The sequence below is a fragment of the Micropterus salmoides genome, unplaced genomic scaffold (assembly GCF_014851395.1).
Source record: "Micropterus salmoides isolate LMB-PRFRI ecotype aquatic unplaced genomic scaffold, ASM1485139v1 Ms_hic_scaffold_19, whole genome shotgun sequence".
NCBI classification, from domain to species: Eukaryota; Metazoa; Chordata; class Actinopteri; order Centrarchiformes; family Centrarchidae; genus Micropterus; species Micropterus salmoides.
Genome location: NW_024041039.1, coordinates 11,586,505 through 11,729,250, shown reverse-complemented (window position 1 = coordinate 11,729,250; position 142,746 = coordinate 11,586,505). Strand labels below are relative to the sequence as shown.

Below are 142,746 nucleotides of genomic sequence, written 5' to 3'. Positions count from 1 at the left end.
CAAACATACAACCTTAATAGTCCCTGCTTAAAGGTGGATTCTCTGAGGTTCAGCCAGGTGCCAAAGCACCCACGGGTCACCAGGAACACAGCGCAGAATATTGCTCAACCATAACTGAACCAAGAAGCCTTAAAGAGGTGGTATTATGCTTTTTGGCTTTTTCCCTCTCCTTTATTGAGTTATATATATATTTTTGTGCATGTAACAGGTTTGCAAAGTGGAAAAAGCCCAAAGGGAGTTCCCACCTCCCACAGAAAGCTCTGCTCTGAACTGCTTAAAAACAGCTCGTTTGTAGTCCAGCCCTTCACTTCCTTTACTTGTGACATCACAATGAAAACAGGTCATAAAGCTTGCCAAGCGGCTAGCGGGGGTCAGGCACGCCCTCAAACCAAGCTAGTCTGAGCGGAGGCCCTTTTGCTCGAGTCACCTTTGTTTGGGTTTCCATTTTAGAAATGTTGTACCTGTACCTGCTTCCAGGTACTTTTTTTCGTATCACGTCACTTCTGTGGAGGTTCCAAGCGAGCAGAGGGATACTAAAATGTAACGTGAAAACAGGACAGACTTTTGATTGGTCAGAGAGAATATACACTATATACACTGCATCATCATTGCGTGCACCAGACAGAGAAACACGTGCAACTTGTATTTGTTTCATTATTTAAAATTAAATCTTGATTGTCTCAGCATCATACCCAGTATTATTCTATACTTGATAGTACTCGAGATAATTGATTTTCTTACTTGACACTGACAGGACCCTAAGTTTAAAACTTAATTTATAGTGAGGCAAAACTTTATGACTCAAATATCAGTGATCAGGCAACATTTGTCTAGCTGAACGTAAATGAACACAATTTTATTAGATTTTTGAGAATATTTTTGATTAATTAATTTATTAGCAGGAATTTGTAGTTTGCTTTTCATATTTTGGATAGATATGAGAATGGTATTGGTTTGCAACAAAGCCAGTGTTTAAGGTTACAGTTTCTTCAGATATTAATGTTTATGAGAAAAAATACCATGGATTTCATAACACTTTTACTCTTTGACATGGCAAGTAATAAAATATTCAATCAAATAATATTAAAAATACAAACTTTGTCAATATCTTAGTGTGAAACTGTAGTTTGTGCTTGGTGAGGTTACTGTCAGCTCTGTGTTCAGTGGTCTGTGTCAGTCTCTTCCTCTTCAGCAGCTGCAGTCAGTTCCTGCTGTAACAGCTCAGTGTCTCTGCAATCTGACTGTGGGAGGTTTTTGTACGACTACAAATCACTGTGTGAACACTGGGCCACTGTGTACACTCTTACAGTAATAAACTGCTGCATCTTCTGCCTGAACTCCACTGATGGCCAAAGTGAAGTCAGAGCTGCTTCCACTGCCACTAAACCGAGCTGGTGTTCCTGAGTGCCTTATGCTGACATGTCTTATAAGAGCTTTGGAGGCTGTCCAGATTTCTGTTGATACCAGAATATACATAAACCAACATTGTTACATATGTAAACAGGTTGGCTAATTTTACAGGTGAGAGTGACAGTGGATCCTGGAGTAGATGTCACTACTGCAGGCTGAGTCACAGTCACCTGGCCGCTGCATCCTGCACACAAAAACAAATCATTCATTTATCAGCAGAAAGAAATGAGAGAAAAGGCAGCACATCATGTCTGAAATGTTGCTGAGTGAATGAACCTGTAAAACAGCAGCAGGCCAGCGTCCAGATGAGGAGGGTGATGAGAGTCATGGTGGTTGTGGTTTCTGCTGTGTTGACTGACAGATCTGAGTCCTGCAGTGTTGAACTCACAGGACTATAAACCTTCTCACTGGAGGATCAGCTGACGATGCAAAGCCTCCTCTCTATGGAAATGATTTCTCTGCTCTCAACAGACTGAAGGCAACATGGTACACAAAATCAGGAGGAATACTGCTTGGATTTACACCATCTATGATCTTAATGGAACAGAAGCAAATATTTATATTAGAAGTGCAGTTGAGGATTTAAGGATAGGTTTGTGTCCACTGTGGTTGGTATTATACGTCTGTTTGTCTGCCTTTACATACAGGGTTTACTGTAGATAAATAACATATTTCAGTTCTGCTAAATATAAGTTTGGAAATTCTCATAATTTTCAAGTGTCATTTGACCATATTAAATGAGAAAAAAACTTAAGAAAAAAATCTTTTTTTACAAAGGAGACTGTAATTGTTTCTTTTTCAGGTTTAGAAACATAAAGCATTTAAAAAGTAAATTGCCATTTATACTATAATTTCTATCCATATATTTTAAAAATGCTGTGTAGATTTAATGAAGTATCAATATTTCTGTTTTTTTAGAAAAAGCAAGGAGTTTATTTAGCATATATATGCTTGATCACAGTGCAGGAGGTTTTTGTACGGCCACTTAATGAGTTTGTATCACTGTGGTACACTTTTGGTGGAGGAACCAAACTCATCATTTACTGTAAGTACCAGAGATTTCTAATTTCTACAACATAAAAAATTTAACTAAATTTTGCATGAAAATGTTATAAAAAAGAGTTTCTTTGGATGTCATACATGTTGTGGATATTGTTTTTTACATTTATGACTTGGGTTATATTTAAGTTTATCATTACAATAACATTGCGTATTGAATAAAATGTTCTAATATTATAGATGATCTAAAGGACAAAAACCTAATTTTGAATCAAAGTTTTTTTTTCACAAATTCTTGTTATAACGGATGCCTCAGGAACAGTTTCAAAATAAAAAGATCATGTTTCTTATCTTTTAATTTGTTATTTTCAAAAATCTCCTATTTATTAAATCTGATGTGAGTGTCGTCAAAACAAATAAATGTGTTTATATGAACATCCAGTATAAATGCTGTTGTGCGTTGACAGTTTGTTAGTTTAAAGTTGTGAAAGGGAAGTGAAACAGACAGATGACAACATTTTTAACTGAAACAGACATTTAATTTAAATAAGAAAACAATTGCAAGGATGAATTATTTACTGAAAAACAATATAAAGCACATATAAACATTTTATATGATGATCATTGATTACAATTGTTGATTACATTTACCAGTTAGTCGTGTTGCATATTATTCTCTATGTTTTAGTGATTTATGATGAGTGGCACAGTAAAAGATTCATTACTTTAAAGTACATCAAGTTTTACCATTTTGTTTTCTTTATTAAACCCTCATTTCCTCTCAATTCTCACCTCCTCTCCTCTGTCTGATCACAGTATCATGCACACAGCTGATCCACAGTAGTGTTAACCGCTGTCATGTATCATAAGTGTCTCATGTTCAGCTGTGATTCCTACAGTGGAAGTTGATTGCTCCTTGTGTGTCTCTGCTCTCCCTCCAGCTGGCCCATGGTCAGGCCCTCAGTCTCTCTGCTTCCCCCCTCCTCTGAGCAGCTCTCTGGGGGCTCGGCCACGCTGGCCTGCCTGCTGACTGGCTACTCTCCTCAGGGAGCTGTGGTGAGCTGGGAGGTGGATGGTACAGAGGTGACAGAGGGGGTCCTGACCAGCTCAGAGGAGGAGAAGAGCGGCGCTACAGCAGCAGCAGCACCCTGAGCTGAGCAAGGAGCGCTGGATGGGAGGAGAGCTGTACTCCTGCAAGGTCCTCCATCATGACCACAGCCAGACACAGTCCCTCCACAGGAACCAATGTAAGGGTTAGAGGGGCGGGCTGAAATCTAGGACAGGAGCTCTGTGTGTGGGGAGCAGGAAGAACGCACCTGCTGCTCTGATCATATGACTTTTAATGTTCATAGAGGAAACTAAAGCTTTGTGTAATAGAGAACAACACATTACTCTCTAAGTTGCTGCTGGATAACAACAACTTAGAGAGTAATGTGTGTAGCTCAGCAGCTAGATGTGAGTGTGCTTAATAATTGTCATGTTGATGACTAATGATTTTGCTAATAAAGCTTGCACTGATAAATAACTTTATGAAGTGTTTGGTATTTTATCTTCCAAAGAGCAGAAAGAATGAAGTGGTTTCATAACAGCGACTGATACTCTTCTCAGTGGAAAATATTAAGCTGATCATGTAAATATCAATGTCTTTCATTTTGGAATTGGTAATAAATGAACGTTATGAAGAAATGAAAAGTAAAGATACACATTTTTATGAAGATAAATGTAGACAAAACGTCATTTTTAATTAGGTAAAAATCACAGCTGAAATATGTGATCAGGCAACATTTTCTGGAGCAGAGAGTAAATGTTTACAGAACATATCGTGGTCTCATTATGTTGATAGACAGATAGATAGTTTGATTTCTTGTTTTATGAAAGTGGTATCGGTCAGCAAGAAAGCTAAGAAGAGCTATTGTTTAACTCTCCCTAAAATAATTATCATGAGATGGTGGTTATCGTAACAGTTTTACATGTGACTAAAGAAACTTTCATTCATCATAAATGTGGTATGAACATTAATGCATCCTTAAAAAACAGTGGAATATAATGAGTTATTGGTTTTGTGTTTCTTTTATATCATCTTAGCATTATTCCTGAGGATAAATATGTAGTGCAGGAGATCTTTGGATTTTTATTGCTGTGATGTTGAAATAGAAAATGCTACATTTAGAGTATAAATATATTTTGCATTTTTTAAATTAATTGGAAATGTTTGTTTCTGTTAGGGCTGTTGTTATGTTAAATTGTTTTGTGCAGCTATCAGAGTCACTGTTAAACATTTTATTTGTATTAGTGTCTATAGTCCCACAAGAATATTATTTACTTTACTAATACTTTCCCAACTTACTCAGAAAGAGATTTGCTGAACTGATAATATTATAAGTTTAAAACTGTAATATGGAAGAGTGTGTGTGTGAGTTTGTTTCAGTTTTATTTAGATTGATTGTGGTTCTGCTTGATGACTCTTGAGTTGTGTTCACTGAACCAGTTATCCTCATCGCAGTCTCTTCACCAACCCTCTGCACCTGCAGCAGGCTGTTTTCACTTCAGTCAAACTGAAGGAGGTTTTTGTACGGCTCTAAATCACTGTGTGAACACTCCACCATGGTAGCCCAGACAGTAGTAATCTCCAACATCTTCAGCCTGAACACACTGATGGTCAGAGTGTAGTCAGAACCAGATCTACTGCCACTGAATCGAGAAGAAGTTCCTGAGAAGCGAGTTGATGTATCGTATATAAGGAGTTTCAGAGCCTGTCCCGGTTTCTGAAGGTACCAACTGAGATCATCACCAATGTCTGAACTCCCTGTGGCGCTGATGGTCACAGTCCCTCCAAGACTAACAGACTTGGATTTGTCACTCTGAGTCAGAAAATTATTTGCAGAAGACTCTGAAATGTAAAATGAAATACAAACGTTAAGAATTAGAGTGTAGATTACAATAAATTAGACATCAAGATTTGAGGCAAGAGCAAGGTAAGTGATATTTATGCCAAATATGAACTTTTGAGAATTTACCAATGTTGGCTAACTGTGAAAAATTTCTCACCCTGACTCAGAAAACCAACACTACAAGCAGAGTATTGGCAACATCATCCTGATGCAGTTTCCAGTGTGAGTGCATGAAAACAGTTCAGACTCTCTGTGACAGAGAACTTAAACTCTGAGGAGCAGTGACGCATAAAAGTTATGCAAAATATATTTAAGGCAAATACACACCTGTTCTTGTGAAACAGAAAGCAGCGGTGAAATAGAGGGGAAGTTCATCTTCAGGATCATTCGGCCATTTATTCATAGAACTACATTTAGAAAATGTTGACTTTTTGTGGCTTATATTGTTTCTCTTCACTGTGAACATTCTTCTCTTACTTGTGTCTTGTCCCAGATGATTTTGGGCTCATTAACAGATGAACTCCTTTTGGCAAATAGCATCAACACTGGACTCACGATAAACCAACATCGATTTTGAATTTCCTTATTTTTACATTCAGTTTCTCCTCCTCCTTCTGGTGAAAACACACACAGATTTCAGATCCTGCTCAGAGTTTTAGGTGATGATCCACCTGATGTTTCCCTCAGCCAGGTCACTGTTATTCAAGGAAGTTTAAAATTATGGGCAACTGGACTAGATTGAAGAGAGGCAAAACGTCCTGCAGTATCCTCAACCCAGTCCAGTAGTTCATGTGAAGTAAAAATTTGGCGTCCAGTATCTCAGACAGTCAAGTTCAAGTTCAAGTTCAAGTTTATTTATATAGCACATTTAAAAACAACCCTAGTTGACTAAAGTGCTTTCCAGGTTCAGGATACACAACAAATATACACAAAAAAAACCCAAATGTGTCTTAGTTGGAGCTGCTGTTTTATGCTGTAAAATGTTGGACAAACACAAGGAATAAGCAGCAAGATACGAGTGAGCTTAACAACTGTTGATGGTCAGGATACTAAAGTGCAGTCCGTTTTAACGTTTTAAAACACAATGTTAAATGTTTTTCTCAAATAAATGTTCCACTAATTACTAACAAGATGAAGTATGATGATGTTTTAGTGGACAGAATTCAGATTTTACATTAATGCAAAGCATCTACTGATACTGCACTACAGTAAGAGTAAATGATGAACATATTGAGTTATATTTTAACTCCGTCATTTACCTGACGCTTTTATCCAAAGTTACTTAAAGTTGCTACATATGTCAGAGGTCACACTCCTCTGGAGCAACTAAGGGTTAAGTGTCTTGCTCAGGGACAGAGTGGTGGATGTGTCGCAGCGGGAATGGGAATTCAAACTGGGAATCGAACCCAGGTCTCAAACGCCATGTGTCTTCTCCACTGCTTCATCGCCATGCCATAAATAAAAGTTTGTTTAAGTAAAAAGTGAAAAAGGATCAACATTTTGTTTGTGCTTGGTGAGGTTACCGTCTATTATAGATTTCACTGTATTATGTTAACCAACCTTGTACGTACCAGAGAATGTATCATGAGAGACTACACGATGTGTTTTTATTATTTCATTATGTTTTTATCTATTTACCTCTTAACTGTGTCACTTTCTTTTGCAAGGAACATATAGCATTGCGTGTTCCTTACTGACAACCATGTGCAGTTATTCACATAACTTGGGAGCTTCTCCAGATTTCTGCTGATACCAGTGTACTCTACTATCTCCATCTGACCAAACGTAAACTTTTGGGTTGGTTTTACAGGTCAGAGTGACTGTAGATCCAGGAGACGATGTGACTACAGCAGGTTGAGTGACAGTCACTTACTTGATCCTGAAAAAGGAGGGAAAATACTGAACATTAACTGTGTCATATTAACATTTAGACATGTGTTAAATCCAGCAAATACTTCATTTATGTCAATGGTTTTAGTGATCTGATACCTGACCTTGGATGAAGCAGCAGGCCAGCGTCCAGATGAGGGTGGGGATGAGAGTCATGGTGGTTGTGGTTTCTGCTGTGTTGACTGACAGATCTGAGTCCTGCAGTGTTGAACTCACAGGACTATAAACCTTCTCAGTTCACTGGAGGATCAGCTGACGATGCCAGTGTCAGTATGAAAATTCTCCATGTAAAAATTAAGGAAATGAACACTGGATAAATAACTGTCAGTAAGTTTCTCCCAGCTTTTATTCATTTTATCAAAATATTTCAAAACACCAAAAAAACTGTATCATAATATTCATGTTATCAATTTGCAATTTGAAGGACATCAATTAATGATAGAAAGCTTTTTAAAACATTTTCTGTCACATTTGTGTGTTTTGAGCTCAGTGCTGTGTGGTGGAGGTTTTGTGTTCTGAACCAGCTTGAATCACTGTGTTCAGGGTTCGAAATTAGTGAGGTCCAGATATTTTGTTTCTTTAATAGAGCTTATTTTCAATATTTTAGTGAAGGCTTGAACCGGGCAATGGGCGCAGCACTGTGTTTGGGTGAAGAACACTAACTACAGGCTGTTCATCATGGTCTTTCTCCTTTACTTTTAGGCTTTCTACAATTCCATAAAATAAGAGGTAGGGAGTTAAGTATATTTTGTCACAATATAACAGGTTATAGAGTGAAACTGAGGTTGTTGCTCCCTTCTGCCACATAGCAGACAATATACATTAATAAAGAAATAAACAAAAATAAACTATAGTCAGTGGAGCAGTGCTGAGGATGAATTTGAGTTTAAAAGTCTGATAGTTTGGGGGGAAAAGCTGCTCTCCAGTCTGGTGGTGTGAAAAATTTCTATATCTCTTCCCAGAAGGCAGCAGGGTGAACAGGCTGTGGCTGGGTGGGTACTGTCCTTAAGTATCCTTTGGGCTCTGCATAGACACCTCACCTCACAGATATCACTGATGCTCAGGAGATGGGTACCAATGATCTTCTGAGCAGTTTTAATCACCCACAGCGGAGCCCTCCAGTCCTCTTCTGTGCACATATGCCAGTTTGTGATACTTTCTGTCAGGGTGCTTTCTATAGCTCCTCTGTAAAAGCTGACAAATACTTGGCACAGGAATTTGGCCTTCTTAAGCTTCCTCAAGAAATACAGTTGTTGTTGTTCTTACGTTTCTTCACCAGCGTGGAGATGTGAGATGACCATGTCAGGTTCTCCCTGTTCACCTGCTCCACATCAGCACCACTGATGTAGACCGGAGTGTGTGTCTTTATCTCCTTTTTCCTAAAATCAATGATCAGCTCCTTAGTTTTGCTGACATTGAGCAGGTTGTTCTCTGAGCACCACTCTGCAAGATTATCAATTTCCTTCCTATATGAAGTCTCATCATTGTTTAAAATCCATCTGATGATGGTGGTGTCGTCGCAAAATTCATAATGGAGTTCTCTCCATGTCAGGGGTTGCAGTCATGGGTGTACAGCGTGAACAGGAGGGGGCTGAGCACACAGCCCTGGGGGGCTCTGGAGTTGAGCACTAGAGTGGAGGAGGTGCTGAGTTTGCTGATCAGTTTCATGGGTGAGATTGTGCTGAATGCCGAGCTGAAATTCACAAACAGCATTCTGATGAAGGTGTTGTTTTTCTCAAGCTGTGTGGGGGCTGAGTGGAGGGCAGTGGAGTTGGCATCCTCTGTGGATCTGTTGGTTCTGAAAGCAAACAAGTGAGGGTCCAGGCAGACTGGGATGTTGTTCTTTATGTGCTGAAGAACTAGTTTCTCAAAGCCCTTCATCAGAATGGGGGTGAGTGCCACAGGGCAATAGTCATTCAGACTAGACACTTCAGACTTATTAGGTACAGGAATGATGGTGGTTTTCTTGAAGCAGGTGGGAACACTCTCCTGAGACAGTGAGATGTTGAAAATGTCATTAATAACATCAACTAGCTGGTTGGTAGCTGGCACAAGTTTTCAGTACACGGCCACGAATGTTATCATGCCCAGCTAATTTACTCATATTCACTCTCAGCAGGACTCTCCTCACATCTGCTGTGGTCCTCTGGAGCTGGAGTAAATTTTCCAGCTGACTTTTTGTTGAGGACATCAAAGCAACATAAAAGATGTTTAGCTCTTCTGGTAATGTGGCCTCACACATGATGGGGGAGCTCCTGCTTTTGTAGTTTGGGATGTTTTGATGGCCTGCCACGTATCTTTGGTGTTGTAGTGTTGAGGTGTTTCTCAGTCTCCGCTGACATTTCCGCTTCACCTCCTTGATGTCACCTTTCAGTATTTGAGTATGTAATTTAAAACATGTTTGTATGTATTTGGGTGTCTCTTTTAAATATTTTTTTAAATGCACATAGTGGCATGTTGGTCCCACTGTGTGTCGCACTGTGCTTGGTGAGGTTAATGTCAGCTCTGTGTTCAGTGGTCTGTGTCTCTTCCTCTTCAGCAGCTGCAGTCGGTTCCTGCTGTAACAGCTCAGTGTCTCTGCAGTCTGACTGAGGGAGGTTTTTGTACAACTGCACATCACTGTGTGAACACTCCACCACTGTGGTAACTCTGACAGTGATAAACTGCTGCATCTTCAGTCTGAACTCCACTGATGGTCAAAGTGAAGTCAGAGCTGCTTCCACTGTCACTAAACCGAGCTGGTGTTCCTGATTCACATGTGTTCATACATTCAATAAGGAGCTTTGGAGGCTGTCCAGATTTCTGTTGATACCAGTGCAAGATGCTCACAACCACCCGAGCTATAAACAGCTTGGTTGGTTTTACAGGTGAGAGTGACAGTGGATCGTGGAGTAGATGTCACTACTGGAGGCTGAGTCACAGTCACCTGACTGCTGCATCCTGCACACAAAAACAAATCATTAATTTATCAGCAGAAAGAAATGAGAGAAAAAGCAACACATCATGTCTGAAATGTTGCTGAGTGAATGAACCTGTAAAACAGCAGCAGGCCAGCGTCTAGATGAGGATGGTGATGAGAGTCATGGTGGTTGTGGTTTCTGCTGTGTTGACTGACAGATCTGAGTCCTGCAGTGTTGAACTCACAGGACTATAAACCTTCTCAGTTCACTGTAGGATTAGCTGACGATGCAAAGCCTCCTCTCTATGGAAATGATTTCTCTGCTCTCAACAGACTGAAGGCAACATGGTACACAAAATCAGGAGGAATACTGCTTGGATTTACACCATCTATGATCATAACCAAATAGAAGAAAACATTAATATTAGAAGTGCCTTTGAGGATTTATGGATTGGAAGTTTTGTCCATGTGTTTGGTATGATATGTCTGTTTGTCTGCCTTTAATTTACTTACACAGTTAACTGGAGATAAATAACGTTTCTTTGTTCTGCTAAATGTGAGCTTGTAAATTATTATTTAAAAGCGTCATGTACATTCAACCATGTGTGAACTGATATGAAACTCTAATAACAATTACTTTATTTCAAGCAGACTGTAATCGTTTCTCTGTCATGTGTAGAAAAGTGAAGCAAAACAACTGAAAATGTTCATTAATAAAATTAATTCAGTCCAAATAATTAGATAAGCTTTGTAAATTCAATAAAATGTTATTGTGCAAGTGCTATTAGAACAGAAGATTTTTCAGTGTATACATGCTTGTTCACAGTGCAGGAGGTTTTTGTACGGCCACTTAATGAGTTTGTATCACTGTGGTGGTGGAGGAACCAAACTCATCATGTTCTGTAAGTACCAGAGATTTTTAATTTCTACAGCATAAAATATTACAGTATATTTCACAAAATTACGTGACAAAAGAAGAATTTATTTTGGGTACCTTATTTGTTCTTTATATTTGTTGTTATTTATCAAGCTGTCTGATATTAGACTTTGGAATAGACCTTATGCAGAGATTAATGGTAATGTTGTTGATAATGTTAAGGTTAAACATATGGCAAAAGTAATTACATTTTCTCACGTTACATTTTCATTTTTATACTGCATCACAGAGCATCGGACATTATGTGATTTAAGCTGAGATAGATATGGATATCCTAACAATAGGAGACAATTTAAGTATCTGAGAAATAAAAAGGCTTTCGAACTAAAAAATAAAACATTAGCCGCAAGACTTCAGGTCGTGTCCACGATACGCAGAGTTTTTCCTGATCTGAGAACTTTACCATACCATGGCTGTTAGATAGACTGATGATTTTGATTTTAGACTACAACATCTTTTTAGTCTAATTGTGTCAGGTCCTTCAAACAGCGGTAAAACATATTTTGTGAAAATGTTGATTGAAAATGCCGATAAGCTCATTTCAAAACAGATCTTCTTTATGTGTTGATACATTGTTGCCTTTAGATAAAAATATTTGTTGATTATTGATGACTTAATGAGTGATGCTAGCAATAACATTGAGGTCCAAAATGTGTTTGCAAAATATGTGCATCATAGAAATTTAAGTTGTTTATACCTAGTTCAGAATTTGTTTTTTCAAGGCAAAGTTAGCCGTACGATTAATTTGAATATACCAATTATCTTGTTTTGTTAAAAAATCCCAGAGATAAATACCAAGTCATGCTAATGGCTAGACAAATGTTTCCTGGGAAGAGTAATTTTTTTATGGATTGTTTCGAGGATGCCACGAGTGTTCCTTACGGTTACTTGATGATTGATTTTAAAGCTAAGACACCTGATGATTTCAGACTCAGAACCGACTTGCTTTCAGACCTGCCTGTTGTGTATGTGCCTAAGAGAAAGTAAATAAACATGTCTGATTGCATTAAAAGAAACCTGTCTTTACTGCAAACTATGCACGGAGCATCTCCATCTCAGAGAGTGAATATTATTAAATCTGCATCACCAGACCTTTTGGTAGCGTTATGCAAAATAGCTTACAATGTTTTAAAAGGTAAAATTCCTTTAAATAAGACACAGTATCAAAAATTAAAAAAGAAGAAGGCAGGAATTAGACTGCTCGCCAATAAAAGGGTTTGTGCTTCAAAGAAAAAGAAGATGTTGCTTAAACAGTCTGGCGGTTTTCTTCTCCCCCTCCTGAGTATCGCTGGGCCATTTATAACGAGTCTTATTGGTTCAAGACAAACTTAGATGACTATGGAGTATGCACAAAAAATGTTTCTGGTACCTAAACAACAGCTTGATCTTTTAAGAAGACCTCCGGCACACGAGTTTTTTCGCAAAACTGTTGAAAATGACCTGGATCGTACTATAAAAGACATTCTGGATCAAAAGACTGAAGATCTTCATGAAAAAGCAACAAAATATTCCATCGCATTGCAGAGATTTCTCACCATGGTAAAACAAGGAGAAAAAGACTAGAACACACTAACTCTGTCAATACCGATCGCTCAAGAAGGAAGAGACTTTGTTTTTGAAGAAGTTTTAAAAAACATGCCAAAAAACAGCAGGAATAAAGCCCAGCATATTTTGGCTAAAATGTCCTCCTCAAAAAACATATCTGCATGGACTGAACGTGGGGAGTTTGTGTTTAACGGTAATGTTATTAATGGGTCTCATGTGTATGATTTGATAAGAGGAGTAACTGCTTCTCACAACGTGTATGACAGCCAGAGACCTACAGGTTGGGATGAATATCTGCAATCGTTGGCTATATTGAATATACCTTTGTCAGTTGTACCAAATCAGCAGGTCAAAAAAAAAATTGACGAGATTAAGAGAAAGACCTCTGGAGAATCTTCTCCTGTTATTACTGGACCGCCATCTACACCTCTTGTTACCAGAGGACATCGATTAGTAAACAATGAAACAAGTCCCTTTGAATCTCCTGAAATGCGATTGAGTGATTGGATAACTTTTTAATTGTATATCGTTATCGGTTTTAAATAAATACATACAGACATAACTTTATCATTTCAAAGTGTTTTCATTTATATCACCATAATAACAAAAAACATTGTCGTACAAGTTTCTATCTATAAATTATTTTGATAATGAATGGCACACAACTTCTAATATTATTATACACATTTAAAAGAATCTGATACTTGGACACACTGGTTACATTCTGCATAATTATTTTGACCACATACAACTAAGGGTCGTATTTATTTCACAAATTTGCACGCCATAACATCATTGCAAGACCGTTTATTACTATATTTAGTCATTACATAGTCATAAGGTAATCCCTCTATCCATGTCGTAAAGAAAAAACACACAATGCTGACCTCACTCTACAGAATCCACATCTTGCACTTGTCTAACAGAATGTTGCATGGACTTACAATTACTGTTGAGAAAGACAGAAAAGGATTCAGGAAAATGTGAGTATACCGGAGAGTTCCCAAAATTGTCAAAGAATGATCCCACACCGTGCTTGTCAATATAGATAGCGACCCAGTGTTGTCCTCCCAGGTGGAAGGGGTCTGTGTTTACCACCAACATGGCAGATTTCTTTTTAATAACTGATTTAGGAAGCTGGTCACTAGCAAATACGCCAAGAAAGACGCTTTGCTTTACTACCTTATCAAGTACTTTCGATAGTTCTATTCATACTATCGTTATATGTGGCGTAAATAACCGCGTTTATACCTCCAATCTAACACTACCGTTTTTAATGAGCTACATATGTTCTCTGCATCCTTCATCAGCGCTCAGGTTAAAACAGAACAGACTATATCCATTACAAAACTCGTCGCGGGTTATGGCCATAGCGTTGTTTTAAGATACTTTCCAGTTGCCCAGTACAATTGATGATACTCCCTGATGGCGTTCCCTCTGGTAAAGTTGGGTTGAAAGGGTTTTGAAGGATATTGCTGGCCATCAACTTATAACATAAAAACTCTATATCATAAGGGTTAAATGTAAATTAATTACGCGCATAACTACCTGTAAATGCCTCATGATCTACAAATCCTACTACAATAAAATTAGGTATTTGTCCCAAGAATACATTTTCTTGATTACAAACACGCATGCCCATTGGTACGCTAAAGTTTTTCAGACAGACTCTGTCTATGGGATATTTAACGTTGCCGTGCGTTAATGGCTTAGCGTGTGCTTGCTTAACAGCCAGAGATACGGTGACTTTCTTTACAAACAGGCTTGCTGACATAATGTTAACCTGAAAGTCATCTACAGTGTTGCGCATTAAGCAAAATTTTTAGATCTTATGAATTTTATCTTGAGGTCTACGCCATTTATCATTAACTTGCCTTGAAAAAACAAGACAGAATGTAAAGGGGATATTAGCTCCACTACGCGGCCGCCTTGTGTGTACTCCATTCTTTTAACTAGTCCTTCATTGCGTCCTCCAGCCATTGTGTCGTCCATATGACCTGCTGTATCCATGCAAAATAGTCCGGATCCAAACTGTGTCCTTTCCGTAGTTCAAAAGCACTCTATTATACCCCTGTAAGGATATGTGTTTGATGATTGCGTTATGAGTCGGTCCCCCAACGATATGTCGACCTGTAAAAATATTGTACATCCAGGGTAGTTGATAAAGCCCACTTCGTCTGCTTGATCCAGGTTTCCGCCATTAGCTTTGGTGATTTTTGCGTGCGTGTAGGGCGTGTCTGGCCTATTAGCGGGGTTGGGGGTCAATCACCAAAAGGTGAAGACGGGTGTGAAAAGGGGGGTTGTGTATATGGGATGTCCGGTTTTATCCTCTTAAAGCAGATGTTTGGGAGTGGCTTTAGCAATTGGTTGTATATATAGCGGGATCATTTTTTGACTTACATCTGACCGAGAGCGTGGAACAGTGTGACTGAATGATTTTTTGGGTGAATCCCTATCGGACAGAGCTATCTTTGTGCAGAACAACAGCGCACATAATCAATTAGGAGTAATGACTCCAAAACGACATATAATTATAGATCCTGTTGCAATGAGTATGGCTCCCAGAAAGAATACTCCCCCAACAAGACTGGCTGATTTTCTGGACCGAAAGGCATGGGCGCCTCAGTTTGAATGGGCAGTAGAAGATTTTAGAATGTCAGGATTCTTGTTTGAGCACGAACAGTTCATCTTTATACAAGAAATGAAATTTTTCTTTGTGAAAGCACACCGCACATTAGTTTTATAGCCAAAGACTGGAATTACTTCAGAAACAAAGTCTGTAAAGATATGAGTGCTTCAAAAGGAGTCTAAACCACACAATGGTGCGGGTCTGTGCCAGGACAGCTCTATCGTGTAGAAACAGACCTTGAAGTCTACGACCCAGAATCCTACATCTTTTTTAGATCGTGCAAGGACGATTCTATCATTCAATAGGCTAGGATGGGAACCCCAGAGCAACAAAAGGTCCAGTGGGGAGAATGGGATAGAACCCTTGAAATCTTCTCACACTTTGATAAATTACTCAGATGGTAGAAACCTTATGTAAGCTATGTAGGGATCAAAAGAAAACTTTTTGGTCCTGAGGACAAGCAAGATGAACAACAAACAACACCGCAGACAACCTCAAACACCTCCACGACGGGGCTGACATTGTTCTAATTAAAATGTTATCAAGCTCTCTTGTATAAAGATGAACTGTTCGTGCTCAAACAAGAATCCTGACATTCTAAAATCTTCCACTGCCCATTCAAACTGAGGCGCCCATGCCTTTCGGTCCAGAAAATCAGCCAATGTTGTTGGGGGAGTATTCTTTCTAGGAGCCATACTCATTGCAACAGGATCTATAATTATACGTCGTTTTGGAGTCGTTACTCCCAATTGATTACCTGTGACGTCCATGATTGTGATGCTGCAAAGATGGCGCTGTTGTTATGCACGAAGATAGCTCTGTCCGATACAGATTCACCCAAAAAATCGTCACACTGTTCCACACTCTCGGTCAGATGTAAGTCTAAAAACTATCCCGCTATATATATATATATACAACCGATTGCTAAAGCCACTCCCAAACATCCGCTTTTGGAGGATAACACTGGACATCCCGTATACACAAACCCCCCTTTTCATACCCGTCTTCACCTTTTGGTGATCGACCCCCACCACCGCTAATAGAGGATGAGGCCGGACATGCCCTAATACACACACCCATTTTTACACCCCCATGTCTTTGTTGTTCAACCTTGCTATGACCCCAATCCTTTTTTTTTATAATTTTATTTTTTAATTAATTTCTTATATAATTTTTAATACATTTTTTGATTAATACATTTTTTGTTTAATCAAAAATGTATTCACGTGCACAACTATTACGCGCATCGCACTTCTAATGTAGACAAAACCTTATTTTTTAATTAAGTAAAAATCACAGCTAAAATATGGTGTCAGGCAACATTTGTCTGGAGAAGGGAGTAAATGTTTACAGAACATATCGTGGTCTCATTATGTTGATAGACAGATAGTTTGCTTTCTTGTTTTATGAAAGTGGTATCGGTCAGCAAGAAAGCTAAGAAGAGCTATTGTTAACTCTACCTAAAATAATTATCATGAGATGGTGGTTATCGTAACAGTTTTACATGGTGACTAAAGAAACATTTCATTCATCATAAATGTGGTATGAACATTAATGCATCCTTAAAAAACAGTGGAATATAATGAGTTATTGGTTTGTGTTTCTTTTATATCATCTAGCATTATTCCTGAGGATAAATATGTAGTGCAGGAGATCTTTGGATTTTTATTGCTGTGTGATGTTGAAATAGAAAATGCTACATTTAGAGTATAAATATATTTTGCATTTTTTAAATTAATTGGAAATGTTTGTTTCTGTTAGGGCTGTTGTTATGTTAAATTGTTTTGTGCAGCTATCAGAGTCACTGTTAAACATTTTATTTGTATTAGTGTCTATAGTCCCACAAGAATTATTTACTTTACTAATACTTTCCCAACTTACTCAGAAAGAGATTTGCTGAATGAACTGATAATATTATAAGTTTAAAACTGTAATATGGAGTGTGTGTGAGTTTGTTTCAGTTTTATTTAGATTGATTGTGCTTGTGCTTGATGACTCTTGAGTTGTGTTCACTGGACCAGTTACCCTCATCATAGTCTCTTCACCAACCCTCTGCACCTGCAGCAAGTTGTTTTCACTTCAGTCAAACTGAAGGAGGTTTTGTACGGCTCTAAATCACTGTGTGAACACTCCACCACCATGGTCGCCCAGACAGTAGTAATCTCCAACATCTTCAGCCTGAACACCACTGATGGTCAGAGTGTAGTCAGAACCAGATCTACTGCCTCTGAATCGAGACGGAGTTCCAGAGAAGAGGGTTGATGCAGAGCGTATAAGGAGTTTGGGAGCCTGTCCTGGTTTCTGAAGGTACCAACTGAGATCGCTACCAATATTTGAACTCCCTGTGGCGCTGATGGTCACAGTCCCTCCAAGACTAACAGACTTGGATTTGTCAGTCTGAGTCAAAAATTGTTGGCAGAAGACTCTGAAATGAGAAATGAAATACAAACGTTGAGAATTTGCAGTGTAGATTACAATAAATTAGACATCAAAGATTTGAGGCAAGAGCAAGGTAAGTGATATTTATGCCAAATATGAACTTTTGAGAATTTACCAATGTTGGCTAACTGTGAAAAATTTCTCACCCTGACTCAGAAAACCCAACACTACAAGCAGAGTTATTGGCAACATCATCCTGATGCAGTTTTCAGTGTGAGTGCATGAAAACAGTTCAGGCTCTCTGTGACATGAGAACTTAAACTCTGAGAAGCAGTGACGCATAAAAGTCATGCAAAATACTTTTAGAAGGCAAACACACATCTGTCCTTGTGAAACAGAAAGCATAGGTGAATCATTCAGCCATTTATACAAAGAACTATTTTTAGAAAATGTTGACTTTGGGTTGCTTTATATTGTTTCTCTTCATTTTGAATATTCTTCTTTCACTTTTGTCTTCATGACTTCATCCACATGATTTCTGGCTCATTACCAGATGAACGGCGTCCCCTGCTGGCAAACTGCATCAATGCTGGACTCACGATGAATCAACACAACATTTGAGTCGATTTTGAATTACCTTATTTTCACATTCAGTTTTTCCTCCTCATACTGGTGAAAACACACACAGAGTTCAGATCCTGCTCAGAGTTTTAAGTGACGAAGAGCCTGATGTTTCCTGCACATTTCATATCAACATCCTGACTGATTTAAACTTTAAGAGACATATAATTTACTGTCTTTGAATGTTCTCAGTCAGCCAGGTCATTGTTATTCAAGGAAGTTTAAAATCAAAGGAAACTGGACTAAGGTGAAGAGAGGTGAAACGTTTTGGAGTAACTTAAACCTAGTCCAGTTGTTCATCTGAAGTAAAAATTTGAGGTTTCTCTTTTTGGCATCCAGGATTTTAGACAGTCACAAAAATGTGTCTCAGTTGCAGCTGCTGTTTTGTTGTAATTAACTATTATTTTTAGGGAAAAGGTAAAAAAAAAAAAACATGTAGATTAATTGTTTAACAATTAATTAAACTCCCTTTTCAACAAGGAATTCAAATAAAAGTTTTTTAAGTAAAATGTGAAACAGTATCAAAATCTTTTCCACTTTTTTAAGTAAATATGAAGTTATTGCTTGGCGAGGTTACCATCATTTATAGGTTTCACTACATTATGTTAAGCAACCTTGTAGCATACGTACCACAGAATGTATCATGACAGACTATGAATCATTTTTATAATTTCATTATGTTTTTATCTATTTACCTCATAACTGTGTCACTTTCTTGTGCAAGGAACGTATAACATTGCTGTTCTTTGCTGACAACCATGTGCAGTTATCTGCATAAGTGAAGGTCAGTTTCACCTTCACTTTTTTTCAGCCCCTTATACATCAGTATTGCTTTAAAGTTTGTATACTGAAAATGCTCAAAATTTTATTTATGTTAATACTGTATGTGCTTTTTTGGGTTGTTCTGATTTTTTTAGCTTAACTGTCCTTATTAAACCGTCTTCATTAAGTCTACTAACTTCACATTTGTCTCATTGCTGTGTACACTGCATTGAAACATGTCACAGTAAATACCTTGAAATATATTCAACATGTTAGTGTGAATCTGTAGTTTGTGCTTATGTGACGGAAACCAGCGAGGTCGTGCAGTGAGTAAACCTCACTCCCTGACACCTTAAGAGACACACTGGCGACCGACGCTAGTGCGCATGGGTTTTAGCCTCCTCGTCAGCGTGTCTGCCTCCAGTACCCGGGTGCCGATTCGAGTCTGGACCGTGTAGTAAATTCTCGGGGGCAGCCGGTAATATTGGTGAGGTTACTGTCAGCTCTGTGTTCAGTGGTCTGTGTCAGAGTCTCTTCCTCTTCAGCAGCTGCAGTCGGTTCCTGCAGTAACAGCTCAGTGTCTCTGCAGTCTGACTGAGGGAGGTTTTTGTACGACTATAATTCACTGTGTGAACGGCCAGTTATCATTTACTTTGTGTTGACTCTGACAGTAATAAACTGCTGCATCTTCAGCTGAACTCCACTGATGGTCAAAGTGAAGTCAGAGCTGCTTCCACTGCCACTAAACCGAGCTGGTGTTCCTGAGTGCCTTATGCTGACATGTCTTATCAAGAGCTTTGGAGGCTGTCCAGATTTCTGTTGATACCAGAACATACATTCACCATCACCACAGTTGGAATAAGTAGCAGGGTTGATCTTACAGGTGAGAGTGACAGTGGATCCTGGTGTAGATGTCACTACTGGAGGCTGAGTCACAGTCACCTGACCTCTGCATCCTGCAGACAAAAACAAATCATTCATTTATCAGCAGAAAGAAATGAGAGAAAAGGCAGCACATCATGTCTGAAATGTTGCTGAGTGAATGAACCTGTAAAACAGCAGCAGGCCAGCAGATGAGGATGGTGATGAGAGTCATGGTGGTTGTGGTTTCTGCCGTGTTGACTGACAGATCTGAGTCCTGCAGTGTTGAACTCACAGGACTATAAACCTTCTCAGTTCACTGGAGGATCAGCTGACGATGCAAAGCCTCCTCTCTATGGAAATGATTTCTCCGCTCTCAACAGACTGAAGCCAACGTGGGACACAAAATCAGGAGGAAAACAGCCTGGATTTAAATCATCTATGATCTTAATGGAACAGAAGAAAATATTTATATTAGAAGTGCAGTTGAGGATTTAAGGATGACTTTGTGTCCACTGTGGTTGGTATGATATGTCTGTCTTTAATATACATACAGGGTTTACTGTAGATAAATAACATATTTAAGTTCTGCTTAATGTCAGTTTGTAAATTGTTATTATTTAAAAGTATGATGTACATTTAACTATCTAAAAACTCTCATAAAACTGTGAAAAAATTACTTTTTACAAGCAGACTGTAATCGTTTCTCTGTCAGGTGTAGAAAAGTGATGAAATAATCATCATTTCTACAAAGTTCAATCCATGTCATTTAGAAAGCTTTTTAGATTCAATAAAGTATAACTTTTTTATGCAATTGGAAAAGCAGAGCACTTTTTCAGTTTATAGATGCTTGTTCACAGTGCAGGAGGTTTTTGTACGGCCACTTAATGAGTTTGTATCACTGTGGCACACTTTTGGTGGAGGAACCAAACTCATCATTTATTGTAAGTACCAGAGATTTTTAATTTCTATAACACAAAATATTACAGTGCATTTTGCAGAATAATGTGAATAATGAATTTATTTTGGGCACCTTATATGTTGTGGATATTTGTTATTATTTACCAAGATGGCAGATATTGTACTTTGGAATAAACCACAGATTAATAATATTTTAGTATTATTGATAATGTTTTGCTTAAATATGTGCCAAATGAAATTATATTTTCTTGTATTAAATTTTAATTGAATTTTGTGCTCAACAAAAACTGGTTGCACAATTTGTCTGAGGAACATTTTAACGCAAATTTTTATTTTTTTAAATTTTAACAGTAATTAAAATGAAATATAATATGCCTTTAAATCCATCCATCCATCGCCAACCGCTTATCCTGCGTACAGGGTCGCATGCCTTTAAATCATATGCGTTCATATTAACAGTATACCTGCAGTTTGCGTTCACAGTTCGTTAGTCTAAAATGGTGAACAGGAAGTGAAACAAATGACACTGTGTTTAACTGTATACAGACATTACATTGTTTCATAAGATCATTGCACAGATGAATTATTTACTGTTAAACATTATTAAGCAGATATAAACATTTCATTGAATGATAATTAATGATACTTTTTCATTACATGTACAGGAGTTCTTTAAGTTGTGTTGCATAACTCTTAGTGATTTATGATGAGTGACGCAGTTAAATTACATCAAGTTTTCTTTGTTAAACCCTCATGTCCTCCATTCCTCACCTCCTCTCCTCTGATCACAGCATCCTGCACACAGCTGATCCACAGTAGTGTTAACCCCTGTCATGTATCATAAGTGTCTCATGTTCAGCTGTCTGTCCTACAGTGGAAGTTGATCTGCTCCTTGTGTGTCTCTGCTCTCCCCTCCAGCTGGCACCATGGTCAGGCCCTCAGTCTCTCTGCTCCCCCCCTCCTCTGAGCAGCTCTCTGGGGGCTCGGCCACGCTGGCTTGCCTGCTGACTGGCTACTCTCCTCAGGGAGCTGTGGTGAGCTGGGAGGTGGACGGTACAGAGGTGACAGAGGGAGTCCTGACCAGCTCAGAGGAGGAGAAGAGCGGACGCTATAGCAGCAGCAGCACCCTGAGCCTGAGCAAGGAGCGCTGGATGGGAGGAGAGCTGTACTCCTGCAAGGTCCTCCATCATGACCACAGCCAGACACAGTCCCTCCACAGGAGCCAGTGTAAGGGTTAGAGGGGCGGGCTGAAGCCCAGGACAGGAGCTCTGTGTGTGGGGAGCAGGAGGAACACACCTGCTGCTCTGATCAATATGACTTTTACTGTTTGTAGAGGAAACTAAAGCTTTGTGTGACAGAGAACAACACTGCTGTAAAGTGTTGGACAACAACAACTTAGAGAGTAATGTGTGTAGCTCAGCAGCTAGATGTGAGTGTGCTTAATAACTGTCATGTTGTTTTTGCTAATAAAGCTTGCACTGATAAAAATCTTTATGAAATGTTTGGTCTTTTATCTTAGAAAGAAAGAATTAAATGGTTTTCTGACTTTAATTGGTAATAGTGATATTTTATGGTCGACAAGATGATGAAAGAACACGTGTTTTATTGAAGATAAAAGACACAGACATACTTACATACATTTTAGCAAGGCAAAACGTCATTACTCACGTGTCATAAGGCCTTAAACGTCTCCAGCAGAGAGTAAATGTTAACAGAAAATGTGGTGTCATTAGATTTTTGAGAATATTTTGATAAATTCAATTATTTGTATGAATATGTAGTTTACATTTTAAATTTAATGGACAGAAATGAGAGTGGTATTGATCAGCAAAAAAAGTTTCTGAAAAAGAATGTATTTTTTAAATAATCTGCTACATGTTGGCTTTCAAAGCTATATGTTTTTTCACAAGTGCTATTGAAAATTGTCTAGTATTTATGCTAAGATAAGCTACCCGGCTGCTAACTGTAGCTTTATATTTAATGGACAGGTATGAGAGTGGTACTGGTCTGCAAGAAAGCAAATAAGTGTAATAAGTAATCTAAAATGTTTAATGTATTTATGTAATGTATACAAAACATGTTAATGAATATTTGGGTTTCTAAGTTTAATGGGTTTTATTTTATAAATTCTGCGGACGTTAGACGTTAGATATCATAGTTTCATTTTATCATGTGGAAAGAATATAAAAATTATGAAATAGGCCATTATGTTAGTGTAAATCTGTAGTTTGTGCTTGGTGAGGTTACTGTCAGCTCTGTGTTCAGTGGTCTGTGTCAGAATCTCTTCCTCTTCAGCAGCTGCAGTCGGTTCCTGCTGTAACAGCTCAGTGTCTCTGCAGTCTGACTGAGGGAGGTTTTTGTATGACTACAAATCACTGTGTGAACACCCAAGCGTTGTTTATGTAATCGTATCTTTGACAGTAATAAACTGCTGCATCTTCAGCCTGAACTTCACTGATGGTCATCACAGCGTTCACTCCGTCTCCTTTGCCAGAGAATCTGGAAGAAAACTCACTAGTAGTATTTTTACCCACTTTGATGACCAACTTGGGAGCTTCTCCAGATTTCTGCTGAAACCAGTGCATTCTACTAGTTCCATCTGACCATGTCTTAACTTTTGGGTTGGTTTTACAAGTCAGAGTGACTGTAAATTCAGGAGAAGATGTTACTACTGCTGGTTGAGTGACAGTCAGTTCACTACTAGATCCTGAAAAAGAAGGGAAACACTGAACATTAATTGAGTCATATTAACATGTACACATGTGTTAAATCCTGCATGTATGTGAATGATTTTAGTGATCTAATTAGTTTCTAATTTTATGTTAAAAATGATCCTGACCTTTGAGGCAGCAGCAGGCCAGCATAAAGATGAGGATGGTGATGAGAGTCATGGTGGTTGTAGTTTCTGCTGTGTTGACTGACAGATCTGAGTCCTGCAGTGTTGAACTCACAGGACTATAAACCTTCTCAGTTCACTGTAGGATCAGCTGACGATGCAAAACCTCCTCTCTATGGAAATGATTTCTCTGTTCTCAACAGACTGAAGGATTTACACATCTTTAATCTTAATAGAACAGAAGAAAATATTTATATTAGAAGTGCAGTCAAAGGTTCAAGGAACTGTTTGTCTGCCTTTAATTTACTTACAGTGTTTACTGTATTTAAATAGTAAGTATTTGTATAGCTATCTAGACATCTGGAGCCAGTCCCAGCTGACATCGGGCGAAAGGCGGGGTACACCCTGGACAGGTTGCCAGTCCATCGCAGGGCCAGACAGACAACCACTCACACTCACATCCACACCTAAGGACAATTTTGTAGACACCAATTAACCTAGCCTGCATGTCTTTGGACGGTGGGAGGAAGGCGGAGCACCCTAAAAATGACTTTGTAAATTAGTATTATGTAAAAGCATCATTTACATTTAATATATATCAACTGATTTGAAACTATAAAAACAATGACTTTGTTTCAAGCAGACGATAATTGTTTGTCATGTGTAGAAACGTATATAAAATCCTCACTCATTTTTTGATTCCAGTAGGTATAGTCCAAGAACAATTTAACTTTCCCAGCTAAATCAAATAGAGATTTAATAAACTGACAAGATAATTAGTCTAAAACTGTTTATGGAAGATTGTCGCCAACACTAACAGACTTGGATTTGTCTGTCCGAGTCAGAAAATTGTTGATTGCAGATTTGCACCTAATATTTTCTAAACTTCTCAACCTGACTCAGATGTCCAACTTGCAGTTTTCAGTGTGTGTGTATGAAAACAGTTCAGACTCTCTGTGACATAAGAACTCTGAGGAGCAGTGATGTATAAAAGTCAAGCTAAATACATTTAAGAAGGCAAACACACATCTATTCTTGTGAAACAGAAAAGGCAGAGATGAGGTGAGGTGACAGTTCATCATCAAGAACATTGGGTTATTTAAAGCCCACCTAAAAACTTATTTCTCTTGTTTCAAACGTTTCTCCTTTGTTAACATTGGTCTTAATCAGCATCTCATCAATAGGTGCTCCCTGCTGTCAAATGGATTCACATTGAACACAATAAGTGACTGATAAGTGAGTGACTTTTATTTCCCTCCTTGTTTTCATAATTGATCAAATAGATCCAGGTGCTACATTTATTTGGATAATTCAATACTGACAGCCATAAGTACAGTAACAGAGATGCAGGGATATAAATCGATCCTACACAGTATACTTGAACGTCAGCATTCATTTCTGACCCGAGCTGCCTTTTGTTTTTCTTAGTGAGGAAGACTGTGTGCATAATTTAACCTGGAGCTGTAAAAGGGAACAAACCCTGAGTGTCAGGGACATGAAAATCTGAGTTTCACTTCCCTTTTGACTGGGGATGAAATTACAGAAGTTACCGTAGGTTGTGGCCCTGCTTTGCATGACTGTGCTATGTTCTGGTGAGCAGTGGTGCATATCAGAATATTCTGGAACAGGTCACAGCTGCCGTGCAGCAATCTGTACACAGTCTAATTTGATGGAGGTTTTTGTACGACTCTTTTTCACTGTGTGCGCAGGCCCACATACGCTCCCATACAGTAGTAATCTCCTGCATCTTCTGCCTGGACTCCACTGATTTTCAGAGTGAATTCAGGTTCAGAGCCACTGCTGCTGAAACGACTCGGAGTACCAGATTAACATCTACTTATTTTTTTAAACAGCAGTTTGGGAGGCTGTCCAGGTTTCTGCAGGTACCAATTGAGATCATCATCAACTCCGTTGCTGGCTGTACAGCTCAGAGAGACCGTCTGTCCCAGACCTACAGACTTTGATAGAGGAGACTGACTGACAGTTGGATTGGCTGTCGATCCTGCAAAAACATAAAACATTACTACTGCATGTAATATATTATATAAAGAACAATTCCAATGTAAAAATGTAACTAACTCTGTATCAGTTGTAGAAAGTTTAGTTAGTGCACTCTGTATAGAGTCAAATCTATCAAAGCAGTATGTTACCCTGAAAGAGGGCTGCCAGTATTAGAAGGAAAACCAGCACCATCTTCAGTATGGATGTATGTCTGTGAGAAAAAACTAAAATTATGTGTTCTTGGCACAAGACTTGCCGCCTTAAAAACATCTGGTGTGCAAGAAAGCACAACCGATATTCAAATTATAATGTCTGGGTGAAGGCTTGTGAGAGCTGTCTGTTCCTGTCACATGAAGATGAATACTGCTCTCTAGTGTCAAAACAGGAGAATGTAAATTAATTTGAATCATTTTCATCATCACGGATGGATTTGGAGATGGCCCCCCACCTCTCCTTTGTATGAGAAAGATCCTTAAACTGTTCGTAGTTGTATCTCTTTGTAATTGTTTTCAATATCCTGTAGATCTTTTGTTTCTAAAGATGTTGTGTGTCTGTTTGTTTTGCATCTCTTTATGGTTATTTTGTAACTTCATGTTGTGTCTCTGTGGTCTGTTTGTGGTTGTTTTGTCTCTCTTCATATTTGTCTTTGTGGTTGTTTTGTCTCTCTGTAGTAATTTTGTTGTCATTCTGCATCTCTGTAGTTACTTTTTGTCTCTTTATGGTCATTTTGTATATCTGTGCTAGTTTGACTGAGCTTCCAACAAGAACCTTTAACAGTCACTTTGAACAGAAGATCTGGCCACAGGGCCCCCTGACCAGTATGGAGGTTCAGTGATCCAGACACAAACCACTTAAGGTCCACCTTTAATAATAATTTACATGCAGTATGAATTTTATTCAATTGCAGAAATTGTTGGTATCATGATGTACAACAACACATTTAACACTTCAATCGTTCATATTACACATACAACTGGAATGTGTGTTCTTGTCAAAAGCCACAAAACAGTGTTTTCCAGCCCGTTAACAGTATCTGAAAGTCCTCTGTATTTATGTAACCCTGTTGGGTACCATTTAAGTGGGTTTAAGGCACATTTACAAATGGCTTTTAAATGCTTTTCAGTGATTGTCTAAACTTGCTGTAAAATTACATATAAACCAATCTCATTTGGTACTCCAAGCAGGTTAAAAAAAAACAAATAATTGTTTTCAAATACTGCTTGACTCAGGTCTGGCTGGAGTGTCCAGGCTTATCAATACATTTCATGGTTGGGAGTTCATACTTGCACAGTTCAGGGAACTGAGGATGAATTGGTACAAAAAAGCAAGTTGAAAACACAAATGTATCTTCTGTTGTGTTAGTTACAAATATAAAACAATGATATACATACTTTGAAAAAGCTGTTAAAAAACACAGGACATCACCAATACATAATATACATAAAATATGCAGTCTTCCTCCAGTTCAACACATTTAGACAATTTCATACAGTATTTCTGTTGTACTTGCACCAACACACTGACAGTAGAAAGAATAAGAAAGAAGAAACATTGTGATAGAAATGTATGAGATGTAGCCAAACTGAAACGTGCCACACAGGTTTTACCTGACGACTGGCAGTGACACGTTGATATCAGGCGCAGGTAAAAACTAAGACAAACAATAAGATTTTTTTGACTATTTTTTTGACACAATTCGAAAATCATGGCCCATCTGTAGAAAACATCAGAGTGTTCAGATGGGTTTGCATAGTTTGTAGAAGAGCGTGCACTGAGAGTTTCACAGCAGAGGTGTATGAAATCTGAGATAGTGTGTTTTGGTGCCTGGTAACACCCTGAACTGCCACCAGGGGGTTGAAACCCTTAACAGAAATTTCATTTACATAAACAGAGTGAAAACAAGCTTAAATCCCATTTCTTTTATTGAAATGGTTGACTTTTCTGTGAGATACAGGGTCAAAAAAGGACACTGGTATGGCTTTTCCACTGCACAAACACTGCAATGTCTCATGCTGGGCCACAGTACAGCACAGTATCAGTACACTTGAGTTTTCCACGCACATGTGTACCCATAGCTACAGCAACCACAGATACCAGTTCCAAAGGTTAGGGTCTCTCCACACACCAAAACTTTAGATTCCTCACGATCTTCATGTCTCACAACAAGTTTGCTTATTAATCAGATATTTGAGCTCTAAAAGTAGTTTTTTAATTGATAAAATTAAAAAAAAATATGGGCTGGCAAGTTGATAAAGATCCAATCAGCTCAACAACAAATCCAAACAATCCAGTAAGACCAGGGGTGATGGTTTGCACAACTTGCTACAAACAAACTTATCTTGTGAATATCTTCAACCAGTGAGTAAGTTAATTCATTAAACATGATGTCATTCATATCAACAGGTTAAGCTTTCTCTTCGTTTAGGCGTTAATTTCTTCAGCTTGCAGCAGCTTTTTGAGCTGGTTTTAAGAAGAGACTCTCAGGCTGGAACCTTCAGCGCATTTTAGGAACACTGTTAAAAAACCTGTGTGAATATGGCCCTTGGTGTGCAAAGAGTCTTGAACCTTTGCAACAGTGATCCCGCATTCCTATGGCTGCAACAACTAGAAAACATTATGGCTGTATGCGGCTTTAGAACAAGGCACAATGGTAAGACACATCTGGCATCAGTAGAGAAACACTGGGAGGAGTAGAGAGGCATTTTGTGACCCTTGGAAAAAAACACAAACACTAGCAGGTTGTTGATGGTCATCATACATAGACCAGTGGAAGATGCTGGCTGATTTGGCTGTCATTGGAGTCAGCTCTTATAGTCTTTAGAGACTGGGATTTAGCGGTTGCTCTTCATGGCCTCCTTGGCTGCCAGGATGAGTGGGGTGAGGCTGGACAGAGGCTTGGCCAGCTTCAGGAATGGGTGCTACAGACAGACAGACAAAGAAGTGCACACAGGAAATATAATAAGATGAGGAATGAAGAAGACCTTCACTTACTTACGAACACAAATGTCAAACATTTCCTGGTTCCAGCTTCTTGGCTCTAAGTAATCGTAATGGCCCTTTTCACAATTTTCTGACATTTCTTTAGACAAATAAATTAACTGATTAATTGATAATAAAATAATACTTCCAGCCTTAAAGTGTGGGATGTTTTTGAGAGGGATATATTGAGGAACGAGTGTGTAATCCTCTTCTACCTGCAGCAGTTCTTTGCCAGAACCTCGTTTCTCCACATCCATCTCCAGACAGCGGGACAGGAAGGATCTGAAGACAGGAGACAGCTTCTCTGGACTCTGCAGCTCAGGAGTCCCATTGGTGGCAATTAAATACAACGCCTAAGACCAGCACAAAAGCATATAAGAAAAGCAGTCTAATGTAATTTTGAAGCATTTCAACATGAATTCATTCCTTCACAGTGCTGGTCTTTAGTAGTAAACTCTTGCTTCTAACATCGGACAGATAAAATATTGCAAATAAAAACATTTTTAGACCTTTTGTTAATAATAATGTTCAAATATGATAATGTGGAAGCAGAGACCGTAATAGAAAAAAAACCCCTAAACTGTCCACTCTAGTTTGTGGTCACTGTTGTGCTTTTATTTAATAATATGATCTAAATGCTGGTTTACCTTTGGAAGTAAAGAAATAGTTTGACATTTCGGGAAATACATTTTTTTGCTTTCTGGCAGAGAGTTAGATTAGACAATCAATACCACTGTCATATCTGTCTGTTAAATATGAAGTTAGAGCCAACAGCCAGTTAGCTTAGCTTAGCGCAACAACTGCAAACAGGGTAAATCAGCTAGCCTGGTCTATGGTAACCACCTACCAGCACCTAAAACTCACTAACTAGCTTTATATAATTAGTAAAGCAAAAATGACTAAATTCACTGGTTGCAGCATCTCTAATTTGAAGAGTTTCTGCTTTTATCTGTTTTATATTTTTTCAAACTAAATGTGTTTGGGGTTTGGACTGTTGGTCAGATGTCACCTTGGGCTCCAGAAAACACTGATTTTTCACAATTTTCTTGCATTTCATAAACTTTCTCCCGGCACGCACTCACCCTGAGAGGGTTCTCGTTGAGATATGGAGGCTCTCCCTCCACCATCTCTATGGCCATGATCCCCAAAGACCAAATGTCCACTTTGGGTCCGTAGGCTTTCCTGGTCACCACCTCTGGAGCCATCCAGTACGGGGTCCCCACCATGGTGCTGCGTTTGCTCTGCTCTGGGGTGATCTGGGCACAGAAGCCGAAGTCAGCTGCAAAGAGAGAAAGAAATATCTGGTTAGATTGATTTATTCAAAGCCCTTCCCACAGTTAAGATCAAAAGTACATGTGCAAATTAAAAAACAGTGTGCCATTCTGTCAGATATGTACAATATGTGTCTGTGGATCTGTGCATGTTTGCGTGAGCTCTCCCTCACTGAGTTTGACTGATCCGTCCATCCCGAGCAATACATTGTCACTCTTGATGTCTCTGTGGATGACCTGGTTGGCATGAAGAAACTCCAGAGCCTGGATGACCTGGATGCAGAAAGGGAGGATGGTTAGGATACCCAAAAGTTTATGCACACAAGGATTAAAGACAAATATAAAACATTAGATAAACATACAATTTTTTGTTTTGTTTGAATAAATACAAAGAGGTGAGAGAGTCGTGTGCGGAGAGGTAATTTCGTGACATTTGTTCATAATAATAAAAAAGCTAATTAACACTAGTGTTATCCTTTAAAAGCCTGCAAATGCTGCAGATCAGCTTGCTAGACGCTAATTGGCTACCCCGACAATAAATCACTCATGGATGGTTATTCAGGTTTACTACCTAATGGCTACAAGATGTAACATTAGCCAGCGAAAGCAAATAACAGTTCAGGGTCTGTTTTTATCAAGCATCACGTCTCAAAACTAAAGGTGACCGTCCATTCCAGGTGGTGGCACCGACACTGTGGAATGATCATCCGTCACACCTGCACTCTGGGGTCTCAGTCGAAGCATTTTAAAATCAGCTGAAAACTCATCTAAGCAGGCCTTTGTCTCCCAGTTAACTTTTAAATGTGAATATTCATGTGCTCTTTCAAATACAAAAATGGTATGATGCTTATGTATGATTGTTTGATTGCTCCACTGTTTTATTGTTGCTATTTTTTAATATTGTAAAGCACCTTGTGACTTGCTCTGTGAAAGGTGCTATCTCAGAATCACACTGAACATTTCTTTTTTTTTCCTCCAAGTGGGTCCCCGTTGGTTGTCTCGTGCATGATCAAGGTCAGTCACAAAATTTATGTTGTTGTTTCCCAAAACAGTATCTTTTAAGAACCTCATTGTGATCAATCATCATCCTCCCACGGTATGTATGCACATAACACTGCTATCTCCTGGCAATTCCTAACAGGTTAGCACACCTCTGGAGCTCTCCTAAATATTGGCTGAGATAGGACTTATTTCCAAAGTTAAGAAAGTCAATAAAATGCTTTTACTCCTACTACTAAAAGTAGAATAAAAAATGCACCACTCTAAAAATTGTTGGCCAGGTTAGATAAGTTACCTACTCTGAGACAATTGACAAATACAGGACCTGGTCAATAAATGACATGAGGGGAGCTCAGTTGTCTGAATAGAATCCTACCTCTCTGCAGACGGCAGCAATCTGGGCCTCGTCCATGCACGTCTCTGTCACAACATCAGTTAGGGAGCCACCAGCCAGGTACTCCATCACCACGAAAAGCTCATCTCCTACGAGGAAACTAAAAACACACACAAACACAGTCACATCCACAAAACAGTCAACTTACATTTGCTACTGATGTACGGACGTATACTGTATGTTTGTCTGTACAGTATGTGTTAGGTCAGTGTTACCTATCTACAAAGTTGACAATGTTGGGGTTCTTCATCTCCTTCATGACCAGGATCTCATTGATAATTAACTCCTTCTTTGGCTGCTTCTGCAAGTTGATCTGTTTGATGGCCACCTGCAGAACACAACATCCTGTAAATGTGGTACCACCGGTGCATGCAATCTACCTGACCAATTGCAAGGCACAATCTCAGAATTTGTAGTTCAGTCCAACCTCTTCTTCAAGTTGAGGGGACACTGACATGTTTTTTTTTGGTGGCAGAGGCACAAGATGAAGTAACCTTACCTCTTGCCCTGTGGCAACATCTATGGCTGTGTAAACTGTGCCAGATGCCCTGGAAGTGAAAAACAGTAAGAGATAAAATTAAAGACTTTTCCTTATTTTTTGCCTAAGATTATTTTTACGTTGCCCATACTACACTATTCAGGGTTGGTTTACCTTCCTCTTTTGATCAGTTTGGACCAGCCACCTTTTACACAGACTCCTTAAAATTCCTGCCAATTTTCAATGTTTACACTGTCCTAAATTCTGACTCACCCTTGGCCGATCTTCTCGTAGCGAGTGTACTTCTTCTTAGGATCTCCAATACTGACAATAGTTCCTAGGAGTTACAAAAAAAATTGTTAAGTCAGCTGTACAGACTGGAGCCAAGAATAGATGTGGCTTTGCCTGCAATGTGTCATTTCCAGTGTGTTTGACATACTGAGTTTCTCCATTATCTCTTCATCAGTCATCTTGCCTCCCTTCTTCTTCTGTTTGTCAGCTGCCTTAGAGGCGGAGTCTACATCTGGAGCTGGGAGTGGGTCTATCACCGACCTCGTGTACATCTGACAACACAGGAAAGAAAACTTTCAGGAATACTGACCATGGGTGATCTTGCCCTTTGTATTTTTAGCTGCTTTTAATTTTTGCTGACTAGATCTTCAGTTTAGTAACTCTGGGTAACAGTATCAACTAAATGCCTAAAAATAACAATATGGTCTACGGTGCCGTTTTCCTGTGTTAAATAAAATTTTTTATAAAAATCACAATCTTTTGATCTTGACTCACAGATTTTGTGTGTTCTGGCCGTGGTGCCACAATCGGAGGTGGTGTTTCGTCGTCATCATCATCATCTCCATCCTTGCTACCTGATGGGGAGGTCACTGTACCCTGCTTGCCTAGCTGCAACAGCAAACATACGAAGGTTAAACAGAATGACAGTCATGTGTTGCTTAATGTATTCAATGTAATGCTATCAATGAGGGTGTAAAGGTTGAACGGAACTACTCACCGACTGTGAGTCTTTATCTGAAAGAGATAAAGTGTAAGGACAGACGAGTGAGTCATGCGCAGGTACAACATTGGACTTTAATTGATCTGTTGAGCAAAAGAAAACTGACCTGAGGCGGAAAAACTGAGGTATTTCTGTTTTCCACTGGTGGAGTCGTAGAACTTGAGAATATCGAGGACGGCCTGAGGATTCTGTTTCTGTTCTGATTTACTGATGTTGGAGTACTGAAGGAGACGGGCCCACTGCTCCGGCATGCCCTGGATAAACAAACAAACAAACACACACACACACACTCATTGAAAAACATATACGTCTACAGAGATCGAGCCATTAAACAAAGAAAACAAAAATAAGACACTATGATCTGAGGTCATGCACCCAGATGGAACATGTTCCAGTAGCCAGGTGTCAACTTTAATAAGATAATTGGTAGCGTTCTTATTCAGGAGTCCATCCAATATCCCAACAGTTAAAAAGCAAAAAGACATTTGTTAATCACCAGTTTTCCAGCGTTGAACTATTACAATTTTAAGAATAAAATCTATATACTCACTTTGCATTCTGAATGACATAAACGTTAGCTTGCTTGAACCACAACTGATGCCAGAAGAAGATTTCTGGGTTAAATGATGCATGTGTAAAAAGGATTCACATACGTATGCTCAGGTTGCCCTTGCTGGATTCACTAATACAATGACAATGTAACAACAATGGCAATAATCTTATGGCACAACTACAGCTGTAATTTAAAATCTAAAAATAACTTTTCTGACAGCGAAACAATTAATCATTTCAAGCCTGTTGCACCAGCTTGTCATGAGTTGAAACTTGGCTTAGATATAACATGGGTTTATTAAATGGAGATTTACACATCACTAAATTAAAACCTGTTAAATAAAAATTATGTTTAATAATGAAGTAAGCAGGGGAGATTTTAAATACGTCATATTACTGAACGTTAATGACCAAATTGTTTCAGCTAAGTTAGCAGAAATCGATATTTCCCCCTCTAAACTACTCTAAAATACTAAACTGTGTGAATACTACTAACTCTCCAACATAACGTCATTTACAAAGAATTGACAGTTCATCAATGCATTGTTTTGCCCTGAAAACCAGTTTGTTATATATATGTATATATATACTTACAGTGAACTCTCCAGTGACAGCATCAAAACCCACATGGATGGTGTGTTCAAAGTCCGATGGGGAGGAGATCTCAGGCCTGTCCTTGTCCCGGTCCTTCTTCCTGCCTCCTGCAGGTAAAAGGTCAAGGGTCAAGTGTTTTCGTCACCTACTGCAATTGCATGTGGGTTTTTTTACTGTATGTGTGTCTATGTAAATGTGTGTATTCTCCACATCTCTCACCTTTCTCAGAGGCAAACATGGAGATGATTTTGTTTCTAGACTTCTTCTCCTCTGGTACAGAGGGAAGTGGCCGAGAGTTGTGATTGGCTGACTGGGAGTCCTTGGGTCCTCCTCCTTGGCTGCTCATCCTGACAGGGGGGGCTGGGGGCTTGTCTTCACACACTCCGCTGTCACACATCTACACACACGTACACCTGCAAAAACGGGATAAGACACAAAATGACAATGCATTATAGAATTACAATAACTCTGTCGCTAGTTCAATCACTGGTTCTTCCTGTTTTTTTCATTTCACAATGCTAGCCTTACATGTTAGCCAAAAATGCTACTGAGAAACGGCTGCAAATCAAGTAAAACTTAGTCTATTACGCAGAGAAAGAAACAACTGAACAACAAGTTAAGAAGAACTCACGCCAACCTAACTAATCCATCCATGCCACAATCTGTGGGACAGCACTGAGAGTTGCAGCAAAGGGAACAGAGAGTGTGAACAGGAAGCAGCGCTGAACGGGCAAAGTGACGTGTTGAGTCTCGTTCACTGTTACAAATGAATGAGGAAGGAAAGGAGGCAGAGAGAGAGGCAGAGACAGAGAGACAGGGGGGAGTGTCTTCGAATGACTAAGTGAGTGTATGGTATGACTACCGGAGTTAAAGGGAGAGGACTTAAGAACAACTCAGTGAGAAGGACTGGAAGAACTGTGCTGGGTAGTGTGAAACCTCAGAAGCATGATATAGACAATCAAGTACTGCACTTAAGTGCAATTTTGAAGTACTTGTACTTGACTTGAGTATTTACATTACTATGTGCTCTATGTCTGCTACATTTCAGAGGGAAATAATCTAATTTTTACTCCACTTATTTATTATGACTTTAAAACAACATATGATAAGTGTATATATTATCGTTATATACTAAACCAGTGGTTTCCAATCATTTTGGCTTGTGATCCCTTACAAAAACAAGCAGTGTTTAGGGTCACATTTCAGATATCCTTAAGTCCTTGAGGCATGTTGTCTCAAAGCTTCTCAGATTTTATCATTTAAATAACACTTTGAGGCCCAAAGAGATTTTTAAAAATCTGACATTTCACAAAAAAGCAGTTCTGAGAAAGGTAAAAAAAAACCAAAAAAAAACCATATTTGTGTAGCAGAATTGTTCTTCATTCCTTTACTATTAATCTTCTCACCACCACTCAGATTTATCTTGTGACCCTTTGGAAGTGACCCCTACGTTGGAAACACTAACATGTTACTTGATATGTCAGTATTAACAAAATAGTAATGTCACATATAATAAATATATCAATAATAGGATAATACTTCTGTGCAAGTTGGATTTTGAATTAGGGGACCTTTACTTATAATGGAGTATTTTAACATTGTTGTATTTGTTTTTCATTTGAGTACTTCTTCCCCCAATGGTAGACACATCTGAGTGTAATCCATTACCCTAATATGGTGAAAACTGAGATTGTAGACACACGTGCACACGCATAAAAAAACCAAAACAAAAAAAAACACTTAACCAAAAGTGCACCTCTTCCAGTCTTGCAGAGAAAGCAGCGCGTTCGTCTCCGAGCTGCAGCCTGCATTCTTGGTGACATCACAGACAGGAAACAGGAAGCAAACAAAAGGTTTCCTTACTTCCTGTGTCTGACCGCTGATGACACAGCGGGTATTAAATGTGTATAAAAGAAGGGTACCAGGCAGGTATGCCTATGACCTCCTTTTCACACAAAATCCTCCTCCTTCGACGGCTCTGCTGATCTGACTCACCTTTGATACTACAACACCACAAAATCAATGAAATCAGGCTCCAGCTGTGCAGATTTCTTGATACAGACTCCTTCCCTTAACACATTAACCAACACACACACAGCATCAGGCCTTTGAAATGATCAAAAAAGCCATTCACACAAGCTGATTTGTCCCATGTAATAACCAAGTCCTCAGGTTGCAAGCTGAAGACACATCAGCACTAGTTTGACTCGAGGCTATATTTTTCCCCTCCCTGAAACATTCAATGTACTGTGATTTGACGCTCTGTTATCGAGGCTATCCCAGCTATCACTGCTGTGTGCTTACTTGTAGTAAGGCCTGTCACACCTCAGATCTTGTAAACTGACTGTAAACTTCAAATTTTCCGATGTGGCGCGAGTCACATCATTATAAAAACACAACCCAATGAGACAGTCCACCCACAGCAAATGAGACACTCCCCTAACTCTCTTTACGCCCCTAAATCTCTTTTCAATGGCTTTGCCTCTTTTACATAATCTGTTAAGTACTCACCTGTTTGTTGCCTCCAATGCGCCTTACAGAAGACAGGTAAACAATGAAAACTTGTATTCCCAGCAAGTGTATGCAGCTCTTTCTCTAGATCATCTGTCTACTTAGCTCTCGCTGCTCCCTTACCCCTCTTTCTCTCCTTTTCAGCCTTCTCAGGGCAGGTCTTAGCAGGCTGCCTCATTCCTCAGTGATCTTGGACTGGACAAGTGTATTCTTGCCCCGGCAGGATAAAATTAAACCTAGTCCAACCTTAATGTGCATGTTTAAAGTCTGTGTGTGTGTGCGTGTGTGTTGCCAAGGCTTAGACAAGTTGTCTCTCAGTAGGAATTCCATTGCTACAGGGCTGCAGGGGTTGGGCGTGTACTCCCGTTCATGTCACACATCTCACAAACACACACACACACACACACACACACACACACACAAACAAGGCTCCTCCTCATGCAGGCCCGTCTCACACACACGCATTCCCTGCCCTAAACACACACTCCCTTTGCCAACAGGGGCTCCATTGTGAGCACTTGAACTTCTTGTAGCTCCGGGCTACTCTTACTGAGCGCCCGCAAAAAGAACTTTGAGGGGAGCGGGCAGGTGCACACATCAGCGCTGCAGGCCACGCGCTTGTTGTTTGTATAACTGCACACTCCCTATTACTGCTGAACAGAACAAGATGAACATGACACATTGATCACTTTAAGTCAGTTTTCAAGAACAAATGCCAAAGATTTGCTAGCTCCAGAAATGCCAACACCAGAAATGTCAACAGCTGTTTGCTGCTGTTCTTAATTTGATGTCATTATGCTATATTTGGATATATAATATCTTCTATAATAATATATCTACATATATATTATATAATATATATTATATATAATCTTAAAATCTGGAAAACCCAAAGGAGTCGCAAGAAACTTTATTTTTGAGTGGTCCCAAAACAATTAACAGAGTAAGAGGGAGTCAAAAACATTTTCTTTTTACACAAAGTGATGTTGATTTTTTTTTTACTTTTTTATGATAGTTTCCCCCTTTCATGAGCAAACCTTAATACTTTTTCATTACTAGGTGAAAATGTGTCGATAGCACCGTAGAGTCTCCAAATTTGTCAAATACTACAAGCTATTGTATACCATAATCTTGTTTACTTTTAGTTTGACTATATAGTTCCTAAAGCTACTCTGATCAAAATGTTTAACAGTGGATCAAATAAATACGAGTAATGTTAAAGTGGCCTCTCATAGTGATGAACTAAGAAGTTCACTACCTCCACTTTATAAGGGGATAATATGTCAGTTTTGTCTTTACAGCTTGTTGAACTTCCCCTAATCGGCCAAAGAAATTCAATGAATGCAGGTTTATATCCACATTTTGGATACATTTATTTAGGTAAAAATACGGCTGCACAGGTACTTATGTGCACTGTAGGTTTGGTTTTGTGAAATTAAAAAAAGGGGGTGTTGTAAAGAATGTGTTGATATCGCTCCAAATTAGGTAATGAATAAGTGTAATTTTGGTACCAGCATCAAAAATTACTTAACCAAACCAAAGAGTATATGTTTAATGTTTAATGATACAAAACAGGGGAAATTACTTTTCACATTTGAGATGCTGGAAACAGCAACATGCTTAAAAAGTCTCTCAAATAATCAATCGGTCAATGGACTAATCAATTTAGTGAGTAATCATTTCAGCTATATTGATGTGGTTACGTTCCTTTTCTGTCACATGCCTGTCTCTATGCTTTTATTATGCCCTCCAACTCTGCACACATGGTTACCAAAAAGATCATTTTGCATCCAGACAACATCCAACTGCATCTCTCAGCTGCTGTCAATTCACAGAAACTCTCAACTTTCATCATCCCTCTGCCATTTGTAGTTTCTATTCCTCATTCTCTGCTCTCGCTGCATCAGAGCACTTTCTATTCCCTGTGGCAGGCCGCCATCAAGGGAAGCCCACTTCCTTATCCTGGAACTCCCCGAGCCGCAGAGGGTCACAGGACCGGGCCGGCCTACCAGAACGCAGCAAACACAGCCGCCGAGCTGTTTACAGGAAGTGGACAGCAAGCCTTTTGTATTCAGCTTCTATAAAAGGAAATTCTGCGGAGGACTTCCTGGAAGGAGTGATGAAGCCGAATATCACACACACACACACACACACACACACACACACTTTACCCACCTCTAAACATACAGATATACACAGACAGACATAAAAACACGCACATGTACTATACACACACACTCTCTCTCTCTCTCTCTCTCTCTCTGTCTGAACTCACTACAGTCACTTCACTGATTATAGGTCTGGTAGTGACTGAAGCGTGAACACACTGCCCAGCTGCACACCCACACTGAACACCTTATCCTGTTATTCAAACAGCTGCCTCACCCCTGTGTCAACACTGGATCAAAGTCCCAGCTCGCTGTCAGAACTTAACTCTGCAATTTGGACCAGGTACAAAACCAGCCTCACGATTCACAGTGGACGTCTGTTCGTCTCAGGGCCTATGAATGACTAATTCAGTGTACCTGCAGGATCACCAGTCCGGACTGAAAAATCACAGACATTCACTCGTGCAGAGTTTGCAGGCAAGTCAAGACTTTAGAAATCCAAAGGCCCAAACTCCCCCAGTGAAACCCACACTGTGGTAGCTACGTTTCAAGGAAGCAGAGGTGGAAAGCGACTAAACTTGGGTAACATTTACAGAATTCTTCTAAATGCTTCTGCTGTAAGCCAGATTACCGCATCTCGTGGTCAAAAAAAGACTATGACATCTCCAAATGGGATGATTTCCAAATGCTGAGCTGAAAAATATAAATGAAACTACAATGAAAACATAAACAGCTATGTCCTGTCTCTACATAAACATTATACTATATGGATGTTGTACATTGTTTTATTGTAACTTTAAGTTCAATTACATTTTATTAAACCAGCTTCTGAACTGCTTGCCAGATATTTAGGCCCATTTAAGACTCAAGTGGCTGCTATGTACTGCAGATGTTTTGTATTAACCTCGCGTTATTAAAATACTAGTGTCCCTGTAGACTGTCATTACTTTGAATTAAAAAGAAAGCAAGCCACAAATCCCATTTACACTAGGATCTGGATCTCTTGCGGTACTTTCTTTTTATACCCTTAAGAGACAGGATGAGTATCTCCTCAACAATTATGGAAGAACTCAGTCTGAATGCTTCCTGTGCCAAAGAGAAAAGTTAGTATTAAGCAAACTATTACCAAATAAGCAACGTGTATGTAAGACTGACTGACCGGCTGTGTTGAATGAGCGAATCTAAACTCACCGGCTGCTGTCAACCGCAAAGAAATCAAACGCACTCCAGCCACACAGCCGAAACTCCGCCCCGTCTGTGTTGATTTTCAGTCCGTTAAAGCCCAGATTTGACGCTGAGATTTCACAAAGTTCCCTGGGGATGAGAAAAAAAGTCTTTCGTCTTTTATTCTTTCTTTTATCGTTGACACACTTTATTCCTCTCTTTCCCAGACTACTCTCAGACTGGCCTTTTCCTTGGCCCGGGGAGGAGCCTGGCGGAGAGGAAGCGGAAAGTCGTAGTAACAAACCGGGGAATCGGAACTTCACGGCTTCCGTAGCGTTCATTGGGCAAAAGGCAAAGAGCGCGTAAAACGCAATCCGCAAAACGCTGCGGTTCCCTGTCTGCACTGCGTCGGCCTGTAAAAGTGAACGGAGACAACACCGGAAACAAGGTGACTTTTATTTCAAAATAAAATATATATAAAGTCAACATTACAGTCTGCAACAGATGATCATTTTCATTATTGATTAATCTACTGGTTATTTTCTTGATTAAATGATTAATTGTTTGTCTGTACAGTGTCAGAAAATAGTGAAAAATACAGACAGCATCCTAGAGCGCAAGGTAACATTTAGATTGCTTACTTTGTCCGTCTAACAATAAAAAACCTAAAGATATTCAATTTACAGTGATGTACAACAGAAAAGTACATTTGAATGCTGCAACCAGCAAGTACTGCATTTTTGCATGAAAAGTAACTCAAACAATTCATGAATTATTTATTGCCAAGTAATTTTCTGCCCATCAACTAATCAGTATATCAACTAATTGTTGCTCTAGTAGACTAAGTAGCTCTATAAATTTCAGAACACTAAACTGATTGTGCAAAGCATGTACCCCATGTGTTATTAGGGCCAGCAAAAGCTGATAACAATTGACAATTGACAATTAAATATCTGTGACTACTAAAATGTACTAGATACAAATTCCAATGCAATGTTCAACTGTTACATTAACAATATTATGTCAGTCCCTACAATGCATTTTTTTTAAAACAACACATTTTAGCTGCAAATATTCAGAATGATAAAAATTCTCCAACACCCAACTCATAAGAGGCATGATAGAAGTGTGTCATTTAACTTGAGTAATTTGAACTATTTTCAGCATCTCTGTTGCTCAAAAGCTATAGGGTGGCCTGGATAACATCATTACAGGCCACTGCTGCTATTTACAAGCTGTGGAAATGACAGCAGTGACTATATTTTTAATAAATATGTATTTATATTTATCATATATATACACTATATAGGCATATTTAAACTATACTGTTTATAGTTTAAATATATATTAAATATAAACAGCAGCATACGACTGTCATTTCAGAAAAAGAAAAGTGGATCAGTATCACATTTTGTGTAAAAAGTTTATTGTTATAACAAGATTTTTTTCACATTTTTATAAAATACAAATTTATCATGTTTTAACAAGAAACTTTTCTTTTAACAATAGGCTATACTATTGATCTTGTTATAGCATGTAACATTTTATGTTATAACTTGATAACATACTGCAACATAAATTTCAACAACATAAAATTCCTCGCATTATAACATTTCAACATTCTTATTATAACATTATAACATTATTGTTATAACGTTATTTTCATGGAAACTGTATATTTCCCGGTGGAGTATTGAGCAAATAAAAGAATTACAACAACCGTTGTCTTTTAGTATTTATTAAAGGAGAAAAGAACATAGAAGTACTCATATAATCATCAGCTCGTCCAGAGACCTGCCACTTATGGTACCATCGAGCGTCTGGCCCAGAGGGATGTATAATCATTTAGACAGTTCAGGCAGTCCTCACATAATGAGAATAATAATAAGAAAAGGTTAAAGATAAATATTATAATAATAATAGAGATAGATTCAGTGTAAGAAGAAACAATTTTCTGCCATTACAGCTATAACAATATAAGTTTTCATGTTATAAAGAGGTAGTTTTGTATGTCGTAATAACGCAAAAATATATTTTTATGACATGAAAAACATCTAGTTATAACAATTTGCAGTTGCAGCGTCATAGCAAATTGTTACAAAATAAGAATTTATTTTGAAGGCTACTACCGGAATGTCAAGACTAACTGAAGCTAATTTGATACTTCCTGCTTTACAAAACATCAGTAAGTACCACAAACATCAGCAACGGCTACGCACCAGAAATCATTTTCTAAAAGTCGACAACCGCCAAGGGGAAGAAAATTTGTACGGAAATGATAATTGCAGATAAACCACACAATTTGTCTGTAACGTTAATTATTTATATAGACTCATTACTAGACAAGATAGCGAACAACCAGCTAACAGCCGTTATATTAACTCAAAGCAACACTTAACGCTAACGTTAGCTGTCGTTAGGATTAACGTTACCGTTAAACATGTAGGTTAGCTTGCAAGCGTTAGCTCAGAGAGACACGGGTCACTCACTTGACTGTGTCTTTGCTATTCCAGCAACATTTAACATTAAGCGTTAGGTATATGTTTATGCTAGTTTCCTGCATAGAAGCTTTTCCTGTAACGTTAAATTATCTAACGTTATGCGCACCTAAAGGACAGTCTTATGGGTCAAGTTCAGTTGAAGCAGCTGTCTGCTATCTTAACGTGTTTAATTATTTTTGTCTGTGTGTATGTGTGCTCCAGGTGTCATGTTTTCCCGCAGGTGGAGGTTTGGCTGGGACAGGTACAGTGAGGTGGACCTTTTCACAGACCGCCATGAGACCAGTGCAGAGACCCTGTCCCAGGCCATCAGAGCTGCAGCGTCTGAGGAGCCGGACTCGGACGGCAGTGTGCTGTTTGGCCATCTTAAGGGCACTGTGGTCGGCCTCAGATATTACACAGGGGTGGTGAGGATCAACCAGGGTCACTGATATTCCCTTAGTGCACTGATTCCCAAAGGAGATAAAACACAGCTGATATAGGTTGAGAATCCTTAAATCATCTATGTTTTACAGGTGATTCTAGGGGAAATGGTCGGTTTGGTGCGACAGCCTCAGAATCCATATGACCGCAATGCCGTGATGGTCAGCAACATTTATGGCAACCAAGTGGGTCATATAAAGCGGGAGCTGGCAGCAGCTTTGGCCTACGTCATGGACAACAATTTGGCTAAGGTAGAGGGGTGAGTAGATTGTTATTGGCCTGTCAGTGTCACTCCCTCCCTTACCCCTTTTTCATACTTTGTGTGATTTTGTGTTTGTGTTTATCATTGTCTTGTTGCTGACTCAGGGTGGTGCACTCAGGGACGAAAAACTTGTTCAACATGCCGGTGATGCTGTCCTTCTGGGGGAAGGAAGAGAACAAAAATGCTGTGATTGAATCCATGGCACGTCACGGATTTAAACTGAACAGCAAACCAACAGGTACACACGCAACCATCCTATCTTGCTTGCCTCCTGATGGGAAAACCTCTGACATTTATCCATGCAGCGCACACGTTGTTGCAGTTGTCAGTATTCATATTGTCATTGTCATTAACTTCACTGTTTATTTTTGTGTGTGTGTCTGCGTGTGTTGGATTTCAGGTGCGAATGAGAAATCATATAAAAGTCAAGGTGCTTGGGCATCGCCATCTAAAAAGGGTTTGACCATCCCACTAACCGCACAGGAGGTAATCAGCTTCCATTTAGTTTATGTAATGTCTCACAGACCTTTATACAACATTTAAAAAAAATTAAATGTCCATGTCATCTACAGCCAGTGAAGTTGATTCCTTTTTTTCCTTTCAGCTAAAGAATGCTTTTGACAACCTTTTTGAGGACTTGATGGAGAGTAAAGATGGAGAGAAAGAAGCAGCCGAGGTGTGTATTTGATCTATCTGTTTGTCTGTCTGAATTAATCTTGTATTTCTTACTACTCTCCTAACACTTATGTCAGGATGTTTCTTATTGTTTTTAACCTCTTTCTTTAGTATGTTGACAAAGTGGAAAACAGTGTCCAAAAGTCTGTTTTACAAGAATTTTATTAGAGCCATTCAGCTTAGACACCTACTTCATCTCTTGCTTTGTGATGCTGATTTTAGAAATTGAAACCTTTTCTATTATTTGGCACATTGTAGGTCATTGTAGATCAGCTAAATATCAGAAAACTTTGACCTCAGTTTATTTCATGTTGCAGTTTTCTGGAGAAATGGCTTCTCACCTCCTAGTTGTCACCTTCTTGCTTCCTGATAAATAGTTGTTTTTGCTTATATCTATCAGCGTCTTAGTGCAGCTTTAATGTGAACATCCAGCTCTCTTTCTCTGCAGTGTGTGGGAACTCCTCTCCTGCCTCACCAGAAGCAGGCGCTGTCATGGATGTGTGCTCGAGAAAACAAATCTGTACTTCCACCCTTCTGGGAGAAGAGAGGTGAGCTGTACTATAACAGCCTCACATGTTTCTCTGCCAAAGAAATACCAGAGAGAGTTCGTGGGGGAATACTGGCAGATGACATGGGACTGGTGAGTAACACACACACACAGTATATACAGGTGAAACTCGAAAAATTAGCATATCGTGCAAAAGTTCATTTATTTAAGTAATTCAACTTAAAAGGTGAAACTAATATATTATATAGACTCATTACATGCAAAGTGAGATATTTCAAGCCTTTATTTGATATAATTTCAAAATCTGAGAAAATTTGAATATTGTGAAAAGGTTCAGTATTGTAGGCTCAGAGTGTCACACTCTAATCAGCTAATTAATCCAAAACACCTGCAAAGGGTTCCTGAGCCTTTAATTGGTCTCTCCGTCTGGTTCTGTGGAATTCACAATCATGGGGAAGACTGCTGACCTGACAGTTGTGCAGAAAACCATCATTGACACCCTCCACAAGGAGGGAAAGCCTCAAAAGATAATTGCAAAAGAAGTTGGATGTTCTCAAAGTGCTGTATCAAGGCACATTAATAGAAAGTTAAGTGGAAGGGAAAAGTGTGGAAGAAAAAGGTGCACAAGCAGCAGGGATGACCGTAGCCTGGAGAGGATTGTCAGGAAAAGGCCATTCAAATGTGTCGGGGAGCTTCACAAGGAGTGGACTGAGGCTGGAGTTACTGCATCAAGAGCCACCACACACAGACGGGTCCTGGACATGGGCTTCAAATGTCATATTCCTCTTGTCAAGCCGCTCCTGAACAAAAAAACAACGTCAGAAGCGTCTTACCTGGGCTAAAGAAAAAAAAGTCCTCTTTTCTGATGAGAGCAAATTTTGCATCTCATTTGGAAACCAAGGTCCCAGAGTCTGGAGGAAGAATGGAGAGGCACACAATCCAAGATGCTTGAAGTCCAGTGTGAAGTTTCCACAGTCTGTGTTGGTTTGGGGAGCCATGTCATCTGCTGGTTTTAGTCCACTGTGCTTTATTAAGTCCAGAGTAAGCGCAGCCGTCTACCAGGATATTTTAGAGCACTTTATGCTTCCTTCAGCAGACGAGCTTTATGGAGATGGTGACTTCATTTTCCAGCAGGACTTGGTACCTGCCCACACTGCCAAAAGTACCAAAACCTGGTTCAGTTACCATGGGATTACTGTGCTTGATTGGCCAGCAAACTCGCCTGACCTGAACCCCATAGAGAATCTATGGGGCATTGCCAAGAGAAAGCTGAAAGACATGAGACCGAACAATGCAGAAGAGCTGAAGGCCGCTATTAAAGCATCCTGGTCTTCCATAACACCTCAGTAGTGCCACAGGCTGATAGCATCCATGCCACGCCGCATTGAGGCAGTAATTCATGCAAAAGGGACCCAAACCAAGTACATATGCATGATTATACTTTTCAGAGGGCTGATATTTCTGTATTTAAAATCCTTTTTTTTTTTCTTAAAAAAAAAATTTTGATTTCATGTAATGTTCTAATTTTCTGAGATTTTGAATTTGGGGTTTTCATAAGCTGTACGCAATAATCATCGAAATTATATCAAATAAAGGCTTGAAATATCTCACTTTGCATGTAATGAGTCTATATAATATATTATATATTTTACACATATCTGACTGCACACATTCAGAATGTGTTACCTTTAGACTGTTATATTATGTAATATCATTACCTCTAAAATAAATATGTGGTTAATGGTATATTGCAGGTTAATTTATACATTAACTCATGATGCGATGTTTGGTCAGTTGCTGTTACTGTATATTAGAGAGAAAAATTTAGAAATTAGGTTCTGTTTTTGTGGTGTGGTTGAAAATGAGGCAGGAAATATTAGCCTCCAAATTCAGGAAATTCAGGCTTGACGCCGTTGCAATCGAAGCAGACATAATTCAACGCCAAAACTCCTGTTTGTTGTTTTCCAGGGGAAAACTCTGACAACCATCGCTCTGATCCTCACCAACTTCCACAAAGGAAAGCCGCTGCCTGTGGAGAAATGTGTAAGTGTAAAAGTGTAGCTCCGTGTGAACGTGTTCTTTTCAATCAATATGCAGTTTGAGTGACTTGTGTTTAACCAGCGTAAAGTGTTTGTTTACATGTGTTCAGGAGGAGCAGTCTTTACCCCTCAAAACCAAAACTAAACCACAGATGACCTCCAAACTAGAAGGTACTTTCAACTTGCAAAAAAAAATGTTCTGCCTCATGTTCAGTCTTCCTTTATATCACAGGATAGATGATGTGGTGTCTCTGTTTCAGGAAGCAGCCGTGCAGGTGATGGAGCAGGAGTGAGTGACGCAGAAGCTGGTTCTCTATGCTCAGACGTGTGAGTGTGATTTAATTGAATTTGCCATGCTCACACTGTATTGTCAGTGATTGTTTTTTTTTGTTTGTATTTTTTTTATTATCGCTACATAATTGTCTCGTGTAAAGATAAGAATGCAAATTTCTGCATCTGGAAATATTTCCATAAATCTTTCCATCAGTCTAAACCTGTTCTGTAAAATGTTATAATGTTTAGGGCGATCAGTGGTATTTTTGATTTTAGTTAGCTCACTTTACTTTCTGTATTTTATACATATTACTTAATTTCTTCACAGAAATCAGTTCAATTTCTTCTTACATAACCTGCTATGCTCCTGTGTGGGTCAGTCCTCAGGTGGAGGTGATCTCTGTTGATTCGCCTGACGTTGTGGAGATAGTGGACACGTCAGATAAAAGTAAGAATTGATTGGCATCTCCATATATTTTTCAATTTTTAAATGTTTTTGCCTTCTTCCATTTTGTTTACATACATTTTTACCTGACATCTCTGCTTGCAGGTACAAAGAAAGGAAAGATGAAAGCCACCAAGCGAAAGCCCAGTAAAGGTACAAGCCTAGTAAACTCTTTGCATCTGTCAAAAAACACACATGTTACATGACAGGGAACATTCTTGAGACCAGTACATTTTTGAAATTCTAATTATGTTGTGGTAGCATTTCTCTGTGCTGTTGTTGTTTGGCTTGTATAATGTCATAAATGACCATTCCCTATGAAGTAAATCATTAATCTGTATGTTTACTGTGCAGATGCCCCAGTATTGCTGGAGGATCTGGACTTTGCTGCAGCACTGGGTGGCTCAGCATCAGATACAAGCTCAAAGAAGAAGAAAACTGCAAAGAAGGCCACTCCCACACCTAGTGAGTTCAAACAGTATATTTTTACCTGCTATTTTATGTTTCACACACTGTATTAATTTAGTGAAAAGAAAGTTGTATGTAGGGATATTGGAGATGTTCATGTACCTTTTTGTATGTGCAGGTGCAGAATCCTCCATCCCTGAAAGTGCAGATGACTTATCAGCTAGAGCGACTCTCATCATCTCCCCACTGTCTGTGCTCAGCAACTGGCTGGTAGGAAGATACCCCTACACAACAAACACACAGAAAAGACAAAATCTGTCACTTAAGTCCTTTTATGTACTGCCCTGCTAATTGGCTTGGTGACAAGTATAGGTGGGTAAAGTGAAAGGGAAGCTTGATTGCTGCTCCTGGTAAAAAATAAAACATGTGTACCGTTACAGCGCAGCAAGAAGAAGAACAAGTGAAATACTAACATGTGACCAGCATTGTCAAAAAAGGCTCTTTTGAAAGTTGGTCATTTTGTAAACTTTTGACAACGGAGATGCCACATTTAATGCTACTTCAATCCTTGAAATCAGCACGTGTCATGTCTTCTTCCCGTGTGTGTGTGTGTGTGTGTGTAGGACCAGTTTGAGCAGCATGTGTGCGCTAACGTGAAGCTAAACGTGTACCTGTATTACGGCTCAGAGCGTAACAGGAGCAAGACCTTTCTATCCTCTCAGGATGTGGTGATCACCACCTACAACGTCCTCTCTGCCGACTTTGGGGTGAGTGTAGACCGGTCACATGTATTTCTGTCGCTGTAAGGTGAGCCAACGTGTTCAGAAAATATAACATGGGAGATAAATTAAACACAGTGGTGCAGACTGTGCATTAATTTATTTTAATATGTAAACCTCCTCTAATGGCAGTCCTGAACCTGGACTGTATGTTTCATTCACGTCAATATTCTGTTGAGAGATGTGTCCTTATATAGATAGAGATAAGGACAGAGATCCTTTAGGTCTCTTTTAAAAACAAGTATAATATGTTTCTTTCCCTTTCAGAATAAGAGTCCCCTCCATGGGATCAATTGGCTGAGAGTTGTGCTGGACGAAGGACACATCATAAGAAACCCCAATGCACAAATGAGTAAGGCAGTGCTCGACCTAAAAGCTCAGCGCCGTTGGATTTTATCAGGTACACCTGCACCTTAACACATACACACAGATAGTCCAGCATATAAATGCACACAGTTTTTTATAATTGTTCGTCAACTCTCCATGATATCGTGGTCCACAACTGTCATGTCTAAATGAAAAAGATTTTATTTACTTAATTTTAAAATTAGATTTTTGTACTAAAACCAAAACGTTTTGATTTAATGGGTAGAATATTATTTTAAACTTAAACCATGTGATTTTGAATACTTTAGTAAATATCGTAATATATCAGGGGTATATCGAGGTAATTACATGATATCACAATAGTACATTTATCCATAGTGTGCACTATGATACTCATTTGGATGGACTATTTGAAGGACATTACACACAGAGACAGTCTTGGTATTAAGGAAGTCATCTAATGTTGCGTGTGTTTGTTCGTTCTTCCATCCATCCAGGTACTCCTATCCAGAACAGTGTGAAGGACCTGTGGATGCTGCTGGCCTTCCTGCGTCTGAAGCCCTTTGATGTGAGAGAGTGGTGGAATAGAGTGATCCAGAGACCCGTTACTCAAGGAGACAGGGCCGGCCTGCAGTGAGTGCTCACCATAGACTGAATAAAACATGGGCACAGTGACAGAGACGTCACCCATCAAGTGGCCATTTGGAGTGTTTGGTACTTCCTCATTGGCTCATTTTTCAGCCCCAGTCGTGCTGCATGGTGCTCACAAAAACACATCACACTGCTGCAGTGTAGCAATAATACTCCAGATGGCGCTATTCACTGTAAGTGAGCAGTGGTACAGTCTGAGTGAACTATGTAATGGACTTACTTCTTACTAGTTAATTAACAAACAGAAAAGTTTTATAATCCATAGTGAGTGTGCTGGCTGCAATTAGCCACTTTCTGTCTATTTAAACGGTACAAAACTTACATTTAGACACTTTAATTTATGTGATTACAGTGGCACGTCTCCCTTCATAGAGTCCTAAATGTAGCAGTCCGAGTGTTGGATGGAAGTCTGTCATTTTAGCTAATATGCAAACATTTATCATATTACACTATTGATAATCAGCCATGGGATATTAATTAACTCAGCCAATTGATTCTGTGGACAGAAACCTTCAGACCCTGGTGAAGTGCATCACCCTGCGGAGGACAAAGAGCAGTGAGGTGAATGGGCGCCCCCTGGTGTCTCTGCCTGAGAAGACAGTATGTGTGGAGCAGGTCGAGCTGAGCCAGCCAGAGAGAGAGGAGTACGAGCTGGCACGCAATGAGGGAAGAAATACCATCGGCAGGTATGTGTCAGTGCGTGTATGTCCATGTATGTCCACGTGCATGCATGTTTGAATGAATCAACTACATGATCTACATGAACTGATCAGCAACAAATAAAGAGGTAGTTAGTAGATGAAATAGCCATTTTGACAGAACATACAGCTGTTGATAGATGTACGCCATGTTAGTTTTTTTTACTGTAAAATGTTGCATATTGCTGTGTTTAAGTTGTTTTCACTGTGTTTGTGTGTGTAGATACATAGCTGAAGGATCAGTCTTGAGGAATTATGCAGATGTGCTGGTTATCCTTATGAGGCTTCGACAGCTCTGCTGCCACCCTGATCTGCTGGCAAAAACATCCTCTGACCTGGGTAAGACCTGTAGTGTGATATGTGAATAACTGAAATATAGCATCTGAACCCTGGGGTAACTCACTTTATATGCAGACAGGCTTGCTGGAGAGTTCTAATGATTTATTTGCTTGATATATTATCCTTTTTATTGGAAAATCTATTCTGATACCCAAGTTCACCTCTGGGCCTTTTGCTAAATCAGTTATGGGTTGCTCCTGTTTAAATAGCTCGGGATATGTAGATAATATAGACAGTTTGCTGTGTGTTCAATGTCATGCACATCACATGTTTATTTTGTTTTGTGGTTTTTCTGGCTGACAAATTTCAGATTATCTTGAATCTATGCTTGAATTTGCTGAGATCACAGTTTGTTGTGAACCATATGAGCCGCCATTTTGTGTAAATCATCCTGCCATAAGCTATCATGAGACTCAGGGAGAGAATTTTCTCTTCAAGCCTGTGTAGTCCAGAGAAGAGGTCTGATCAGCCAAAATAATTGAAAACACCAAGGTCACATAGGGGTTTAACCTGTAGCCTTTGGTGAAGAAAAGTATATTTAGGTCACTTGTTTTTTTAGGTTCAGTTATCTTCATATCGTATCATAATGCTTTTCTTTTTTCTCCTTTCTCCACCTTACTAAACTCTACTGCTAATCCCACTTTTAGGTCTTTCTCTCTTCACTTCCTGTTTAAAAAGATATTTATTCTGAAAGTTTGTTTCTCATTTATTCTTACACATTTTTTTTTTCTATAGCTCTATACGAGCTGAATATTAGGTGAATATGTGTAATCCCAGCCCAACATGTGTAATATGTAACATGTAATCCTAGAATGTAAACACCTCTGTCATTATGAAACACCAGGTTTCCCAAAATAAAAGAGGGCTTGATGTTGGTGTCCTCAATTGTAGCTCTGACCCTGGCCCCAATACATGCTTGAGAAAGATTTCCTCTTTCATCATTTTTACATGTTAATGTATAACATATTTTGTCTGTAGCCGCTGCAGCGACGCCTGCAGAGCTGCGAGAGCGTCTGATAGAGAAGCTGCGGTCGGTGTTGGCAAGCGGCTCTGACGAGGAGTGCTCTGTGTGTCTGGACTCAGTCCGTCTGCCCGTCATTACACACTGTGCCCACGTTTACTGCCGGCCATGCATCGTCCAAGTTATCAGCACCGAGCAGGTACATGTGCAGCCCTCAGCAGACAGCAGGGGTCCGTGATTTCATTTTCATTTGACAGTTTACTTAGAAGGCAAGTTTTCACTATTATGTAGTCAATTATTTTGCTGCTAATCATCAACGGATCCATCTTTTCCTTATGCTGTGTGTGTCTATGCATAGGAAGTGGCGCGCTGTCCTCTCTGTCGAAGCGAGATCAAGTCCAGTGAACTGGTGGAGTTTCCACAGGAGGAAATCGAGGAAGAGAACAGTACAGACTCTGAGAAGTGCAGGACAAGCTCGAAGGTACGCTGCTCATACTGAGGCTGCAGAATTTACTGAGGATAAAAATAGCATAAACACTCTGTAGATCACAAAGAATGCAGAACACTATTTATTTAAACCGTAAAAGGAAATGTGCTAGAGTTGGACCTTTTGCAAGATGTTCTGGTTTTGTGCAACATCTTTCACTTTAAGTTGCCTACAAATCAGTGGTCTTCTCTTAGATTCATTCATTTTAATATTCTTTTTTTTTTTTATGTTCTCAGTTGAAAATGAAATGCTGAAATACAACTCAACGTTTTTCCCATTTTGTAGGTATTCTGATCCTGGAGTTTTCCCTCAATTCTTTAGTCAGACATCAGTCAAAAAGTTGTGTTCAGCAGCATGACAGTGATGGGAAATCGTATTCTACCATGTGACAGCCGTGTTGATCCTCCTTTGACGTTTCATTTGTCTGTTCAGGTGCAGGCGCTGATGGGAAACTTGCTCAGGCTGCGATGTGAAGACAGCAGCATTAAGTGTTTGATCGTCTCTCAGTTTACACGCTTCCTCACCATACTAGAGAGTCCACTCAGGTAAAATACACGTTCACAGTAGAGGGTCAGGATTTTCAGAAGTCTGTTTTAGTGGTCTGAATATATGTTAGCAGTGCACCACAGCTCTTGAGGAGGGAATTTCCAGATTTAATGAATTTGTCTGCTCTGTACTCCCTCCTCTTCACCAGAGAGCATGGTTTCAGTTTTGTGCGTTTGGACGGCACCATGAGCCAGAAGAGGAGGACTCAAGTCATCCAGGAGTTTCAGAGCTCTGCAGCTCACAGCCCTGTTATCATGCTTCTGTCACTCAAAGCTGGAGGGGTGGGGCTTAACTTGACCGCCGCCTCTCATGTTTTCCTCATGGACCCTGTAAGTACAGATTCTGGCAAGGAACCAGACACATTCACATGTACTGTGTACGGCTTATTGTGCATGCTGAAAGGCCACATACAGAAGTTCGTGAGCTAATTTACTGTCTGGATTTAAGTTAACTGTGTGTGTCTTAGGCATGGAATCCTGCAACTGAGGAGCAGTGCATCGACCGTTGCCACCGTCTGGGACAGACAAGGAAAGTCATCGTCACCAAGGTCAGAAAACTAGGACTCTGATATACACTGGAATTTTTTTGCTTGTCTGTATATTTTTATTTAGTGTGCGTCTGTTGCTGCAGTTCATTGTAAAAGGTTCAGTGGAGGAGAGCATGGTGAAGATCCAGAGGCAGAAGCAGGACCTGGTGGAGAAGGCTTTTGGCTCCACGAACACAGATAGGAAAACGACTCGCATTGAGGACATCAAAGCTCTGATGGAGCTGTAGATGTCAGTGGACAGTGGATCTGAACTGCTGTATAAACATGGAAACAACAAACATTGAGTGGTACTTGAACTGTACTGCCAATTGACAGTTCTTTTTTTGGGGTCTCGCAGTTCACATCTGATGGTTTGCAGTGTTTTTCACACATTGTCAATGTTTTGTTCGTGTTTACATTTTTATTTTTTAGATCATTAATGTTCTAAATTCTGTTATTTCTACTTCTACTGAAGGATTCATGTTTTCATACAGATTCATTTTCAGAAAGCACCATAGGGAAATCTTTCATTTTTGTTCAGGTATGATCCGTAGGACCTGATGAGGATTTTGTTAAACGTTAATACCATGGGATGAAGACTGGGTAGAAATACCCACCTGGTGTAGCAGCTTAATTCTTGAGTTGTTAATAAGCCACATTTAACAGCCAAGAAGATTTAAGATGTTCTCTGTTGGATTTGTTTTTCCAACCATCTCTGGATTAAAGAAATGCAGACTGGCATTGTACATTTGTAACTTCTGTATTTAACCAGGCTCAGAACTTCATTGCTTTTAAAGGAGAATTATGTTTATTAAGTGTGCATCTGATTAGAGCTGAAAAAATTAGTAAATTTTGATAATCCATTCATCATTTAAGTGGTTTTCTCCATGGTTCTCAAAGTTGAAGAGGTTTTGCTTTTCTTTGCTTTATGCAACGGGTCGGACAGAACAAGATATTTAAAGACGTGAAGATATTCAACTTGAACTCTGAGATTGTGATGGACATTTTACCATTTTATAAACTAAACAATTGATTTGCTGCCCTATATCCAATCATTACATAGGGTTAAAGGAAAATAAAAGTCATGACACGGGATTGATAAGGTGATCTTTTGCCAGTTTATTAGCGCTTCAACAGGGATGTACAGCTGGAGAATAGGACAGACCTGCAATAACCGATGCCACTACAATTATGTTACTCTTCCACACTCATGCACATACAGGATTTAGCAGGCTATCAAGATTTGAAAAAATGGATTTCTCTTGACCTTGCCAGCTTCTTATAAGAGTGTATTTAATGGACTGAGGAGAGTATTATTGTTAGGAGCTACAGGTTATAGTTTAGCTTAAGATCACACAGCTGGAGTGAAGTAAAGGAGGGACTCCACTTTAATGTGCTATTAGCAGCAGTTACAGTAAGTGAGGTTTTGTAAACAGTGAACGGTAATAAGGCAGCTGGTAAAGCTACAGAAGGAAGTGATGAAAAGGGTCATGGCACAAAGATATACTGATGTGGGTCTGGCAGAGAGATAACATGCAGGGCACACGCACACAAATGCATACAAAATTGGCTGTCGACATCACTAGGATGTGGGTGGAAGTACTTCGTTACTGACCTTTGTTTTAACTGTGCCATGCAAATACAACACCAGACATTTGAAAGCTTAAGTTACAGGGAGCTGGTGAGTGTCTGAGGCACAGATAGGGATGTTTATCTGTTTACTCTGGTGAGGTGAACACTGATTAAAGCAAGATTTTTTTTTATAATTGCCTGAATAGGAGATAAATAAGGAGGAAGTGAGCCAGTTGCTGCATATCTGCTTGAAAGTAGTTTAGACATTTATTGCAGGATAGGAGTTGTGGTAAAATGCAGCAACAACTTCTAAACTTTTTGACTTCCCTCCAGCACGGAGGCTTTGCCCAAGGCCATTTCCTCAGTCTGTGTTGTTGCTGAATGTTTCCACAGGTTAGGAAGACTCAGGATTCTGAATCCATCTCTATCAGATGCACAAGAACTACATGTAAAGCTATGGCAGGCAACTTGGAGAAACTAGCAACAGACAGCTAGATTTTAAAGAAGCCAAAAAATCCCACCCTTTCCTTTTAGGCCTCCCTCCAATGCCACTTCCCCATAACACATTTTTGTGCACAGTGAGTGCACGGGCCAGGTGCACACATGTAGGCCTCAGACCGAAATAACTTATTCACCGTGCTTATTGCAGTCCTGCGATAGTCACAGAAACAGGATTTGTTTTGCATTTTTGTGACAGATAATTTGATTTTTTTGAAATAAAGTGGCTAACGTTATCCTAGCTTTAAAGGAACAGTCTGACATTTTGGGAAGCACACTTATCCACTTTATTCCTGAGAGTGGAATGAGAAAGTTGTAGCACTCACGTCTGTACGGTGAAGGTACCGCGTAGAACGAAGGTTGGAAACCTGTAAAAAGCTAGCCGTTTTCAAACAAACACCTCAGAAATGAATGTGTTGTATCTTGTTCGTTAAATTCATTTAAAAAACGAACCAGTGGAGAGTCCAGGAAATGACTGGTCTCGGCCAAGAAATGGTCAGGTAAGTTGACGATGCACAACTGCATAATGTTTTTTTTTCCGATTGTAAAGTTGGGCATTTTAGCATGGGGGGTTTATGGGGACTGACTTGCTTTTGGAGCCTCAAGTGGCCATTTGAAGAACTGCTGTTTTTGGCACTTTAGCATTGGTATTATTTCTGAGCCCCAGAGGTTGCAGCTTGATTTGATCATTCCAGGCACAACAGTAAACATCTGTGAGATTACAAAAATGTTTGACATGTTTATTGTTTCTCCTAAGGTTTGCCTACATAAAACTATGTGACCAAATCATAGAGCAACTTACAGCAGTAATGACACTGATGGGGCTAGCTGTTTGCCAGTGTTTATGCTAAGCTAAGTTAGCTGGATGCTGGCGGTAGCTTCATATTTACCATACAAACATGTGAGTGCTATCAATCTTCTCATCTAACTCAAATGAGTGTGCTTCCCTAAATGTCCTTTTACAGAAAAAGTGAATGGTAAGAGTGTATGAGAATTGTGTCAAACTTACTCATTCATACACACACTGACAGGATACAGAGTGAGGCTGAAAGTTACACAGGGGCATCCATCCAGTCACCTGCTAATCAAGCCTCTGTGATTGGCTGAGCAGTGCTTAAATCTCCATCCACACAAAGCTTCAACCAGTGCTCTCTGTTGGTCACGCTCGCTTGCATGGCCACTACTTTAAGAAGGAGTCAAGCTTTCGCTCAATGTTGACAAAGGAGTCGTCACCCATATAGTCGATCTGGCCCGCTTCCCAGCGCTGCTTCCTTTCCTCTGATGAAACCTTCTGGGGAGGAGGAACAAAAGGCTCTGGCTGCTCCGTCACATCCTCATGAAGCTTACTCTGCGTGACAGACAGACACACACACACAGAGACAGAGAGAGAGAGAGAATGAATCATTAAACGGGACTGGAGCAATGCTTTATAAGGACTGGTTTCACCTAGTTCAGCCATGCTCGACTGAACTTGCTCTTTTCTACAGTTAACATGTAGGTGTTAGAAGAGTCAATCTAGAAGCAAGACATTTTGCAACACACTTGGCAGATAAGAGTTGACGTTATTTTCTCCAGATGATGAAAGTTGTTTATCCCACATGATTTGAAGGTCTGGATTCCCACAGTAGATGTACACTCAATACCAATCAAAACACAATGGCTCTAGTGAGGAGGGAGAACATTAACAGAGAGTGCAGGAAGACCTAGAATGAAATTCATTAAAAGGTTCCTTCCAGACATACTGTTTTTTAGTATGTAATTGTTTTGTAAAACACTTCATGTTAAAAATTTTTATTATTTTTACTCGTCTATAAACATGGTATGCAAATCATTTTCGTTTTAAAAGTTGCTGGAAGATGTCCAATACTTCCCTGAAAAGTCCATTCTTAGTGTATGTTTAATTAAAACTTTTAAGCTTCCACATCACACTTGTTGCATGTTAGACCCCTGTGATGTCACAAAATCATGCAAGTATGTACACGTCTTAACCTCTGTTTTAAGGGAAGTGCAGGGAAACTTGCCTCCTTTAGCTGATAAACGTGAAAATCGCCTTCTGGTGTCAAACTCTGCACATACATCATTCTGCACAGTGAAGGTTAAACATATAAGTTAGGTAGCAATAAGCTAAACAGATTTTGAGTGAGTGGAAGGGGACTTTAAAGGCTAGACTATATACATCTAACAATGAACAAAACTTTCCTTTTAAAAATGAAAATAAATAATTCAGCTACAGCCCAACCTGGTCTAATATGATCCGTAGCTTATCGTAGCTAATGTTAGCAAACTTTAGACAGATATTGCTGTGTAACAATACGGAGTGTGTTTTTTGATTTTGGAGATAATGTGTGTGCATCCAAATTTCCTGACTCAGGAGAATTTATGAAAAATTAAGGATGCACTTTGATGCATTATCCTGCCTTTACCAGGAAACTGAGAAAAGCTGTAGGTTTTGGCAGCCATTCCTTTTTTGACCTAGTATTTCACTGCTACCCTGTTACAACAGGCAGTGTGGCAGCTTCCCGCTACTCTCCAGGAAATGCATACCAGAGCAAGGTGAGATCACTTAGTAATGAGAGATTACGACAGTCAGGACATGATAATTATGCAACAAGCTAAAAACACAATGACACACATTCACAATCATTCTCCTTCATGTTTCAACACATGCATACAAGGGCGTAAGACTGGGTGGGAAAGGGGAGTGAGTATACAGGGCCCACAAAGATACTAAACTGTGAATATGGGGAGGGACCCTGAGATAATACCTATTATCAGGGTCCAGAATTTTGTTCTACGTGCATGCATGCATACCGACAACCACAACCAACCACACCTAGAACCGAACACTCTTCTTTCACACACACACGAAGACACCACGGCCGCTGACGTACGTCCTCGCTTGCCTCTACGAAGCCACTGCTGAAGGGTGTGTCACCATAGGCCTGCTGCAGTAAAGGCAGAACAGATTTGGTGTACAGCTGCCACCACATGAGCAGGTAATCGGGGTGCAGCTGGCACAGATCAGGGGACAGGGAGTGACCTTTGACCTCGCCCCTCTGAGCATCGTAGGAGTGGTTCCATGGCTTCACCTTGCCCAGAAAGTGCACCACCTTGGCGTCTCGGCCGAACCTGCGAAAACACCGCAGGCAAAGAGAATGTTAAGATGGCAGGAAAGAGTGTGAGAGATTAGCTTCAAAACGCCAGTTTGCTTCAACTTAGGTCTTACTTTTATATGTTTAGCCATCATTTCCATCGCTCATAACAACATTGAAACTACTGTAGTGACGATGTCCTATACTTTAGCCGATACTGGTTGCTAGTTTGGTAATTGTTTGGAACGTGTACTCAGAAAAACAATGTCCAGTCATTTCCATTAGTTTGCAGTTTTGCTCTTCAATTAATAACACCTGTTTGCATCAATACAGGAACTTCAATCAGCTTAGGCCAGCATCAGCCCCAACAACACAATACAATATCATGCCCCCTGTGGCTTGGAGGACAACAACATATGGCTCCTACCACCACAAAGTACCTTTTCACTAAATATGCTAAATATGCATGTTGCAAACTGCAATTTGCAACATGAACCAATTTCCTCTCGTGTTGATTTTACTTAAAATAAACACCATACTTGTGACCCATGCATGAGTGTGCGAGCGCGCTGAAAGTCTCGCAAATGTATCTGCAATTTGAAAGAGGCAATCATTTGTGAAACGGGTCTGCCACCATTTGCAATCTGCACGCAAGCAGTGCCGCTTTTGTGAAACGAGGCCCAGGAATGGAGTGATGTCGCAACTACAACGTCCACTGGTGCAAGAAATAGGAGTGGAACAATTTAACAGTTTAGCCAGACTATCTAAAATTTGGAGATAATGTGTGTGCATCCAAAATGTCTGTAAAAAATCCTTCATTGCACAGTAAACTGTGTGCACACAAGCACCAGAAGTATGGTAAAGCTGATCCAGGATTTGTTTAAAAGCTCTGTGATACTCTAGTACTCGGGTGTCTTGCCCCATCTGACTTATTTTAAGTCATTTTGCAATGTTCATAACTCATATTGTAATAATCCAGAAGAACCCTTTAATACTTACTCCACACAGAAGATAAATAAAAAACAGACAGTGTAGGTGTCGTTACAGTAGTTCCTCTTTTTGAGGCAGAATGGGTGCTGTGCTTGTTCTAAGTTTCAGCAGCTTCTTGTAATTCAGCACCCACTCACAGACATACAGACACACACACAAAACCTTTGAACTGACCTTGGATAAACTTTATGCCTCCCAACACATCCCTCAAGCTTCACTCGAGCTTGAGTACAGAATAAGGGCAATAAGTCGGTTACGCATGAAAAGTATGAAGAAACCCTGGATGCGTTGATCATATTTGTGTGTGTGTGTGTGTGTGTGTGTGTGTGTGTGTACTAACTGTTTGAAAGCTGGCAGGTAGGAGTAGATGGCGATACTGCTGAGGTTGTAGATGAAGGGAAGGTGTTTAGAAATATCTGCCGTTGCCCAGGTGTTAAAGAAACTATTGAGAACCCCCTGATCTCCACCTGCAGAAATGATCAGACACACGCACAAATACGCTCAGAATAATTTCTGGATAAATTAGAGCAAAGTGAGAAATAGCTTGGAGCTCTGATTTGTCATGTTAAAAAAACCAAACAAAAAAAACACACATTTGCCAAAATACATACATTTACCATAAACTATTCTAGCTGTTGAAATCCAGTTAAACACACCTACATACCTAAATGGTCCATACTACGCACACACACATTCAGTACAGTCCCACCCCTCACCTAACTGTGGCCTTTCTGACAAGTGTAAATAGAAATTGAAAAGGAATGTTGACAACTGTGAGAGGATGCTAAATAAATGAGCTACAGTGGAAATATTTGCTGCTGTCTTGTATTTGGTTCATGTTCACACTGTCCAATGACAACCAGGGCTTATAAACAAGAGTGGAATATAGTCATATACTCTTGAATTTCTTTATTCAAAGAACCTGTCCAACCTGCCATCCTTCCATAGTTGGAAAGTTAATTGGCAGTCCCTGTAACTTTGGTGTTTTGATGCCAGTGTCTTAGTACATAGGGATCAAGTAATGACCACAAAATGCTGGCTTCAAAATGATTAAAATCGTGTGGAGTTGTTCAAACCTTAAAACAAAAAAAATAAATAAAATAAAAAAACACATTCCCATTAGCCTCAGCTTTGTGTTTAGTGCCAATTAGCAAATACTAGCATGCTAACACGCTAGAGGTATATGGTGAACATTATGGTGAGCATGTTAGCATTGCCTTTGTGAGCAAGTTAGCATGCAGCTGTGTCTACAGTAAGAGCAGCCTTACAGAGCTGCTAGCATGGCTGTAGACTATTACAGCTGTTTTCCAGAAGAAACAACCATTACCTAGGTAACTTTACTTCTAATGTTTGTATTGACATTTAGGCTTACAGAGGGGTGTTTTTGGGCGTGTGGCTGCCTTGATAGGTAGGCCTCTAAAGCTTCAACACTCACCCCACAATGGTTGTGCTTGTTTATGCAAAGTCTGTTACAAACAAAATGATCAAATTTGCTTTACGTGCTTCAAAAAACTATAGCTGGTCCGTAATAAACCAAACCTCGATGCTCCTAAAACTCCCTTTAGAAATCTATGGTTAAGTTCACATTTGCTATGTGATGTGGATTGTACAAGTTAAGAAAACATTATCTGTAGTTTTCTCTATGCTTAATTTTCTAAATAAATAATTGCTCTATATCAGCATCTGTCTCTTGGTACTTATAATACCTTGCATTTTGTTGTTATTTCAGTTATTGCAGAATCAGTAACATCTTTTAAATAACTTCTCAAATCTCATCTTTAAAAAAAAAAACTAAAAAACCACAACTTTTTATTAATGTTAGTACACGGTTGTAGCTCCAACATGTCCTATCTGTTTTATTATTATTTGTGTTTATATGTTTTTACATGTTATTTTTGTATTATAATTTAATTGTCTGAACTGAATTGCTATATTGCAGTCCTGAAATCTTTTTATCCTGGTTTAGCCATGTAAAGCACTTTGTAACTCTGTTCTGAAAAGTGCTATATGAATAACATTTATTTCCTCTTGTCTCTTCAGATTATGTTCTCACTTCTAATGAGCCTTTGAGGGACAGAAAAAGAAAGGGATAAAAACACTCAGGTCTCACCGTCGAAGCTGCCATTTTCACTGCAGAACGTGAGCAGCTTCTCATGAGTCTCGTTGGACGGTCTGAAGACGAACACCCCGGAGTTGAAGCAGTCAGGCCAACCAGGATCTGGCGATGCAGATAGTTCCTCTCTCTCAAAGAGTTCATCTATATTTGACAGCACCTGAATACATTAAAACAAAGGTCACTTACTTGCTCAGACATAGAGTTTCATTTATCGTTATTTCCACAGTAGTTGTTTGCTGAAGAAGTGCAGTAGTCTGAGGGAAAAATTTTAAACATGCCTTTCAGGTGTTTAAATTTGTCACTCAGATGAAATACTAATCCAATCTCTCTTTTTATCCATCAAACAGAAGGTTCAATAATGTTGTAAGTGTTTGCCCCCCCCTAACTACAGTAAAAGCATACTTTCTCCTCACTCAAAAGTCAGTAGACTACATGATGAAATGAATGAAACAGACTGTTTAATGACGTGATCAAAGGACAATGAGTTAGAGCAAAACAAACTTTTTTTAAAGTTTTTTTTTTCCCCATTGCCACTTTGTTTCCTACTGTTGTCAGTTTTTTTTATTCTCACCAGTGTGTCTGCGTCCATGAACACACACTTGCTGTAGTGTGTGAGAGTCCAGCAGTGCAGTTTGGTGAATGTTACTCCCAGGTCGGGACGCTTCATCAGGGAGAGATGAGCCACATCACCCGAGTCCATAACATCCACCACACGCACCTCATCAAAAATGGAGCGCAGTGCATCTCTACAACACAAGACAGTATGATTAACGTCAATGTGTACTGTTGGCTATAATTTGTGTCTGAATGATGGCCTGAGGGTGATGTGTGTTACCTGCAAGGTTCTGCAACATGAGGTCCTACGAGTGCGACCAGTTTCCTGGTTGTGTTGTGATTTCGTAACGACTGGCCGAGAACCATCGCACCCTTGGCGTAGCTGTCAGTTGTGGCCAGTGTCACAAAAGCTTGGTCTGCTTGGAGAAACACAAAAACAAGCAGTGGAATGTAACATTCACTCAAGTACTGTACATGAGTAGAAATTTAAAAAAAACTTGTACTTTACTTAACTTAGATTTTTACATAAAAATATACATAGCGCTTATCAATATAATGTTATAAAACTAAACTGTACAGAAGTACAGCAGCTTTTCCTTTAAATTTTTTATTCCCCCCCCCCCCCTTTCATTTTCTTTTGAGGTCTGGACAGTACAAACATTATATTTACTTAAGTAAAGGGTCACAACACACACACACACACACACACACACACACACTCTCATATTGGTGTCATTATTTTGTCTTAGAAGCTTAAACCTGTATGGATTGTACGTAATATTTATCAGACCAAGTCTGTTTGAAAATGAAGAATTATTTGATGTGAATAGATGTTAACATCACTCATGATGCATTATTTCTGTGCAGAATTTAGGTTCTTAAAGAAAAGTTCCATTGTAAAATTAAGAATTCTGAAGGTGTCACATACCACAGTTCATTTCAGAAGCGTAACCCAGGTAGCCTAATCAGTGAATTCTGGGACTTTTTTGGTAAAACTGACAGCAACTATGGCCTCACGACAGCCTCACAGCAGATAAATAAAAAGTGCAACAACACACATATGCTCAGGTTTCACTCCAGTCATCCCGTGTCACGGACGTTTCATAGAGGTCAAAGACAACACCTAGACTGTGGATAGTTTATAAAAGCATCATAATCAATAAATTACACAGTGAACTCTTTCCAGCCTCTTCCCCCATTAAGGACAGTGGGACACAGCCAAGCTGAAATGCTCACATGTTGCTCAGATCGCCATAACAACAGGCAAGGATGGGTTACAACCCAGCATGATAACTCATTTTGCTCACAAGGAACAGGGCTATTGATATGTTGACTGACATGGAGGTACACCAGTCAGTTCATGTGCAGGAATCACATAAACTGGGCAGAACGCCAGCAGGGGTTGAACAGGTTAATGAAAACTTTATGAGAACTCCTGGTGTTTCCCCAACCCTCCAGCACACTCATGTTATTTTCTGTGCTATAGTGTTACAGTAATTGATTACCTATTTATCATGCTGTTGATTAAGATAAACAAACTGACACCGGTTATGTAAATGTACAATTTTCTGTTTTCATTACCTCAGTATTTGCTGTCAATGCTACTTGCATGTGACTGTTGCAGCTGTTTTTGTTTTTTTAGAGTGTTTATATTTAAACTTGCTATTAAAGCAAGTGAACTTAGTCAGAAATGGTAAGAAGGCAACATTTTGTTTACTTTCCACAATAAACTTGCTACCAATATCAATGCACCTTTTTCCACATTTCCTCCGTAACAACCATGAACCAAATCCACTGTCCCGTCACATCTAACCCACTCCAACAGTACCAGTATGTCCAGTTTATCTGCAGGCCTATTGTGTGAAGATCAGTGTCGGATGTGCCCCCCCACCATGCATATATTAACAGCAAAAGAGGGGCACACCGCGTCGCTGCTTGAGTGACAGTAGGCCCAAAGCCAGCAGATAGTATTCATCAAGCTGAATGTGTGTGTTGCAAGAGGTTTCTAGGAAACCTGATCAGAGAAGCAGCATTGTACGGTTGCTAGTGTGTGTTTCAAGGAACTTTAAAGTGACCATCGAAACAGTGTAAGGCCTGTCTTGCCTACAGGGCTATACAGGAAGCATTTGTTGTGTTCCCAGAGAGTTATCTGTGGCTAAATATAACAACATGACCAATTACACTTCTAGGTCTAAAGACTGATGTGATGTGTGAATATTAATAAAATGTTAGCCAGTGGCAAAAATGGTCTGGAGTGTGTGTACTTTTTATAATGTGGTAAATTCTTGAATAATCTACATTATATATGTCTAGCTGTATGCAAATATAATGCATAGAGCTTGCGTGTAAAGTGTCTTAAGAACACTTAAGCTTTGTTTCTGTAGCCTATGTAATTTCATGTTAATATGATGCTTTCAAAAACTGTACTCTTTTTATGCATATGATTACTGTTATCAATCCTTTATTATAGGATGTTTTTTTCTAGAGATCACATAAATAGTAATATACTATAAAAAGGTGTGACACTACTACGTGCCCTTTATCGTATTAGAAAAAGGAAACTTCGGAGGCCACACACCGTGGCGCACGTACGCACTAAAACATCCTGTCAAGTTAACCAAAGAGCCCACATTAACACAGGAAGTTAATAGCATCTTCTTTCAAAAATAAAAGCACACATGAGCTATGAAATAAAGTTTGATCAAATAACTGGGGAAAGTTTTGGATATTTGGAGTGCCTTCAAATCCTGGCCTAATTAACCCTTTAGGGAGCTCCTCAATCTTGCCATTTCTCCTAGTGTCTGTGCATTGTGCATGTATTTTTCTCAATTAACAATTTAGTCAAGAAATAGGTCAAGAAGTGAAAATTGCCCATTTTCTTAAAGCCCAAGGTGAAGTCTTTAAATTACATGTAACCAACCAACAGTCTAACCTAATAAAACATCTGTCACTTTAAAGGAATAGTTTGACATTTTTCTTGCCAAGAGTTGGATGAGATAATCAATAGGCTACCACTCATGTCTGTACTGTATATATGAAGGTACAGCTAGCATGGTTTGCAGTCTTTGTGCTAAAGCTAAGCTATTTACATGGAGAAATCATGTTGGTAGTTGTAAGTAATTTCCACTTACTCATTTTGTCACACTCAGAGCTCAACATTAGACCTAGACTCACATGAACCTTTTGTCTTGTGAGATATATCGGAAGAGGGAGACCAGGGGCAATTGTAATATTTTCCTTTAAACGTCTATTTTCCTCCAAGTAATTACTTTACTGCTAATAATGTTAAGAGGGGTTTTTTTGTTTGTTTGTTTGTTTGTTTTTTTCCCCCCATACGGTTCAAATTATTTTAGATGTCAGGCTTCCTCTGCTAAGTTCTCTGTTCTAACTTTATAAAACTGCTTTTTACAAGTGACCTTCTCATTCTCTTTGGTTTTGCTGGGTCTTATACAATCAACTACTCCACTATACAGACGAACTGACAATGAAAGGAACTTTACTTTTACATGTCCTGTGTTAATTGATGATTTGTGTATACTAGAACAAATCAGTTTCTTTTAAATATACCATATTATATTTAGTGAAATGTGTTCATTTTCTAACAAAAGTATGTCAAAACAGACAAACAAGCTGTTTACATTGGGCCACGTGGCTTGGGGGCAATTGTAACACTGTGTTGCAGCCATGATGCCACAACTATACTAGCATAGTTTTTTAGTGTTAATTGTTAATCAAAAACCCAGATATAAAATTTATGCAAGTTTAAATTTGCAGTCATCTAAATTAACCGGATGTTCTCTTTTTGTGTACCGACAGCTTTACTATGGTCCAAACCGCTACAGCAGCTTATCAAATCGAACACATCAACTTTTAAAAATGGACACAGCAATAAATGCACTAACGATTTAAACTCATTACCTCAGCTCTGCCCCTATGCGAACAGCAGTGATTGTCGCAGCTGGTGTTTTCTGCAGCGTGTAATCAAATCGCGATATTAAGGGAGAAGAGGGCAGTTCGCGCTGCCCTGGTCCGGTCCGGAGCGGCCGTGTTCCGGTGTCAGTACGTGTAGTGTCGGCGGAGCCCCGGTGTGTCTTACCTGACATGGTACGATGAGGAGAGTCCGCCGGGGGTGCCTGGGTCGTGATGGGGCAGATGGAGGGTGTGCACTGCCAAGGGTAAAGCTTCAGCAGCTGAGAGCAGTTCAACACAGGAATTAAGCCCCACATTTTCCGGGTCATGTGACCAGTGACAGTTGACACGCCCCCCTGCGTTTTCTCTTTCTACTTCCATTTGGGGTGGGAAAATTAATCACAAAAAATAAACAACACTTATTGGCCTGTAGAAAACTAGTGAAAGAAGTACAGTAGCAATACCACAGTGTAGAAATACTCTATTACAACTAAATGTAGTACACCTAAAACTATTTGGATCACAATATACTAAACTAGCCTGCCAAAAGCAAAAATAGCCTATTATTTATGGTTTGTTTGTTGTTGTACTATTACTACATTTGCACCAGAAGAATAACTTGTAAGAATGAGAAACTAATTATGTCTATTACTGACTTAAGGTCAAGTTATCAGAAATGACAGTTAATACATAATAGCAATATATCCTGTTTGCTACACGTGTTGTGGTGCACAAACACAGCAGTAGGACAACCTTCACTACCCAGACAAAAAGCTCCTCTGTACTCCATCAGCTTGAGTCAGCACTGCCTCTGAGTGGTCATGATTTCACATTACAGCTGATTAAAGCATCAAAGGCTCAACCAAACATGGACATACAGGTGGGTGTAGGGATCACTCCCAGCTGTTACTACATTACAAATAAGTAAAGACGAAAGAGTGTGTGATGCAAAAAAAGTATGGTCTTTTAACTTAATGGATAGGTCTAGGTTTTTTCAAGTCTGTCTGAATGCAATACTCACGTACTTGCAGTCACCCACCTCTCCATACAAGCTGTGAAGAGATCCCATTGGAGGGTAGCTGCACTGTTAGAAATGGGGACAGAATTAAAGTGGGTAACTTCCAAAGTTACAGTCTTTTTAGTATGTCTATGAAGATTCTCAGTCATCCAGGTCATAGTTATCCAACGAAGATTAAAATCAAGGGCAACTGGACTTGGTTGAAGATACTGGAAGACGTTTCGTCCCTCATCCAAAGGACTTCTTCAGTTCTGACTGACTGGCAGGGAAACTCAGCTATTTAACCTCAGTGGGGTCGTTGGCCCGGGTCATCGATACCGCTGGTTCGTTAGTGTTCCTTGTTGCTGTGACGACAGTCGTTACAGTCGTTAAGACTACCTGTGGCCAAGACTGAACGACCATCGTTGGTATCTTCACTTGAGGCCAATAGGTTACGTTTGTTGAGTTTCCTGGGAAGTGATGAAAGGACAGCATTGTAAGTGGGGGATAAGTGGTGGCGTAGACCCCCTCCCCTGTTCAATGACGGCTTCTCGACCCTGGTGCAGATGGCTTCCTTGACACCTCTTTCAAACCATCCATCTTCTCTGTCTAAAATGTGCACCTGGTGGTCCTCAAACGAGTGTCCTCTGTCCTTCAGATGTAAGTAGACTGCAGAGTCTTGACCTGAGGAGTTGGCCCTTCTGTGTTGAGCCATGCGTTTGTGTAGTGGTTGTTTAGTCTCCCCAATATACAGGTCTGTGCATTCCTCACTGCATTGGACCAAATACACTAGATTGCTTTTCTTGTGTTTGGGTGTGCGGTCTTTGGGGTGTACCAGCATCTGTCTTAGTGTGTTCTTGGGTTTAAAAAACACAGGGATGTTAGTACAGTCTTTTTAGTACAAACTTCTTCTGTTTTCTTAGAAAGTTTTTCCTTTCTGAGTTGTAGGGAGAAGTTATCTTAAATCAAAACAATACTTTGTTCCTGCTGCTGTCATGGTGTTTAACATCCAAACTGCTACTGACACTGTAACACTGTTTGTAAATGGTGTCTTGGTGCTGTGCCTATCTTTGTCTATTACTGTTCTTTTTATAAAATGTCTTTACTCTTTTACTGTTCATATTTTTGTTCTGATACTGTTTTGTACTGTATCCACCCCTATATGCAACTCTGACCAAATACATTACCTCTTTTGGATCAAAAAATTAAATGTGAATTTGAATCAAAGAGTAACATGGATTCAGAAGGGGTGTGCAGAAGGGGAGAACTCTTTAAAGTGTCGGTCTTGTTTCTTTAAGACATCTTCCTCGTGAACATCTGGGTTTCCTTTCTTTTTTTCTTTTTTTGTTATTAGAAATTGTTAAGGCTAAACTGAAAACCAACCTGTGCAACATGAGAATGATGATCCTTTTAAAATAAAGGCCTTTAACTCCAATAATAATGCTGATATCAGTATATTTTAGTAGCAGTAGTCACAGACATATTTGTCTAGTAATGTTTTTTGTATCACAATATTTCTAAGCTCAATAATAACCATCTGCCATACATCATTAAAAGTCTGTTTATAAATTCAGAACATTTGGGCTTTTAAAGTATATTTGTGTGTGTGCTGTATGTTTATGTGGTTTTAACTCTGTCCGCCTTCATGCGCATGTGCTCTAAGTTGCCAGTGAATAAGGCAGGAGGCTTATACACTTTAACACCAACAACTGATCCTGTCTCAGGGTTCACAACCAGAACCATGGCTGGTACATTTATGGCTAGAGGTGGAGCGCTTACCTTAGACCGGCGATTAGGAGGAGAGGGTAACCGGAGAGCACCTCAGAGTCACAGAGTGAAACTGGGCTGATCAAGTGTCTGAGGAAGAGACCAGAAGGGGAAATAGAACAGAGTCCTGGAGCTGTGTGGATTCAGAGGCAGCATTTAGTTTCTGTATGACTTTGTAGTGAACAGGTTTCAAAAATGAATTTACTAAGTTTGTCTGAGCCAAGAGAAACACATTTTGCACAGTCTTGTGTCCTGGTGTTGGCTGATTATGGGACTGCGTGTGACTTTTTGAGCAGTGGTAGAGGTGAAAGGAGAGACTGACAGGTAAAAACAGAGGAAAGGAAAAGAAGGAGGTGAAGACAGAGGGGAAAGGGTAAATAGAAAGGCGAGAAGGGAAAAGAAGGGTCTGAAAAGGAGTATAATGAAGAAAGAGGCCCAAAACTAGTCTGCAGCAAGCTGATTTTCTACTTTGGACTGACCCTGCTCCGGACTCTGAGCCCTTCAGGCTGCCTGGAACTGAATGTAAGCTCCTTACTTCTGTACTTTCCTTACATTACAGTTTGACTATTCTGAAACACAGGTGAACTTTGCTACGCAAAGCAGACTTCAATAAACTATAGCTACAGAAATATGTTGCCTGGAGTTGTCTTAGGCTAAACATACAGGTCAAATGCCACTGATTTAGGAAGAAAAAAGGGCAAACAGACAGGAAAACAAAAAGGCATAATCTGCTACTGTAAAGCATTGCTGTGTGTTGGAATAAAGAGTGAAGCAGCAGTAAAGTGGCAGTGTTGCTACGAAGAGTGCAGCTGTGATGCAGTTGCCTCTGTGCCTCAGATTACAGGGCATTGTGTGGCAGGGAGGCAAGCTGTGCATGCAAAGACAGGCCTCATGTTTTAGGGATGTTTGACAGAAATGCACAATATGAGCGTGGTCTGTTAAAAAACATGTGACAAAAGACTTCACTACAATCACTTCTTCATCCCAAGTGCAGTTTTTCTACAAAATGCAGCAGTGTAGGTTTAGCAAATATTGTTCATTCATTTAATTCACTGAAATTCCCCTGATGAAATATCTGCCCTGAGCTGAGCCCCACAGGCAGCACTTACTACTGTGTACAGTCAGTAAGTAGAAGATTTTAACCTCTCTCATATATGTCCATTAAAAAGGGTATTGTAAGATCCTAATTATTTTAACATACTGTCCATTTTACCGTTACTGAATAATTCTATATGAGAATAATTGTTAAATAATTGTGAATAAAGTTTGCTCTCATAAAGTTAGGTATAACCAGTTGTGGATTTTTTTGCTGTAATATAGTTCAATATAGTGTGTTAAACTTTAAAGGTCATTCATTGTTGATAAAGTGCACCTCTTACCGTTGTAAAGCAGAAGTCAGATGTAAATCTCATTAGTCAAAGCAAAGTAAGCAAAGTATAAAAACAACAAGTGGTAGTTTTACAGGAGGCTATGTGAGAGACTCCAGGAAGTCATTGCACCATGGATGGAGCCAGGTCTAGTCATTATGCTAAGCTAATTGAACCATCTCCTGGTTGTAACTTCAGGCACAGACATGAGAGTGGTATCAATCTTCTCATCTAACTTGGAAAGAAAGCAAATATTTCTTTAAATTGATAAGGTAAGGTGTTGGGCAATATGTATGGCTTTAAGCCAAGATCAGTCCTCATAAAACAGCAAATTTGTTCACATTAAGAGAAATATCTGCCTGGTAGGTTGAACTAGCAGCACCTGCTGCCAAAATGTGGATATGGCAAAGTGTGAATTTGCAATACATATTTAATCACCATTGTAAGGAAGTTTTTCCTTGCCTCTGTCGCCTAGTGCTTGCTCTTGGTGGGAACTGTTGGGCTTCTGTAAATAGCATCATAGAGTACGGTCTAGACCTGCTCTTTTATGAAAAGCGCTGTGAGATAACTGTTGTTGTGATTTGGCGCTATATAAATAAAATTGAATTGAATTGAAATTGAATCTTATGATTAAATTAGTTCCTTGACTTTTATTAACTTCCCTTCCTAACTTTTGTCCCCACAGTGTGCCCTGTGCAACCATTTTAGTGTTTAACTTTATGCCACTGTACAGTACTGTACTGTAGGTAATATGTATGAGTGCAACTCAGTTGCCTTCTATGGACAATAACATGATGACACAGCTGAGGTGTTAAATGTTAACTGTCAGACTACGCCTGTCCCAGGGTCCAGGAAGGCCAAAGGTCCACTCTGTGCCTCTCCTGAGTGACTCCTCCTAGGAGAGATAACCAGCTCTCCAGCCACTCCGGGATCCAACTTCTGCTCTGCCCTGGTTTGAAGCATCACAGAGCTCCGGAAGACTCGACTCCTGTGGCCAGTCCAGAGGGATCTGCACCAAAAGGCTTACTGTGTCACTCAAGACAGGGCTGAAAGAGAACACAGACTCATATGGAGGTACTCGTCTCTGTCATTATTGCATGTTGTCTTTTCTTTGTTGTCTCCTCAAGCAAAGAACCAAAGGGATACTTTACTGTAAAATGCTTCAGACCTTCAGGGTTTTATGAGGAACCTGAGGTGTGTAAGTAATGATAGTGCTTTGCTGACAGTGACAAGTCATAAGGCTACACTGGACCAGTATATAGAGCCACGCTTCCAGCACAGGACTTTACTCAGGAACTGGGAACCTTTTGAGGAACTCGCTGCACATCCACCTCAGGGAGCAAGTTGTAATTAAGTAACCTGACACTTTAATTGTTCTTCTGCTTTTATCCCATCAGTCTCGTCAGACTCAGTTAGCTACACTACCGTTCAAAAGTTTGGGGTCACCCAAACAATTTTGTGTTTTCCTGAAAAGTCACACTTATTCACCACCATACGTTGTGAAATGAATAGAAAATGGAGTCAAGACATTGACAAGGTTAGAAATAATGATTTGTATTTGAAATAAGATCTTTTTTACATCAAACTTTGCTTTCGTCAAAGAATCCTCCATTTGCAGCAATTACAGCATTGCAGACCTTTGGCATTCTAGCTGTTAATTTGTTGAGGTAATCTGGAGAAATTGCACCCCACGCTTCCAGAAGCAGCTCCCACAAGTTGGATTGGTTGGATGGGCACTTCTTGCGTACCATACGGTCAAGCTGCTCCCACAACAGCTCAATGGGTTCAGATCTGGTGACTGCGCTGGCCACTCCATTACCGATAGAATACCAGCTGCCTGCTTCTGCTCTAAATAGTTCTTGCACAATTTGGAGGTGTGTTTAGGGTCATTGTCCTGTTGTAGGATGAAATTGGCTCCAATCAAGCGCCGTCCACTGGGTATGGCATGGCGTTGCAAAATGGAGTGATAGCCTTCCTTATTCAGAATCCCTTTTACCCTGTACAAATCTCCCACCTTACCAGCACCAAAGCAACCCCAGACCATCATATTACCTCCACCATGCTTAACAGATGGCGTCAGGCATTCTTCCAGCATCTTTTCATTTGTTCTGCGTCTCACAAACGTTCTTCTTTGTGATCCAAACACCTCAAACTTGGATTCATCCGTCCACAACACTTTTTTCCAGTCTTCCTCTGTCCAATGTCTGTGTTCTTTTGCCCATCTTAATCTTTTTCTTTTATTGGCCAGTCTCAGATATGGCTTTTTCTTTGCCACTCTGCCCTGAAGCCCAGAATCCCGCAGCCGCCTCTTCACTGTAGATGTTGACACTGGTGTTTTGCGGGTACTATTTAATGAAGATGCCAGTTGGGGACCTGTGAGGCGTCTGTTTCTCAAACTAGAGACTCTAATGTACTTATCTTCTTGCTCAGTTGTGCAACGCGGCCTCCCACTTCTTTTCTACTCTGGTTAGAGCCTGTTTGTGCTGTCCTCTGAAGGGAGTAGTACACACCGTTGTAGGAAATCTTCAATTTCTTAGCAATGTCTGGCATGGAATAGCCTTCATTTCTAAGAACAAGAATAGACTGTCGAGTTTCAGATGAAAGTTCTGTTTTTCTGGCCATTTTGAGCGTTTAATTGACCCCACAAATGTGATGCTCCAGAAACTCAATCTGCTCAAAGGAAGATCAGTTTTGTAGCTTCTGGAACGACCTAAACTGTTTTCAGATGTGTGAACATGATTGCACAAGGGTTTTCTAATCATCAATTAGCCTTCTGAGCCAATGAGCAAACACATTGTACCATTAGAACACTGGAGTGATAGTTGCTGGAAATGGGCCTCTATACACCTATATAGATATTGCACCAAAAACCAGACATTTGCAGCTAGAATAGTCATTTACCACATTAGCAATGTATAGAGTGTATTTCTTCAAAGTTAAGACTAGTTTAAAGTTATCTTCATTGAAAAGTACAGTGCTTTTCCTTCAAAAATAAGGACATTTCAATGTGACCCCAAACTTTTGAACGGTAGTGTATGTTTCTGAGGTTGAACAACTTTAAGTCTCTGCAGTAAATGGATGTGTTCACCCACTCCCTTGCAGTGGTGGTAAAAGTACTGCATTCAAAATCCTAGTTATAATAATAAAAGTACAGAAGTTATAGCTGTAACATGTGCTTAGTATCCAGTTGTCATCAATGCAGTAACATCTCCCCTGTATTTTTATCATATATTAGATATAACATCATTAGATTGATAATTCAACATATTGCTCAATCATGCAAAATCAGCTTCTATTGTGAGACCAGTATGATTAGAAACTGTGCTTTTCTGTGTGTGTGTGTGTGTGTGTGTGTTTCAGGTACACAAAGCTGAAGTTACTATGGAGAACCATGTCACACAGATTTCCAGAGAGGACCTGGAAGAGCTCAGAGAGGCTTTTAATAGAATTGGTCAGTTTTACATGTACACACGCCTAACCTGACCCCACAATTGTATCGAAAGGGAATTCTGACCATAGTAAGAGTTTTACAACCGACCATAAAGTACTCTTGTGCAAGAAATTTTATTGCTTGAGTTGTTAAGTGAATGTGTACTTTGTGTGTGAAGCATTTTGAAATGCAATAATGAGACGTTAATCATACTAAATGTAAATTACAAAAAATTGCTGATAATATAGAGCAATATAAATAAGGCAGTCCTGTTGCGGTATGATATACAAAAACAAAGTACAAACATAAACAGGTTAAGTGAGTGAGACAGAGATTTTGTCCAGTTTAAAACCATGTGTAAAACTTTATATTACTGGTTCAAGTTGGTTGAATGTCCTGTGTTTAATTGGCACAATTAAATTAATTCCAATTAATTGCTAGCATAACCAAGAGTAGTGCTTCCCAACCTGGGTGTCCGAAGCTAAATCTGACAGGTCTGAGGATCAACAAAGTCATTAGAATTCATCCTCTGGGGACCATGAATGTCCATACAAATTTTTATTTATTTTTTGCCTTGTGAAATACTTGAAACCTTGACCTCTTCAGGCTTGTAAATGAAAGCCACTGAAGGCAAAGTCACTCTTTTGTTGATAACTCATGTTCATACTAAGGCAACGACATATGATGAGGGATCACAAGTAGACAATACTTTATTTTTAAGTCACAAGATCGCTGACGTAATTGCTGATGTAATCTGTACTCTGCGCATGCGTTGGCGTCTGTAGCCACCTGTCGGAAGCTCCGTCTTAAACCGGACTCTTATCCAGTTTTAATCCACACTTTTTCGTTACATTTTTTATACACTTTTTATTTAACCTACGTTTTTAACTTAAGTTTTACATGCGTTAAGGATTTTAGTCGTCCGACATGGATTTTAAGCTAGATGACCGTAAAAAACACCATCAATGCTACTGACCACAATAAAGCTCCGGTGATGCTAGCCGAGATAACTCTGCCCCGTGAAGACTGCACACTCCTTAAGAAAGCGAACAAAAAGATTGCTGACCTTATGGAAGACATCCGACGACTTTCAGAGGAACTCAAAGAGAAAAATTCCCTGCTGACTGGCTTTATGGATGTGGCTTCAGTACAAGCCAAACAGATTGTTTCTCTTAGCACAACCGCTAACATCCAGGACACTGTGCTATGGGACCCCTCTACCCTTCCAAGGCTTTCCTCTTGCTCGACTCCGAAGCATCAGTCAACCTGGGCTGAAGTGGTGGTCCATGGCCGCAAGAGAGGCTCGGACGGGGCTGCCTCTCCTCCGCACATCGGCCTCTCCAACCGCTATGCAGCCCTGTCTGAAGACACTCCGGTCCATCCAGCGGATGCACCTGCGACTTCGAGTCTCCCTGATACAGATCTCTTTCGACGGACAGTGCCTGCCAACACTGTTGCATCTCCTCCACCGGCTACATCTCCCGGACTGGCGGCAAACAGTGATCAGCTGGGCTGCCGGTCAGCCGCTGGGCCTGATCGGCTGCCGTCATCCCGGTCAAAAACCTCCACTTCCCGACGTAGGATCCTGAAGGAGGCTGTGCTCAGACGCTCCGGAGGCCGTATCTACCCTGCACCGTCGGGTAGCCCTTCTCTCAGGTCTGTTACTGCTACTCCCAACACAGCACGCGGCAGCTCACACACTCCATCCTCAGTCCGCACGCAGTGTTGAAGCAGATTCTGCTCAGTCCTGCTCTGGAACCCCACAACCGGCATCTCCTCGTCCTCTTTTCTCCCCAACCACACTAATAATTGGTGACTCCATAACCAGAAACATCCGTTTCTTTAACGCTACCACTCACTGCTTCCCCGGTGCCACCACAGCTGACATTTAAAAAAAACTCCAGGACCTAATGCCATCGCTCCCGTCCTCCATCACAAGAGTGATAGTCCATGTGGGAACAAATGACACAGCTCTTCAGCAGTCTGAGCTGACAAAATCAGATTTTAACTTTTTAAAGCAGTGTGGAAAGTGCATTTTTATCTCTGGTCCCATTCCCACTGTTCCAGCAGGGGTTGTAGCCAATTATGTGGTCTGATCGCTGCCACACAGACCACTGGTCACTACCACAAGGGGCGCTAAAGATACTGGTCTCTGCCACACAGACCACTGGTCACTTCCACACAGACCACTGGTCTCTGCCACACAGACCACTGGTCCCTGCCACACAGACCACTGGTTGCTGCCACTAGGGGCGCTAAAGATAGTGGTCGCTGCCACACAGACCACTGGTCTCTGCCACACAGACCACTGGTCTCTGCCACACAGACCACTGGTCACTACCACTAGGGGCGCTAAAGATAGTGGTCGCTGCCACACAGACCACTGGTTGCTGCCTGGCTGCCAGGCTGCCATACGGACCACTGGTCGCTACCACAGTCTCTAAGGGAAGGCTCCTTTCTGTTCCTTGTCACACAAACTGTGGCTGTATTAAAAGAGGTCAGTTTCAAGTTTTTATACAGTCTATGGTTCCAAAGTATACCTAAAGTGACCTTAGATTATTTAAATTATCTCATCTGGCAGATGATAGTTTTTTTTGTCTAATAGAGAGGAATGGATGAAAGCTGAGAAAAGTTGAGAAAGTTGAGAAATTTTCTAATGTATCAGGCTTAAGAATGAACTTGAACAAATCTGTTTATTAGGCTACCACTTAAGGAATGTGATTTCTATCAGAAGTTTATGGTATCCCTGTGAAGAACCCAGTTACATACCTGGGTGTGATAAGAATGAAAAACTCAATACGCAATAACCTAAACTTCAGCCATATGATTAAACAAATAATGAAAAAGGTTCAACATGTGGTGGATGAGGCATCTTTCACTGAATAGTAGAGTTCTACTATCTAATCACTGACCAAATGCCTACTGAAATATACAAAGAATTAGATCTTGTTTAATTTCACTTGGAGGAACAAAATTCATTATTTAGGGAAAGATACCCTATGCAACATAAAAAATTGAGGTCTGGAGGTTTTAAGTTTTGAAACCTTAAACAATACTTTCCAAAGTTAAATAGCTAACTAACTTGATAAAATGGCCTGGAAATGAATAGATAGTATTTTATTCGCATGGTTGCCGTTATTCAATTCAAAAACACCAAAGTATGAAGAAGACATCGCGAACCAGACTTAATCTTTTAATTTGGCGAGAGAGGGCATGAGACGAGGCTCCACAGTCTTGGGTTGCTGCCACACAGACCACTGCTGCCACACTGGTTGTTGTGGTCGCTGCCACTAGGGGCGCTAAAGACGGTGGTCGCTGCCACACTGGTCGGTGTGGTCGCTGCCAATAGTGGCGCTAAAGACGGTGGTCGCTGCCACACTGGTCGGTGTGGTCGCTGCCAATAGTGGCGCTAAAGACGGTGGTCGCTGCCACACTGGTCGGTGTGGTCGCTGCCACTAGGGGCGCTAAAGACGGTGGTCGCTGCCACACTGGTCGGTGTGGTCGCTGCCAATAGTGGCGCTAAAGACGGTGGTCGCTGCCACACTGGTCGGTGTGGTCGCTGCCAATAGTGGCGCTAAAGACGGTGGTCGCTGCCACACTGGTCGGTGTGGTCGCTGCCAATAGTGGCGCTAAAGATGGTGGTCGCTGCCACACTGGTCGTTGTGGTCGCTGCCAATAGTGGCGCTAAAGACGGTGGTCGCTGCCACACTGGTTGCTGCCACTAGGGGCGCTAAAGACGGTGGTCGCTGCCACACCAGTTGGTGTGGTCGCTGCCACTAGGGGCGCTGAAGATAGTGGTCGCTGCCACTGACCACTGGTTGCAGTTGGTTGTATCTACTATGTAATACATCTTTATCTTTAATTCTTTGTTAAATATACTATGTTATCGATTATGCCTACTCTTATTGTAGCACTATATATTGCAGTTTGTGTGGTTATAGCACTATCTTTAGCGCCTCTAGTGGCAGCGACCACATCGGTAACTTTAATATTTTGTGGCAAAGAATGTCTCTTTTTAAGACAGACGGACTTCACCCAAACAAACAGGGCTCAGAAATGTTAGCTGCTCACATACAGCATGTGGTGCGGTCCACACATGACTTACAGGAATGACTAATCATTCATGCAGCACACCTGGACACACCACCGGTCACTGAACATAACTCTGCCTCACTGCCACAAACAAATGTCTCCACCTGCTGGCATGTAAAGCCGTCTGCTCCCAGCGCTGTTCCAAAGACTCATATTCCTGTCATCATCACGCATAGACCAGTAAACCAAAATGTGCACATCCCACACATAGTAATCTCTTAAGGATTAGGACAACTGCACCAACTCCAGCACCCAAAACAAACTCATTTAAAATGGATCTCTTCAATGTGAGATCTCTGTCAAGTAAGACATTTATCTTAAATGATTTTATCTTGTCTGCAAATCTAGATTGCTAGATTGCAAATGAATGACTATAGGCAGCTAGCTGAACTGTGTCCGCCTCAGTATGATTGTTTTAGTCAACCGAGGGTCAGTGGTCGTGGTGGTGGGCTAGTGAGCCTGTATAGGAAAAATTTTAAATGTCATCAAGTACGCTGTGATGAATTTAACTCCTTTGAAGTGAAGTCACTCTTAAACTTGGAGGGTCATATTTGTTATAATTTATCACCCCCCAAAACCGTCTGGAGGATTTTTATCAGAACTTCCTGAATTTTTATCTACTCTGGTTTTAAATTATGACAGAATTGTTCTTTGTGGTGATTTTAATATTCATGTTGATGACCCCACCAGTGTTAATGCAACTGACTTTTTAAATATGGCCACTTCTTTTAACTTCAACAACATGTCAAAGGGCAAACACATAACCGTGGTCATACACTGGACTTGGTTTTTACCGTGGGTGTCAGCATTTCCTCGGTGGAATTAGTGGACATGACCATATCTGACCACAGATGTATTGTTTTTAGCTGCGATTCGCCTGTTACTCATGCCGCCTCACCAAGCTCCGTGTGTTCTCGCTTCTTTAATGAACAAAGTGTTTCAAAGTTTTGCACATTCTTTCAGAGCCAAAGCCAACACCTGTCTGATTCCAACACCAACAATCTGGTCGATCACTTCAATCATATCTGCTTGTCGTCACTAAATATTACTGCTCCTCTAAGGTTAGGCCTACGTCTAAAGCTAGTAAGCAACCCTGGATAAATGACAGCATTCGCAGCCTAAAAAGGGAATGCAGGAAAGCAGAGCGCAGATGGAAAAAATCCAGTCTCCAAGTCCATTACCTCAGTCTGAAGGATTTATTAATTAACTACAATAACATGGTTAAAGATGCGAGAACACATTATTTTTCTGAACCTTTGTTAGTGCTGAAAATGCAAAAACTTGTAAAGCAGATGGTTTCAACATATGAGAAGAAGTTTACAAAGTTTACAATTTGGGTTTAAATAAACTCAACTCAACACAATAAAACTAAAATATGAATCTTTATTCTCCCTATAATCATTACCAAATTACTTTCCTGAGAAAATATTAGAAAATTATTAGGAAAGATCTGTTTATGAATTAACCTACCAGACTTGTTTGTCTTTGCTTTGCTTTTCATCTGTGCAATATTTACTTTAAATATTGGGCTCATTCATTTCAGATTAATATCTGTGAAGCAGATTAATTAATTACATCTGTGTGTGCATTCCTTTGTGTGTCTATTTGTGTTTAGATATTGATAACAGTGGCTATGTGAGCGACTTTGAGCTCCAGGAGCTGTTCAGAGAGGCGAGTTTCTCCCTGCCGGGGTACAAGGTGCGAGAGATCATGGAGGCCTTCATCGCTGGAGACACCAACAAGGACGAGAAGATCAGCTTTGAGGAGTTTGTTTCTGTGAGTTCTGATACAGATTGTGAGCAAATGTGTGAATTTACTCACCCAGCCACACAACAAGTAACACAGTCTGTCCATGTTCAGATCTATCAAGAGCTGAAGAGCAAAGAGTTCAGTGAGACGTTTAGGAAAACCATCACAAGGAGAGATGGGATTCGCTCCTTCGGGGGATTGTCAGGAATCTCCAGCGAGGGAACGCAGCACTCCTACTCTGGTGCGAGAGAGTATGCATTGTTTGTGTGTGTTTATGTGTGTGTGTCAGTTTCATAATTACTGTATCTCTGACTGACACTCATGTGTGCCTCTTTATGAGTAACATTACATTCAAGTAACAGAATTAAGCATCCAGTAATCTTGAAAAACCCAGAAAACACTCTTCTTTTCTGTTACGACGGTATTTCCAGAAAGCTTAAAAAGGCTCTATCTAGAGGGAAAAATATTCAGTCTGTTGCACATTTCCCAAGTTGCACCTCTTTTTCTTGATCCAAACAAATACTGTGGCAGATGTTAGATCATGTACTCATAAGACCCATCAGACTATAAGAAATTCACAGCACCTGCAACTTGTGAAACAGGTTTAAAATCTTTTTTGTTGTGCAGAGGCAAGGAATCTTTTTCATCCAGATGGGGAAAAACCTTTAGAACAGTGCCATGTGTGGTTTTTCAAAGGTTGCCCGGTATTTACTTTTAGAAAAATCAGGGGCTGGCTCTGTGAATCGAATGTATTGGTAACACATGAGAGGCGCAAAATGGTGCCAATTTATGATCGGATAAATGTTCAATTTAATTATGTACATTAGAAGGTTAATGATATCATGTTCATTAAGGCTGCATAACACTTTACTTTAAATCCCCCTATTTAGCTTCTGTAAGCAGTACACATTAATAAATGGTTTATAACACTATAATCTAACTGTAAGCAGATGTAAGTGTTAACCTATTACTCCTCCTGTGGGTACCCATAAGTGGAGGCTGGTATATTAACTAATAATGTAGTAAAACGTTGTTGTAATAACCTAAAATGTGTCTTCACAGGAGAAGTTGTAATTGCTGACAAATAATGTACCATTTATTATGTTTGTGGAAGTTAAAGTAAAGTATCTTCTATAACTAACTATTATTTTTATCATCAGTTAATCTGACAATTATAATTAACTGATTAATTGTTTTGTCTATTAAACTTCAAAAAACATCGACATATGTCCATCACAATTTGCTAGAGCCCATGGTCATGTCTTCATAGTGTCATTTGCCATGGATTTTCAAATTACTATCATATAAAACTAAGAAAAGCAGCAAATTCCTTCAGTAGAGAAGCTGGAATCAAAGACCGTTTGGCATTTTTGCTTTTAAAATGGTGATTAATCAATTATCAGAACAGTTGCTGTTTAATTTTTTATATGCAACCAAGCAACTAATTGTTTTAGCTATGACACATCCTGATGTGTGTGTGTTTAGATGAGGAGAAGGTAGCATTTGTCCACTGGATCAACAAAGCCTTGGCGAAAGATCCAGACTGCCAACACCTGCTGCCCATGAACCCTGACGATGAAAGCCTCTTCACCTCTGTCCGCGATGGCATCCTGTTATGGTAACACACTTGTACTCATGCACACAGGCATGCAAGTAAGTGCAATCACATCCATACAGTGTGTTTCATAAGTCTGACTAGCAAGTTAACAAGAAGGTTTTGTCTGATTTCTGACAGCATACATTGTTACCTTAAGTACCATTTCTCTGTATATGTTATTGATTACAATAATTCTTTGCAAAAGAAAACACCTCAAATGTGAGTTTTTGACTGATAAATGGGTTGAATCAAACCCACAGTACCTGCAAATGTAAATGATTATTCTGACACATGGAATGTCAATGAGCGCAAAGATTATTTTTGTCTTTTCTGTGGCAACAAAGGTTAAGGCAGGAATACTGTCATTCTATTTTATTGTAGTTTTTATAGTGGTTCACTCCTCCTCCTTGTTCACTTTCACTCCCAGTGAGTTTTTCACTGCATGGTGAACAGAGTACATCTTACAGAGACTGTTGCAGTAAGGAATCTGATGTTACACACACTGAAATGGTATTAGACATTTTGCTCACTCACTCACTCAGTTTTCCACAAGCTCACACTCCTTGTTCTCTTTCAGCAAAATGATCAACCTGTCTCAGCCTGACACAATTGACGAAAGAGTTATCAACACCAAGAAACTTTCCACCTTCAAAATGACAGTGAGTAGTAGCTTTTCACCAGTTTAGTAAATTCATAACTGCCAGTCACAGTCGCATGCATTGTAATCCTTACAGGAATAGGCTACATGTAATGAGATGTGCAAGGCTAGAAGCACCAAATTTGTAATAGTTATGCTCATCTGTTTTCTTGCCAAGATTTAGATGAGAAGATTGAAAACTACCTCTCTCATAGCAGCCTGTTAGCTTAGTGTAGCATAAAGACTGGAAACAGAGGGAAACAGCTAGCCTAGGTCTGTCCAAAGGTAATAAAATATGCTCACCAGTAGCTCTAAACCTCACAAAATAACACATTAGTGTACAGTCTGGGGTTGTATATGAGTTATGTGCTTTCATCTTCTAAAAGGAGCTAGATTAGAGTGCTGCATTTGATTTCTAATAAGTTATCTATTATTTAGAGGAGTCATTTTTTGTTTTTGCTGAGATAGTACAGCAACATAAGTTTTAACCATGCTGTTGTTTGGCTATTAAATCCCTGACTGTGAGCAAATATTAACACGTTGATACCCAATTAATTTCCATTTGTAGGAGAATCTGGTCCTGGCTCTGAACTCAGCCTCAGCAATCGGCTGTACGGTGGTGAGCATTGATGCCCATGATCTGATGGCTGGGAAACCCCATCTGGTCCTCGGACTGCTCTGGCAGATTATCAAGGTTGGCCTCTTTGCTGACATAGAAATCAGCAGGAACGAAGGTCAGAGTGCGCGCGCGCACACACACACACACATTAACTTTCCAGATACACCATTAACCTAGTTCTAAATATTAATGTCATGAGTTTGAGGTTAAGGCTGAAACAACACAAGAGTCAGTGACAAAAATCTCTATTCAAGCTCCACTTACTCGGTTGTTAGAGAGCTTTTAATCGTATCACTTCATCAGATCTCAGGAAATTTTCATTAATCCGAGCACTTTTAGGACTTCTAGTGTAAATGAACTTTGAGTAGAAATCCTTTTGTTAACTGCTGTTTCCAAAGTCAAGAGTGAACTTTGGAGCTCAACAGAAGCGAGATTAAATTACCACTTTCTGTAAGTGTTCCAGCATGAAATAGTGGTACAGTAGTAATAAAAGTAATGATGCAATGTTTTTTTGTTTTTGTTTTCACTGTCATCAGGCAATAAAGGCTCAAATTCTGTTGCTTCATGTCATTTCATCCCCTTTCTTCCCGTGGTGAAAAAAGACAATCTAACCCTCAACCCCTTAGGAGATAGTGTGTTAGATAGATATGTGTGGAATGACTGCAGGGATAGAAAGGGTCATGTCAGGGTCTACTGTAGGCGTGAAAGGGTGTGTTTGATAATGAGATATCGCTGTGTTGTAAGAATTAAACTTGTCTCACTGTTTTATTTTATGCTGTACAATTCAGCAAAAAAAGGTTCAGATTTAAACATTTTTACCTTATCAAGTGGAACAAAATGTGAGCAAACATGATAATTAGTATTTTGGATAGGAACCACTTTAGATAGGAACCAGTGTCTTTTGTTCACACCACTGATGTTTTGTGTTTTTCTACTTTTCATACAATCGAAGCCCTTTTTGCTCAGTCTTCACATTACATTTACATTTACTCATTTGGCAGATGCTTTTATCTAAAGCGACATTCATTTGAGGAATAACATGCAAGTATCAGTAAAGTAAGAGATCTATAAGTGACAATAGATACTAGTAAGAGCAGCAATAAATAATAATAATAATCTTTATGTGTAGAGCACATCTCAAAACAATGTTAAAAAGTACTTTCACAAGAGCAAAGAAAATAAAACACAGCAAACTAAATAAGATACACGGTAAAAGCAGAAAGAAGGTTATGAAATTAAAGTATAGTTAAAAGAAAAAAAGATAATTAAAATCAACTGAAATCAGGAAAGGCTCTTCTATAAAAGTATGTTTTAAGAATGGACTAAAAGCAGTTCACTGAGTCAGCATCCCTGATTTCCTCAGATAGGCTGTTCTAGGGCCTCGGAGCCTTGACTGCCAACCTCTGTCCCCTTTAGTTTTCAGTCGAGACTCTGGAACGGACAAAAGACTTCTGCCCGTGGATCTCTCTAGAAATACTAGTAAGAGCTATTAGCGCGTCAATGGGACATTACCTTGGCACTCCCGTTATGAAGCTGACAGTGATAGTGACAGCTGATAGTGATAGTGATTTTCCTTCCTACACATGCAGTATGAATGCTCAAATTTAGAATAGGAAGACAGAATGCCATTCACCATTTGGTCTGTCAGAATTTCCCCCCAAATTTTAACAGGTCACACCTTCCTGACAAAGGCAAGATGGCCGAAAATGTTTGACAAATAACATATGGAGTACAGGAGAAGATTTGTGCCATGTGTTTTACTTGTGATTAACTCGTTTTGAAGCGCATGCTGTTCTGCACCTTGCTGTGTGTTTGTTTTTAACAAAGAAGATGTCTGAGTTTAAAAAAGATTAAAGAAATACTTTTAATACTTTTAAATGTGTGTATCTAGGTCTGATTGGCCTTCTGACAGAAGGGGAGCATCTGGACCATCTGATGTCCCTCTCCCCTGAGGAGCTGCTGCTCCGCTGGGTCAACCATCATCTAAAAAACGCAGGAACAAAGACCATTTGCAATTTTAGTGAAGATATTAAGGTCCCCTTCAGAACACACACACACACACACACACACACACACTCACACAAACAATTACAAGAACACATGAGTGTAACCCTTTCTTGTACTGTACCACTGTAGGACTCGCGAGCCTACTTCTACCTGTTGGACCAGATTGCTCTTCAAGGAGAGCACGACTACAAAATGATTGTCAAAATTGACATGAGCGGCCTCAATGTGAGTCAGTTTATAAAGTTTTTAAATCACAGTGAGAAACTGATAATGGAAATTGTCAGAGGTGAAGGTAAAAATTGTGAACCAGAAGCTCCTAAATGTGATAGGTTGGGTGTTAAAGTATTTAAGGATAATTGTTCGTTTTGATGTTATTAATATTAAACAATGACCTTCTTATTGGATTCTGGCATGAATATGTCTGTAGTATCTGTACCGTGCATATACATTTGTCTGTTTTATGCTTATATGAAGGAACCTGATTTGGACCAAAGAGCTGAGCTGATGCTGCAACAGGCGGCCCGGCTGGACTGTAGACAGTTTGTTTCTCCTCATGACGTCACGTCTGGAAACAGTAAACTCAACTTGGCCTTTGTGGCCAACCTGTTCAACATGCATCCTGCTCTGCAGAGGGCTCACAGCAACGGCGTAGAGACTACACAGATAGAGGGTGAGACACAGACACAGCTCACTGAATAAAAATATTTTGTCCAACATGGTTCAGCTGCATCAATCATCACATGGTCTTGAGGCTGCTCATTGCTTCTCTGTCAAGCCAAAACAAAAGTCATAAAATGCTGACATGTACCCACTCAGTCCAAAATGTGTACCAGAATGTGAACGTACTGTACAGGTGATGCTAGACACAGAGGGGACATAGCCCAATAAAAAGTACAAGACAATAAATGTTTCAGGCAAGTTATGGCAGCCATAAATACATATTTACTGTATGTAAATTATGGCTGAACATAAAAACATTTCTTACAGGAGACAGCAACTGTATAGGAACAGCTGGTAGAGAACATGATGGTATTTAAAATGTATTTATGTCTTTCCAGCTGAGTCCAATGAAGAGAAAACATTTCGAAACTGGATGAACTCTCTGGGCGTCTCTCCGTATGTCAACCACCTGTACTGGTATGCTATCAGTTACACATCAATGTGGTTAACCTTATCAAGGAATGGGAATGGACCCTTAACAGTCCTACAGTTACCAATTTATACCCAAGGGCTTCCCAGTATAACCAGTAATGAGGATAGTAGGACACTTGTCATCTTGGCAACATGGAATTGGCTTTGATTTAGTTTAACACTTTCCTTAAATTTATTTTTATTTTGTTTTTATATATATTGACTTATGTTTTACTTGCTCTTGTGAGTTTATTCAGTGTTTTATTTGTGCTTGTGCACTTTCTAAATTTGTTTTTGAAAGATGCCATATAAATAAAGTTAAAATTATTACAATAGTAGCAGTGGATTATTATGCTGGTGGACGTTGAACAGGGTTATAGGAGAAATAGCAATATTAATACTTCATTTTTGGTTCATACATTTTCCACATTTGTCCATCAGTTTATTCAAAGTTCTTCTCTGTACTCCTTTGTCCCTTCAGTGTACCGTTTTTATTACTTTATTTAATTTATTACTGAATTAATTTTTTCACTCAAGGGCACCTCGGTAGTGCACCGAAGGTGAACTGGCACTGTTCCAGCTAGCAGTCTGCCTCCATATCAACCTCTAGTCCCCAACCAGCCACCCTCTGGTCCCCAAGCCAAGTCCGTATGGACTTAATTACTGCCACTGAGAACCTAGAATCTTCCAGTTTATAATAAGTTCCATGAACAAGGCTATAGCCAGGATTTAAAAAAATACTGTGGTCATGAGTCCATGTGAATCCTACAATGATTTATTTATTTGTTGGTCAAAGAGTAATCGAATGTTAACATACTGAGTCTAAAATATTCTGGACTTTAAAATATCCACACAGTGTTAACAAGAACAACACCTTAACAAGAATCCCAGTTTTAAGCGCACAAATATAAAAATAAGGTAGCTCTTTGAAGTTTATCAAAAAGCCAGAAGTAGTTCTAACTTAGTTCATTCGAATTAGTGATACTGACCCAAAGTTGTGGATGCACAAATGTTCTTTCCTATTTCTTTTTTAAATCTATGTATTTGTATGCTCTCCTGTAAGAAAAAAATTACAACTCTTTTTGCAGGATACCTTTCTAGTTTTTCCGGCCACTCAGAGTGCTATAATCAAATTCACCCCGTTCTCACACATTCATACACTGATGAAGAGAGGCTAAGGTGCCAATTGTCCACCTTCTGATAAGTAGATGACCGTTCTGAGCCATAGTCACTCCATGAGGCCCCCTGGTCATCGATTACAGTTGCCTTTGTTGTTGTAATCCTGAGTACATGTAATCTAACTCTGCAGAGCTCCTGAGAGACTTTCTCTGTGTTTTGTCTCCTACAGTGACCTGTGTGATGGTTTGGTGATCCTGCAGCTTTATGAGAAGGTCAATGTGCCTGTGAACTGGAAGAGAATCAACAACCCTCCTTATCCTGTCCTGGGGGCCAATATGAAGAAGGTGTGAATGCTATGTACACACATTAAAGAAACAGAAAGCTGGTGAGCACAAAACATTTTGATGGGAACATGAAAGGAATGTAATATTTTTTTTCTTCACGTGTCCTAGCTAGAGAACTGTAACTATGCAGTGGAGCTGGGCAGGGATGTAGCTCACTTCTCTCTGGTCGGCATTGGAGGAGAGAACTTGAATGACGGGAGTCCAATGCACACCCTGGCGCTGCTCTGGCAGCTGATGAGGAGGTACACACACCGTCCAAGGCTGTGTGACATGTTATTTCCTATTGTATCTTGTACAAGACAGACTGGCCATTTTGAATCGATTTTAGTGGTTCCTTTCAGTGTACAGTTTCAGTTATGTGTCCTGCTTGTTATCCTTCAGGTACACAGTGCTTGTTTTGTCAGATTTGGGTGATGGAGAGAAGGTGGGAGATCAGATTATCCTCAATTGGGTCAACACCACCTTGAGCCAGAAACGCAAGGACACACAGATCAGCAGCTTCAAGGTGTGTGTGTATGCATGTGCATGTAAGAGAATGTGAGTGCATGGTGTATTTGAGTAAAAGAGGCTGAATTTGCATTTTACCCTTTTTCTGCAGGACAAACTGATCAGCACGAGCCTGCCAGTGATTGACGTGATCGACGCCATCGCTCCTGGTACAGTCAAATGGGACATGGTGAAGAGAGTAGAGAGGGGAGTGCTGAAGCATGCCGATAAACTCAGCAACGCTAAGTAAAAGTCTCAACTTTTTCATTCCACCTTCCCTCGTCTTTATATTTGTGACCAGATCATCATCTCCTAACTCTCTCTCTCTCTCTCTCTCTCTCTCTCTCTCTTCCCCCCTCCCTCCCTCCCTCCCTCCCTCCCTGTTCCTCTCCCAGGTATGCGATCTCATTGGCTCGCAAGATTGGAGCTCGTGTCTACGCACTGCCTGACGATTTGGTGGATGTGAATCCCAAGATGGTGCTGACCCTGTTTGCCAGCCTCATGGGCCATGGTTTGAAAAAGGCCAACCGCTGAAAAAGACATGAACAAACCATCTGGAAACCAACCACCAATATGCGTTTTGTTTCTATGCATTTTTTTGTCTTTTTGTTCCATCTTTTTCTTATCAATGTAATTTCTTTTCTTTGACTTTTAACCTTGCTCCAAACAGAGCAAGACAATCTGTCAGTATTTGTTATTCTTTCATGATAACAACTTGAGCCTACCTAAAGTTGGAAATCTTTTCTCATCAGTGAAGCCACTGCATTTTGTTTGCTCAGATTTTATAGAACAAGCTCCTAATTGCTCTTTGTTATATTATATTTAATAGGACATTACATTTATTTAATCCTTCTGCTAAGTGAACAATAAAGGAAAACAGCAGAAGAAATGCATAATCATACACACACATCTATCCTACATGTCTGTAAATGTTGTGCATTGAATATTGCTTTTTCATTATTAAAAAACAATCTACTAGATGTACTTAACAGCCTTGTATGTGTGTGTTGTCTTTTGATACAAATTCTTTCAGCACTTTTAAAAGTATCAACCAGGTAGATTATAACATCTTTTAGTCCGTAAGTACATTAAATACAAATATTGTATAGTGAGTAATTTATATAGTGAGTAAACAATTAAAACCAGCCTTTTCTAAGTGTCTTTAAAACTCTGAAAGCTCCATGGCAAAAAGGGGGGAAACTTCCAGCAACCTTATTTAACAGCAGTTGCAAGGGAATTAGGCCACAATTTCTTGCTGAAGTAAAAATAAATTTATGAACATTTTAATTCAGGATGTGCATCAAAATCTACTTGAATGAAAATCTAAACATTGCCTACTTTGTTTTAGATGAATTTGGAAACTCATTATGTATCTTAAGAACATAATTACTTGTACTTTAATGAGTAATTTAATTTTCTGCTACTTTATACTTTAACTCCACTGCATTTCAAAAATATTACTAACAAATAAATGATGAAATTTGTTCATTAAAATAAGCTTCCCAGCAGTATATAAATTCCCCCCACTTTTACCTGCTGCAACATAAAAGGTATGCTTACACTTTCATGCATCAGTAATTATAATCCTATAATTCTGCATAGTGTGTACTTATACTTTTAGTCCTTTAAGTGTATTTTGATACTGTTACTTTTTACTTAAGTAAGTTAAATAGTTAAACATATGACATTTACTTGTAATATAGTATTTCTACACTGTATTGTTCTACGTTTAATGCAGTAAAAGGTCTGAGTAATTAATTTACCACTGTATATAAACTGTAACTATTTACTTTAAAGGTAAGTAATTAGTACATACTTAGCCAGGGGGAGCATTTTTCATTTCGAGTTAATGAGTAGGTCTAATAACCCTCGATGGCTGCCATATCAAAACAAAAACGTCATTTTGGAGCGAAAGTTTTCGAAAGGACATGGAGGACATGACGTGTGAAGTGTGCTAGTTAAAATGACCTGACAAATCCTGTATATGTTTTGAAGACATTCTTCAAATAGCGACATATCAAGCTGCTGTAAAATGGAAGGACTGGAGATGTCTGCGATGATACCGGCTCTTCAGGAGCTCGGAAGGCGAGTAACCGGCTAAAGTTGGCTAAGCTAAGCTGTTAACACTAACGTTACGTCCGAGTCTGAAACTGGTTTAGGTTTAACTGAGCCCTCTGGTTTTTGTATAAGTTAATGAAACTCTTCGTTGTGCTATGTTTCCATAAATAACGTTACACCATGTTGGTATTCACAGTGCCAGCGCGGCTGACTACGACCAGACGGTGCAGAAACCTCGACAGATCCTCTGTCAGTTCATTGACAGGATACTGACAGATGTGGATGTCGGTAAGCTTGGAGTCTCAAGCACATACAGGAGGTGGACACAACAACAGAACGACCTGACAGTACAGTTGTAAATAACAGCTTGACTGTCAGATTTGTCTGTTCAACTATTCTTTAATTTAATGTCATAATGTTTCTTAAGATTTCTTCTCTTGCCACAGTTGTGCACTGTAGCTGTGACTGATGCACTTGATGTAAAGTCTTATGTACTTTGAGCTAGGCTCTTGTATTTGTGTCAGGATTTTTTTTGTCAAAACGAGTAGGTAGCTCAGTTTTAGCCATCTGAATGTCAGAAAAGAAAGTGGCTATGCTGTTACATATATTTACTTGTTAATTAACATTATTATTTGTTATTCTTTTGTATCTTACCTACCAGGGCTGTTTGGTTTGTATGTTGTTGTTGTTATTTTCTTTTGTCCTGGGATCTCCCTAAGGATTAGTATTTAAAATGATGACTTTGTACCCCTGCTTTAGGTCTAAAATCTTAAAAACAATCTTTAGATGCACATCATTTGTTTCTATTGATTGACATAACAGCAGCTCTGTACAGTTAAAGAGGTAATGAAGTGGTTCACAACCTTTTGGCTTGTGATCCCTCGTTGCAGGTTGAATATTGAGAAGTTTAATTAAAGTGTGATTTTTGTAAACTTTTCAGACATCTTGGAGGTTAATCTAATCTATTGTTGTGTCTTACAGTTGCTCTAGGGCTGAATAAGAAGTCCAGTTCAGAGCCGGCCTGTGTGATGCTGCTGGACTTTGTGCAGCATATAATCAAATCCTCATCTCTGATGTTTGCCAACCCTGCCTGCCAGCCTGCCGAGTACCCGGACACCACACAGAGCTGTACTGGTACGAGATGCTCTTCAGAAAGCTGCAATATCAAGTTATAGATAAATTCAATTCCTAACTATAATAATTTTGTGATTTTTCTTCCACCACTCCACATTTCTCCCTTGATTCAGACTTTGCTAGGTGGGTGGCGGTGCGTTTGCTTCGTGTGGCAGCAGCTCCAGACTGTGACGTCATCCACGAGCAGGTCTCTGCTGTGTTGTGCTCTTTACTTCACACTCTGAGAGCCAGGGCGCCATTCATCTTCAGCCGTCTCTCTCAGGAGCTCATTTTTTTGGCCCAGGACCTCAGTAACATCCTGTACACTCATATTGCCACACTGGCGGGAAAGGGACACACTTTGGGCATTCACACACAGAGTCGATGGCCTGTAACAATTGAACGCTTCAGCATCTCCCCCGTTTGCGCCTCCTCGTACCTCACCCCCTCCGCTCTTGTTCTCTCCTCGCCTGCTGCCCTGGAGTCACTGACTGCCGTAACAATCAGTGTCATAACTGACGCCCTGAGGGGGGTTGTCTCTCGTCGTGACGTCACTGTGGCCTGGGAGACTGCTTGTTCCTTCCTGGCTAATGGCAACACCAAACTGAGGACAATCTCCATGGTGATGCTGAGGCGACTGGTGGAGCTCAGAGGGTTTCCTGAGATGCAGGGTCACGAGTTCTTCACGGCTTACCTTCAGTTGCTGGAAACACACTCTTACACAGCAAACACATACTTGGATGAGAAACATCCCTATGAAGGGGAGCTGCTAAACCTGACTTGCTGTGTGTTTCAGTTGTCTGGTTTCTCTCACTCACACTTTGAGCCCATCTATCTCTCGCAGATGTTCGAGTGTGTTTGTACTCTTGGAAGTGCAGGTGTCAAGTTGGGGACAGAGGTTACCGAATCACTCTGCTTGCTGTTCAGCTTCTTGCTGTCTGTTGCCATAGTTTATGAAAGTGCCGCATTGTTAAGAAGGCAACGAGTCACAGAGGTCTGCAGGGCGCTGGCACACACTGTTGGAACAGAAAATCAAGCTGAAGTACGGTTCTGCTCTTCATGTTTCTTTTGAAAATCTTTCTCTTACTCTCATACAGTGTTTGTCTCATCTTTTCTTTCTCGCCCTCTTTACAATATCTGAGGTGCTTGTGATTTGCAGTGTGCTGAGGGGTTTCTTCGAGCCGCACTGAGGGCCGAGACTGCTACAGTGATGCAGAAGTCAGGAGATAGAGCGACTGCTGCCAAGAAATCCTGCAAGTCTGCCACCAATTCACTCAGCAAAACAACAAAAAAATCATCAGAGTGAGTTCATTAACAATCACAACTGAGCTCTATGTAGTCCAGTGTTCAGATTCTGTAGTAAAAGACTCCATAGTGCATTGTATTATATCATACAGTGATCTACAACACCATACATGTGGTTATTTGTTCAATTATTCTCTCACTTGTTGTTGCTGGGTTGTCTGTACCTTTTTATAGTGTTTTGTTTCCTTTTTGACATAATTGTTTTTCCGGTATTTTGCCTTTATTTGACAGTGACACAAGAGACTTGAGAGGAAATGATGGGAGGGTGGGGCTGCAAGAACACACCTTATATACATAGGAGATATATGCCTAGTAACATGTCAGTTTTTAAAGGTTTGTTACCAGTTTTGAACATACAGTAAATGGGAGAACTCAAGCCAAGATACCATGAGAAGCTGTGCTCCTATATTGCCTTGAAAAAGGGTAATTTAAAAGTGTTTTCTGTAATATTTCCATTACTGTCTTCTGGTTCCTGTGAAGACTAGGATTTTGACCGCTGAAAACAGCTTGCAGATGTGCTTGCAGAAAATGAGCTGAAGCAACTGAGTGTTTTTTTTCAAGCAAATAAAAGCTTCACTTGCTCACATGGTGATTGGTAGGAATTGTTAGTAGTGCTGCATCATAAATCAATACAGCAGATTTCCTGTATTTAAATTATTATTTGTATCTGTGCCTCAAGTGAGGTGGACATGCGTGTTTGCAGTGAGGTTTGGGCTGTGGTGAACGGTCGGCTGGAGGAGCTGCTGACCTTTTTGAACTCTGACAAACCTGAAACCACACAGTCTCTGTCTGCTCTGGAGGGTCTGGCGCTCATCCTCCACCTGGCAGCCCTCTGCTCCTCTCCCACCAGGTAACTCACAAACATGTGTTCACTATAGCTCCCTTTCTTTATGTTTTTGTTTTACTTCCTGACACACGGATATACAAACTTTCCAGTATTTTTATAGTTTTGTCTTATTTCTTTCACTGAGCTTAGTCGCATATTCTGTCACTTTCTTCCCCGGTGTCTTTCTTGACAGCCCTTCTCCTCTTCTCTGGGTGCCCACTGAGACTCTGGGCAGGGCCCTGAAGAGCTGTCAGTCAGTGTTAGAAGGAGGTCCTCAGCCCATCTCAAACCAGAACTACTTTCTGTCTGCTGTCCAGACTACTGTTGGGATCCTGGACTCCATCCTCTACCTGACAAGTAAGGATATATACTCCAACAAAAACACACATTATACATACTGCTCCTTTTATTTGTTTGCTGTGTTATTTATTTTATGTCACAAGAAAGGCATATTGTCTGTTCATGTTGCCATTATTTAGTGTAATTTGTGTATTTTATGTAGCGTTCAACCTCCGAAGAATATTGCAGAAGTCACCCCAAAAGCACATCCTTGTCAGTACAGTATCTGTTTTCAATACCGCGTGTGTCTGTGTAGTGAGCAGCCACAGTGAGGACGGGCTCCAGCGGCGAGTGTGTGCTCTGCTGTCTCTTCCCTGGGTGTGTGAGAACAGGTCTGTCTCAGCCTATAAGAGTTCAGGATTCCCCTCCTGGCTGCCTGCCTTCGCCAACAGACTCAGCTTCTGTTACTGTAGGTATTTCTCCTGCATCACAACTTCTCTGGTCACCTGTAGCTGCTACCTGCATCTTTTTGTGAAGTCAGGATGTAAATAGCTTCCATTTTATTTATAATAAACCTTGGATTGAAAACTTATGAATCAAACTGTGCGTGTTTGTCTTTCCAGCACCTAAGATCCAGGCAGACTGTGTGTCCCTGCTGGCCCTTCTGCGTCGTGGTGTGTGCGAGACATGGCGCGTGTTTGTGTTTTCCAAGACGTTGCAGAGTTCAGATGAGGTGGTGAGAGCGGCAGCAGTCAGGGCCTTCCCTCTTTTTCTTCACCACTTGGGAAATGCACACCACAACCTCATCAGCTCTACTCTGCTGTAAGCACATGTATATGTTTGAACAGTATGTTCACAGTCGCAAATATGATCATGAAAGTGTTCTTTCTCGCTTTAGTGCAATCATTCATTTATGATTTTACTTTTTTTTTCTGTATTAAACTTGGTGTACATTTGACCGTTTGCAGTTCCAGGCTGGAGGACAGTTCGGAGCAGGTGAAGAAAGAGCTTGCTGGGATCATCGGTCAGCTGAGCTGTATCCAATCGGAGCTCTCCAAGCTCAGTGACACCCGCACAGAGTCCACTCATCGTCCTGAGATCCTCTGCCACCAACTAAACCTTGCAACAGAGCATGCTGGGAAGACTTTTCCATCCCTTAGGGCGACTTTTATCAAACCCTTCCTACCACTGCTCAGACAGCAAGCTCCAAGCAGTGTTAAACAAGGTTTTTTTTTGTCAGTTTTCTTTCAAAATGAGCTATAACATGCTGAAAAGCCTAAAAGATACTACATTTACATCAGTATATTATTTACTTATTTATTTCACTTTCTTAGCTTTCCTAGAAGCTCTGCCTCACCTCTGCCAGCATGTGAATCTGGTTGGTGGAGACAGTGACTCCCGGGCAGTTCTCTATGCTCTGATTGGTTTAATGGAAGACTCTGATCCAATGGTCAGAATACGCTTTAGCCAATCAGTGCGTTTCCTGCTAACAGAAACTACCAGAAACTCTGAGCACGGCTCTCTGAATGAGGTGAGTATTTCCTGTTGTAAGACTCAAGTGTCTGTGCTTTACACTCAGTTTCAACCATCTACAAGCCATCATTTGTATTATAAATACATTACTGTCAGACAAAAAAGGATAAAATATATTTTAAAAAAAAGTAAATTAGGCAATAACTGAGCAATTGATCTCAGTTTAAATGCTGCCTTAAAATCACAATTTCCTCAGTTCAGTGAAAAAGACGAAGAGGTGAAAAGTTTTACTTTCTTACTTGGTGTATACTTTATTTTAGAGCTGACCTGCCCTCACCTTTTTGGGATGATGCCTTTTTGTGAATGATGGTGAGGTTAATGATGTGTGTGTGTGTGTGTGTGTGTGTGTGTGTGTGTGTGTGTGTGTGTGTGTGTGTGTGTGTGTGTGTGTGTGTGTGTGTGTGTGTGTGTGTGTGTGTGTGTGTGTGGTGTGTGTGTGTGTGTGTGTGTGTGTGTGTGTGTGTGTGTGTGTGTGTGTGTGTGTGTGTGTTTTCTCGCTATCCAAGCTCCTGGTTGCCCGTCTCAAAGAGGCATTCAACAACGCTAAACTGAACACAGATGACGACCTGCGCAACACTCTCATCCTCACCACTGGAGAGATTGGCAGGTACAGTTGACCTGCGTCTATTCACAAGGGCAAAGAGCGCCACTAGCTGTGTTGTGATCACTCAAAAATACCTTAATTTGCTCTGCATATTTGATCATAAAAGTACATTTATTTATGACTGAGGGTAGCGAAATTACAGTCATCATTTGCACATCTTTACATGCATGTTTAATATAGTGTAATTTTCACAAGTTCTTAATGTCTCAATGTTCGCATATTTCTATTCTATTAATATATAGTCTGTTTTTAATTAATGTCTGGTATCTTTTGTTGTCCCTGAAATTGTCATTAATGAAGAGATTTAATCTTTTGAAAAGACTTATTTAAAATAATTGTTTTGGTTAAATGTGTTTATCGGTCTCCTCTTCTGTCAGAGCGTCTCAGGGTAGTTTGGTGTCGTTCTCTCTGCTGCGGCTGCTCCACTGTCTGCTGTCCAAGTCGTCCTTGGTGTCTGTAGCTGCGTACACTCAGATCAGAGCCCTGGCTACTGCCAAAGGTCTTAAACTTCAGACCCTCTTCAGTCAGTACAAGAACCCTATTTGTCAGGTATAAAAACTGTGATGTTACTTTAATAAGGTTATAAGCCAGTGCTCATTTTTTAACTTTTTTGTTTATCTGAAGTAGATAAATTTTAAGATTCTCAGTCCATAATACTATGAATAATAATTACATATATTACCAATACTACGATTTAAATGTGTAGCAGGGCTGTCTGTAATGCTTGTTTTCAATTAGTATTCATGTTTATTTAGGCTGAATGTTTGGACCACTAAGAATTTGTACTACTACAATTTTTGTTTTACGCAAATAGTATGAAAGTTATGACGATGGTTGTGACGTAACAAGGTTTCCACATGACTGTGTGTATTTGTAGGTGGAGAACAATTTGAGAAGTAAATTCTTTAAAGAGGTCATATTATGCTTTTTGGCTTTTTCTCTCTCCTTTATTAACCTTTTTTGTGCATGTAATAGGTTTGTCCAGCCCAAAGGGAGTTCCCATCTCCCACAGAAAACACTGCTCTGAACTGCCTGAAAACAGCTTGTTTGAAGTCCAGCCTTTTCCTTTTTTCTTTTGTGATGTCACGTCAAAATGGGCGTCATAATGCTCACCTAGCGACTAGTCCGACACGCCCTCAAAAACACAGGGGGAAGAACACACTGAGCAGCAACACACAATTAATAACTCACCACTCTGAAACTCTTGCGCCAGTCCATCTTGCTAAGCTGGTAGGGGGAACAAATACAGCTGAACCGAAGCTGCTACCGTGTTACTTCTCACGACCCGCCCTACTCTGCTTGTAATTGGCTAGCAGTCCATAACTAGAAACTGCGCATGTGCAACTCCCAACAAAGATCTTGTAGAGGCAAGATGCATCACTCCATAGCTAAAACGAAGCGTTCAACACACGGTGAAAAGAGGAGCTGCAGCAACGTGCAGTATGACAAAAAATATGGTGTTTTTTAAATGAAACCATGTAAACCTGTTCTGGTACAACCCCTAAATAAGATTTTGAATCTAAAAATGAGCATAATACGACCTCTTTAAGATTCAGTGCCCAACATACTTGTATTGCAATTGAGATTAAATAGTTTTTACCTAAATAAAAACTTCTATATGCTTAGTTCCTGGTGGAGTCACTGCATTCACGGCATGCATCCGCCCTGCGGAGCACACCTGATCAGGGCAGCGAATCAGCCAATCAGAGAGAGCTGGCCCTGGACATCCTGGCTCAGATTGCACACGCTTTTGATTTCCCAGATCTCCATCGCTTCCTCACTGTATGTCATACACATAACTACACAACATCACACAATATATACATCATGTACTGTGTACAGTATGTTGGATGTGATAGTACATTGATACTGTATTATGTATATGTACGTGTATATTTCTGACGTACGTTTGTATGCATACTTGTACATGTAGAGGACCCTCCAGGTGCTCCTGCCCTACCTGGCGGCTAAGGCGAGCTCTACTGGCTCCGCCCTCATCCGTACTCTGGCCAATGAGCTGAAGGCAAACAGGAGAGAGATCCTGATCAACAACTTCAAGTACATCTTCAGCCATCTGGTCTGTTCCTGCACCAAGGAGGAGCTTGAGAGGGCTTTCCACTACCTACAGGTATAATTAAACTTAACCTACCTAGCTGTAATCTGTAATTGTCTGCACATTCAAGCTACAGCAAATACAACAGGGCAATTATTCTGGCATTGTTAACAGAATCAACATTTTTCAACTCCTGCACATGGGGAGCATCTACAAGCACTGTCTGGCCGATGACTAAAGCATTTGTCCTGCAATGGATGTTCTCCATAGTAAATAATTATATTACCAGACTGATGTACCCCAAACCCTTTTATTTGTTTTTCTAATATTCTCCCAGAGTGAGACAGAGATTGAACTGGGCTCTCTGCTCAGGCAAGACTTCCAGGGTCTTCACAACGAGCTGCTGCTGCGCCTGGGAGAGCACTACCAACAGGTTGACACACATAAACACAAGTTCCCAGACAAAAATCGACAGTCTTTTTCAGTGTATATTTTTGTTGCCTTTGTGTGCATAGATGTCAGTAATTCATTCACTTGGTGGTTTAGTGATTGATCACATGTGTGTTTTACATTTCTATGTAGGTATTCAATGGTCTGGCAATCCTGGCTTCCTTTGCGTCCAATGATGACCCATACCAGGGTCCCCGAGACATCAACACCCCAGAACGCATGGTACGTGACGAGTTAAATACGGTGTTACGGTTTTATCTTGACCATCTTTGACCATATAGATAGTTTGGAAATATTTTTTATATATTTTCACAAAATAACAAAATAAAATTATAACTAATCTAACTCAGCAAATGTTGTTCAATAAAAAAAAAAAAAATTTTAAACATTCATCTATATTTTTCCTCACTTGTCTTTATTTGGTCATACCGTGACAGGCGGACTATCTGCAGCCGAAACTGCTGGGAATTCTTGCCTTCTTCAACATGCAGCTGCTCAGCTCCAGCGCAGGAGAGAAGGACCGCAAGAAGTTGGTGTGTGATCCACTACTGAGAACTAATTTAAATAACTGATATTTGAGAATGTGTTGTTCCAGTGAGAAAGATTTCATAGATCATAGAGAATAATGTTCACGGCAAGAAAAACACTGCTTTGAAAAATGCTTTTACGTGATTGATGATGTATCTGATTTGGTCAATGTTGTTTTCTGTCCACCGATTTTCTGTGCAGGCATTGACAAGTGTGATGGCTCTAATGCGACTGATGGGCTCCAAACACATCAGCTCTGTCAGAGTAAAGATGATGACAACTCTTCGCACGGGCCTCCGATACAGAGAGGACTTCCCTCTACTCTGCTGCCAGTCAGTACTCACACTCTCACTTAAGGTCACAACAGTAATTGTATATCGGATATATAGCTTTTGTAATTGTCAAAACTGACATGCAACCTTTTTAAAATTTATTTACTTTATTAAAAATATTTGTTATGAATGAACATTTCACACCCGTTTCCCTGATCACAGTTAAGGCATAGAGGAACATTGCTTTACTGCTGAATTGCTGCCAAGTGTTGTCTGAAGGCAAATGTTAGTTATCCTCCCAGATCCTTACTCTGACTTTAGCCATGTATAAATGTATTTAACCCTCTTTACCATCATCTTTATTACACTGCAGACTGGTAATTTCTGTTTGATTACATACTTGATAGAACTTTAACCTATCTTTGTCTACTAAATCCTGTATGATTAGCTAAAATCACCTGCTTCTGATACTGATTTCCTCTTCCTGTGAGAACAGAACATGGGACTGTTTTGTGAGGAGCGTGGAGCCGGCGCACTTAGGCCCTCTTCTAAGTCATGTTATTGTTGCACTGCTCCCCCTGATCCCACTGCAGCCCAAAGAAACAGCTGCTATTATCCACTTCCTGATACTGGACAACAGGTAATAAACACATACAAGTTTTAAAAAACACCAAACTGGGCCTGTGCAGAAAGTCACACATCAAATCAAATGCACTATCAAAATCAAAACCAAGCTAATTTTCATCCTTTTCCTGCATTAATTAAAATTAATGGCAAAAGAGATGAGCACTTTATACCAGACAGCAGCGACCTAATTTAGTCAATTTCTCACAGAGAAGAAGTCAATGACTACCTCCATGAGATTTACTTTCTGCCAGACCACCCTGAGCTGAAAGACATCCACACAGTTCTGCAGGACTACAAGAAGGTCAGTATGGACAAGAGAAAGATCATGATGACAAGTAAATGAAGGATGCAGATGGTGGCAAGGGTTACTGGTTGACATCAGTCGTGTTAAAGGAAAAAAAATATACAGATAATGTTAATTTATGATGTCTGATTCCACCCACCAGCTGACAGCCAGCAGCAGTGACCTGGCCGCAGCACTGCAGCTCTCCATGAGAGCCGTTCAGCATGAAAACGTAGATGTCAGGATTCACGCATTGACCAGCCTCAAGGACATGATGCACAGCAAGCAGGTACGCAAACACACACTCATTGTTAGACAACTAACTGTGAAAGGACTAGAGTTCAAGCTTCTTGTTTACAAGTTTAAAATAATAATGTCCTTGTTGGAATCAAAGTATCTGAATAATGTTAGTAGTAATTAATAATAGTTTACTTTCTGGTGTTAACATAATTAGTAAATACATCACCTTCACTGACTGTACAATTTATGCGATCCCATGCTGTAAAATAAGTGTGGGTTGGGAAGGAATACCTTTATGTGGACCGCTACAGCAGTTTACATATTTCAGCACTATGTTGCCACGTAAATCCGGAGTACCATATTTTTTCGTTTGTGTTGTGGGCTGCAGGAATGGCTGCTGCGGCAGGTTTGCGCGAGTGAGGCGGTGGAGCCCGTCATCTCCAGCCTGGTGTCGGTGCTGCTGAAGGGCTGCCAGGACTCGTCCCCAGAGGCGAGGCTCCTCTGTGGCGAGTGTCTGGGGGAGCTGGGGGCCGTGGATCCTGGACGTCTGGACTTGTCGCACACACACACCCATGGCGACCACAACACCTTTGTGGTAAGCAAGATACGACCAAAGCTGTGCGTGTAGAAAAACAAACAAACATATACAGTATGTAGTGAAACAAGAAACTCCCAGAGCACTGCAACAACAATCAGGTGCTGGTAGATAGCAGGATAAGCCTATGAAAAATCCAAAAACAAACTACTGCACACTGATCTGACTTTACTACCTTTATTGTGAGCAACGCATTTCGCCCATCGCTTCTTCAGGCGTACACAGTTAAATTACAAAAACACTTACAGGTGTGCTAAATAGACCCTATGCAGGTCATGTGACCAGTACAATCTGTTTTTTCTCATGATTATACATCTATAAAATCAACATCTTAGTCAAAGTATTATAATATAAACGGACAGAATGTGATAATTATCCAAACAGATCAACAAACATCTATATATATATATATATATATATATATATATATATATATATATATATATATATATATATATATATATATATATATATATATATATATATATATATATATATATATATATATATATAATATAATATATATATATATATATTATATATATATATATATATATATATTAAACATACATCATCATTTTTATACTTCCATCCGTGCAGAGACATGAATGTGTTTATTTTCACTGTGAACAGAGTGGAGTTGATGATCCCAACTTCGCCTACGACCTGCTGACTGAACTGACCAGAACATTCCTGGCTTACGCTGATGACGTGAGGGCACAGGACTCTGCTGCTTATGCAATTCAGGTACACACATGTGCTGCACTCACACTTTTGCAAACAGTCACTTTGCCTATCCAACAGCTTAAATGAGTGTATGCGCCTTTCTGTCTCTGTCTTGGCTCATGTCTTGTCTCTAATATGTGTTGGTGCTGTCATGTGAACTGTAGGAGCTGCTGTCCATATTTGAGTGTCGTGAGGGTCGAACCGACTCGCCAGGGCGGCGCCTGTGGAGGAGATTCCCAGAGCAGATCCAGGAAATACTGGAACCACACCTCAACAGCAGGTATTCAACTTTACACACTCAGCCGTATAGCACATAAACACTCTGATCTTGTCTTATAATGGTCTCACACCTAATTCAGGGGATCATAATCCCCAAGTGAAAGTTGTTGTTAATTTTTTTTATTATTTTTCCCACCTTCTAACCTGGCCTAACTCTGTAACCTGTTTTATTTACAATCCTCTGATCATTTCTCCCTCTCTATCTTCAGGTATAAGAGCAGTCAGAAGGATGTTAACTGGTCTAAACTGAAGAAGCCGGTGTACTTGAGTAAGAGAGGTAGCAAATTCTCTGATTGGTCAGCCACCTGGGCCGGATACCTCATCAGCAAGGTAATCTAATTTATTTCACTTTTGCAGAGCCAAACGGATCTCTTCAAATTTGTCATATACTTAGTACTTTGCGTTTTATAGGACTGATGCATTCTCTCTGTAGACCTGTTTTCACAGTGGACATTTTGACTTTCCAAATGCAAGTTTAACTAATGTGATGACATTTTGAATATCACTATGGAGGTCAAAAATCTGCTGTGAGCAAGTCCGTTCTTGACAAACTGACATGACAACAAATGCATGCATAAAATACTTGCAAAGGTTTCAAGCACATTGAGACCAAACATGAACCAACAACAAAAATAATGTATAGTCAAGACAGTATAATTATGAATAATTACATATCAGGCAAATAATATAACCGTTTAAACGTGTTCAATTTTACATACTTTACGAAAGAGATGTTAAAAAAGCACATCACTTGTTTCTACGATGGCATAAACTTGTGTTTCAACTCGGCTTTAGGAACTGCTTCTATGTGTTTTAGGTGAGACATGAGCTGGCCAGCCGAGTGTTCACCTGCTGCAGTTTCATCATCAAACACGACTACAAGGTCACTATCTACCTGCTGCCTCATATTCTGCTCTACATGCTGCTGGGCTGCACACCTGCAGAGCAACAGGAGGTGAGGACACTTTTGCATCACTTGTATTTGTAAAAGAGCTGATACAGGATTTGGGGTGGAGGGCAATAATAACACAGCTCCTTCCAGGTAACGGAGGAAATGATGGCCGTGCTGACTGAAGGCGATGGACGAGGAGAGGGGGGTTGTCAGGAGACTGCTTCCAGCTTATCACAGCTCAGTATTCAGACAGTGTTCAGCATGTTGTCTCACCTCACACAGTGGAGCCGCCACATCCTCTACTCCAAACCCAAACACAACGGTTGGTGATGCATTCCCCGAACTCACAAAATCTCTGTCTTTCACCACAGTGTTGAAACAGATCAGTTAGAAGAAAAGAACATTAGTCAGGGATGTGATTTTTCCGGATTAATTCAGTTGCCCATTCCACACCTGCGCAGTCTGCCAGTGATGCTTGGACTCATCGGGAGAGAGTGGCGTTATATCACCCAGTAATAAATAGGCTAGAGTAGCTAATATTACTTTTTAAGCAGTAGCCTATATGCTAAGTGACTAGGTAATAGCTATATTATTTCTGAGTAACTTGCCCAACACTGAGTTGACAATAAGGACCAGATAAATTGGGTATGTTTTGATTATTGGTTGTGATAGGCTTTGTCTAATGTTTACTTTGACGTTGTTGTGGATTGATCAATCATATAGCCTACATACACTTTGCTGTATGAATGGTTGCCTTTCTCTTTATGTCCTTATGTTAAAGGTTTTGGCAAGTTATAAATTAATTTCTTGTTAATGGTTTTTACGGGGTTAATATAAGGCCTTTTCAGACGTCTTTGACCTGCAGGGTCGCTCTGCGCTCCTCGTCAACAGACAAACAAGCGCTCCGCGAGGTAACCATAGCAACGGCTTCTGGGTAACTGGCGCGATCCCGTGAAACTGGCGTGGTCGTTCTCGTCTCATGCACACGCCCGCCCACTGCCAGAGTTGAAATGTGAAAACTTTCTCCTACAGTTTATTGACAAAGACTGATCTGACTGTTTGATCCGAGTTTCCTGAATAATATAACTGTTTCTTTAACAGTTAGGCCACCAGGTCTTAAACAGGCAGTGACCTTTGCTGCTGTCTCTTATTCATTAAAAATAATCTATTAACTTCTACTGAAATAATTTGAAAATTAGTAGTTATATTATTTAGTTATAGAATCAAATATTTCATGTTGCATGTTGCACATTTAACTGTTGAAGCTTGGTAAAAAAAAAGTGAATACAAAATAATTATTATAGAGAGGTGGCGATGGTGCAGTGGATTAGACACTTGTCTTTGATTCCCACTGCAACACATCGACCAAATAAGTTGTTGTCATGGGTCCTGCTATACCATCCATGTTATAATAGAGCCGTGGCCAGTTTTATCGGGGTGTGGGGCGTTCTCAGTATATTTTCCTGCTTTTTTGCCCTTTGCCAATCACATGCATGATTAGTTTATTGAAGTTCTTGACGCCCTTTTTTGTAGATTTATATGGTCAGTGGCAATAATTTGAATTTCGCCTCAGATTAGACAAAAACATACTTTATCTCTTTTGCTTCATATCTTCAGTATTATTACAAGAGATCTGAGACTTTTAAAAGACATTTAAAGGTTGAATCACCTGTAAGTGACAACAGAACAGACAATTATTTACAAGAAAATATTGTTCAGAAATATTTACACATTACGTTCAGTGAGCTGATGCATGTTGCATGTATCCTTGTTGTTCTCTAACCTGCATTATTGACTATCGAGCAAAGTGAAAAACTAAAATGTTTTGTTGCAGAGAGTGGGGAGTATCAGCGTGTGGTGGCCTTCCTGAAGGGTATTCCACAGGACGTTCTGGCAAAAGCCTCGCTACGATCGAAAGCGTACACTCGTGCACTCATGCACTTTGAAGCATACATCTTGGAAAACAAAGAGAACATCCTGGACCATCTCACCTTTCTGCAGGTCCGTTAACAGTCAGTGGAATATATTTCTTTGCTAAAGTGTGCTCATTTCTTCTGCTTTTAGATTGAAATTAAAAAAACAAGTTGCTTGGGGACATCTTGGTTGTTACCAACATATTTTGATGTCTTACAGAATTACAGTTATTTAGTACAGTTATAGAGTTTTTAGAGCCAGCAAAAATTATTTGAAAAAGGTAAAATAAACAATCAAAACATGTGATTTGTAAAAGAATCTAAAATAGGCTACCTCATCTTACCTTGCTCATTCGTGTGCTTTCATGTGTTTGAGTATACAGATGAACATTGACTCATTACGTGCTGTGATGCAAATCTAGCATTTCTGCGACTGGATAAAACCCTATTTAAGAGTGTGGAGTAAGGATAGTTAAGGATAAGGATACTTAATCAATCACCTCATTACATCTGCTTTACACATTTAGCTCATTGTTGTAGTGAATAATAATTTGTCAGTAAGTTTAACAGAAGTACGGTTAAGGGAAGGGGTTGAACTATAAGGCTGAAATCATAATCAAAATATTAAAAAGAATATTTTCTGATTATAATTTACAATATGGCAAATGAAAGAAAAAATCATATAAATTAATCATACTAGTGTCTCATGGGTATGTATAATATCACCCCAAACAACAGCAATTTGTAGAACAATAAAATAAGACAGTAAGAAGGCCATATCATCAAATGTGATGCTGAAAATCAATAAACAATAATACAAATGATCTCCTAGCCCTTGTTAAGAGTAAGTTGCAGCTCTCTGAACTTTTTTTATGATTGGCTGTTGCAGACACTGTACGCTGCGATGCATGAGCCTGATGGAGTGAGGGGGGTCAATGCCCTGAGGAGGGAGGAGCCATCACTACGGGAACAGATACTGGAGCATGAGAGCATTGGCCTGCTCCGAGACGCAACTGCCTGCTATGACCGGGCCATACAGCTGGAGTCAGACCAGGTACACACACACACACACACACACACACACACACACACACACACACACACACACACACACACACACACACACACACACACACACACAGCTTCATATGGGAGCTTACACCATCATCATAAAACATGTGAAAACTTCTCTAATTACTGTTAAACAGTACCATGTTTTAGTGTCTTGCTAATTCTGCCTTTTAGTTTTGACTTTTTTGGTGCAATGTACAAACAAAGAAAACTATGTTTAACTAATCAATACAAGCTCTTATACTAAGATGAAAGAAGAGTGTGTTGTTTGTTTCACTGCTGTATCTCTCTGTAATTCTCATTTACGTTGTCCCTTTCATGTATAGATTGGTCACTATCATGGGGTGATGACCTCTATGCTCGGCCTGGGACAGCTGTCAACAGTCATCACTCAGGTCAATGGAGTACTGGCAAACAAGTGAGACACACACATTATAACCCATCATTCTCACTAAAGGTGCTTTCTAATTTAAGATAAATCCACTTCAGCTGTAGGTGGTGAAGAAATATAGTTTTTATTTTCAAGTTAATCTTGTGACTTGATTTCTTCATGCTTTCTTAACTAATGCACTGTTGTAATTTTTACTTGGAGCACATGTAAGTCAGTTAAGGTCCACTGAAAAAAGCTATACTGTACATGGACACATTTAGGCACCAGTGGAAGTCGGAGCTGAACACCTACAGGGTGGAGGCAGCATGGAAACTCGGAAAATGGGACCTGCTGGAAGATTATTTGAGTTCAGGTAATAAAATATACAGATGATCTTCAACCACTGGTGGCACTATATGGCAGCAATAGATATCTACATTTAAAAAAAAATCTAATTCAGAGAAGTTTTGAATTAAGTTTTGCACTACCGTTGTGTCTCCAGACCGTCAGTCCAGTACCTGGGGTGTGCGGCTTGGCCAGTTACTGCTGTCAGCTAAGAAGCAAGACTCTGAGGCTTTCTATGAGAAGCTGAAGCTGGTGAGGAAGGAACAGGTTGTCCCTCTGTCTGCAGCCAGTTATGAGTGTGGAACCTACCAGAGAGGCTATGAGTACATCGTCAGGTATGTGTGTGTCAGTTTATTCTTTGAATCAGTTATGTTTTCTATGGGTTTTTTTATAGTTGATTTCTATTTGTTAGTAGCAATAACTTGTAAATCCAAAATCTTTGTGCGTATGTGTGTGTTTGTTTAGGCTCCACATGCTCAGCGAGTTGGAGCACTCTTTTACCGAACTGCAGAAACAGAGGGAATGCTCGGCCCCCAGCCTCAGCCAGCTGCCTCCTCATTGGTCAGATCGATTGGAGATGACCCAGAATTCCTTTAGGGCCAAGGAGCCAATCCTGGCCCTCCGTCGTGCCTTGTTAAGCCTGGGACCCCAGTAAGGATGTAGAAACATCTGCATGCAAACAGGCGCACTTCATATCATATTTCTCTGTGTGGGCTGCTGATTAAGATGTTAATCTGAACAAAATATGTGTAACTTTTCCAAGTCCTGGCCACGTCACAAATCAGGCCTTCCGTGTGCTCTGCAGGCCTATGAGCAAGGAGCTGGTAGGGGAGTGCTGGCTGCAAAGTGCCCGGGTAGCCAGAAAAGCAGGACACCACCAGACCGCCTTTAATGCACTTCTGAATGCTGAGAACACGCACCTGGCCGAGCTGGTTACAGAGAAGGCCAAGTGGCTTTTTTCCAAGGTAAAACCATCATTTAAATTTAACTATTGTATAGTATGACTAAGAATTTCTTGAAGAATTGTATGTAATATATTCATGCTGTTCAAGTGTGTGGTTTTGCCTGATGTGATCAGTAGCACTACATATTTTGGATCTGTAAATTGTAGTACTAAAACTTCTTAAAGCACAATATCAGTGTCTCGCTGACCCTGTTTTGTGCCTGCATTACTGCTACAACTCTTACTAAAAGGTATATTAGTGTCAGTTAATGCATTTCGAAAAAAATCAGGGCCGGTATTTATCAAGCTTCTCAAAGTGCCATTTTAGTCTTAAGTGCTGAGAATTCATGAAATTTACTCCTACTTTTAAACTTAAGAATAAAAGTTACAAATTTCTCAAAGCTAAGAATTACTCTTACTCTCCCAGTTATTTAAGACAGCTCAACAGGTCTCTCAAGTAGGGCTTGTGATGGCATTGTGGAGACAGAGACATGCGGAGAGGAGAGGATGAATTCTGACGACGCGCAGTTAATAAGACGGGGTCGGACTGCGCAGGCATGAACTTTGTCAGTGAGTTGGTGAGGGACGTCATCTTACCACTGACTTTACACAATAATACGTTTTCAGTTAAATTGAAGGTGGTGAAGAAGCTTTGTTTATTTACCACAGGACAAACGCAGCAATGCTGATTATTTTGGCCCCTCACAACCATCAATAAGCCGAATAGTCAATGAAACAATTGCACTTACAGCTCCACACATTGTCACACGTTTCATCGACTTCTCAACAACACCCCCCATAATCCGACAGAAGCAAACCAATGCCAATAGCTGGCAATACAGGAGCACTAGCCGGCTGTGGCTCAGGAGGTAGAGCGGGTTGGCTGTTAATCGGTTCAATCACCGACTCCTCCAGGCTGCATGTCGAAGTATCCTTGGGCAAGATACTGAACCCCAAATTGCCTCTGCTGGCTGTTCTACCAGGGTATGAATGTGTGTGAATGTTAGTTTCTGTTTGAGCACTTAGGCTCAGTGAATGAATGTGTGTGAATGGTGAATGCAGATGTAGTGTAAAAGCGCTTTGAGTGTTCGAAAAGACTGGAAAGGCGCTATACAAGTACGGAACATTTACATTTAATGGCGCTCATATAAAGATAGACTTTTTTTATCTTTCATTTATTAATGTGTTATTAATGTGATATAGGCCTATATCAAAATTTATTATCTTGAAAATTTTTTATTGTTAAATGTGTGTTGAATATAAACTCCTCTTAGGAATTTCACCATTCAATGTGAATTTATCTGAGAATATTCTTAAAGAAGGAAATCTATTTAGTGATTGGTCCTTGGCGATCGTCATCCAAAATCCTGTTTGCGGTACAGCAAAGTGTCGTAAATCAGCACTAAGACTGACACTTAAGATTTAGTCCTACACTTCACTCAAATTAGGACTATGATGCTTGATAACTAACTTTTAAGCACAGCTTTGAGAATTATTTTACTCTTAAGTCAGTTCTTAGCAGTGTTCTTATGAGTAAATCTGAGAAGCTTGATAAATATGGGCCCAGATTACAAAATCAGATTTTCATACACATGCACACAAACACACAAAACAACACCAATAAAAGCTTCTTTGTTGGTCTGTCATCAGGGCGATGTACACCAGGCCCTGATCGTCCTGCAGAAGGGCGTGGCCCAGTGTTTCCCTGATGATCAGCCGCTGACAGACCCTCGCATCCTGCAGACCAAAGGGAAGGCCATGCTGCTGGTGGGACGCTTCATGGAGGAGACGGCCAACTTCGAGTCAAATGCCATCATGAAGGCATACAAGGTAACAGCCATGGTATTTGTAGAAGGACTGAACTGCTATGCAGGAAGTTAATGGCTTTGATTAAATACTATCAATGAGTTTGCAAATTATATTAACTCATTAACAAACTGGACATCATTAATATGAATGCTTCATGTAGAGCTTTCGAGATGCACTTGACAATTTTTTGGACACTGTATGGGCAATAATGCAAATATTGCAAGCCACCAGACATGTACCTTTTATATTCGTCAAATATTTTGATTGGGTTCATAGCAGACATTTCCTATTCCAGCTTTGAAATTGTGAGGATATGTTGCTTCTTTGTCTTACTTGATAAGTAAACAACATTGTTTTGGCTATCTTTACAAAACTTTTGTTTGTAAAGTTTTTTTGCTATGTCTTACATAGCATTGTTTAATGACGCTACTGGCCGAGTAGATCATAGCATCAGCATACAGAGTGAGAACACAATGCATAACGAACACCAAAATCTGCAGAATCCCTCTTGGTCCAAAATGTTTTTCTCTAAGCTATCCCATTGTGTCTATGGTCTTTACCTACATGGTCATCTTTAAGTGGCCTAAATCTGAGCAGCCAATCTGCTGGATGTTTAGATGCTGATGTCTTATCTAAGAAGGCTGGAGGATACATGCATGACATTCTAAATGAAAGTCAGTCTGTACACATACAAGACTCAAGAAAACCCTGTTATCTGCTAGGCTTGAGCCTGAACAACAGTGTCTCCTTATATCCTCGCCTGTTACACGAATTAAGCCCTGACAATGGGCATATTTCACACTTTTCTAAAGACATTTTATAGACCAATTAAGTGATTAAGGAAATAATTTAAATTAATTTGATTTTTTTAGGATGTCACCAACCTTCTGCCTGAGTGGGAAGATGGAAACTTCTACCTGGCCAAGTACTATGACAAAGTGATGCCAATGGTGACTGATAACAAGCTGGAGAAACAGGGGAACCTCATCCGATACATTGTCACATACTTCGGAAAGTAAGTTATTGTTATTACTGCTGATTGCCTGCCTTTCACTCTATGACAAAGATTCAAAAAGACTGTTATAACAAACTTTAGTCCACCGTAGACTCATTAGTTTTGTCATCAACCATATCATTGTGGTTGTTTTCCTCTCAGAGCCTTGCAGTTTGGAAACCAGTACATCTATCAGGCCATGCCTCGCATGTTGTCTCTCTGGCTGGATTTTGGAGCCAAAGTATGCGAGTGTGAGAAAGGTGGGTGCCTAGAAGTGACTGGAAGTGTAAAATAAATAAACATACAGGGCAAGAAAATACTTCCAGTGTCTGGCTAACTCACTAGCAGTTCCACCACTTTATGCCTATTTACTTTTAGCTTTTTATAAGCTGTTGACAGTGGTGACAGAAAAAACATGTAAACACATTTAAATACTATCTACAAATCCCTCCACTACAGCTGGGCGAGCAGACAGACAGATGCGACTGGAGCTGGGGAAAATCAATACGGCGGTGAGCGAGCACTGTGAAAACTTGGCACCGTACCAGTTCCTGACTGCCTTCTCCCAGCTCATCTCCAGGGTGTGTCACTCCAGTGACGAGGTCTTCACCGTCCTCGTGACCATCGTAGCCAAAGTGTTCCTGGCTTACCCCCAACAGGCCATGTGGCTAATGACTGCTGTCTCTAAGGTAGGTGTGTATGTATGGTTGTCACCTTGATAATTATCAGGGCCTTATGTACTGCATCGTTGCAGATTAAAGGCATGGTCGAGAAACCCCTAAAGCTTGTTTGTTTGAACGAGTGTATATTTCCACACATTTCCTTAACTATAATTTTTGTAATTTAATGGATCAGTTCCCTTTACAAACATTACAGTCCCTTATACAATATTTTTTCTGGTTGAATGACCAGATTTTTTAGCACAAACTCAGAAGACTGTTATATTGCTTTTATAAAAAGTGTTGTTTGGCGTTTGTTTTTTTGTTTTTTTTTCAGTCATCCTACCCAATGCGTATGAATCGCTGTAATCAGATCCTTAAGAAAGCCATCAGTCTTAAACAGTCTCTGGAGAAATTCATTGGAGATGCCAACAGACTGACTGACAAGCTGCTGGAGCTCTGCAACAAACCGGTACACAATACACAAGTATTATATTTTACATGAAATTAAAATAGAATGTACACATCCAAACTTTGGTTATTGAAGCCTTATAAATGTTATGTACACAATAGTATGTGAATTCTTAATCTTAAAAATACACATTTTTTTAAACTAAAGATGGCAAATCTATAATAATTGTCAATATGGATTACTATATGTTAGTGTAAGTTCATTCTAAAAGTAAGAGAGCACATGTACATATTATGTACACATTTGTATTGCATAGCAATACGTTTTAAGGTACTATTCCCTTGATAAAAGCATGTTGTTTGATAATTAGTTTCAATGAAGTGTGGAGCCACAACATAAAATATAGTTGTCCACGTAATTCAAAAGCTCCCTATAAAATCTTGAAACCCTTTAATAGTGAATCTGGACCACCACATTTTATTGGTAGGCATGATTAGATCAGATCAAAACATTTATTGATCCCCTTCAGGTGCTTGCAGTAGCCAGTAAAAGAGGGACACATAAAAAGAAAATATATAAAGGCAGCACCAGATACATGTTTGATTGAATGTGTCTTTCAGGTGGATGGTAACAGCACCACACTCAGTATGAGCGTTCATTTCAAGCAGCTAAAACGCCTGGTGGAGGAGCCGACCTTCAGCCAGATCCTGATCCCACTGCAGTCGGTCCTCATCCCTACGCTGCCCTCTACTGGCGGGGCAAACACACAGCACGACGCCTTCCCTGGACACTGGGCATACCTGGATGGCTTTGAAGACAATGTAAGGGAAAGGAATGAGGGCGCTGATTCTTGTTGTCAGCCTTTTTCGTAGGAAGGTGCCTAAGATTACATTATTGTTTTGTCTACAAAGACATTTTTCAGGCAAAGAGCAGTCATACGGCAACATGATAGAAAATCTGGGATGATCATAAAAATCACCTTGAAATGGCATATGCGTCATAAACTTAACATGTGCGTGTATGTAGGTGGAGATCTTGGCCTCCTTACAGAAGCCAAAAAAGATAAGTCTGAAAGGTTCAGATGGGCGGAGCTATACCATGATGTGTAAACCTAAAGATGACCTGAGGAAGGACTGCAGACTCATGGAGTTCAACTGCCTCATCAACAAGGTGTGTGATATTGTCCAACTCCTCAGAGGTTTTATATTTTGTGAGTTAATTTCTCCCTCGAATTGTACTTACTACCAGCTTATTAAATTTGGGAGTGTGGTCTTATTTTTTGCTTTATTGCACCATTAAAGATTATCATATAGATGTGAAATCCACAGAGATAAAATTTATTATAGGACTGTTGTGTGGATCACATTAGATTGTACAATTGTACCTTATAAATTGGTATATCTGTGTACTGTACTTGTGCAAAATGTGGTACTGCACTCTAAAGAAGGTATGGAACAAGCAGTAGCTAGTGTGTGTGTGTGTGTGTGTGTGTGTGTAGTGCCTACGTAAAGATGCTGAGTCAAGACGGAGGGAGCTACATATCCGAACTTACGCCGTGATTCCCCTCAACGAGGAGTGCGGCATCATTGAATGGGTCAACAACACTGCCGGACTTCGACACATTCTAACCAAGCTTTACAAGGAGAGAGGTATCTTCCCCAAGCCTATAAATAGAGGTGGAGATAAACTTTAAGCTTAAGCAATGTGATGAAAAAATTTCATTTGGTTATATTTTGTGTGTGTGTTCTAGGTATCTACCTATCAGGTAAAGAGCTCAGGAAACTTATTCTACCAAAGACGGCTCCCTTTGAGGAGAAGCTACGAATCCACAAGGAGGTGCTTTGTGCTCGACACGTCCCTGTCTTCCACGAGTGGTTCCTTCGGACCTTCCCTGACCCCACATCATGGTATGACCCCGCCCAACACCACTCCTGTAATTACATTTAAGAGGACCACCGTTTTGTTGTGTGTCTGTGTATGTTACTACAGATGAGAGGAAAGTCAGGAGTTTTTGGATGGTTATAAATTTGAAAAGGGTACAGTTCAGGTCTAGAGTTCCATCAAGGATCAGATTAAAATCAGGGAAACATTTTCACAAGGAATACCAAGTATTGTTTATGTTTACAGGTACAGCAGTCGCTCTGCGTACTGCCGCTCCACTGCTGTGATGTCCATGGTGGGCTACATCCTGGGTCTGGGAGATCGTCACGGAGAAAACATCCTCTTTGACTCTTTCACTGGGGAATGTGTTCATGTTGACTTCAACTGCCTCTTCAACAAGGTTTGTGTTTGTCTCAAATTGTCTTAAAATATAAATGAATTAGGAGTCATTTTATATTATAAATCCTCCAATAGAAATTATGAAATAGTTTTTATATATGTTTTTTTATTGACTACGTTTCACGTCTCCCTTTTCCCTGCATTTCTCTTGTGCTCCTTCTTTCCCTATCCACTAGGGGGAGACATTTGATGTGCCTGAGGTGGTTCCCTTCCGTCTGACCCAGAATATGGTCCACGCCATGGGTCCGATGGGCACTGAGGGTCTCTTCAGACAGGCCTGTGAGGTCACCCTGAGACTCATGAGAGACCAGAGAGAACCACTCATGAGGTACACACACATAAATACTTTATGATTATCAAATGATCTTGTAAAACTTTAATATATACATAATCTGAGCATACACCTACAGTGGGGTACATAAATAAAACAATGCTTAAAAAACACTGGGAGTAAGGCAAGAAGCATAAATTAACTAGCTCAGTTTAAGTACAGGTCCATATTGAAATGAATGGATTTGTAATATTCTTGACACTTACTGAAACGTGATTATAAATTTGATGACGATGCTCACTGGTAAATTCATTATGTGTTTTTTCTCTGTCACAAATTTACATAGTAATTATCTTTTAAAGGGTTTCCAAGTTCCAATTTCTGTTTCTAATTTTCCCTCCAAGTGTGCTTAAGACCTTCCTTCATGACCCACTGGTGGAGTGGAGCAAGCAAGCCAAAGGACTTTGTAAAGCTCAGGCCAACGAGACAGGAGAGATAGTTAATGAAAAGGTGTGTATTTCTTGGCCTTGCTTCTGGATTATGCTTACACGCATTTAGAGCAGTGTGTATTTCTAATATAAACTATAAATGTCACATTTTTTGTATAGCTATTGCTGTATTGTCTAATCTTTCCCCCTCCTTTTCTGCCAGGCTAAAACTCACGTGTGTGACATCGATCAGCGTCTGCAGGGTGTAATAAAGAGCAGAAATAAAGTGTTGGGTCTGCCTCTGTCTATAGAGGGACACGTCCATTACCTCATACAGGAAGCCACAGACGACAAACTGCTTTGTCAGATGTATCTGGGCTGGGGGCCATACCTGTGAAACATGCACTTAAGTTGTTTTTTTTAAATGAGAGGAATGCATTTTGAAGTCTATTCTGGAGAATATAAGATACTTTGCCGTGATAAAATACTTACACAAACAACCTTAAGTGTCCTGATGTGGCTCAAAGTCAAACTGCTAATAGGTTCAAAGAAATATATGCACATAAAGTAGTAATAACAACACAAAAACCTTTCCTACACTCATGACTGTTTGTTGAAAATCTCTTTCTAATGCCATTTTTTTGTTCTAGTAATTCCATCATTGTTTACAGTTTTCTAAAAACAAATGATATTGGTTGCATTCCTGTACATTCTCTTGTAATAAAGTATGTTTTGCATATTTGATTTTGTAGGTAATTACATCTGTAAGTAGTGACTCTTCTGATCTCTTAACCCTCTTTAGATTCTCTTTAGCAATCAGATTGTTTTAATCCCCTGTGTGTGTGCGTGCAGCGCGTGTCTGTCCTCTTGCACATATAATGGTCCAATAAGCTCACCTTTTACACAGGAGCACCAATGAGAGCAAAGTGTTTGGTCATAAAACTTTTAAGAGGCTGGGGTGAGGTCGTGTGTGAAGTAAGTGATGTGGAATTTTATTTAAGCAAGCTAGAGCTTTGTTGTCAAGTCATGAGTTCAGACACTCAAAAGGTCACTGTATTTTTTATCATTACTTTTCTCGTTTTTTTCAATGCATGGCTGCTGTTTCAGCTTGCTCTTGGCTAGAAGACTAAAACCTAATGCGTGCTTCAATTCGAAGAGGAGCTTTCCAATCCAGCACTGGACAGACGCCTATTTTGAAGAAATCATTGAGTGAATTATTACATTATGCAGCATAGCAAGATTATCTTTGCACGAGTGTGCTGGAGTTTCTATCTGGGAAAACAACATGCGAATGTGCGATAATCAACCTGTGGACTATCGACGCTCCCTTTACTGTGTCGCTGAGTGGTGTAGGCACGTAGAGATTATGCTTTTATTCTGAAGATTGCAGCCGGAAGTGTAGGGTGCTATTATTTCTATATCGTTAAGAGTCCAGACCGCTTAAAAATGCTTATACGTTCAGCTTTGACACAGATACGTTAGTTAACTTAAATGTGCTGGTATTTGAAATTATTATGATCGTTACACACCGCGGTGAAGCTAGCGTGAAACAGCAAATTAAAAATCCTATAAGAAAGCGGAGAAAACGGTAACGTAACTCTTACACAATGTTAGGGTACTGAAAGACAGCCAGCCGTTAACGTTACGGCCAAATCGAGGTTGTAAACCAGCTGTAAGCGCAGTCAATTTGTCAGGAGCAGGCAGCATGGCTGGAGGTTAAACGGTCAACAACACAAGCAGGTGCTTCCACTTGCGTCGTCTTCATGTGTTCGGCTGGTCGGTGTTAACGAACAGTAATCTGGCTAACAGAGAGTTGTTAACGTCAGCGTTTGAGGCCATGGCGAAGTCAGTTGTCTGTTTTTGGCCACTGTGTTTTTATAGCTGGCGCTAGCTCAGTCCTGCCGTTAACGGCGGCAGTGGCTGGACCTTCGCGTTCGGTTGGACCACCGAGGACTGCGCGCGACCTTGGGGACGTTGTCATGGATTTGACGCGGTTGGCTGTGGATGCTGGTCAGTTCATCAACCGGGCTGTTCAGGTAAAAGGAAAAAAATAGACACCAGAAAAAAAGATTTTTAACCTTTAGAATTTGCTCACAGTATTCGTTTGTAAATAAACTGCTTGGGGTCCGGAGACGTTCAGGTAAATGACAGTGTTATGACACCGTGTAAAACCTTAGTACGTTAATATAATGATAACATAAAAATGCGTCGTGGTTAGTTCATCAAATCTTTGTTTTTAAGGGGTGTAAGTTGGCTTATGTTCTGTAATTCCGCTCCAGTACACGGGGGAGAGTCTTGGCCAGGCAGACAAGACAGAGTTGGACCCTGGGCTGGAGGACCTCCTGGCCCAGGCAGACGCCACCAAAACCTGGACAGACAGGATAATCTCTCAGACTGAGGTTTTATTGCAGCCCAACCCCGGTGAGAGACCGTAAATTGTTTGTTTGTGTAAGTTGTATGCAGGTCCTGAAAGTCTTATGTCTTGAATTCAGCTGAACACACAAGACCTTTATTTATGAAGCCTTGATTTCATAGCTACTTTATAAAATGTGTTTTTATCAGAAATAGTTGATGTCATTGCAAGTCATTGCACTGAGCTCTAGCTAATATACAGTACATCCCTGATGTAGGGTATAGGCAAAAATCCTGTTTTACCAAACTCCCTGTCTGTGGGGAGAAACAATCTAACGTTACCAGTATTTATGTATCTAAGTAAATAAAGGCAATGGTGGGGTTATGATTTCAATAAGAATGCATATCAACTTTTTACAAACAAAATATTTATAATTGCACATTTAGTATGTTGCACTGTACATATAAATGATTAACTAGCCAAACATTTTGTCCTGATAAACACACCATCTTTATGTTTGCACCAAACCACAACCAGCTGCACTGTCACCATCAAGGGGGTACATGCTTTTATGGTCAATATAAAAACACTGAATAATGAATACTTTACCTCTGGGATCCAGTATTTCAGCTTTGTTTGCCCTCGTGCAATAAATACGTCTCCTGTGTGCTCTTCTGTTTGCTTTGACTGTAATGACCTGTTCAGATGAATAGGGATGTTTTGTTTTGTTTTTTTTCCCTGTTTGAAACCTCAGCTAATGGAATTATGAGTAGATGTGGTCTGAAATATATAAAGTAAAGTGATCGTTCAGCTACCAGAAATGGTTTCATACGTTTATTCCTCAATGATATATTTGCAGATCATGTTTTCTCTATTGACAGAGGGCTTTTAGTAGCTTTTGGAGAATCAGTTTTGTTTACCTTAGGTATGCTTCATGGGCTTATGGCAAGAACCAGCAGTTTGCAAGAAGCTGCCAACTCTTGTTTTCAGTGCTTGTCCTAGTAGAACACATTATTAAATATATGCAGGAGGTATCATAGCCTGTTTAGTGATATATTAATGGCTTGTGTTAACTCTTCAGTCCTTCTGAATCTGTAGTATACTGACACCTGTTTTTGACACCCATCCTAAGGTTAAACAGTGTTTTGTGGCGTATTTATTTGTGTGCTCAGGTCACACAGTAAGAGGTTACTTGTATTAGCCCAATGGTATCTCCTGAATAAAAAATATCACAATGAATTTTCAATGGCTTTTTATTAAAAGAAACACTTTAAACTGAATTGAACTCTCTGATCTATGATGAACAGGAGCACGGTTAGAGGACCGGCTGTATGAGCATCTGGATTGGAGCGCCCCACCTCGACTTCGAGCACATGAGGTACTGGGAGACCAAATGATCCAGGCAGGGCTGGAGATGGGGTGCAACACACCCTATGGTGAGTACATATTAATATGGATAATGTTTATCTCAATAATATGGTTTAAATCATATCAGAAAATACTTAGCAATGTTGGGTAACAACTGCAATTTAAAAGAAGGGAAAATATATGCATTCTCAGATCTCGTTAGCATTTTTGTTTCTTTAACATGGACGTCTTGAAATGTTGTCAATGCAGATACTTTCTAGACAGCAGTATGTTTTGTGTTCAGGAACGGCACTGCTCAGGTGTGGAGAGGCTCAGAAGCAGTTTGGCGAAACAGAGAGGAAGTTTGTCCAAAGCACCAACATCCACTTTCTCACCCCTCTGAGGAGTTTCACTGAGGGGGAATACAGAGCCATACAGGTAACACACTCATGAACACATACACACACCCATCACCATTATGTTTGTGGCACTTAATTGTACGTTTTGGATGTCACATTCTACATAATTGATCTCTTTCTTTGTTCTTTTGTTCATGCTCAGCGTATTGTTTATGTATTGTTTGTATATATAACATGGTTTTCGAAACGCCTGTGTGTGTGTGTGTGTGGGTGTGGCTGTGGGTGTGTTCATAGGATGAGCGCAAAATGTTGGTGAATAAGCGTTTGGACTTGGACATAGCTAATACCAGACTGAGGAGAGCCCACGAGGCTGACCAAGAGGCCAGAGTGAGTTGTCACTTAGAAAACATCACCTTCAATACATTTATCATACCTGGATCAATCCAAAATCTTTATTTTCATACAGTCATCATACAGTCGATTTAATTATCTTCCTAATTCCACCCTCATGCTTTCTCCTGTCTCTTTGTCAGAACCTGAATGCAAACCCGCTGGACGTCGACTACTTGTCTCATGTTTCCTACATGTTCAGCTTCCTGCGTGTTAAATGGCTAAAGGTCAGTGTTGCTAAAGGACACTGATAGGCACATCTGAACTTGCTGCTTGGTCATTGAGTAAGTCATTTGCCCTCCTCTGTCTTTCTCATCCAATCAGATGTGGGCTCAGGAAATCTCTCAGGTGAGTTAATGTTTATCTTTGCATGCACACACGATCTGATATAAATGTTCTTCATACTGTAATAGAGGGAGACTATTTTGACAATGCCAGCAGTTATAGAATTTAGTATTGTCCTGTTATTTAATAGATTCTATTGTTTAGTTCATTTAGACTTTAGGGATTTGGATTTTGCTAATAGGACATTTTGAGAAAACAAAAGCTGGACATAATTAAAAGAGATAATGAAGTGTGTGTGTGTGTGTGTGTGTGTGTGTGTGTGTGTGTGTGTGTGTGTGTGTGTGTGTGTGTGTGTGTGTGTGTGTGTGTGTGTGTGTGTGTGTGTGTGTGTGTGTGTGTGTGTGTGTAGGCGGAGATGGAGCTGAGGATTTGTCAGAGTCTGTTTGATCGACAGTCAGAAATTACAAGACGAGTTGCAGAAGGAATCAGCAACACTCATGTATGTGCACACATAGAAAGATAGAATATAATATTCTGTTATGTGTCTCAACCTTGGTAATTGTGTGGATCCTTTTACTGCTAGGTTGTTGCAACATTTGTAACATAAACAATATACACATACACACATCACCCAAGATATAGATACATTCTGTAGTTTGTTATTAAATATCTTCTGAACTAAAAATAATCCAGAGGTGGGTTTTTTTGTGCTAATTTCATATTGTTTTATGTGTCTTGTGTTGTTTTTTGTTTTGTTTTTGTGTTTGTTTTTCCAGACCAACCACATGCGGAGCCTGACTGACTTTGTTGAGACTCAGGCCTGTTACTTCGACCAGTGCAACCAACATGCTCAGGAGCTTCAGAAACAGCTGGCCAGGTCTGTATGTCTGGACACCTAATGAAAACGTCTTAATAGAATTAAAATAATTTATGGAAGGGATTGCTTCCGTATGCTATTTGAATTGGGTTTTCTCCAAGCGGCAACCTCCAGGGCCGAAGAATTATCAGAAAAGCTTCAGTAAGTTTTCATTACAGCCTTTTTTTTATTTGTTAGCTCAGGAAAAAAGTAAAATGGTTTAAAACTTTCTTTTTTTTTTTTTAGAAACTGTAAATTCAGATGCTGAATACCTCTCTAAAATGCATGTAGTAAAATTCCAAGCTAAAAACCCAGTTGGCGAAAGATCTGTTCTTTACCACAAAGATGTATTTGTAGGAGCCAGGACATCTGGCTATTGAGAATCATTTTTAAAGCAAATCAATTTTTTCACATCAACGTCATTATGATTTTGTTTCTCCTTGCAGCATTCCAACAGTCCTCTGCTCCAATAACTGGCAGTCAGCAATTAATAATGCAGTTCATCAGCCATCGACAAGCAACCTTATAGGCAATGAGCCCATTGGCTCAAATCGGGTCTCTCCAATTCCCATATTTGTCCACCAACTTCCAGAATTCGACCAGGACTTATGGACTGCAAATCCACCTCCCGGAACTGAGAAAACAACAGATTCCTCTTTATCCACGGCACCACATAATCAGACAAATAACAACAATAACACCTTCTTTACTGATGTTCAGGCAACCAACCACCGTTCAGCGGTCAATCAAGCATTAAATTCAGACAGTCACCTAACAGATCAGATCTCAGCACTCAGCAGAACAGCCAGCACACTAACCAACAGAGCAACAGCTGCATTAACCAATGATGCACATAGTCTGACAACAACAACAACAGCAGCAGCAGCTTCCCTGCCTTCTGAACTCAGTGGAACCTCAAACCAGTCTCAGACAGCAAATTTAGTCGCTAGTGAGACCATAACAACTGATAACATGGCTACTGAGACTGTGACCACCAATGGCATGGCTCCTGAGCCCCAAATAACCAATGGCATGGCTCCTGAGCCCCAAACAACCAATGAAACTGCAAGCGAGCTGCCCGCCAATAATGGAGAAGATGTCCAGTAGTCATAGACAACTAATGTCTGGCAGCTGATTTAGACCAGTGGTAATTGGCATTGTTGACCCGAGAATATACAGGCTGTTAGAAAGGAACAGATACAAAATCATTTTAACATGTAATATGTTTAAAAAAAACATTAATTAATCCCATAGGTAAGATAATGTGAAGTGGCTGCAAAAGTGCTTCTTTTTCTAAATGTGATATAGTGCCACAACAATTTTATCCCTTAGCCATATTCAGATATTATTCATGTTGTATGAAACCAATGTCTGTTGACTGTCAGTCCCCTCTTGTGGCAATGGATGTAATTAATGTCTACTCTGTAATATTCCCTAGTCTCTGACTGGGAGATGAGTTCTGACTGACTGTCAGTGTATATTTGTTGCGTGCGATTGTGAAAAGTTCTTTTCAGATTTGTGCCAATTGTATGTGTGTACATGTGTTTGTTGAAAACATCAATTCAGGTGTGAGTGTCCATATCTGTCAGTGACCCATGTCCACTTATGTTTAGTTTCCCCCCATCTTGTGACATATTAAAAGTGGGGTGTGTTCACATGTATGTGACTCTGCCGCCTCATGACTCATGTTATTACAAGTTGAGGTCATTTTCCATATGAAACATGTTACTTAAGTGTGTTGGGAAGTCCAGAGAGGTGACAAAACACCAAGCTGAATAGGACCTTTATGCTGTAGCGTTGTGCAAAATACGTTTCCTCATAAATACTGTGGGCGTTTTCCCCTACACACAGTCAAATCACATTCACATTTACCTCCTTAAAGCCCCCACTAGGTGAAATGGGTAGAAGTTTCCATGTCCAGATACTACTACTACTACTAATCTACTGTGGTGTGGGTCCAATCTGGGGACCCTGGATGGAAACACACACATTTATAGCAATGGCCCTACTGATGTAATCACCCACCATCTCTGCTCTACGCTTGTGTCCCAATACGTAAAGATGTGTGTGTATGGATAGCTACAGTTTTCACAATTGTAGTTGCTGCCAGTTTTAAACTGCGTGTATGTGCAGTCATAATTCAGTCAGATGTTGAACATTGAGCTGATGTCGGGAGTTTTCACATGATTCATGTGAAATAAATACACATTCACGTGGAAATAAATATGCAAACACTGATGTCATGTCAATCCAAGTGTGGATTCTGTCTCTGTTCTCCAGTCAAGGTGTTTCTGTTATTTCCTTATTAAAATCTGCTCGCTGCTCACTAATATACTTTCTCATACCAGCCAAACCTCCCCATACACACACACACATAATCATTTCCAGGTTGAGGTCTTGAGTTGGCTTCCCAGGCCAAGTCTACTAATATTCAAAACCATTGCTGACACACTACTGCGAATTCACTGGTAGTGTTATTATGTGTGTTTACAGGATAATGAGGTCCAGTGGTGTATGACATTGACCAACCTCAACACATGCGCACACAAAAAATACTTCAAATACAGTGATGAAAGTGTGTGTGTTTTTTTCCTTGTCTTTTGCTCCCACTTCTTCACCTCTTTCCCATCTGAGGCTGTGCAAACAGATAGATCAATTAAGGGGCCATTATGTGATATTGATCTGGGTACAGTCAAGACGCTTTTGGTTCAATAACACCAAAAACACTTCTATCACACTATATCAGCTTTGCATTTTAGAGGGGCCTCACAGGAAGTGCAACCAAAGCTTTAAAGACAGATTAAATAGTGAATCGCTCCTGTAGCTTTCCAATGACTCAGCCAAACAAGAATAGATTCTCCTCAGTCTGTCCCTAGTTGCTGAAAAGTTCCTTCCTGCCACACATACATACAGCAAGTCCTTGATACGATTCCAACTTATTTTTATAATTTCCAGTATGCACTGTGTCTCTCTGGTCTTCATGTGATTTTCTGCTCGTGTGATACAGGAAGGAAGCTGAAAGATGTTTTGCATGTCTGGTTGACATGAGTTATGAGAACAGATAAAGGGAATTGGGATCTTTCTAATTATATTTGGCCTGGTTCTTTCCTCTAGCTGAAGGGCAAAGACAGATACAGTATATTATTTAGTTTAACCAGGTAAATCCCACTGAGATACAATACAAAATTAGACAACATATACAACAATACTAAATACATTATAACATTGAAATAAGGCTAATGGTTTTAGTTTACACTACACTAGTTTTAAATTCTGCCAGAAATATCAGATACATCCATTTGAAGTCATTTTGCAGTGGCTGGAGCTGAAACATGAAGGTTTTCTTTCCTGTTTTTGTACATCCATAAGGGACAGACAGAAGATATATAGTATTTATTGGGATCTGAGATAATTGCTAAGTGACATTTGCAGAGATCTAATAATTTGGACCAGATGTCTTTATAAATAAATATATACACACGGACAGAGAAAACACTGTGATGTGTGAATGGCTTATGTTTTCTGGCAAATTTCAATGCGCCACAGTCCAACTTGGGGACACTGTGCTGATGCATTCATTTACAACAAATCCCCATAACTAAGAACCAGTAAAAAGATGGTCATGACCAGCCTTCTCCTAACTTCAAAAGAGAGACAGGATTTGTGTCTACAAATAAAATACATTGATATTTGTAACAGGTAACTTTCATTGTCTTCCTCTGAGCTGTCACAATCTCCACAGTGTCTGTATGCTTCCTCGTAGCATAAGAAAACAACAACAACTTGGATTATCTCCATTCAGCACAAGTTTCAGTTGGGTGAGCTGAGACTACAAAATATTAAAGGTTATTAAAAGTTAAAATCATTTATGTAAAGAGAAAATAAAAGCGGGCCAAGCACAGATTCTTGAGGTACTCATTTAGTACATTAAGCCAGTTTGAACTGTGCCCATTGACTTTGACACATCAAATACTACCTCAGAGATTATTACTAAATTGTCAAATTAGTGCCAGATCAGATAACCCAATATGCTTCAGCATGGCATAGTGCACAGTTTCAAAGGCTTTTCTTAGCTCAGATATTATTCTTTTGAATCCTAACTGTGTCTCTCACTGTGCTGTTTTAGTAAGGCATTAAATTGTAATATAATCATGAACTAAAACACTCCTTTCATCATTAAATGTTATTATTATTATTGTTATTATAAGTCAGCTATATTCTTCCAATGGCTCTGTTGTTTTGCAGCATTCTGTATTTCAGTCATATCTCCCTTTCCGGTTTCTCTCCCCTTCCTAAATATTATGGATAAAAGGGATCCACCCAGCTCTCATAAAACTGGCCTGTGTTGGCTGACTTTGCTGTGTTAATGTTAGTGTGCGGTTTGTTCTTTAGTCCTGTTGCTGTTATAAGTCGGCTGTTTTTAGCTAATGTCAGTCATGCTGACAACACCCATTGTCCCATTTTTCCTTGCGGCTCTGGTTTTGTCGGGACAAGCCGGATGACAGGATCTGTTTCTCTTGTGATTCTGCCTGAATAGAATTAGTGCCATTACATGAGAAACCCTCTTCCTAAATCCAACTTTCATCATCAACCTCTCTTTTCTCTTTCCATCTTCCTCTCTCTGTTCTGTTTCTGTCAATCCTTCATCTTTCATCACTTCTTCCCCTCACTGCCAGTTGGGAGTGTTTTGTGTGACAGCTAAGCTGTAGGTGTGGTGTGCAGGTGGGGGTGGTAAACAGCGTCTGGTGGCTGCTGATAAATGTAGCTCCTCTTTTATGGAGTCATATGATGACCTAAATAGAAAGATGACCAATCGAGAGAAAAGGTGAGAGGTGGTATGCCTCAGATGGACACCAAATGACAAGATGAGAACGCCAACTGTTTTCTTACGTGCTGAATTTTGTATCCCAACTGCACATTTTGACATATAAATGTAATGATTTTCTGAAGGGATTTTAATTACTGGCATTTTATGGAACTGGGCCAGGGACATGCACACACTCACAGGCTCACAGTGAGGTATTTTTGCTGCAATGAGGAAAAGAACATTTCTACAAATTTCCTTTGCCCCTTTGTACTTTTCCTCACCAACTATCCACCTATGTCTCCACCTCTGTTTTACTCTCTTTCTGTCCATCTCTTCCCCTGCATGTTTTCTCTTTTCCTGAGATAAACCTGCCAGCTCCCAGCCCAATTAGTCCTTCTGCTACAATTAAAACTTGCCAGAGAGACAAAATCATACATAGGTCCTGGCAGGCATGCTGACATCTGCAGGGGGAGCTCAGTTTGGAGGTCTGCAGAGAGTAGGAAGGTCAGGGCTTTTCCCTTGACCTTGACATGTCCGACTTTTGCTGCTTAACCCCAACACCTGTTGACTAGAGCCCCCTGTCTATGAAAATAAGGCCATTTAGTTTTGCTAAGAGTCCAGTAACTTCTAATGCTTCCTTGAGTTTTAATTGACAAGGTAACCAGTCAAACAAAGTCACAGAAAGCAAATCTCTCAGTGTTGCTTAGCAACTAAATTTAATTTCATGTGGTAGAAACAAACTCATTGCGAGCTTAAAATATAGCCCAGACTCTGCAATGTTGTAACTTTTAAGGTTAAAGGATTTGGTGTTGATACACAGAGCAGGGAGTGACTCTGACTCATCAGTACAAAGGTTAAAGACGCAGACGGACCTACAGTGTGTGGATTCAATCATTGATTACTACAAAGCTAATTTTAAAGAAGAGAAAATCATTTTATATTGTCCATATTGTGTGTTTCCATGTAGATATATTATGTACATAACTGTATATTTTCCTACACATAGTATAGTTTTCTTTCTGTTAATAATGCTCATCTGATTTGATTTGATTTATTTGTCTTATTTATACAATTTCTGTCTGTGTAGCTCAGATGAGGCTACAATTGCATTTCATTGTACAATCCTGTATTGTATAAAACTCATAAAGTAGGACCCTACATGATTTTAAAGGTGAAATATTTAATGATATAGAGACAAAAACATTTCAAAACTTAAGTGAAGATGGAATATGTTTTTCATTCGTCTGGTAGATTGTATTTCTGATCTCACACTGACAGTTTGGTTATTTTACAAGAAGGAACATCTACAGGAAGACTTTCCCATGTGGAAATATTTCTGGCCCTGTGTGGACTGTGACAGTGAAAAAGAAAATGTGAAGTTTTGGTATTATCTGTTTTTTGTCTGCTTTTAAAATAAAGCTGGCAAGCAAATTTTCTAATTTATGTGTTACAGCAGCCACAAGTGTCAATTATCCCGAGTGTTAAAACCTACTGTAACATTAGAACACGTGGGTAAGAGCCATTAAATCAAAAACTGACTCAGATATGTTAGTTATACAACATCTATATAAAGTTTGCTACCTTTTATAAACATTAGCCAATATAAGCGACACAGCATACCTGACCAAGCAAGGCTGCAAAGCAGGAGATGGTTATTTCTCAAATGTTAGTCTTGCTTCAAAGAAATGTATTATAAATCACTGAAACATACGTACATTTAAACATTTTTATTCTGCCTGGTTTGTCTTCCTTTCTCCCTATTTCATTCTTCATCTGTCTATTCCTTTCATCCCTCTCTTTGCACCCATGCTTTCCCTGTACCCCAAAAACTCTCCCTCTCTTTTCCATAATGCCCCCATTTCCGACTCAGTTTGACTTTTGACATTACCTCCACTGTAACACCCAACCTCCAAAGCACCCCCACCTCTGTCCCACCCTCCTTAACTTCCCTCCTTTTTCCCCCGTTATAAACTCAGCACCCGCAACAGCTGCTGGCTCAGTGTGAAGAGCTGTACATGTGGTGAAGGGGTGAAGAAAAGAGGAGAGAGCAGCTCAAAAACAGGGTGACAAGCACACCTGATATAACCACATCCATTGGTGATATTTTTCAAAAGTAACACAAAAAGAGCTTTGTCATGCATGTGTTCAGGATCTGGCGCGTGCTGTGCGTGCTTGGCTTCCTGGGTGCATCCTTGTGTGTGAATGAGGTCGAGTATGAAGGGAACTATGCAGACAACTATGGGAACGAGATCTCGCAGGACCAACGGGAGGGTGAGTTTTATTTGTTTGTCCGCTTGTCTCTTTTGCATTCCCTGTTTGTTTGAACAGATGGCTCATTGTGAAGAATTAGTCCTCAGCTGCCATGCCTGATGTCCTTAAGACATAAAAACATTCTTATGTGTTTTGAAATTCATCAACATACACATTTATTTGTTAGTTTTGGAAAGGCGTCCCACAAGGGTCTATTTTTGGTCGACTACTGTTCACTATATACATAAAAAAAATAACTAGTCATGAAGTGCCATTGTACAGTGCCATTGTTATTGATCTAAAAAGTTCTATTGGAAAACTGCTTAATGCTGCAATCTGATCACATAAAAATAGAGTAAATATAATGTCAGGTCACAGGTCATTATAACTTCAGCTGTAACGCAACTGTTTTGAATATAGAAGTATAATGTATATAATATGATTTAGAAGTATCAGCTGCCACACCACCAGACTGCTTTTCCCCCAAGCTACCTTACTCTTAAGCTCAAATTAATCGTCAGCACTGCTCTATTGAACATAGTTTATTTATGTTAACCATTTTTATAATTGCTTCTATATTAATGTATATTATCTGCTACCTAGGTCCATGTACTTTGTGGCCAACGGATTTTCGTTTTGAAATGAAAAAAACAAAAACGAAAAACAGCTGGTTTCCCAATTAGCCTATCATTAGTAAATAGGGAAACGAAACGGGATTTCGTTTTGATATTAAAAAAAGGAATCCGATATCCGATTTTCTTTCATGTCTTTATAGATGGAAATCGGAAATTCAAATAAGTGTGTATACCTTATTCCTCAATTGTGGATTTTAGTTTTTTTTTTGGTGACCCGGAAGCTAATAAGGAGAGCTAAGTTGTTAGAAAACTAGACTACTGCAAGTGGACTATGCATCAATGTTTTTTATTCGAATGATTTTATTTAGCCTATGTAATGGCAGAAAATTGTTTCTCCAAATTTAATCTTTCTATTATTCCTTTTATTATTATACATACATAGCCTACATAATTACTGAGGTCCGGACCTCGGTGACCTCATGCGACCACTCTGTGTTGAAGGAAAGTGCCTGCACACAGTCTGTCAAGCGCGCATATAGGCTACAGCGCCCCAAGCCGCTAACTGCTTACCATAGTTTCCGGGTCACCAAAAAACCCAATGCAAAATTGAGGAATTAGATTTATACACTCCTATTTGAATTTCCGATTTCCATCTATAAACACATGAAAGAAAATCGGATAACGAAATTTTTTTTCGTTTTCCGTTTTTTAATATCAAAATGAAAAAGGAAAAACGGTTTGTTTCCCGTTTTTCATTTCCCTATTTACTAATGGTAATTGGGAAACAAGCCGTTTTTCGTTTTTGTTTTTTTCGTTTCAAAAAGAAAATCCGTTGACCGCAAAGTACAGGGACCTACCTAGTAGGAAAGAGTTCCAAACTCAATTTCACTCTATAACCTGTTATATTGTGACAAAATAAATCAACCCACCTACCTTTAAATACTAAACTTATAGTACCGATAGTAGATGGAATACGTAATTGTTTATTGTGTATGTAAATTGTAGGTTGTGCCTTTGTCTATGTTTATGTTTACACTTACTAATACATCCGGGATTAATAGTGTAAATTGTTGTATGAACCAATGAAATACTGGTTCCTACTGGTACTTAAATGAAGGTACTGTGAAAGAAATCAATACTGTGGGTAACAAAGAACTGATAATTTAAGTCCCTGTAAGAACTGATAAGTGTTTTATTAATACCCGATTCATACAATGCAGTTCCACTGTAATACTCTGTATTATAAATTATTATATTTTGGTTGGGTTTGCTTTATGTTAATATTACTTTGACTATATATTGACTATGGGACTGAATAATTAATTCATCCCTATGGTTGTTGTCTACAGGGGAATCTCCAACCACGCCATGCCCGGCTGCAGATATCACCCGCTGGGACAAGCTTTTCATCGCTCTGGAGGACTCCCACATGAGGCAGAACATGCTGCTGGAGTCTCTGAAGCAATGCTGTGGAGGAATGGTCTCTCTCACGACCAAGGTGGACAAGCTGGGTAAGGGGACGTGCCAGCAGTGTCTGCCCACCCTGGAGTCAGCGTGCAGGGCGCACGCAGAGCAGGCGAGTGTCAGGCTGCAACAGGGCTTGGTGGAGCTCCGGGAGGAGGAAGCTGAGAGGCAGAGGAGGTTAAACACTACCTTACAGCAGCTCCTGCACGGTGGCCATGAGGGGAATGCCCGGCTGAAACCTTTGGAGGAAGGTGAAGGCCACAGAGTGGTGCCATCAGGAGCAGCAGACAGCAGGATGGGACACCAACCAACACAGAGACCCGGAGGTTTAGGAGCATCTTTAGGCTTAGGGATGAAGCCATTTCCATCTCTCCTGAAGGAGCAGGAAGTGACTTCACCGCTGGACATGGCCACAATGGAAAAGGCCCTGGTTGCCATAGCAACGGAACTGCAGAAGGTTCACCTGCAGCTGAGCAGAGTGATAGAGCAGGCAGGAACATTGAGGAAGGACAGAGGAGACACCTGAGTTACCCAAAGGGAAAAACTAATTGTATGGGGACACTCCAGTGATAACAATTTTGTACACATACTCAGTTTTTAATGTTGTTTTTAAGGGGCCTAATTTTTATACGTGAGCTTGTTTTTGTCTGGTGACAATGAATTTAAATGTACCATAAATGTTGTGGGTTTGCTATAATAAATAAAAACATATTAAACAAACTAATCAGCCTCACGGAAAGGTTTCCTCCCTCCTCCCACAGAGTGAACAACTCGTTTTCAGAGCTGCACATTTAATATTTCCATGCACACGCCTGCACTTCCATTTGTGCAAGTTAGTGCATGTGCTCTATCCTTTCCTACACAAGCCAAGGTTTACACCACTACCTCAGTGTTTGTGTAATTGTGGTGATGTCTGCAAATGCCAACGACCGCAAGAAAGTGTGTGAGAGGTTTTGGATTGTGTTTAATTCTGGGCAGGCCTCACCCTCTCATTAGCTGCTTTAAGAGTCTGTTCGCTACGAGGCCACAACTTACGATACTCCGAGTGTTTATGATGTAGGAAACCCTGCCAGGGCTATTACACCACTGCCCATCCCTGCTGCAGCCACACACACACACATGTTGTTATGAACAACACAACGGCTGACTGGTCCATGTATTTTGCTGTTTCTGTGTGATGGTCTTTTGTCCCAGATCACATCGTCATTCATGTATAATAGTATAGTATGATAATAAAAAGTATAATATTTTTTGTTTTATGAGAGCTTGAGAGGACATTGAGGCAAATGAGAAAGCAGAAAGAGGAAGAGAACAATTAAGGAAAAGTCGCAATACCGCAATACAAAATACTGCATTATAAGTTTTAATTATTGGTGAAAGGTACCTAAATTATCAGATGTGAAAGTATCCATCATGCAGCAGGAAGACCCCTGTCAGTGATATATTATTACATATTATATTATTTTATCATTATTACTGATGCATTAAGCTGTAAGGAGCATTTTGTAGATGGTCAGGAAGGTGATCATTTGAAATAAATTATATATATTTAGGTAGTTTAATCTATAACAAAACAACATAATGTATAAAATCTCAACCTGCAGAGTAACTATTAGGGAATAAAGAGTATGTTATGTATTAAATGTGGAAGACAAATTAAATGGAAGTCCACCTACTCCAGTGGTGGAAGTAGCCTAAGATTGTGGTTGACTAAATGTATTTCGCTACAGACACACACACAAGTAATCGAGGACAAACATACTCCGACCCGAATGACCATCGATGATTGTAGTTACTGTACCTTCCACCACTGAGTAAAATATAGCAATAAATAACATTTGAACCGTATGTAAGTTAAATTAGGCCAGTCAACTGACAGCACACAAGTATTTTCACTAATGAAAGGCTTATAACCATGGCATGAATGCATACTTGTGCCCGTGTGTGTGTGTGCACCTTCCCTTATAAATCTGCAGCTGGGTGGAGAATTATAGGCAAGATCTGATGGGTTTTTCCTGGCCTATTTCTTAAATGTCACCACTAATGAGATGCATTGGAGCTCCGAGGTAGAGTAACAAGGATCGAAGTTGTATCTCGTGTTCAGACTTCCTACTCCACCTGTTTCATCATGGTATAGCCAGCATGTCTGTTAAATGCGGGGGCACTTGTTTTTATTCAAAAGTCTCCATCTGTGCATGTGTGTTTGTGTGTGGGGATTTCAGTGAATGGAATCTTTGTCATGTCATTTTATGTTGGTGCCTCATTCATTTAGAACACAGAGAAAAAGAGAAAGAGAAAAAAAAGGATGAGAAAAAGAGAGGAGCGACCCAGAAAAGAAGAGTGACAGTGTTTATGTCTGACAGGTCGTTATTAGACATAATGACTGTTCCCCACACACGGACAGTATTTTTATCAGCCAGCTGGCCAGACACAGTGCAATACCCAGCCACCGTCAGCCTTGCTTTCAGCCCTGCCTTCTTTCTCTTTCAATTGTTTTGTCACCTGCCATCCCTCACCTTTCTCTCCTGCTTCTTATCTGTATGCCAATACCATCATCTTCTCTCTCTCTCTCTACCCCCATTTATCTTCCTCCGACTGTCTGTCTCGCCTCTCACTCTTGTCTCATCCCATCTCCTGTTTTTTCTCTGTCTAGCCAGCGGCCCGCAACCAAATGGCTGGAATCAGTCCTCGGCTAACCCTCAGCTGGCTGGTAAAAGTGACTGGCATCACATTCTTGTGAAAATGTAGCCAATATATGCAGACAAACACACTCTTAAGGAGGCAACATACTGATTACAAGTTGCTTCAGGAATGCATTGTGTTCATCAAACAGATTTTAATGTCACATCACATGGTCACTTTAACAGACAGCACAATATTGGCACTTTCCCAAAAGCAAAGAATACAATACAAAATCGCTAAAGCTCCAATAAACATTTAGCAGTCTTTTATGTACACTGGAACCAATCTCGAGAAGGAGGGAGTGAGGGGAAGACAAGGAGGAGGTGTGAAGCGAGATGCCTATTTGATGGGCGAGTCCAGAATCTCCTCATACTCCTCCCTCTGGCGCCGCCCACCCCCACGAGAGGGTAGAAGCTTCATCGCCACCAGCCAACCAACGCTTAATAAGACCATCACATTACCGACAACTTCCGGCGCAGTGGGAGCCAACGGCAGCACGGACAGATGCAGCAGCATGGCAACAGGTACCTCCAGGCTCTGAGAGGCGGAGACCAGAGCCGGGTGGATTCGGGTGAGGGCGTGCGTCATCCCCAGAAAGGCTGCTACCGAGCAGGCAACCAGGACCAGGACCAGGCCCCAGGCTGTAGCACTCATAGGCCAGGACCAGCCCTCCTGGAGCAGAGCCAAGGAGGCCGGGGTGAGCAGGCAGCCCGTCCAGCTTACTGTGAACAAAGCTGTGCCCACTCCCACCCTCTCCTTCAGGGATCGATACCCAACCAGTGCCAGAGCCATCCACAGTCCTGCTAGAGCCGAAAGAGACCACCCGAACGCACCTCTCCAGAACACAACCGGGTCAGTTGGTAAATCTGTGTTGCTCTCGTCTGCTGTGGGAAGCAACACAAGCCCCAAACCACACAGTCCTGCAGCTATGGTGATCCCATCAGCCAGTCCCAGCCTCTCCTCCAGCAACAGGAAGGCTAGGGTCGCTGACAGTGCTGTGGTTGCCAGGCGCCAGGTTGTAGTGCCGTTTCCAGGTGACACAAAGGTTAAGGAGGAGTAGGCGCAGCAGAGGGAGAGAGAGTAGGCGACGCCGTAACAGAGTAGACGTAGACGATAGCCCTCTGGTCCGAAAGGGTTCTCCCCCCTGTGCAGTGGCATAGCCACAGAGAGGAGCTGGACGATGGACCGAACCAAGAGCAAAAACAGGGGGCCCAGGCTGAAGCGTTCAGAGGCCACGCGGGTCAGAACGATCAAACAGCCGTGAGCCAGTGCCGCACCGAGCAGCCCCACCCAGGTGAGCCGAGACGCGGACACTGAAGCCTCCCCGAAACTGGCCAGCTGTTCCCCTACCCCTCTCCCAGACCCCTTTGCTGCTCTGGCTCCCCCCTCACTCCCATCTCCTCCCCCAGCAGCCTGAGGTTTGTTGGCCGTGTCCTTGTCTTTGTCTTTGGAGCCAAACAGAGTCAAAGGCCACCTCTTGCTTTCCGTCAGCTGTTTCCTGTCTGATGTCTCCTCCACGAAGGAGCCAAAGTCCTCAAAAGATGGAGCGTCATCGTAGCCTTCATCCCCGGGCTGCGGGAAGTGTGTGTGTACTCCAGGTTGAGGGGAGTAGGGGGTGTGCGTGGTGTATTTGGCTGTGACAGTGTGAGGGTGGATCTTTACTCTTTTCTTAGAGCTCAGGAGGTGAGTGGACTCCATTTTAAAACTTCTGTGACAACAGACACCTGCGAGTGAAGAGAAAGGACACTTTTAGAGCAACAGAGAATATATATTTTACACACACCCTCCAGCAGATTCTCCCTCTCGTCTTTCTCCCTCACGGTGTCTCTCTCTGGGATGCCGCTTGATGTCTCATATATCTTTAATATCCCAGATAATAATAGCAGTGACTCACATCTTCACATGTGCCCCGTGTGTTTGGCAGGGAATGTACGTAAGCTCTGCCCTTCTAAGCAATCCCTACTTTAATTGTTTTTTTCCATGTGATGAGAGTTCACATTAAGTTTGGATTATCAGAATCATTCAAAACCATAATGGCAGATTAGCAATGCTATTATCGTGCCTTTTAATCTTCTTGGATAATATGACCTTTAACGTAAAGATAGTACACTGAAAGTTCTGTAATCAAGTTCTTCCTGCCTCATTTGTCTTTTTTCTCCCTCTCCCTCCCTCTTTTCTTTCCTCTTCCTCACTCTATACATTAAAATTTGTTCAAATCAGTTCTAATATTTCTCATTCTTTCAAAATACCATATATGTCAGCTTTTACATAAATAATATACATAAATATATAGTATATGCATCCTACCTCCTTCTCCATGACATCCTTCTCAACCATCTCTATACCCTCCTTTCCTTTCTTCATCTCTTTAATTTTTTCCTTTAAGGTCCTGCTCCACGGATGACTAACTTATAATCAGTGTAGTAAAAGACCTCTGCAGTAGAACAATTGCACCATGCAGGTGCTGTACAGCACATACCCACTGCTGCATTTCAGGTTGTAAAACCTTCAGCAGTCTACTGGTTTCTCTGTGAATGGAGAATACTTTCACACAACCTAATGTTTATTCATGCAAAGGCATATGGAGCGTATAGTGTTTGGTTATTTCTCTGGAGTTGCAAAGTATTGCTCAACAGTCTGTTGAGTTGTCTTTATTGTATAGCTTGAAAAACAATTCTAAAAATGTGTAGGGTACAAGCATGTACACTATGTGCACTGACAGTAATTCTGTAGAACGGCTATTAACAAAAATGTTCCATAAACAATATTTATCTAAATAAGGTGAGAGAATACACAGACTGCCTTTTTATTGCAATATTTCACCTAATGAATGAAGAATTTCCAAGGTCTTATGCAGAGACTAATTGACATTGCTAACATGCTGATGCTGGAACAGGTATAATGTTTATCGTGTTCACTATCTAATGTGTTAGCATGACAACATTAGCTAATTAGCACTAAACAGTACAGATAAGGCTGATGGGAACTTCATTAGTTTGCAACTAGACCTATTTGGTTATTTGGTTATTGATTATTTGGTATACTCAACTTTACCAGTCCTATAGAGCCAAGCTGCTAGCATAGCTGTAAATCACAAAGAACTGAAAGAAGAGATGACATGAGAATACTAGCAGTGGGCTATATGGATAACATCAAGGTTGATTAATTTTACATGTGATATCATGAGTCTATTTTCTGGAAAATCAACTTAGAAACAGTTTATGGATAAAATCACTAGACAGCGAGATCTGTTTGTGGCTAATGTAGCAAATAAAATGCCTGAAAAACCAAGGTTCTTCATCACATTGATGCAAAAAACATATTTTAAAAAATGTTGGCACAAAGCACATTAAACGCCCACAATGACACAGTACACCAAGAGAGGTAAAGAGATACTAACCTGCCATACCCTGTATGGCAAAATCTCTGACGGAAGAACATCACCATAAATACAGCATTTCAGTTTCATATTTTCCTGATCTGACTGCAGCTGGCAGTAAAAGCTCAGCCTCTTGGTGGTGCAGTCCTTTTGATACAGTAAGAGCAGGGGAGTCTGTGAATTTGTGGCAGGCTACCTGGCCTTTACTCTCCCTGGAGATGTCGATTATTCCCTCAGATCAGCCTGAATAGCCCTGTTACAAATTGCAAGAAGGATCATGGTGTGAGTGCTGTTTTTGGCTGTGTGCTTCTCTCTGGTTGATGGCAGTGTGCTCATAAATAATTTAATTTAAAATAAGATATAAATAGCTTTCTTTGAAAATATGAGATTCATGGAAATTCTACTGCCTTAATGACTTGAAAGTGAATTATTCTTCAAACTGTTTAGCCTTAATTAATACCTCAAAACAACACAAGTATTTATCCATAAATTTGCTCTGCATTAAAGTGATGAGGTATGAATCTGGACTGAATGAAACAGTGGCTTGATTTCACAACTCCACAGCTTGCTGAATGAAGTAAAACAAAATAACCACAGACATGAGTTTGCACTGATGACATGTGATAAGACTTAGTCATTTACTCTCACTGAAGGGTAGAAGAAAGACAATCTGCTGCTGTGTGAAAACTACAAAGAGCGAAAAGAGATCAGGATGTTCCTGTCTGAGTCCTCTCTTCTCTGTCAGTAATATTTATTGTTCTGGATGATGCAGCCTACCTCTGCAATGCTACTGCTGCCACTGCTGCTGCTCTCAAAAGCATGTTTCACACCTTACACAACCCTAAAGTAAGGCGCTACGAGCCAACACCAAACCTGCACAAAGTGAGAACAGCAGCAGATGGATTTCCAGCGAATGCTCTTTTGATGAAGTCTGTCAGAAGACAATAAAACTGTATACTGTCCTCCTGGTGTATTAAGATGCATCTTCTACTATATTTTATCTGATAAACACCCTCTATAGCCTACATGCTTTTAAAAGCAATAACATCTTTGATATGGACTATTGGACTATAAACAGGCCAATTACTTTATAAGTGGTATACACAGTTGATAATTGAACAGTCTGAAAGCAACTGTCATTGCTTATTAAGACTAATTAGTAAGGCTGATGTACTGCATAGTAGCCAATATTATTTTGTAGGTATACATAATATATGTGTGTGTGCTTCAGGGTTATTGAATATTATTATGTAAATCTTTGTGTATGTGTGTTTAAGTGAGTAGATGTGTGTCTGTATGTGAAAGGAGATGTTATTCTCAAGGTTATAGGTTCCTTGGTGATGCGCCCCTGTGACGCCAGAGGCAGAGACACACACACACACACACACACACACACGGAGGAAAACTGAAGTGCCTGTGCTGGATGTGTGTCGCATTTGCATTAAATTATATAGTCGATATTACATCATAAAACACAGCCTAATATCTCTGCTGGTCCCGACATTATAGGCTACCCACGCCGCCCTGCACCTGCACTGATGTCTGTTCGATTCCCTCCTCGCACACGCTTAGTTTTTGTCAGCATACACTAAGCAGCATGTGTGTATGTATTATGTTGTAGCCAATAATGACCCCGACTCGTGACCCACGTCGAATTATTGAATGGAGAGAAGCGCGCGCTCGCATGTGCACGCAGATTGGCACACAGCAGCTCAATCAACAAACCCTGACTGAGTTCTCCCAATTAGTGACCTGCTGCGATTTCGTGTTATTGCATAATGTGGTCCGTTCAATAAACCACCAGGTGGATTATTTATAGCCTATACCTATTAAAAATTGCCCCCTCCACTACAACTCACCTGCTATCCCGCAAAACGGCGGATGCCGCCGGGATTAACTTCACTCTCGGTTGTCCTCAGTCAGTTACCGACCATCTCGAACGCTTCATCACCTCTTCTTGGCCATTTGCTCTTTTTCTTCTTTTGCTACTATCCTCTCCTTCTCTTCTTCTCTCTTGCGGCAGTGGATAATCTCCTCAAGGTCACCGCGACGCGCCTCAGCCCGAAAAGACCGACACCTGCGGTCACCTCACCTCACTCTGCGGGAGGAAAATCTGTGTGTTATGGCGACCTGCTGCCCGTCCATCTCTCTGAGCACTGATACAGATGCTCCTCCTCGGCTTGGCCAAAGAGTGAGAGAGAGAGAGAGAGAAAGGCGGGTAATCATAACGTCTGAGCATGCGTGACAACCACTGAACACCAGCACTATCATTGTATGTAATCTGTCACCCAACTCTCTCTGTGTGTGTGTGTGTGTGTGTGTGTGTGTGTGTGTGTGTGTGTGTGTGTGTGAGAGAGAGAGAGAGAGAGAGAGACAGGGGGTGTGTGTTTATGAGATGGGGCTAATCAAAGCAAAGACAATAGCCTACTAATGCATTTTTTGCATGTGTTGCAGCTGGCAGGGGCCATAGACTGTACATTGGACTGACAAATGCACAACACTAACACATGGATGTCCTCTTGTGTGTAACTGGTGTGTGTGGGCCTATGAGTGTGTGTTTGTCTCATCACATCACTTTTCTATACTATTTTGTTCTCTCTCTTATGCAAATTCAAATGTGTTTTTCTTTTGGCATCATGCCCTGGTGCTCCAAGACCCTCAGGGCGCCCGAAAGTCCTAGTTTTCACATGCATGATTTGTGGTAATTTAATTCATTGCAAATTAGTTTGGTAATAGGCCTATGCACTATTAAATTACAACAGCTTTTAAACAAGGTCCAGCATTATTTCTTAATCTTAAGGCCCAGACTTGAGAGAGATGATTTCTAGGAGTGTGTGTGCCCATAGTGTTTGGCCCATGCCAAACACTGTTTTCATCACCTTCATTATTTAAGATTGCACTTTTGGCTCTAATGGATATAATCATTTTTCAATTCTGTATAAATGTTGTTGTTTATTTACTTTAAGGTGACTGGATACGGTGATGTCAAGGGGGTTACAGCCACCTTATCCGGGCCTGCTTGCCACAATCTTAATTAGGAACAGCATGCAAAAGCAGGTTGTATGTACAAGGTTAACAATATGTAATTAATACGAGAACACATTTTAAATCAGAATCTTTCAAGACAAATTGAAAATCTTTGCAAAAAGAAAATTAGAGAAAATAAGTAGCTGACCGGTTTAGATATGTGTGTACTATGTACTATATGGCCAAACGTACCTGTCTACATTATTTTGTATATCTATTTTGTATATTGTATCTATAATTGGTCTGGAGCTGTTTTTTATGGTTTGAGCAAGGCCCCTTATGCAAATAATGGAAATGTTAATATTACACCATATAGTGATATTTTAGACAACAATGTGCTTAAAAATTTGTGGTGACAGTTTAGAGAAGGCTCTATCCTGTTTCAACATGTCCCCATGCATGAAGCGAAGTCCAAAAAGAAATTATTTTCCCTAATTGGCATGGAACAGCTTGACTGGCCTGCACAGAGAGCCAACACCACAACAGCGAGCCAGGCCGGCCCAAACTTCATTAATTCTCTTGTGGTTGAATGGGAGAAAATCACTGCTGCTATAGGTACCAAAATCTTGTGCCTTCACAGAAAAGATGAGGCTGTTATAGGAGAATGTTAATGGGTTCTGTCAACACTTGCTGTACATGGGTGTAATGTTTGGGTGTCTGTCCACATACCTCGGGCCATGTCATGTAGTTTTTAATTGCATGTAATGGTGAGAATGGTGAGAAGAGATGAAATATAGAGGAGGCAGATTTTGAAGGAGCTCAGTGCAGTTTCTCTCATCTGTCCTCCACTCCACAAAAGCGGCACCGTCTCACATACTTCCATCTTTTTGCCAGCTGACAGTAATTGCTTTGACATTTGGCTGCCATAACACTTGCTTGTGCTCTGTTCCATTTCAGGCTGGATTAACCTTTGCCAAATACAGCTGAGGTCACTGTTGTTAGGTTGAAACCATCGCACTGTTTAAGAAGAAGCCTCTGGCTGCTGTTAGCACGGGAGACTGATTTCTCCACTGGGAGATGCATAGCGGTCAATATCAAGATCAAACACAGTATGTAAACATGAGCTTATAGTAATCAAAAGACATCTCTCATGTTCTGATAACAAATATCAGCAACATTTGATGGAGTGGAGGTAACAAGTCTCTGTGCAGCATGTTTTGCTTTTTCTATATCTACTGGGTCCAAATAGGTGCAATGGGTAGTGGGCAGGTTTCCATGGGAACCAATTACTGGTGATTTTAATAATTAGCTCTTTACTCTGTGATGAGGGTATGTCAAGTAGATATCACTGTTAACAGTGCCATTCAATACTTACCAACAAATAATGGATAATCTGTGCTGTAGGCTGTTGACTACTGCTGTAATTAGGCAACTGTAGCAGTACACAAACAGTTGCCTAATTACACATTAAGCAGACACGCAGCAATATTAGCATTCATTTGGAGTCATGTCTCTGCACCCAACAAATGGAAGTCTGATATTTTTTTCCTCTTTTCACTTTTGTTTGTTTTTGACTCATTCCATATGTGAATTTCTGTTAGCTTCTAAATGCTCCACCCAGCTGGTACGCTACTTTTCTTTCTCTCTTCTTTTTGCTGCTAAGCAGGAAGTTCACACTGTTTTTTGAACTTCTGCATGAAAAACAGCTGCCTGTTGCAGCTGAAACAAGGTTAAATGAGTGGTGAGACTGAATCAAAATTGTGAAGTTGCGGGCCATTAAACCAAAACAATGAGCTAATGTTACAGTTGCTCCAAAGAGCTGACTAGAACTGCAGAGTCGGGTGATAATCATCTGTGATTTGTATATTCTTATGGGTTTGTATAACCTTTTACGCACTTGTATGTTTGCACATCCTGGCTCTTAAAAACAGTACTTAGCACTGTGGAGCATCTTAGCCTAGCTATCTTTGCTGTCTACCAGAAAATAAGAGTACTTAAAAACTTGTTCTAATGACATCCTCACTCTAACAACAGCAATCCATTGCTATTTCACTCTCTTCTAACAAATCTACTTACTGTAAGTCACTTCAGACAAAAGTGTCCTAAATGTAAATGTTAATGTAATGTATGTTATTATTAATATTATAAAAATATTGACATGTGCAGCTTTAAGTTGCTTAAGCACTTGAGGATGTCATCTGTGAATTAGTTCCATGTGATTGAGAAATGCACTGCAGCTTTAAAAGAATGTGGTTTACTGCTGAACTCATTTTTAATGTTAATTAAATGAAGCCACCAATTTAAAGCCCATTGTCAAAGGGTGCTGTTTTGCCATGCAACTATGCTTTCAAAATGTGGTCTAGCAGAAACATGCTGGAATACAACAGGGTTTATGAATGTTCAATTTGATGTATTTTTAACATGGACTACCACCTCAACTGCCCTGCTTCATCTTATTCAGAAGACAGCATTTTAGCTTACTCTCAGGAGCCCTGTGCTTCTTAAACTCATGAACAACACTATGTAAATCACGGATGTCAGACTAAACTTGTACTCTTTATTTGTTTAATGCAACTGGGGTGAGTTTTTTACATAATTGCCCTGGAAATACCACCCAAATTGGCTGTTAAAAATGAGTTCAATATGGACAAATGGAGCACTGACAAAAAAAGTTGATGTCTTTGTGTACTGTTCCTGGGGCTATTTTTATAGTGGCCACGCTCCTGATGCATGGTGGTCTAGAATTGACTACAATTCATTCTTTCTTTCTTTCTTTCTTTCTCATCCACACGTTTGCTTTCGGCATTTTCTCTGAGGATTAGGAGGAATAGCTAGTGTTTCCATGGTTACGGTGAATAAGAGCACATCGAACCCAGCTATTTAGGACACTGTTTAAATCCCATCGACGACTCCGCTGCCAGCTTTTTGGGAATAGGTTCATCATATCCATACTCAGAAGTGCAGCCTCCGGGGGGTGGGGGGAGGGCGTGCTGTGATAAGAATATTCTAAGGGAAGCTCAGATGAGCTGACTGCAGGGAAGAGAAGGAGGAGGGAGGAAAGGGTGGGGTTGGAGAGCGGTGAAGTGGAGACAAGAGGGAGAAGATGGAAGGATGGAGAGTATGGGAGAGGTTTTTGATGAATTCAAGCACATGTGAGAACCAAGAATCAATAAGCTTTATGTACTGTCTCTCTCTCTCTGCCAGTTTCACACTTGTTTGACACTGAAGTCTGTCAGCCAGATCTGACCCATAAAATTAAAAAATCTTAACAGTTTAATTAACAGTTTGGTGATTTATATAATAAATAAACACAAGGTATTCACTAATAAAGATTTGTATTCAGCATCAATCAAGCTACAACACTTCCACACTACGCTGCCTCTGCCTCGGGGGATTAAATGAATCTGTTTTGGGCGTTTGGTGTTTATGAACTATAAACAGGATGTCGTTATTCAAAGCTTGGGTCCTTGCATGTCAGAGCGCGTGTTCTCATTACAGCAGGGACTGATGAGAGCAGAAATTAGTGAACCGCAACGGCAGACAGGACACATTCATCACCCGGCTTCTGCAGCGAAGGGGAGGAACAAGGGAGTTAAAAGAAAGTGGACACAACACCCCTGCTGAAACTAAGATAACATGAGGATTTTCAATGAAAATTAGGAGCCTGAACTGGTGGTGTATGACACCCACTGCAGCAACAAACCTTGGCTCTGTCCACTACCATCTGTGTGTGTGTTCCAGTGAGGGAGGTGGATGTCACTCCCTTGTTCACAAGTGAGGTTGTGATAGACTGTTGTGGGTTTTTTTCCCAGCTAATATAGCACTCTCATACATTTTGCATTGGCATAGTGGTGGAAAGGAAAAGAGAGAGGAGAAAGAGGGAGGGCAAGAGGAGGAAGGGAAACATGTGGAGAGAGTTGAAAAGGGGTGTCAGAGAGGTAGCGGGCAAAATAAAAAAGCGCCCATGACTGACAACTGCAAGCAACGTCAGAGGAAATTCAAAATAGAACAGGCATACAGACGTAGAAGAGCTACGTAAAGAGTGACTCTGTTAGTCAACATCTCCAGAGATGAGCCAGAGCAAAGAATAAAATAGATCTTTATTGTATAACTCTCAGTACGTCAAATGAATGTGTTTTCGTATAAATCTAGATAGAAGGTCAGGAATGAGCCCATGTAACCGTCATCAAAGCACCCTTAAAGGCCCCCACCCTGTGTTTTTCCTCAGATTGAGATGTTTGTGTGCTCCTGACTATTGGAGTGATAACCTGTGATTACCTTGACAGTCTAAAAGGGTTTGCTCCGCTGATGCTGCGCCAGACCGCCACTGTTGCCATGGTTACAGCCCTGGGATAAGTTTTTATATTCTGGTAGATGCCGTGATTGAGCATGTTGTGTATGTGCATCCACATATGCCCATGTTTGTGTGTGCGTGTATGTATGCACACAGTTGCAATCTACACTTAAAAAGTCCAAACTGGGGCAATATAAACACCAGACTGATTTTCTCTTTTCTTTTTTTTTGATGCAGACACCATGGAAGTCTCCCGGTTATGTAATTCAATACTGCACCATGCATACCTAAAAAGTAACGTGTAGTCTGAACAAAACCTCTCACGAGCTTGAATACTGGGGTAGATTTAAAACAGATTATCCTGGGCAAATGTCTGCAGAATGACTGAGGCTGATGCTGTTAGCGTTGAGGGTTTGGGCTCAAAGGAAAGACGAAAAGCTTGAAAAGCCAGACCAAAACACTGCAATACACTGCAACACCCTACACAGACAGCCCCCTTTTGTCTGAGTTTGTCTGAACATGGGTAAAAAGAAATGCACAAGACAGGAGGATAATAAGCCAGACAGTGTCTCATAAGTGGTGGTATGTAGTGTTGTGTGCTTTGTTGCCTGTTTCAAGGCTTGGTTGATTAATAGCACAAATCTAAATGATGAGAGAATGCCGCATTTCTCAGAACAATGTAGGAGGTTAAATATGCAAAGTTATATAAATGTATGTATATATATATATACACAAATGTATTATATATCTGTTCATGAACATATGTTTACTCATTCTGAATCACTGCTGTGAGTCAATATGTGTAAATGAGAGCAGTGACAGCTATGAAAACCTAAATTTAGAACATGCAGTATCTTAAATATTAAAAGACAGAGAAGAAAGAGACATGCAAATTACTGCAACATACAGGCCAGGGTACAATAATGGCATTCTTATAATGTCATAGAGTTACATGTTTTTAAAGCAAAATCTACAGTAAAATGTCATATTCTGGCAGAAGCAAAATCTAAATAAAATATTGTAAATAAAACAGACAGAACTGAGTGCAACAGATGGCTACAGAACACACATGATGCAAAGATAAAGAGATGTCTTGCCATCCCATCAGTGATACTGATTTGATTCATTTTTTATCTGGACAAATAAATAATAGCAACCTCTGCTATCTGCATGTTGCTGTTCTGACCTAGTTCATACATATTTTTTCTATTGTACACAAGGTAACTTTGCTCTGGAGAAGGATTTTTTTTCATCTAGCCTTGAGAGAGGTGATTTGAGTATTAGAGACGGCAAAAAGATGGCACAGACTACTCATCATCCACCATGGCCTCCAACCTGTTGACATGACCTGGAGAAAAAGACAGACTTCTTGCTTATTCAATTGTTGCCATTTGCAGCTGATCTCTGAACTTTAAAATAAGGGGAATGAGAAAAGACAACATTAATGTCAATTATTTCACTTGTGTGTATCTTCAGAGCAACCAGGGAGAGGTGGTGGCTGTAAATCACTCAGACCTTCTTCCTTCCCTGAAGTTGCCTATAGTAATTCATCTAAGGCGCCAGACAGGTTCTCACACTTGAATATGTCTGTAGGTGTGCGCATGTGTGTGTCAGCAGAAGTGAGTATGTATACTTTACGCAAAAACAGAACAGATTTGTAAGTGTGGAATTACACAACAGGACAATTATTGTTATATTCACACATTATTCCAATTCTCACAACCTTTTAGTGTTACTTAATTCACTAAATGCGGGGTTATCAGAATAGATAAAAGGTATGAACTGTGCAACCTTTTTCCATTTGCTTTGTTGGAACATCTACACATATGTTCTAATTTTACAAACTGAGGATTGTGGCAAAGGAATTACAACAAAGGGCAGCTTCATTATCACTTTGGCCTTGTTGATACACATGGCTCCTGTGGAATGGCTCATCACACCAAACATTAGAGAATAATGTCTGAATATGTGTGTGCATGTGTGTATTTGTGTTTTGTGAAATAACCCTGAGGGGAGGA

At 40.1% G+C, this 142,746-nt stretch overlaps 8 protein-coding genes, 2 pseudogenes and 1 gene segment (V, D, J or C); 7 read left to right on the top strand and 4 right to left on the bottom strand.

Annotated features, from left to right (window-relative positions):
- The first annotated feature begins 1,718 nt into the window (after positions 1-1,718).
- On the top strand, positions 1,719-22,236 carry LOC119910439. The segment is given in 2 exon segments: positions 1,719-2,455; positions 21,663-22,236. A coding segment is annotated over 1 exon segment (312 nt).
- LOC119910450 lies at positions 3,358-3,734 on the top strand (annotated as a pseudogene).
- LOC119910445 lies at positions 4,993-17,851 on the bottom strand (annotated as a pseudogene).
- Positions 22,237-26,429: 4,193 nt separating the features above from the next.
- LOC119910844 (serine/threonine-protein kinase PAK 2-like) lies at positions 26,430-39,864 on the bottom strand. 5 transcript variants are annotated; one of them, XM_038729647.1, is made up of 15 exons: positions 36,495-36,643; positions 34,080-34,273; positions 33,861-33,967; positions 32,821-32,968; positions 32,712-32,728; positions 32,489-32,602; positions 32,142-32,265; positions 31,976-32,039; positions 31,724-31,772; positions 31,440-31,552; positions 31,207-31,324; positions 30,005-30,104; positions 29,643-29,839; positions 28,776-28,913; positions 26,430-28,499 (listed from the first exon to the last, which is right to left on the bottom strand). In XM_038729647.1, exons 2-15 carry the CDS (start codon positions 34,255-34,257, stop codon positions 28,413-28,415), a joined length of 1,554 nt encoding a protein of 517 aa, XP_038585575.1. In that variant the 5' UTR covers positions 34,258-34,273; positions 36,495-36,643; the 3' UTR covers positions 26,430-28,412. The 5 variants fall into 5 exon arrangements, with proteins under 5 accessions (XP_038585575.1, XP_038585572.1, XP_038585573.1 ...); XM_038729644.1 differs by having other exon boundaries at positions 36,372-36,507; XM_038729645.1 differs by lacking the exon at positions 36,495-36,643 and adding an exon at positions 34,498-34,635.
- A 91-nt stretch (positions 39,865-39,955) lies between these two features.
- Positions 39,956-53,583, top strand: hltf (helicase-like transcription factor). Of its 3 annotated transcripts, none has more exons than XM_038729642.1 (25): positions 39,956-40,091; positions 42,346-42,548; positions 42,657-42,823; positions 42,931-43,064; positions 43,227-43,312; positions 43,431-43,502; positions 43,950-44,141; positions 45,978-46,052; positions 46,159-46,219; positions 46,309-46,375; positions 46,702-46,769; positions 46,872-46,919; positions 47,121-47,231; positions 47,353-47,444; positions 47,798-47,941; positions 48,221-48,353; positions 48,778-48,913; positions 49,438-49,617; positions 49,853-49,968; positions 50,947-51,128; positions 51,288-51,410; positions 51,849-51,961; positions 52,111-52,291; positions 52,429-52,509; positions 52,593-53,583. In XM_038729642.1, exons 2-25 carry the CDS (start codon positions 42,351-42,353, stop codon positions 52,734-52,736), a joined length of 2,904 nt encoding a protein of 967 aa, XP_038585570.1. In that variant the 5' UTR covers positions 39,956-40,091; positions 42,346-42,350; the 3' UTR covers positions 52,737-53,583. The 3 variants fall into 3 exon arrangements, with proteins under 3 accessions (XP_038585570.1, XP_038585568.1, XP_038585569.1); XM_038729640.1 differs by lacking the exon at positions 39,956-40,091 and adding an exon at positions 41,762-41,828; XM_038729641.1 differs by lacking the exon at positions 39,956-40,091 and adding an exon at positions 41,819-41,910.
- A 2-nt stretch (positions 53,584-53,585) lies between these two features.
- LOC119910845 (glycogenin-1-like) lies at positions 53,586-65,549 on the bottom strand. Of its 4 annotated transcripts, none has more exons than XM_038729648.1 (7): positions 65,408-65,549; positions 61,592-61,730; positions 61,328-61,502; positions 60,751-60,913; positions 58,981-59,107; positions 57,450-57,687; positions 53,586-55,906 (listed from the first exon to the last, which is right to left on the bottom strand). In XM_038729648.1, the coding sequence occupies exons 1-7, from the start codon at positions 65,547-65,549 to the stop codon at positions 55,739-55,741; spliced, it is 1,152 nt and encodes a 383-aa protein (XP_038585576.1). In that variant the 3' UTR covers positions 53,586-55,738. The 4 variants fall into 4 exon arrangements, with proteins under 4 accessions (XP_038585576.1, XP_038585578.1, XP_038585577.1 ...); XM_038729650.1 differs by having other exon boundaries at positions 57,462-57,687; XM_038729649.1 differs by having other exon boundaries at positions 61,592-61,727.
- A 2,577-nt stretch (positions 65,550-68,126) lies between these two features.
- Positions 68,127-87,551, top strand: pls1 (plastin 1 (I isoform)). Its single transcript, XM_038729697.1, has 17 exons — positions 68,127-68,506; positions 70,197-70,425; positions 72,712-72,802; positions 78,489-78,649; positions 78,734-78,863; positions 80,108-80,240; positions 80,797-80,878; positions 81,425-81,590; positions 83,367-83,509; positions 83,612-83,707; positions 83,957-84,152; positions 84,541-84,619; positions 85,962-86,076; positions 86,185-86,318; positions 86,458-86,581; positions 86,675-86,808; positions 86,958-87,551. Exons 2-17 carry the CDS (start codon positions 70,420-70,422, stop codon positions 87,094-87,096), a joined length of 1,929 nt encoding a protein of 642 aa, XP_038585625.1. The 5' UTR covers positions 68,127-68,506; positions 70,197-70,419; the 3' UTR covers positions 87,097-87,551.
- Positions 87,552-88,459: 908 nt separating this feature from the next.
- atr (ATR serine/threonine kinase) lies at positions 88,460-113,462 on the top strand. 2 transcript variants are annotated; one of them, XM_038729008.1, is made up of 48 exons: positions 88,460-88,647; positions 88,817-88,908; positions 89,602-89,754; positions 89,868-90,775; positions 90,893-91,035; positions 91,718-91,888; positions 92,058-92,221; positions 92,460-92,612; positions 92,767-92,965; positions 93,112-93,368; positions 93,478-93,674; positions 94,183-94,283; positions 94,658-94,829; positions 95,907-96,062; positions 96,214-96,408; positions 96,671-96,766; positions 96,916-97,005; positions 97,221-97,316; positions 97,513-97,643; positions 98,080-98,223; positions 98,418-98,511; positions 98,657-98,782; positions 99,122-99,328; positions 99,962-100,075; positions 100,219-100,334; positions 100,543-100,663; positions 101,151-101,288; positions 101,376-101,547; positions 103,060-103,226; positions 104,028-104,192; positions 104,536-104,627; positions 104,861-104,952; positions 105,082-105,259; positions 105,390-105,575; positions 105,688-105,889; positions 107,518-107,697; positions 108,549-108,691; positions 108,833-108,930; positions 109,130-109,359; positions 109,667-109,801; positions 110,362-110,562; positions 110,768-110,911; positions 111,240-111,390; positions 111,492-111,648; positions 111,869-112,022; positions 112,198-112,349; positions 112,697-112,802; positions 112,944-113,462. In XM_038729008.1, exons 1-48 carry the CDS (start codon positions 88,595-88,597, stop codon positions 113,115-113,117), a joined length of 7,866 nt encoding a protein of 2,621 aa, XP_038584936.1. In that variant the 5' UTR covers positions 88,460-88,594; the 3' UTR covers positions 113,118-113,462. The 2 variants fall into 2 exon arrangements, with proteins under 2 accessions (XP_038584936.1, XP_038584937.1); XM_038729009.1 differs by having other exon boundaries at positions 105,730-105,889; positions 112,944-113,117.
- A 466-nt stretch (positions 113,463-113,928) lies between these two features.
- On the top strand, positions 113,929-120,559 carry LOC119910640 (endophilin-B1-like). The gene is made up of 10 exons (XM_038729348.1): positions 113,929-114,756; positions 115,000-115,141; positions 116,381-116,509; positions 116,725-116,858; positions 117,074-117,166; positions 117,313-117,396; positions 117,494-117,517; positions 117,864-117,953; positions 118,231-118,331; positions 118,757-120,559. The coding sequence occupies exons 1-10, from the start codon at positions 114,700-114,702 to the stop codon at positions 119,415-119,417; spliced, it is 1,515 nt and encodes a 504-aa protein (XP_038585276.1). The 5' UTR covers positions 113,929-114,699; the 3' UTR covers positions 119,418-120,559.
- Positions 120,560-125,130: 4,571 nt separating this feature from the next.
- Positions 125,131-128,180, top strand: LOC119910664. Its single transcript, XM_038729388.1, has 2 exons — positions 125,131-125,388; positions 127,292-128,180. The coding sequence occupies exons 1-2, from the start codon at positions 125,253-125,255 to the stop codon at positions 127,930-127,932; spliced, it is 777 nt and encodes a 258-aa protein (XP_038585316.1). The 5' UTR covers positions 125,131-125,252; the 3' UTR covers positions 127,933-128,180.
- Positions 128,181-130,218: 2,038 nt separating this feature from the next.
- Positions 130,219-135,661, bottom strand: slc35g2a (solute carrier family 35 member G2a). Its single transcript, XM_038729876.1, has 2 exons — positions 135,327-135,661; positions 130,219-131,812 (listed from the first exon to the last, which is right to left on the bottom strand). Exon 2 carries the CDS (start codon positions 131,784-131,786, stop codon positions 130,428-130,430), a length of 1,359 nt encoding a protein of 452 aa, XP_038585804.1. The 5' UTR covers positions 131,787-131,812; positions 135,327-135,661; the 3' UTR covers positions 130,219-130,427.
- Between the last annotated feature and the right edge of the window lie 7,085 nt (positions 135,662-142,746).

Bases quoted from the DNA above. Each gene is read 5' to 3' on its own strand.
- LOC119910845 (XM_038729648.1), bottom strand. From the start codon at position 65,549: ATGACCCGGAAAATGTGGGGCTTAATTCCTGTGTTGAACTGCTCTCAG. The intron at 59,108-60,750 runs GTGAGACCTGAG...TCATTTCTGCAG, and splicing joins TGAAAATGGCAGCTTCGACG to GTGGAGATCAGGGGGTTCTC. The intron at 57,688-58,980 runs GTTAGTACACAC...GTGTTTTCGCAG, and splicing joins TACCTGCCAGCTTTCAAACA to GTTCGGCCGAGACGCCAAGG.
- pls1 (XM_038729697.1), top strand. The intron at 72,803-78,488 runs GTCAGTTTTACA...ATTTGTGTTTAG, and splicing joins AGAGGCTTTTAATAGAATTG to ATATTGATAACAGTGGCTAT. The intron at 83,510-83,611 runs GTCCCCTTCAGA...GTACCACTGTAG, and splicing joins ATTTTAGTGAAGATATTAAG to GACTCGCGAGCCTACTTCTA.
- slc35g2a (XM_038729876.1), bottom strand. From the start codon at position 131,786: ATGGAGTCCACTCACCTCCTGAGCTCTAAGAAAAGAGTAAAGATCCAC.
- LOC119910844 (XM_038729643.1), bottom strand. From the start codon at position 34,257: ATGTGTGACAGCGGAGTGTGTGAAGACAAGCCCCCAGCCCCCCCTGTC. The intron at 32,969-33,860 runs GTAAGTATATAT...TTGTTTATCCAG, and splicing joins CTGTCACTGGAGAGTTCACT to GGCATGCCGGAGCAGTGGGC. The intron at 31,773-31,975 runs GTGAGTCAGAAT...TTTCACTTCCAG, and splicing joins TACGAGAAGATCGGCCAAGG to GGCATCTGGCACAGTTTACA.
- LOC119910664 (XM_038729388.1), top strand. From the start codon at position 125,253: ATGCATGTGTTCAGGATCTGGCGCGTGCTGTGCGTGCTTGGCTTCCTG. The intron at 125,389-127,291 runs GTGAGTTTTATT...TGTTGTCTACAG, and splicing joins CTCGCAGGACCAACGGGAGG to GGGAATCTCCAACCACGCCA.
- atr (XM_038729008.1), top strand. From the start codon at position 88,595: ATGGAAGGACTGGAGATGTCTGCGATGATACCGGCTCTTCAGGAGCTC. The intron at 91,036-91,717 runs GTGAGTTCATTA...CTGTGCCTCAAG, and splicing joins ACAACAAAAAAATCATCAGA to TGAGGTGGACATGCGTGTTT. The intron at 110,563-110,767 runs GTAAGGGAAAGG...GCGTGTATGTAG, and splicing joins TGGATGGCTTTGAAGACAAT to GTGGAGATCTTGGCCTCCTT.
- hltf (XM_038729640.1), top strand. From the start codon at position 41,777: ATGTCAAGACTAACTGAAGCTAATTTGATACTTCCTGCTTTACAAAAC. The intron at 43,313-43,430 runs GTAATCAGCTTC...TTTTCCTTTCAG, and splicing joins TCCCACTAACCGCACAGGAG to CTAAAGAATGCTTTTGACAA. The intron at 46,220-46,308 runs GTACTTTCAACT...TCTCTGTTTCAG, and splicing joins GATGACCTCCAAACTAGAAG to GAAGCAGCCGTGCAGGTGAT.
- LOC119910640 (XM_038729348.1), top strand. From the start codon at position 114,700: ATGGATTTGACGCGGTTGGCTGTGGATGCTGGTCAGTTCATCAACCGG. The intron at 117,167-117,312 runs GTGAGTTGTCAC...TCTCTTTGTCAG, and splicing joins AGGCTGACCAAGAGGCCAGA to AACCTGAATGCAAACCCGCT. The intron at 117,954-118,230 runs GTATGTGCACAC...TTGTTTTTCCAG, and splicing joins AAGGAATCAGCAACACTCAT to ACCAACCACATGCGGAGCCT.